At 43.8% G+C, this 118,953-nt stretch overlaps 1 protein-coding gene across 5 annotated transcripts; it reads right to left on the bottom strand.

The window, feature by feature from the left end:
• Window positions 1–7,953: 7,953 nt before the first annotated feature.
• Window positions 7,954–106,390, bottom strand: sdk2a (sidekick cell adhesion molecule 2a). Of its 5 annotated transcripts, none has more exons than XM_078161363.1 (45): window positions 106,103–106,390; window positions 51,532–51,694; window positions 48,599–48,705; window positions 48,182–48,329; window positions 45,237–45,370; window positions 40,266–40,377; window positions 39,629–39,819; window positions 39,275–39,358; window positions 38,937–39,131; window positions 38,347–38,463; window positions 37,908–38,075; window positions 37,349–37,451; window positions 36,377–36,553; window positions 35,952–36,088; window positions 34,806–34,953; window positions 33,474–33,614; window positions 32,928–33,109; window positions 29,218–29,333; window positions 28,799–28,994; window positions 28,601–28,699; window positions 28,286–28,477; window positions 27,991–28,112; window positions 27,758–27,867; window positions 27,046–27,196; window positions 25,414–25,651; window positions 25,199–25,314; window positions 24,856–25,045; window positions 23,056–23,154; window positions 22,737–22,931; window positions 22,436–22,637; window positions 22,166–22,269; window positions 21,796–21,866; window positions 21,578–21,713; window positions 19,894–19,950; window positions 19,347–19,448; window positions 19,127–19,242; window positions 18,824–19,010; window positions 17,064–17,201; window positions 16,234–16,416; window positions 16,013–16,138; window positions 15,760–15,924; window positions 15,520–15,660; window positions 12,461–12,629; window positions 9,883–10,012; window positions 7,954–8,498 (listed from the first exon to the last, which is right to left on the bottom strand). In XM_078161363.1, the coding sequence occupies exons 1-45, from the start codon at window positions 106,257–106,259 to the stop codon at window positions 8,088–8,090; spliced, it is 6,726 nt and encodes a 2,241-aa protein (XP_078017489.1). In that variant the 5' UTR covers window positions 106,260–106,390; the 3' UTR covers window positions 7,954–8,087. The 5 variants fall into 5 exon arrangements, with proteins under 5 accessions (XP_078017489.1, XP_078017491.1, XP_078017490.1 ...); XM_078161365.1 differs by having other exon boundaries at window positions 12,461–12,605; XM_078161364.1 differs by having other exon boundaries at window positions 16,234–16,395.
• Window positions 106,391–118,953: the final 12,563 nt, after the last annotated feature.

Genomic DNA, 118,953 nt, shown 5'->3' with positions numbered 1-118,953 from the left:
CTATATTACATGTTTGAGGAGGTGCATGCAGTGTACGTAAGGGAGGCCCCTCACTCATTTTACATTGAGAACAGAATACACAAGCTAACACGGCTAATAGGCAGAACTCAGTGTGTCTTTGTGCAGATGATTATGCAAACCTCGGGACAATTAGGAATCAGGCTGCCAAACACAGGAGAAGCTTCTTTCCAGTGGGATTAAAGTAAAGGTATGGACTTTAAAAAGAGCTTTAGTTTAAGTTGCCTCCTTCTGTTTTAGTGTGGTTTAAACTCACAATATACACATTTTAGTCAAATTATTACACTTTGCTGAAATACATCCCAAAGCTTTAATTAATCTCTCACATGTTTGAATGAATGACCCATTTGTCTGACCTTGTGTATTCCATGTTGATCAGCTGCTCTCGCTCATTAAGTACCTTTTGCAATGGAAATGAGGGGGAAGCAGCTGAGGTACACCCCAAGGCTGCGCACGCTCACCCTGAGCTCAAGAGAAAGGAATGTGTGAATGGTTGATAATTATCAAAGGGCAAAAGTCACGCTTCTCCACTACCTGGATAGAATGACTACTCACTTTTGTCTTTTACAGCCATTTAGTAGTGTAAACCTATCCATCCACGCCATTCCTGAAAATCTCTGTAATGTAATGAGCTGCATGGAGAGCGTCCATCACACGCATTCAAAGGTTATTTCCTGCCTTTGGCTATGTTCCCAGTATGGTCTGTCCCACTAGTTGATGGGAGAACAGCGCTCTTTACGATGAGAATTTGACTGCAGTGGCCTTTTGTCCAGGCTGAAGCTGCATTTACATTTTATAAGTTGGTCTTTGACATACCCACGCCCCAAAAGTATTAAGTCTACCACTGTCTTTTCCTAAGTGACTGACACACTCTTAAAAATGAATATTAAATGCGCATGCTCACAGGATGTTTCCCCATAATATGTCTCTGTCTGTCTGAACTGGTGGAATCTGGCTGAGACAGGAAATCAGATATGCTCTTCCAAACACTGCAATAACCTAATTCCTGTAAAACCCGCCTGCAACTGATCAGTAATCAGATTATTTCTTCTGGCCCTTACTCTGCTGTGCTGAGTGAACTCACCCATTTCCTGCATTCAGTGCTCATTTGAAAATGTAGACTCAATGGCGGGAAGACGAACTTCTCAACGACTTATCGCAATCTGATTGCCAAAATTAATGTTGGCATTGTACTTTTTCTGTAAACCATAGATGGTCAGGTCAAGTTGTGTTACTTTTGATAGCCTCCATCATCTGTATGAAGAGAGGGTCACCTCTAAAGCTCGATTTATTTTCTCAGACTATAGTTTTAGTTTTAGATGCTTCTACAGAGAGGAGGTTTTGCCTCCCTAAATGTAGCACTAAGTGTTACAGAACATCCTTTGTTCCGTCTGCTATCGCTTATCTTAACCAGCAGTGACCACTGATTGTCCTTGATTTATCCCTGACAGTGTGTGATTCTGGATTCTGTGTGTTATGTATTGTATTGTTTGTTTTGTTTGACTTATGACCACTGTCTGTATCACAAATTGCCCCCTGGGGACATTCAAGTTTTACTTTACCTGACTTTACCTTACCTTACCTTAGATATGTAAAATTGTTAAGTTTCATATGTTACATTTATTGAGCATAGCATTAGTTCAGGCAGGACACGAAGTCAGGCTCAGCTCAAATCAGTCAGCTGATAGATCACATGATTCCTTTCTATACAACCAATTGGTGAATCTCATTCAGGAACTACTGTTGCTGCTTCCTCTGCAAGCTGCTTTGCAACCTGCCTCCACCCCAGCTCCTCCTTTTCATGTTGTGTCTGACTTATCAATGTCATTTCTGTTTGTCATTGATGCTGCTCTGCTCTGTTCCCGGGGATCTTTGCTGCTGCTCTCCCTGCCTTAGGCTTTCCATGTAGGTGCATGGAAGGGCAGGAAGGTTTGCACTCTCTGCCTCAGGCTTTCCTCATTTGCACGTGGAAGGACAGACAGGTGTGCTCTCTCTGCCTTAGGCTTTCCATGTAAGCGCATGGAAAGCCAGGGAGTTATGCTCTCTCCACCTTAGGCTTTCCACATATGCACGTGGAAGGGCAGACAGGTGTGCTCTCTCTGCCTTATGGCTTTCTATGTAGCTGCGTGGAAAGGCAGAGGTGTACTCTTTCCACCTTATGCTTTCCACTTAGGTAAGTGGAAGACACTTTCTGCGTAGGCCTAGGAAAGGTAGAGAGGCCCCAGAACAGAGCCATACTGCCAAATATAATACTGCAAATGGAAATTAAGTTTTCTTTGACAAAAGTGTTCCTGACTGCTGAAGTATGTTTTATATGCACATGTTGAAACTTAACATCACAGTTTTCAAGGGTTAGGAAAAGTCATTTTTTGGCTTGAAATAACCATTTAGTCACAACAAAGACAGCTGGAAATGTCCTGAGGTGTCATTAAAATGACCAGTTTTCACTCTGTATGGTTGTGGCAAGGACACATATTGTACATATGTTGTTTGTCAGAATTTGGAGCCCTGTACTAGAGTATCTCAAGGGTAGTGGATTGTAATGCACTGGCAGTGTAACAGTAGACTCTATCTGTATTGTGTTTATCTATTTCTATTTTACTGGTAATGTTGAAGTCCAAGGACTTGTTTTTTGTTCTCTGTATTTTTTGGAGATATTCATGGCTGAGATGTTCAAATGATGTTCTAAAATAAAGATTTAAAAACCATAGCCACTTTTTCTGTTTATTGGTCTTTTACAGTGGTCTGCTGCTTGGCAGACATCACGTCATCCACCATCCTTTCTTCCTCATGATGAGGAACTCAGCTGATATACATGTAATGTTTAAAAATGCTGATATGATGCATATTGCACAAATGTAACATATCCGTGCCTTGCAGAAATGTACAATGCCAACATTTTATTGTGGCTAGTGGACTGCTGGTTAACAAGAAAAATCCAGTCTGCTCAGTTCTAGGTGCTTCTGCAGGCGCAACACTGCAACAGTCTCCTATTGTTGCAGCTCTGTGTATTGCATTGGCAGCTTTGACAGCTCTGTTCAGTGCTACATCAGAACAGGATGTTTGTGCAGTGGTGTCTCAGTCTTTGTCTAACCCTTAGCTAACTACATGCTTGATGTTTTGGAATCTTTCAAAAAGTCCATTCTAGGTTGAAGCCTTTTGGACTTCCACGAAAATCTTTAGCAACCTGTCTTTCTTTCTGGTTTCACCATCTACTTAGAGTAATGCTCAGAGGGCCAGATGTTGAGGTTTCTCCCAGATGGTACACAGGACCCCTTTAACCTTCCAGCACTTTGAGCTAGGAGTGTTGCCATGGTTTACAGTGTTAGCAGTCTTTGTTGTGTATCTCCTCAGTCTGGGTGTTGTGATGCCAGCAGATCAGATGAGGAGTGATGTAATGATTTCTCTCCTCAGTGCAGCTGGAGTTTTTGTCAATCTTCTGATTTTTATTCCTCAGTAGAGGGTGCAAAATAAGGTCAGGCTTCACTGCTAAGCCTATAAACCATGTGAGAAAACAAAGTTTGCGCCCTTTAACCCTTTATCCAGGTTGTGCATGACCATTTGGTTGACAGTGGCCATTAACAATATATAAGGGCCATAGCAAAGGTCTGGACAGTCCCGGTTGGTCAAACAAGCAGGGGAGACTGGAAGTACTTGTAACTTTTTTTGACATTTCTGTCTGTCACTTGGATCTCTTTTAAGTCAGTGTATTCAAAAAGTAGTATAAAGTAGTAACACGTGTCTGCTATTAAATGGTGAAGCTGTTATCTTTGTAACACAAACAGAAAATGCATGGTTTAGTCTTGAACACAGGGAGTGGAATGTTCCAATTCACTCCATAGTCAGGGTTAGTTCTAACATAGCCTGGGGTTAAATGTAACATTGAAAAGTCACAGTGGTAAAATTTTGCTCTGGGTATTTGCACTAACAACTTCCATGTAAGATATCTACACGTACACATTAGGAACGTTATTTAAGTTTGATGAATTTAACTACAAAGTACATTCTTGCTTCGACCTCGTCACGTATCGACGTTTGGTCATGGAACTTGTACGTCCAGATAAAACGTGCAAGGTACCCTGGGTGCGTTGGTTGTTGACGTTCTGGGACACCATGCCAAGTTCTGCCTGTTACATGCATTGTCTTCTTTCAAAATACACTTCCATTTTCACAGGAAATTTACCATTTACATACAGTCTCTTTCAAAGTAAATGCACTGCATCAGTCAACAGCGACAACTGACATTTTATTTCCTCCAACAACTAACGCACGTGGTTGGGTTTAGGCAACAAAAGCACGTTAGAACAGGGTTTGGCTTTATTATCTTACGGGGTGCGAGCACTGCTCTCTTGGGTGAAGGTCAATGTCGGCTGGACCCATATACCACCCCTCTCACCCGCTCTACTTGGACTTTTGTACCACCACATTTCCCCCTGACACCACTGAGCGCAGTTAAACTATAACGGATACTGGCCACGTCATACCGACATTATAGGACGACTTTTTTCGTCAGCGTCTGGCAAGGTACGAGGTGAGTTATAACTTGCCCCTGGTTGGAGAAACTGAAAACTTTACAACATAGATTTATAATAATACATAGATACTGGATCCCAAGATGGCGCCTCTCCATTCTAATGAAATTGCTCACCTGGCGCAAATACTAAAAAAGTTACTAGCCTCCTGGTTTACTTACATGATATGCAGCTCACTGAATATGCACAGAAATGTTTCTCCTGCTGACCCCACCTGCAAGTTTGCACTCAGCTCATAGACTTTACATTGTGATGATGTCACAGATTTTTAAAATGCTTTTCTTGGCTCTAGGAAATTTTTACAAATATAAAACCTACATGGATCCTGGAGCAGCAAAACCTTATAATAGACAGTCATTTTTGACCATGTTTGCAGTTTGAAGTATCCTGTCAATGATTTTACAGACATTTCTGTCATAATAGTGATCTATGGGGAAAATGCTTTTTGGGCTATAAAGGATTTGGGTGGCCACCCAAAAAAATTGGCAGCAAGGCTAAGCAGCGTTTCTGGAGGCCTATGTTATAACTGTCCCGTGTTACAACCTTCCCCAGTCACCCCTGCATGCAAATTTCAGCACTCTGCCCTGCAGAGGGCAGTGGGCAAACCTATTATCGAACCCATTCGAGGGTTTTGACCATGCTCATAAAATGGATTACAATGCATAATCTTCACTCCACTGACTGTCCTGAATTTCATGAAGAAGCCTGAGCTGACAGCACGGTGATGGATATGCAACTTGTGAGTGAAATAACATAAAACCCGAGGACTTTTGAAACTTTTTAAAAAGCTGTTACGTCCAATTTCCTTCAGTATCATACACCATGATTTTGTCCTCATTTTGGAGTCACCAGTCAGGCTGAGTTAGCTGTGTTGCAAATGTGCTTTGATGCACTCCAACAAGCGCAGTCAGAATTAGGACGCATTCTGTTTAAGTCGGTCCCATGAGGAGATACTGAACTGAAATGTAAAAATGTAACAGATTTGTTGATGTGAAGCTGTGTCTGAGTATCTGTGTGTGAACAGCAGATTGCTCCGTGTGCCTCCTCGCAGTGAATTGAGCGAAGGTGAACAATAGTCACAGTAGCGCTGGGTGTGAGGAATTACCATAATTCTGAGTTACAAAATAGAATTATTCAAAAATGTTACAAAGCAATATGTCCTATTTTGTTTTTAAAATGGAGCTTTAGTTTCGTTAAAGAAACAAGTCGGGGCTATAAAGTATACATGAGATGTGATATGATATGATTTCCCCTCTGCAATTCCAGACTCCATGCTTGGGAATACTTTGAAGAGAGCCTTCAAGATTAACTTTTCACATCACTTTAATGTCATCCAATAACCCAGACGTAATGCAATCTGCATAATAATCTATTATCCATATCATCCATCCACTTTCAACTTCATTTCAACAACCTGTCAGTGTGATTTATACTTTCAGTCTTTGTTAAATTGGGTAAATAAAAATGTTCAAACACCAACAAGCTGTACCCTTGACTTGACTTTCCTTAAGACCTTCCAGCCTGATCCCTCTGTTCCTCCCCCCTCTTTGCCTTGCTTAAGATCAATGTTTTCCGGCCTGAAATAAGGAGATTACCCAGGCACACTCTCCCACCCTCCCCCAGCTTTTCAGCATGCTTGCACTGGATCAGGTTCTTCTTCAAATTCTTCCCTGTAACTCATGCTCTTATGCATCCCAATTATGTCTCTGTTGTGGCTGAGAGAATCAGGTCATTTCTGCACTGTAGGATCAAGTGTCACCTATAATCACTTTGTCTTTCAGACCATGCAAATAGGTCTACTTAGGCCTGTCTGTGCAAAATAGGGGTCTGATGTGGTTTCTACATCCTTTTAAAACCCTTTGTGTGTAGCACTGGTTCAAAGCTGCACCACTCCCTCTCATATGTCAGAAGTAAAAGTCACATTTGCTGATATATATTATTCTGTATAATATTACATTATATTTTAAAATATTCAGATGAGGCATGAAGAAAAAGCCATTACAAAATAGAATAATTTATTTTAGAGAGCTACCATGAATAGGTCCATAATGTTTCCTTCATGATGTATACAGTGATGTTCACATTAGAAATTTGACAGATGATGTTTTGGAGCGACTGTCTAAGTTTATACACTATGGGTCCACCTCCAGCACAGCAATGTCCCATTCAACTTTTGTAAAGAACCAGCATATTCAAAAAGAGTCGTAGAAAACATCTCACCATACCATACTGTATGTATACGTCTGCACGGCGAGCATAAAACACATTTTCAGTCATCATACCAATGGCATGTTACACTGTAACACGTTGAACACACATGAACTCACATGACGATCCTCAGTGATGCAGTTCATGTACAATACTTGTGTCCTGTTGCTGTCAGTTCTTAAATAAAGTGTCTTAAATAAACATTAAGCTGACCTCGATTGTAAAGTACATGCCAGCTTTATTTTGAAATCTTACTTCCTGTAAGTTTCATGTCTTTTTTTGTGGTGTTGTCAGGAAAAAAAACATCCTGTAAAAAAAGTTTTTAGTGTGGTCTCAGTAACCTGTTCAAAGACAGTTATTCTTGTACTTCTTTGACAGCTATTAATAGCGTCACATTTGATGTGGTCGTGATGAGATATAATCATTTGAACCAAGAAGAGTTGTGCTTTTGGTTCACAGTCATGTTCTGTGCGTAACATAAAAGCAAACAGATGCACATTGAGAAAGTTGTTGTTTAGCTTGTATATCTACTGACATGAGCACCAGCACACAGTCAACACATTCCCCAGAGACTACTATAAAGGTGCCACAATGCTTTAATGTGATTCATAACATTGTCACTAGTGATGTTCTGAAAATGTTTAGCTTGAAGCTGATTGATATAAATATCTGGTAAACAATATGAGACATAGTACATATAGTAAACACGTAATGCAGTTCCAACAATGATTAGGCAGAGTGAGAAAGTAAAAGGCAGCCGAGGGCCACGGTGACCACGAGTGCCTCTCTCCAAAGTCAGAGTCCATTTCTCACTATCAGCTTGTCCTTTGTCCAAACATCACATTATTCCATCAGAGTTGGTTTTTTCCATTGTCTCAGCCTCAGCAAACCAAGTGGTCCGTACTCTATATGGTTCTAAGGTGGTTGTTTTTCCATAAAGCTCTCATATTAAACAATAATACAGTGTTTTTAAAACAAGGTTTCCTTTTTTTCAGAACCTTGGGCTCTGTTCTCCCTTGTTTACATGGTTGTACCTTCAAATAAATTTACTTAAGCAACGCATAAAAACTTTCAAATGATTGTCTTTTCATAAAATACATATCACATGGATTTACCAGTCATACGCGCAACACACAATCATACACACACACTCTTCACAGAGGAGAAAACGCTATTCAAGATGCCTGCAATGCTTAATATTGAGCAACAACTCTGTCAAATAGACAGAAAAAAAAATGAGGAAAAGGAGCGAAATACAAATAAACCAACAACAACAAAATCAAAGACTCGTCCTCAGGGTCCTGTTGTTATTGGAAGGAGAGCTGTGTGTCAAACAAAAGAGGAGAAGCCCGCGGTAGGTGCCTGAGCGGCACAGCCCAGGCTGCTGGGGGGTCGGTAGAGGGTGCTGTGCTGGCTGGGGGGTTCGGAGGACAGCAGGGAGGGGGTGGGAGTCCGGCTTCCCTTCGACCTGAACAGAGTGCCCTGGCCCTGGCACTGGGGCTGCGGGGACGGGGCACTCTGGGGGAGGAGAGGGGGCAGAGGGGGCACGGGTGGCGGGTGCTGCCGCGACTCCTGCTCCACCAGGGGCTCGGGCTGGGCGTAGCCGTATGCCGGCGGACGAGAGACGCCCTTCTGCTGCCGCCGCCAGGAGTTGTAATAGGTGGGGTCACTGATGTAATGGTTGACAAAGGAGTGGGTCTTCTGCCGACTCTGATCCATCTCATATTCGCTGTCGCTGCCCTGCGAGTCAACCAGGACAAAGAGAAGACATTACTACACAGACATATGTTCTCAAATCAAAGCTAGTTCTAATGAAGCAACCTTGACTGCACAATACTGGGACATACCACAGCAGGATATATCTACAGAGAGACAACTGGAGATCTATTAACCCATTCATGTGTGACTCTATGGGACAAATATTCACTTCTATTGAGCTTCTTTCACACACAGGAGCTCACCCATAGCTTTGTGGAGCACAGAAGTGATAAGTGTACACAAGAGTATCCTAGAATTGGACAGAGACAATGTTTACAGGACTCATTTGCTTCTGCTGTAATGTTAAGCCAACAGTTTTGTAAGTTACAAATGTTTGTGTGGGTGAATCCTGTCCCCGATCCAGCACACTCGACTGGCTGAGAAACGCAAACAGTTAAGAGAAAACAGAGCAAATTACTCTCCCAGAAAATACTACACACTTGGCACATTTGTGTGCCTGACAAGTGCCTTCCCATCCATTGCTCTTTTGAGACACTACAGCTTAACAGATGTTGAAGCACCATTTATTTGCACAAGTGGCAGGTAAACAGTGGGAGGCCATGCAGAGGAAAAGAATAACACCAGTTTGTGTCTCCCACAAGAGCGGTGTTTGCTCAAACCAGGTTGAACAATGTTTTGACTGTGCAGGTACCAGATAAATTGGCTGGGGAGACCTGGCGCAAGTGTGGGAAGACAGATGTTCGCAATCTGCTACAATCAGCTTCTTTGCGTTTCGTGTCCATCGTCCCTCATCACTTCTAACCTCCCTGTCCTTGTACTGGACCTCCCTATTCCAAAACACGCACACACACACACACTGAGCTGTTCAGATCATCACATGATGAGCTGAGACCCAGCAGCCCAGATTAATACAATATTTCCTGTTTGAGGAAAATTAATTAGTTGCGAAGACATTTCAAGACACACGAGACATGAGAATTGGCCCTGTACTTCCTTCCCATGGGAGAAATCAGTATTAAAAGTCAGATCCAGAGATGTCAGCCATGACTAACAGAGGATATTTAATTTCGAGGTTATCCACTTGAGGCAAATGTCTTGCTGACTGTCATTTTCAGAAATTCTGCTTTATAATTAGGCAGCGATCTAGCTTTTGCATCTAGAAGAGCAGCGATTATGACAAAACAGATGGGAGGTTATCAAGAAGACAGACGGTGAACGCGAAAAAGTAAAAGTGGAATAAGAGAAGTCGGGGATTTTTTTAGAGTTTGGAAAGGTTAAGACTCTGCCCTGGAGGACTTTGTCACTTTGAGAAATTCAAAGAGCTGAATTTTACTTTCTAATTTACGTTCATTGCCTATTCCAGACGTGGAGCCGACATGGACTGCAAGCCAGGGTCAGTGTGTACCTGAGAGTCGGATATCTCAGAGGGTTTCTCGGTCAGACTGCTGCTCTCTGCCGGGATCAGGTCATTGTACTTAGTGCTGACATCCTCATCTGAGTAGTGCAGGCTTCCAGGACTGGGTCTTGGTGGAGACCTGGACAGATGGAGAAAAGGAGACGGTGTATGTGTAAGACAGAAAGCAAAACAGAGTGAGATAGAGAGAGACAGAGCTAATTGTTGTTTAAGAAAAATGTTTCATTTGATCACCATCATTTTCCCTTTGGGACACTCAAACAGATTTTCGAGAGCTCCCTCTTCTTTGAGGACACATCTGAGTAAACATAAAAGGCCTTGTCGCTCCTGTGACTGACACCACTTGGATGACTAATGGAAGGCTGCGAGATAGTTCTAAAAATGAAGACGCGTCACACACCGCAGGGGCTTTAGAGGGATCAGCATGCACAGACTCAGCGCGCACTCATTGATTATGAAAATGAATATGATAGCTTCGTTCAGACAAGCACAGAATGGGTTATTTGTGCACTCCTGGAAGCCACTGTGCTACACAAAGCAGGGAAGGGATGATAATTGGTCTTATTCTTCTACCATTTCATTCTAGTGTCAGTTAGGAGCTACGGCAGGAGGCTGCTGAATGAGCTCAGCTCACCTCAACCGTAGTGTAATGCAGGATTCTGTGCAAAAAAAAGTAAACATATGAGCATCTTCATGAAAGGAGTCTTTGTGTGAATACAGCTGAATGGCTGTACAGATTGAGGCAGTCGGAGATGTAGACCTCCTGCAGTAAAGCTGCGTAAGTAAGCATGGCCCTGAGCTCAGCAAAGTATTATAAAGTTCTTTTATGAGTGCAGGTCAAGTAAAAAGAGTCCTAGCTTTCCTCTTTTATCTCCAGTCATTAAGTCCATAAAGTGAAGCAGAGAGAAACATCTGTGAAGACAATTATTTTTCCTCTTCTGCAGTAATGACTGCTGCTGTGTTCAAGATCCGTTAAGATTGAATTGGACAGTCAGAGGTCCAAAACTGGACCGCTACCCTCACATCACTGAGCTACATCAGTGGGCTCAGTATGTAACTCAGACTAACACGGCATAAAGAGTAGAGTTTGCTCGGTTGGTTTCGGAAAAAAAGACTATAAAGAATTATATAAACTAGGAATGGCATGAAAGTAAATGTTTAAATGATCTGAAAAGGAAAACGTTGTATGTGGGGGCAGATTAGACAGGCATAAAGCGCTGGGATGTCAAGGGTAATATTAAGGCATAAAGCAGACAACCTTGACGGTCTCTCAAATAAAAATTAATATGTACTGAGATATATGCGGGAGCTAAATCAGTGGGAATGCCAAGAACAGGAAGCTTAGAAGACACAACATGACAACGGCCGTGAAAGGGTTGACACAACAAAGAGACATCTCCTCTGGGTTAAAGGGGATGACGTGAGGGGGCGGACTGTGAAAAAAAAAATCTACTAAGAATTCAGACAAGGTTGAGTCAGACATTAAAAGGACGAGGCCACGTGAGCGTAGAGGAGGGGCGATGGATCCTGCTACCGATCACACTCCAAAATGCTGCCAGTGAGCTGTGAATTATTTAGGAGCACTGTATTTTTCCCATTGCCTTATCAGTCTAATTCATCCCTCCTTCCCTCACCCTTTCAAACATCCCGTAGGGATCCCTCCCACTCTTCCTCCTTAGTCCACAGATCATTAGCAGAGAGTACGGCAGCAGATTGGAGCTCTTCAAAAGAGACGAATAACTCAAGACCCTTTGATCCCCTACTTGGCCTCCTGGTCAAGGAGAAAAACAGCACAGATTCCCTTGCACCCCTTCTAGCACATTCCAACATAATGTGCAAAAACCAACATCTTTTTTTTTTTTTTTTTTTTTTTTTTTGCTGTGACAAGAAGCAGACTCTGGACTCCCATCCCCCCCAACATCCACATGACCATCCATCCTGTCACCAATTATGCATGACCCATATCTCTACAGGTCATTCCCTTCGCTTCTTGTACTGCAGAGTTTGTGAAATCCCTCTTATCTAACCCTTATCCAAACATTGCCAAAGAGCCAACCTGCCAAAGTCCCGCTGACGGACAGAAGGACATGTTCTCATACTGAGGGTGTTGCACTTTATGTTGAGACAGCTCTCGCAGCACTGCACTTGAGAGCAACTCTGGGCCGGAGGCCAAAAGAAAATGGCCGTCTCTGACCCATAAGCACCCTTTGTCTACAGCGGTGATGGACAGACAAAGAGCAATGCAGAAGCTCATGAATGCTAATTAGCTGGTATTGTGCTGCCCCCCTTATATAAATTGTTGCTTCACACAATCACTGAATATCAACGAGGGGAGCGGAAGCAGGCTCAAATCAGCAGCTGGGCTCCTCGAGGCTCGGTTTGTTCTCTCAAGACTAACAGACTATTGTGAGGGAAGAAGGCGGAAAACACAACACTACATTATTAATTCCTGCCTGTATAAGTTACACTTACGTAACACCGAATTGTGAGAAGGAACTGAATTAACAATATGTTTGAGATCTGGATGCAAGGGTCAGCTGACAGCCACGGTGGTTTTTAAGTGACTGACCTTGTGTAGATGCCGTTCTTGCGGCAAAAGGAGTTCTTCACGGAGAGGCGCCGGTTGTTGAGCTCCAAGGCCGGGAAGCGTCCCTCGTCCAGGCGCACCATCTCACCGTGGGTCAGAGGCAGGGCTGTGCAGTTGGAGTGGGTGCCTGGACAGGGGTATGAGGACGACACTGTGTGGGTCGTGGGACGAAATAAGTGATTTGTGATCACCAGTCAAATCTAGAATCAGTTTCAGTCCTAAGGGCTAGCTAAGCACAGCATAATAAAACTCAAGTGTAAGGCTTAAACTTGCACATGGTTCTTTTTTAAAACATTAACTAAATAAATGGATTAAGAGACAGCGGGCCCCTGGGCACAGACATGCAGAAGACAGCACCACCTCACCTTCATGAAAGCAAGACACAGACTTTATATTTGCTTGTTTTGCAACTTTGTAGACATTATGCCTCTCTGTGTGGTTTTGTGCCCCTTTGTAGTTGCCTTGCATGTGTTTGTAGTTATTCTGTGTCTCTTTGTAATTGCTTTGCATCTGATTATGGTCACTTTGAGTCTCTTTGACATTGCTCTGTGTTGTTTTGTAGTCATTTTGTGTCTGTTAATTGTCATTTTGTGTCTCTTTGCAGTTGCTTTGCATCTCTTTGTAGTCATTTTGTGTCTCTTAGTAGTTGCTTTGCATCTGATTATGGTCACTTTGAGTCTCTTTGACATTGCTCTGTGTTGTTTTGTAGTCATTTTGTGTCTGTTTATGGTCATTTTGTGTCTCTTAGTAGTTGCTTTGCATCTCTTTGTAGTCATTTTGTGTCTCTGTGGTAGTTGTGTCCCTTTGCAGCTGTTTTGCATCTCCTTGTAGTTGTTTTGTGTCTCTCTATAGTCATTTGTGCTTCTTCACAGTTGCTTTGTATGTTTATGGTCATTTTGTGTCTCTTTGTGGGTGTTTTGTCCCTTTTCATACTTGCTATTTGACTCTTTATAGGTGCTTTGCATCTTGTAGTCACTTTAAGTCTCTTTGTAGTTGCTCTGTGTCACTTTGTAGTCATTTTGTGTCTCTTTGTGGTTGCTTTGCATCTGTTTGTGGTAATTTTGTCTTTTGTTGTTGGTTTGTGTCTCTTTAAGGCCCATTTATGCTCAACGTTAAATACGGATCAGGATACGGATGGAGCCTTCTGTCCGTGCTCCGTGTTCATTTTGTCCATATTTCTGCACGTTTCAATAAAGCTTACGGATATGGGCCAAACGGAGTAGTACCACCGGAAACCATGGGGGCAGTGTTGCTGTCACTACCCGATACATACTGTAGCTCTAGTGAGACACGAAGAAGAAATAACAATGGCGGAACTTTTTGAGAAAAGGTTGTGCGTGTTAGTTAGAAACTATAAACATCTCATCACCGCCTCCTACAACGCTGCCTCTGTTTTTGTCTTTTATGCAAGAGGTACATTATCAATATCTCCTCCACAGTCGCATGTTTGTTTTTGAGTTTGTTGTTGTCATAAACTTTTGACTCTGGCAGCTACGTATCGAGTAGTGACAGCAACACTGCCCCCACGGTTTCCGGTGGTACTGCTCCGTTTGGCCCATATCCGTAAGCTTTATGGAAACGTGCAGGAATACGGACGAAATGAACGCAGAGCACGGACAGAAGGCTCCGTCAGTATCCGGATCCGTATTTAACGTTGAGCATAAATGGGCCTTAACATCGTTTGAAACGGATGTATACATTTTCATACGTAAAGGGAGCATAAATGGGCCATTATGGTCATTTTGAGTCTCTTTGTAGTTGCTCTGTGTCACTTTGTAGTCATTTTGTGTATGTGGTTGTTTTGTCCCTTTTCACAGTTGTTGTCAGTCCCTTTGTGTCTCTTTGTGGCTGTTTTGCATCTCTTTGTAGTTGTTCTGTGTCTGTTTGTGGTCAAGTTGAGTCTCTTCCTGGTCATTTTGGTTCTCTTTAAAGGGGACTTTGCAGGAAAAGGCCTGACACTCTGGGTTGCAGGACCTGTGCCCAGTAGGCCCATTCAGTAATCCATCCATGGTTAACTCAACTTGTATAGTATTTTACTGATCACATCCTCCTCAATTAACAAATCCGAAACAAGTAAAAACGCTGCTTTCCACAGTGAGTCAGGCCCGATGTCCAGTCATGACCTCTAGTAAAACACACAGACACATCAGCTTCATGGCTGAGAAAACTGGAGAGGGGTGTAGAGGGGCTAAGAAGCCCTCTTTGTGTCCCCGCACAAACACAGTCCTTGTCTGAGCTAGTCCTTGTCCAAGCCCTGTTTACTGACCCAGGTCACCCTGGCACTGAGCTAAATGCTGACTAAGCTAAAAAGTCACTGGTATGAGGCTTTAGGAAGGCTCGACCTGACCCTTCACTTTCCCCCCAAATGTCCCTCCTTCCCGTCTCGCTCCTCTGTCCATCTCCACTGCTATGTACTCCATGCTGCTGGGTGACTATGCCACATCTTAAAGATTATCCCCACATGCCCTGGCTGTGATTACCATAATGGGAAGTATTAACAATAAGTCTGCCAACATTGATTAACTCCCTCTACCTTATGTTTTTGGGCTGAACATTGATAAAGAGTTTCCAGGAGCAGCAGTGTCACCTGGGATAATTCACAATCATGAAAATTGGCTTCTTGATACAGTGGTGTGAGAGCCGCTAGTGCTGTAGTTATATAATTACTCTCAGTCTGACTAATGACCTGAGCATTAAACCACTGCCAAGCCATTTATCCCGGTATTGATCTTCGCCGCAGTTAAACATGAACAATAATGTTTATTCACCTGCCTATGTCAGCTGTTTCACCGGTAACCTTTACTCTCATCCTTCCCCTGTCAGCCAAACAATGTTAAGAGAACCCAGGTAATTTGTCTAATTGTGTGAGCCTTCACGATCCCATTTTCCAAAATAGACCTTGGATGTGCGATCGTTAAAATGCAATTCTCAGCAGCACTGTCCAATAGGATGACAAATTCAAGTCGATGGCTTGGGTTGCAGATGCAGACAGAGGAAGTGAGACATTAGCGGCGGGTTTAGCAAACAGTCATGTTTCATACCTGAATCTGCTTTTTTGGTGTATTTTTTACTCTGGCCTCGGATGATGAGGATGAAAACAAGAAGGAGGATAAAGATGAGGCCCACCAGGGCGATCACGACCAGGAACCACCACTCTTCATAGAACGGAGACACTTTCTGGGCTAAACACACAACAACGACATCTATTAATAAACAAAAAAAAAACCAAGAAAGTATTGTTTTGTTAAGACATTGTGGCATTATGTTTTCAGTTCAAGTACCTGAAATAGAAGGGGAGGGGGCGCTGGGTGACCCATAGCCATAGTCGTTGACTGCAATTACTCTGAAGTCATAGGTGACCGCTTCCCGCAGCATGTCCAGGTTGAGTGTATATGATGTCACTTCTTTGGGAATGTCTTTGATAAGGATGTCCCACAGTCCTTCATCTAAAGACAAGGTGAAGACAATTTATGAAGACATTCATGTAGGAATCACAAATGAAGTCTTGGAAAAGTGGTCATGTATGTGGCTCACCAGAAGGTCTGGCCTCAATGACGTATCGTGTGATGGGTGCACGGCCTTGATCACCACTGGTCCAATGCAGTGTGAGGGCAGTGCCATACCGAGTAATAAAGGGCTCTCCAGGAGGGCCTGGGGCTCCTTAGGAAGACAAAAATGGCGGATAGTTAAATAGTCAAAAAGGCTGCTAAAAGATGATATTATTGAGATGATGATGATGATTTAGAGTGTCCCACCTTCTCCAGGCCCAGTAGTGATGTTGGCCTCCACCTCAGGGCCATATGTGAGTGTTTTGGCCCGGATGCGGTAGTTATAGGTGACCCCATCAGCCAGGTCTTTGATCTTCATCCACAGGGGAGCGCTGCCCTTCACATCTACTGTCACTATCTTACTGACACCTGGAGTGCGAGGAGAGGAGTCTGTACAAGAAACACTAAGAATCTAGATGCTGCTTTCTACAAGCCACAAACAGCAAAGCTTTTTTGCATTTGAAAAGACACAGACGAGTTCACATGGAGTTAAGAGACTACAAAGACAGACTCGAGGACCATCAGAGACACGCATATCTTTGCATATGTAAGAGAAAAGGTCTATTATCTGGCAGCCTTCTAGATATCCTGATAGGAAGAGACACCAGGACCTTTTTATAATAGACCAATTGATATTCCCTGTCTTAACTGTTCTGTTCGGGCTTTGCTCTAGGTCCATTAGCGGATAGCCGAGGGACCACAGCAGCCTCAGCTCAGCATTCCACCTCTGCTCCCAATTACTTGACAATCTGGTCCAGGCAACCACACTTAGCCAGCTATTAGCCATGTTTCTTTCAGTGAGAAAGGAAGCTGCACAAAGTCTCACCAGAGCATTCCAACACATTTTATCAGCCATACCATATATGTTACTGCGGGGCCTACACTCATCTGTAACAGATTAGAGCATGAGCTTAAGCAGCGTGAGTTAAGAAAGAATATGGTAACTAGGCAAGAGGTTGTAAATCACAGTCTGAGAAAGCCAGCTGAGGAATGTCAAGGCATGGCAGAGTTATTAGGCCGCAGGCGGAGTTTCTCACCATCGACTGGGGTGCAGGGCTCGTAGACCAAGCGGTAGCCCTCAATGATGCCATTGGCCTGCTTGGGCTCTCCCCAGGACACGTTGACCGAAGTGGTGGTCAACTCGCTGAAGTGGATGAAGCTGGGAGCACTCGGCGCTTTTGGTGAAGAAAGAGAGAAAAGAAGGGAAGACAGTTGGATCTCTTCACACTACAGAGATGAAGGACTCCTGCAAGCTCAGCTGTAAAACTGCAATTCAGTTACACGGATATTCCACCTTAGAGTGCATAGGCATGGCAGCATTTGTAAATACTCAGTGAATTTGTTACTATTCTGTAATTAAGGCAAAAAGTAGGGCACATAAATAAGAAAAAATACAGAAACTCATTTATTTATAATACTTCACAGCCAGCAATTTGAAATTCAGTAATATTTATATCAGTCATTCCTGACCTTCCTCCACAGCAGACAGTTTTCAGAATTCACAGTACTAATTTAACAGATTTTCAACAGCAGTAACTTGCTCCAAACTCTCAAGGCATTTGGGTCAATTCCACTGGCAGCAAAAGTAGATTTGGACCAGCACAAGAGAGGGAAATCCAAAGGTAACACTCAGTCTGCAGCAAGCAATCAGATATATTTTGGAAAAATCCTGTTCTGCTAGATGATATGAAAACTGAAATACTAGGAGATTAAAAATGAAAGCCGTTTCATTGTTCACTGTTCTTTATCTGAGCATGAATAATGAAGTGTTTTGTTCGTGCAAAAACAGGTACGGTGCTGTGCAGCTCAGGTCAATGCAACAACAACAAAAAAAATACTATGACTGATGAAGCAAACGCGTCACTAAAAAGCAAACTCCAGTCAACACAAGACTGTGCAAAATCATTCTGCGACCTTGAACGAGAGCTGTGAGAATTCTGCCTGCTGACCCAACCCAGATCCAGCTAAGTGTCAGGATTTCGCCACAATTCTGCATAAAACTCACAAAAGCTTGTGTTGGCTTGCTTCCCAGTACCCTGTGGTGCAGAGAGCCAAAATTCCTGCCTGTGTTTTTAAGTTCTCAGCACTTTGTACCCCTCGCCAATGTCATAGCCTTCAAGGGGGCGGAAAAGACAAGAGAAATTTATACTGTAAACCATTTTTGTGCTGAAACCGCAGAGGAGGGACTCTCGCTAGCTGGTAAACACAGACGTCTTTGTGCAGTTGCGGCCAAGAAACTAATCTACATGTGTCCCCCGCACTCTGTATTCACTGCTCCTCCGTCGTCATTAGGCTTCCACCCTCGTGGCTTGTCCTGGATGAAGGGGCCAAAAAGACTCTGATCTCCTCTGCCATGTCTCAAAGGACCAAACTAAACTCTTTTGTCAAAATGTTCTATTTCTTGGTGAATGGGAAGAGCACATTGTACAACATTTGTGCAGTGCTTCAGTTCTAGTTTGCAGTTTAGTGTAGCGCAGTGATTCAGAATTAAAGTACTCATCACTGAGTCTTTTGTAAGCACCTTTTGTGACAGAAGAGAAGACCAACCTTGAGATACTACTCCAAACAAGCACTTGAGCACCGTAAATCAACAATACAGCTTAATAATAAGAAGGAGTATCATTGTGCAGATGACAGAAAAAGACAGATAGAGGAAAGACAGAGGTATAAAGGAATACAGAGCTGTGAAGTCCTACATGATATTGGCAGAAGATCTTGGCTGCAAGATAAATGCCACTGGGCCTTTTGAACAATCACTGTAATCTCTTCAACCACATCTGGATTTGACGCAACTCACCTGCTTGCTGAGTGCGCCCTCTGGTGGGCAGGGAGCGGGGCCCATCCCCTGCAGCATTGAAAGCTGCCACACTGATCATGTAGGTGGTGTAGCCTGTCAGGTTTTTAAGCTTCACCCCGAGCTCTGGCAGGAACAGAGTACGCAGGCGCTCTGTTTCATTCTGGAGCTGAAACTCCCAGAAATAGATCTATAAACAGAATAAAAGAGTTCAGGATTTTTCAATGAAAGTGTAAAAATGAGGAAGGTATGATGTAAGTTTGACTGATTTGCAGTAATGGAAAAAAAAAGACATGATATTGATACCTTGTAACCCTGTATGTCCCCATTCTGAGCATCCAGAGGTGGAGGGTCCCATGTGACATCCAGCTGCGTGGCTGTTGAGGACTGGACCACCACATTTTGGGGAGGGGATGTTGGGACTAGAACAGGGCAGAGTGTAAATAATAATCACTTTTTATGCATTTAGGAAATACAGTTTAAAGGTAAGTGGCACACATGCTGCACAGTGAGAGAAGAAACATACCCGCCTCTCCAACAAACACTTCCTGTGGTGCACTGCTGGGACCCTCCCCCACAGCGTTATACACACTGAGACGGATCTCGTAGCGTTTGTGTTTACTCAAATCTGCAAGGAAAGAACCCATGGCTGCGTTATAACAGCACAGTTAAGATAAAAGAGCAGAAAAGAAGTTACTCCAGAGAGACGCACAGTCATAGTGATGCCCGTGGCAAGACAACATCACAAATTGAACAAAAAGACAGTGAGGTGGAATTATGAGGCAAAGTGATGAAAAGATGGGGTTGTTGTGGGGACACGGCTAAGATTTGTCAGCGATTACAAAGAAAGAAAGCACACTGAAATAATGACGGGGCAGCTCGGAGAGATTAAAGTCATATACACATCTTAAGATTCAGAGGGGGCCCCACAGCAGATACAGCTGAGTGGGAGGATGGCGCAAAGCGCAGTTGCTGTAAATTATTATACAAATAGCATATTTTCATGCAACAGATGACATGCAAACAGATGGAGAGTGACGGAAGAGACACATGAAGAGAGGAAGAAGACTTACTGTCAAGTTCATATTGGGTGAGCGTGGATTCACTCAAGTTCCTGATGCTGTAAGGAGCTGGAAATTGGATAGATAGGCAGGGTTGGCAAACAGAGTAGATCACAGGATTGGGGACGAGTTGCAGTATCAGCTGACTTATCTGTCTCTTTAGCAAAGAACACTGCAGGCCTTAGTAGTAGCTTATATGGTCAAAAATAGCAGCATGCACAACTTAAAATCTTGAACAATGGGGTGCACGGTTGTGGCATTGGGTTCATAGCTGAAACATGTCTTTTTTTTTTGCCCATATTAAATAAGAAAACGTCCTTGTGAGTGTCAGTGTTTTCTTTGTTTTCTTCTTACTGGTAGCTTTAAAGGTTCAGTGTGTGGGATTTAGTGGCATCTAGTGGTGAGGTTGCAGAACTGAAACATCTTCAGTGTGTCAAACATGGACCCACTCCATATGTAGCTAATACACTTACCAGCCACTTTATTAGGTACACACAATGCTTGTTTATGCAAATAGCTAATCAGCCAATCATGCTGCAGCGACTCAATGCATTTTTCGCATGTAGACATGGTCAAGACGACCTGCTGAAGTTCAAACTGAGCATCAGAGCAGGGAAAAAAGGTGATTTAAGTGACTTTGAACGTGGCATGGTTGTCAGTGCCAGACAGGCTGGTCTGAGTATTTCAGAAACTGCTGGTCTACTGGGATTTTCACACACAACCATCTCTAGGGTTTACAGAGGATGGTCCGAAAAAGAGAAAATATCCAGTGAGCAGCAGTTCTCTGGGGGAAAATGCCTTGTTGATGCCAGAGGTCAGAGGAGAATAGCCAGACTGGTTCAAGATAAGAAAAAGGCAACAGGAACTCAACCAAGGTATGCAGAAGACCATCTCTGAATGGAAAACACATTGAATCTTGAAAAAACGTTGCCTGGTCTGATGAGTCTGGATTTCTGCTGCGACATTCAGATGGTAGGATCAGAATTTGGTGTAAACAACATGAAAGCATGGATCCATCCTGCCTTGTATCAACGGTTCAGGCTGCTGGTGGTGGTGGTGTAATGGTGTGGGGGAGATTTTCTTGGCACACTTTGGGCCCCTTAGTACCAACTGAGCATCATTTAAACGCCACAGCCTACCTGAGTATTGTTGCTGACCGTGTCCATCCCTTTATGACCACAGTGTACCCATCTTCTGATGGCTACTTCCAGCTGGATAACGCACCATGTCACAAAACTCAAATCATCTCAAACTGGTTTGAACATGACAATGAGTTCACTGTACTCCAATGGCCTCCACAGGCAACAGATCTCAATCCAATAGAGCACCTTTGGGATGTGGTGGAATGGATCCGTATCATGGATGTGCAGCTGACAAATCTGCAAGCGCTGCTGTCATGCTGCTGTCATGTCAATACGGACCAAAATCTTTGAAAAATGTTTCCAGCACCTTGTTGAATCTATGCCACAAAGAATTGAGGCAGTTCTGAAGGCAAAAGGGGTCCAACCTGGTACTAGCAAGGTGCACCTAATAAAGTGGCTGGTGAGTGGAAAGTGGCTCATTCTAAGGTTCTGCCAATAGATGCCCCTATATCCCACACACTGGACCTTTAAAACAATACTTGGATGTAACAGTCGGTACATTTAAAACTTCAGGTTCCACCACTTTCTGCATGTAACCGGAAAAGTAAACTCACCAGTGAGATCAGCCCAGTTGGAAGAGGGACTGTTAACTGTTCGGACAGTAAAGCTGCGGAGCCGGTCATAGTGTAACTCCCGATACCTGACTCTGAACCCCAACAGCACTCCATTTATGTGATCCTCAGCGGGAGGCTACAAAGAAAGGTCTGCTTAATGCTCAACATTTAATAAATTCAGTCCTTCATACACAAAACACAGTTATTCAACAGCGTACCTGCCATCGGACCAGTACAGACGTGGTGGTGTGAGGTGTAACGGATAGAATTGTTGGGGCTTTGTCTGGAGCTGGAGAAGATAAGGGGAAAATAGAGAATTTTGGTGTTAGCAAACCAACACAGCTGAGCAGAGTGATATATAATTCAAACAGTCTGCCAGGGAACAGCTTGAGAGTAAACAGACGCGCTGTTGACGTAAAGCATTCTCTGTGAAAATCCAAAGTCAAAACATTGATGTAAAGGCATGTTCATACAATTACAGAATTGTTCTTGTACAAGTGAACAGAAAATCAACGGATAGTGACTGCGGGCTGCACGGTGACTGACATGTTTTAATCAGTGTCTTTTACTGCGGCTGAAAAATCTTACCATCCTGAAGGGTGGTGATGGCCTCACTCTCCTGGCTGTATTCACTGTCTCCAATGTCATTGGTAGCTTTAACACGGAACTGGTATGAAGTGAAAGGCTTTAACCTTTAACGAAAACAAAAACAAAAACACAACAGTGCAATGTGAACGCCATGTACAGCATGTTCTGCCCTGCTCACTTTCTATTTTCTGTCTGAATAACAACAACTGCTGATGGGGGAATAAAAGTATGGGGGGGGGGGGGGGTGAAATAAAAGACTTTCACATCTACCTATCCACTATGTAGGAGTGTGTCTCGTGGCTGACTGATGCAGAGTGGACAGTCCAGTTGCTGTCCGGCAGCTCTCTGTACTGGACTGTATAGTAACGAACCGGGGACAGGCCGTCGCTGCCTGGTTCCCATGACAACAGCACTCTGCGAGCCTGGACTTCCTCTTGAGGCACTACGGGACGGCTGGTGGGTTGGGGTCGGGCTGAAGGGCGCACACACACACACACACACACACACGGTCACTCTCAAACTTATTATTTTGATGTGAATAATTTAAATAGCAGCAGCATTTTACACTTACCTCTTTTTTCTGTGGTGACCACCAAAGCCTCAGCGGCCTCACCCCAACCCTTTCGTGTCTGAGCGGTGAGGCGGAACACATACACCATTTCTGGTTTCAGTCCGGCCGCTGTGTACTGTCGCGCACTGGGGCTCAACACGTCTACTGTGGCGGCGTTGCTATTTGAGGAGTTTCGTCTGTATGCGATCTGATAGGCTAAGAGGACAAAGTCACATCAATATAAAGTCGTGCTGAAAAAAAGTTGAGCAAAGAGGGCAATTCGTCCGAGCGACAAAATCAAACAATGGTATATCTATGCATATTAGTATTGTCAGCTCACCCAGGATAATGCCATTGGGCTGTGCAGGAGGTTGCCAGATGAGCCTGACTGAGGTGGTTCTGACTTCTGGGAAGAGGATGCCGACAGGAGGGCCTGGTACTACACCACGAAAAATGACCATAAATAACAAATCAGTAGAGAGTGTTAGATGTGACATAAATTCATTGATAAAAGGAAAACAAAATAAATATAGTATATATATAGTTAAAACAAGGCAGAACATTTCAATCATTTACTGAAAAATACTTCAGTTGAGAAAATACTTGATAAATTGATTAACAACATCGAGTTCTTAAATACATTTTAGTGACAGCAGGTGCTCCTGTGTACAGGTAAGGGCTTCTGGTTGGCTCATGCAATTGTTTCCAGGGGGCAAAATAGTATCCACAGCGGTGCGAGATTCATTTCAGAAACGAGGTGCAAAGCGCAACAGCTTTTTCAATAAGTATAATCAACATTAGAGAGAGGAACTGCTCGGAATTGGTAATAAAACAACTTATAATCATAAAACAAACAAACAGCGGTGAGCACAGGGTCAGCAGCAGAGCTGTGCCCCTGGAATATTAAGCTTAACAGCGGACTGGACTAGTATACAAAATTTTCCCAATAAGTGTCACACTCGACTCAACAGCATCTCCCAGATGGAACATAATGACACGACATCCCAACAGCAAATGAGCGTCCAACTATCACGTTGCGTCGCATAAAATTTGAGCTCTCTGTCCACCCTGAATACACTGAATATGCACTTTAATTACATCATGTAGACCAACCACTAAACAAAACACGTCCGCTGTGGCGCCAGACAAAAGCTCAGCTCCACGTTGCTCGCAGCCAGTTAGGACAAGTCTTTTGTTGGCTTCAAGTCCAAAATTTTGCTAAAATTGTGCAGTTTTGACCCGTAGAGACTTCTGCTAGAAAAACCTAATTCGTTTTTTCATCACACCCAAACAGAAGTCTAAACAAACTGGCACCCAGCTGTGCTGCTGGAGGGAATGTGGGGAAGTCATGGTTGACCATGCCCATATTTTTTGGACTTGGTCCTTCTATTCAGACTTTCTGGAAGGAAGTAGCAACAGTCATTTCAGAAACATTGGGTTTTAGTATTAGTATAACCTTCACGTCCCTTTTCCTTGGACACATCCCTGATGGACTAAGTAAAGATGATATCTACCTACTGGAGATCCTGCTGGCAGCAAGTTAAAAAGGCCATTACAAAACACTGGCTCCAGAAAAATGGCCCTACTACTAGCCTCTTCATTAATATTGTTAAACACTTACACCTTCTGGAACAAATGATACACTCTATATGACTACAGAAAGAACTGGGAGAAAAAAGGTGGAGAAAATGGTGTACCTACTTAGCCAATGAGACAGATGCTACATAATTATTGTATGCAGCGTGTATGAAACTCTGAAACTTTCTTTTTTCCCCCACTTTGTTCCTAAACATAAAGTGTTCATAAATAAAAAGTATTACAAAAACAAATTGTGCAGTTTTAGCTTTCTTGAGAGACTAACTGCCATGTTTCATCTCGTCCAAAAAACACACTGACTTTCTAGTAAACACACACGACGTGTGCCGCTCTGTTGCCGTCAACACAAGTGCTGATGTGGGCTACTTTTAATGTTCCAGAGCGTGTCATAATGTCAAATTCCAGTTCAGCCATTTTGCAAAAAAATAAAAAATAAAAAATCAAACGAAATTGACCCAACTCTAACGACAAATGAAATGATCTCAGCACAGTGAAATCAGTGTAACAACTAGATCAAATAGGTTGGTAAGATAGCTATGATTACCATCATCCAGCGTCCTCTCTAAAATGGATGGCGAGCTGCTCCTTCCATCTCCTATACGTGTGAAGGCGAGGACCTGGATCTCATACAGGACGTACTTGCCCAGTCCACTCAGCTGGACACTGTGGGTGGTGTTGCCCTCCACTGTCCAGAAGTCTGGAGCAGTGTCTGAGTCCTTCTCCTTATACACAACCTGAAATGCACAGTAATTTAGTAACGCACAATCTGCTATATATTGATGATGTTAGAATAATTGTTTGGAACTAGTGATCATGCTCAGATGAACTGTATAAGCTGGTGGGGGGTGGGGGGGGGGGGGGGGGGGGGGTGACTGCTGACTGCTGACCTTGTACCCCAGGATGAGTCCGTTGCGGTCAGGCTCTGGCACTTCCCCCCACCGCACCAGGATGCTGCTGGAGGTGGTGGCGAAAGCTGACACGTTGGTGGGGCCACTGGAAGGCACTGCAATAAGAGGCAAAGGACGGAGTTAAGCACATCTTAGAACAGCTGCATAATTAATGTGTTTGCTGTATGTATGTGTGTGTATGATGCCTTCCTCACCAGACTCCCTGGTCCTGCCGTGAACGGGCTGGCTCCAGGGCCCAGAGCCAATACCATTGATGGCCTGAACTCTGACCTCATACTCCGTCCACTCCTCCAGATCCTCGATAGTGAACTCCCTCTCCAGCCGGTCCATGATGACATGGGAGAGCACCCCGCCTTTAGTCCTGGCTTTAGAGTACTGGACCCGGTAGCCGACGAGATCTGGATTCCCATTGTACTCCCACTCTGGAAGAGGCTGAGAGGATTTTTTTTTTTGTTTTTACTCCTCAAGTTCAAGCAAGATCAATATAAATGACATCATAACTGAGTGCATAACGAAGCAATAAGCCATGAGAGGCCGTACTTTACAATGATTTTACAACAGCTAAGAGGCGTTGTCAGGAATGATGAGAAGCAATATGGGAAGAGAAGCTAGACCCTCTCAGCGCTCAGTGCTGCACTTAGTGGTTTTAATAAAAATGTGGTAATACTCCATTGTCTTCAAATAATAGCACATTCCATAAATCTCTTAAATCAATAATAATATAATTCTAATATGTATCAGGCAATATGGTTTGTGAAAGGCACAGGTACACGTTGGAGAGATTCATTAATATTGAAATTAACTGCGGTGCTGAAGTGTTTTCAGGGTGTTTGCAATCACTCTAAAAGTCACTCAGCCAGTGGGAATCTATTTTCTATGCGGTACATCTTGCACTGACACGTGCACATCGTGAGCATGCTAAGAGAGCATACTTACCTAAATATGCCCTGAGCTTATTTCTAGGAAAGTGAAGGACTTCCACATGCGTAACGTGGACCACAAACTTTTACTACAGTTTAACACACAGCTTTTGAAAAGGGTCACACTCACTGAGCTCTGTCATTAATTTGAAGAGTCATATCACACAGCTGACACCCATCTGCTGTTAAACCCAGGTGACATGCACTCTTTATAATCCTGCCGGAGCTGCAGGAGTACCTCGCCTCTGCCTCTCCCTGTCTGGCACCGCTCAGGCGCTGGCACAGTGATGATAATGGACAGATGTAGCAAAGAATACATTGGCCAAATGCTGACGCAGGAGGCAGCAATAATCAAGGACAGAGAGCGTGCAGCTTTCCAAAAACATTATCGTTGCCATCAGCTGTATTCATCATATCACAGCCCCGAGAGGATAAATTTATAGAAGAGGGAAAAGGCAGCATTTCACGAAGAAAAAAAAAGTACACAATAAAGACACAATGAAGTGTGCCAAATTCTAAATTGAGTTTTTTCAACAAAAAGGATGCTTGTGAGTCAGCTGTTGAAGTGAACTGTCATAGAGAAAGTCATCATTTAATGTCAAACGTTTTAATATATGAGAAAAAATTAGATTTTTGGGATTCGGATGGGCAAAATGAAATTGCCTAAATCTGATTTGACAAAGCTTATCTTATCAATGTTGTATCCAATTAATATCCTGAGGGCATTTTGCCAATTCAGCCCCAACATGATTTTCCACCAACGAGAGGACAAAAACGAAAAAAAGACAGCAATTTGATATAGTGTACGTGCATGCAAATGCAACCTCATTCAGTCTCGTCTGAATAGGAACAACCCAGACCCAATAATCTAATAAAACTCAGGCCCAATGTGCAAAGATAACTTACCACCCAGCGAAGCCACAGGCTGGTCTCACTGGCTGTGCGCAGGGTGACATTGGCGGGGGCGATGTCTGGAGGGGCCTGCAGGGTCTCGATCTTCCTGGAGGGTTGACTGGGGGGACTGGTGCCCACAATGTTCACCTGACGCATTCGAAACCTGGGGCAAAACAAACCAGCAGGCGTTGAATAAGTGATCTAAGGGTGGTTGTTTAATGAAGATATGATGGTGATATTGGAGAGGATTAGATTAGATTATTTCTTATTAGATTTGATGAAATTTTAATGATGCCCAAAGGGAAACTAGGTCATTGTAGTGGCTGAGAAGAGGAGCTATTTATGAATAGAGGCATAAAGAAAATAACTCCAAGTAACATTCATCGTTCATTTTCCGTAACTGCTTATCCTGTTAGGGGTTGGAGGGGTCCCAGCTGACATCGGGCGAGAGGCGGGGTACACCCTGGACAGGTCGCTAGACTATCACAGGGCTGACACATGGAGACAACAATTCACGCTCACATTCACACCTACGGCCAACTTAGACCAACCTAATCTGTATGTCTTTGGACTGTGGGAGGAAGCCGGAGTACCCGCATTTGGTCAATAATATTGTGATATTTGATTTTCTTTATATGACCCAGCCCTATTTCAGACACAGCACCTGTATAAATGTATGTGTGGGTGTGTATGTGTGTGTCTGAGTGTGTGTGCATGCGCTCACCTATAGAAAGTATAGGGGTTCAGGTCCAAGACCTCCAGTGATCTTGCATCAGGTTCATTAGCCAGCTGATGAACCATCAGCCACTCTTCATTCTCTCCTATTATGCCAATCTGAAATGCACAGACCGAATGGGGTGATCAGCAGCTGAACAAATTAAACTAATTAACACCAATATTAAGACATCATACATGTCGTAAAAAAATAAATAAAATGTCAGTTATGAAGCATTGTACCTGGGCTTCCACTAGCCAGCGGGAAATGGATGTCTTGCCATCATAACCAGGTTTGAACTGCAGGGTGACGGAGCGAGCCCCGATGTTGGAGATGGCTAAATTGGTTGGAGGACCAGGCAGCTCTGTGGAAGAGAATAGAGGAGAGGTACATTAAATACATTTTCAAATATCACTGCTTTTAGGAATCGCTGGCTTGAGTCACAGTAAGTGGTTACAGCTCTTCAGTGGATACTTCAGGTACTTAAAAATTCTCAACTTAGAATCATATAGTTAACCTACTTATTTCAACACTGACCTGGTGGTACACCCGAGGAGATGGTGGAGGCGGAGAGCTGGCCCTGACCCTTGGAGGTCATGGCTGCTACCTGGATGGTGTAAGTGGTGAGAGCAGTGAGCCCCGTCACCTTGTACTCCTGAGTTAGGTTGGGCAAATAATGGGTCACCCGAGTATTGGTCCTGTTGAACTCCTCCCAAGAGATACGGTAGCCTGGAAGACGAGGCGAATTACACAGTGTTACGGAGTGTTCACAGTAAACACAGCTCAGTGGCTCATAAATTGAGGGAAGCAGAGACGACATGTTAACGCCACATAGTTATCTTTAATGGTTACCTGTGAGAACACCGTTTTTCTCTTGTGGCTCCTTCCAGCTGACTTTTAGTGAGGTGTCCAAGATGTCAGTGAAGCTTAGGTGTCCCACTGCACCAGGGGCTGTAAAAAATAATAAAACAGGCACTGAATGAACAGAACAACTGCCTGACATGTAATTATCTGCAAATGCTATATAATATCCTGAATGAGAAAACTTACTGTCCTCGTGGGTGCGTAGGCGCTGAGGCGGGCTGCGTGGGCCGTCTCCAGGGGTAGTGAAGCACAACACTGATGAGTAGTAGTCTGCAAACTTTTTCAGGCCAGAAATGTAACCGACATGAACACTGTCCTGGAAGTTGGGCCGCACCGTCACCACACTGACCTCGTTTGGACGATTGACTTCCCACGCCAGCAGCTGGAAATGATGTGATGAGAGGCAGAGTGTTAATGTGCACCAAGATTTAAAGAAAAAAAAATGTAATAAAGTAAAAAAATCAGATAAATACTGTTAACATCTTTTACGCTTATGATCCACTCAGAAAATGAACCTTCAGACAACGTAATGAGATCTTGCAGACAGATTCCTCCTCTGCCTCTGACCACTAGAGTGCACTAGTTGACAGAAAGGGGCTACTCACCTTATATCCCTGGTTGATTCCATTGATAAACTGTGGGCTCGGAGCACTCCAGGTAAAACGCACCGTGGTGGAGTTGACAGCCTCTGCTTGTACATTTCCTGGTGGCACAGTGGGCACTGATCCAGAAGAGGGAAAAAAAACAGCGAGACAGAGAGATAGAGGCAGAGGGAGGGAGTAAAAGAGAGAATAGTGATGAGGTAGGGGAGGGGAGAAAAAAAAATGTACAAGAGGCATTTTCATACCGGCCTCGTTTAGAGTGTGAGAACCAGGCTGAAGCATTTTTTATTTTGGCTCATTTGGGGAGGTAAGAACACGCCAATCAAACCGGGTGTGAGAGCGGTTGCCTCAGGCGGCTTCCAGGTGAACCCTGCAGCAGTTTGTTTGAAGTGAGCATGCGATTCTGATGTAACACAGTAAAACAGTCGGGGAGTCACACGTTAATGAAGCTGATTGGCCGGTATTGGTCCTCATATCCCCATGCTATCCCTGATTCCCTTTGAACGTATTTAAATGCACATCATGATCTGCTCTTGAGCCTTTAATGGAGTGAGTGACGGAAACATCCAATTAATGAGAGCTGAGCTAAACAACACGGGCGCCTTGTTCACTGTCGTTAGTCGCTGACAGTGACTTGGATGATGAAATTATTATTTATTTTTCGCAGGGGGAGAGATGAGGAAATGAAATAAATAAAACCTTACAGGTTTTCAAAGTTTGGCTAATTAAACACCACAATCTTGTGTTGCTTTACAAACACAGTTTATTTGTTTATTTGCAGATGCATCAGACTCTGATTTAGACTGGCTCATTAATTGATTGATTGATCAGGCATCAGTCAAAGTAAGCAGAAGTTTCCAAGGTTTTCTAACGATGTGTGCCAGGAGGAATTTGTCATTTCTGAAGCATTTGAAATATTTTTTAATCATCTGGCCAAAGGAAACTGACATGAATAGGAGACCATCTTTTTACACGCCCACACACAAACACACACACCTGCTCGGCACTTAGAATAAATGGAATAAGAAAACCAGGAATACCTTTATACAGAGGAATGCATATAAAGGTGAAGCAGAAAAGACTAACAAAAGCAAACCAAGAGCAACAGCTGTTAAGAGGAAAATCAGTGTGCAGCACAATTCTAATTATCTATAGTGTTTGTATATTATTGGTGTAATTCGACTGATGTACCGGTTCAATTATCAACAATCTAATATCATCAATGCAAAGTGAGAACATTGATACATAATGTCTTCTTTAACATAAGCCTTTATTTTGAAATCCCCATGGCACGTCTGTCAACATTTCTGGCCATCTCCTAGCGCCTGGCAGACAATGAGAAGCAGCCAAGAAGAAGACAATGAGGATATTTACAGATATCGTCTCATATTAATCAAATCAAAATCAAATTATGTCAGACTTTGTAATAACAGCAACTATCCTACTGTTTTCCAAATAATCAGTAATTGTTATGACAGTGTGATTCATACCTCTATTTCAACAATTACAATAACTTGTAGGGTTCAGATCCACTGCGTCTGAGTACGAGAAACACTTTATGCAACTGCTCTTCTGTCTATTCTTTTGCTCTTTTTCGTCCCTGTACAGTAATTTCAACTTGCTCATGACAAAAAAAAAGCTACAAATAAATTAACTTCAACTTGAAGCCAGTATAACAGAGTGATATGCAGCATCATGAACACCTGTAAAACCTAATGAAGTCAAAATATCTGCTGATTCACCCTCTGTAATGAATGCACCTTAGCAGGGAGCGGAACAGAATGGGAAATGGAAACACTCCCAATTTTCTTAGGAGTGCTCTTGAGAATATTTAGTGAGTCTGTTGCAGAGGATCTCTGTCCATGGAGTGGATTTAACATGACAGGGCTTCGAAGATATGTGAGTGTTTTAAGCCTTTTCCAGAGCTTTATATACAAGTTAAAGGAATTTAAAATCAAACTGGGAGCCAGCGCAGCATATCTAAACCGAGAGCGATATCCTCCTTCTTGTGTTTGTTAAAGTCGAGCGGCAGCAATTTGAACTCTGTGTAATCTATGAATTGACTTTTTAGGAAAGCCAGTAAAAAGAGCATTATTCAATCTTCTTGTAATGAAAACATGGATTAACCTTTCAACACGCTGATGCATTAGCTATAACCTACTTTGGCTATATTTCTAGAAAAAAAAAAAGTCTTAGATTCGGTGCCAGGAATATAATATAGATTTGGCTTGGTGCAAGTTTACAGAGAGAAATGTGACTTTCATCCTCGGAAGATTTTGAACAGACAGGGGAGGCAAGGAACATAAGGTGCTGCAATCACTGGGGCGTGACGGAAATATGTAGCTGTATGACACCGGGGAAAGTTCACAATGTGTGTTCTAATTATACTACTCAGCATGTAGAATGAGAAAAGAAGTCATCCGCGGCAGCTTCCTTTGGCAACATCAAAAGGTATGTCATAAGTCTGAAGCACATCATCACCTGGTAATTTATGTGCCGAATCAATTAAACGTGTGCTCTCAGAGAGGCCGGAGCTGGTCAATATGAACATTTTTCTTTTCTGAAACCACACTGAAATAGGTGATGCAATAAATTTTACAAGATGAACGTGATCTAAACATAAAAAAGGAAGTAAAAGCTTTGCTGGAATTAAAAATAAGGCTCAGATGAAGCTATCGGCTCATGTTTGTTCCACAGTACTGCAGCACTTACTGAGAAATTAGCCACATAAAACAAACAAATAAGCAGCGCTGAGAGGCAAGTAGCACTTACATGGCCATGTCTTTTACGTTTTTAAAAGCCCTGCTGCTGACAGCTGATTGAGAGAGGAGTGAGGAAAGCTGCAGCGGTCTTCTTAACAACGTGTGTGAATCACCTTTTTCAAGGTTAGCAAAGGATTTTTAAAAGAAAAAAAAGCTTGCTGTGGAGAAAACATGCTGCTCTTAATTTGGTCGTTAAAAACAGATGATTGGATTAACCATCAGTCACAAGTTTTACGCCCCAGGCTTAACATTAGCCACGGGACAAACATGATGAGGCTGCAGATGAATAGAATTTGTAGAACTAAATAAAGCCTCTGATACTTATAGCAACTAAGCTGAGAAAAAAAATTTATAACCATAATGCCTGCAGACTGGACTGCTTAGATTGCTAGAAGGCACATTTGGGCATAAACATGGACTGTATAAAATAAACGAATGAATTTAACATGACATCTCCCATTGGTTTGTGGACATTTGAAGCCTCAAGTTCAGAATTCTGGCTGTCGCCATCTTGTTTTTTTTGGAGCCAGAAGTGACCATATTTGGAGGAGTGAGTAAGACTGTGGAGGAGTGAAGGGTGGATCTAACTCAGACTGTAGCAACGCCTCACAGACAGGCTGTGAATCAAGCTGCCCCCTCCTTAAATATGCATGAGTTTCAGCTTCAATAAAATGTAAACAAGTTGAGTTATATAAAAATTCACCTCCCATACAGTTGACATGAATGTTGAAATTAGCCACACAGATGAAAACTGTTTTTGTAGCAGGCTGTAAACATGTTTATTCCTGCTGTCAATTAAGCCTGGCATTTTAACATGGGTGTCTATGGGGACTGACTCAGCCTCAAGTGGCCATTCAAGGAACTGCAGTTTTTTGGCTTCACTTTTCAGCCCTGGATGTTGCAGCTTGGGCACATACAGTATGTGATACGAAGTCAGTGTATTGCTCTCACCCCCTTGAAGTGTCCATTCTGTGACTTTGTGGCTGTAGGTGCCCCGCCCTGCTCCGTTATAGGCTGCCACTTCAATCTCATAGTTGGTCCAGATAATCAGGTCCTCCAGGAGCAGACTGGTCTGGTCTGGGTTGGTGATGTTTTTCATCTGACAATCCACTGGGAGCCCCGACAGACAGTACCTGACAGCAGAAGGATGAGGGAGAGACATACAGGCAGACGCCACGCAGACAGAGATAAATATAAATATATTAGAATGCAGATTCGGTGGGGAAAAAAAGAGAGGTAGCGAGAGTGGTAAATGGAAGAGAAGCTCCGCCGAACAATTTTAAAATGGTTACAAAACGAGAGGAGACAACAGATGAATGGAGGGGAAGGTATTTAATTGGCACCAATTATTCTATTGCAGCGGTGAGCGAGAATGAAGCGAAATGGAGAGGAAGAAAAAGAGCTGACATAACAGTTATTATCACATCTGAATGGTGCTGGCCCAGACAGGCACCTATCCCCGTGAAGAAATAATGCATGCTGTCATGGTCTTCTTACCTGATGATGTAGCCCTGGAGTGGCCCATTCTGATGGCTCTCCGGGGGTGGCTGCCATTGGATCATGATGGACTGATTGGTGCGGCCACTTGCGATGACCGTCTGAGGGGGGGCACTCGGAGGCTCCTCGGGGAGAGTCAGTCTGTCGCGGCAAGGGAAGAGAAAGGAAAAGAGAGGTGAAAAAGAGAGTGAAACCATGCATTAATTATCACGAGTTTCTGCATATTTCTATCCCATTTCATCATAGACATCAAATCATAATAAAGTCTGCTTTTTGTATTTTTTAGAACACCATAAAGGAAAGTTGGGGATACGTGTGGCTGTGTCTTTGTCCAAAGGATATTCTCTATAATACTGTCCACAGAGGGACATCTTGCTATGGCATGACAAGGATCAAAGAGGCCTTGGTTAAAATAGAGCAGCACAATAGAGAGACCATGTGAGTGAGAGAAAGATATAAAAGAACAAGAAAGAGAGATCCAGGCAGACTTTTCCCTTAAGCCAATTTAAGATGACATCTTGATTTCTTCCCAGTGCACTGCTCTGGAGGAGATGAAGCAGAGTGTTTAGGATCAAAGAGGTGTGCCCGAGAGATGCCTCAGAAAAGCCCTGCACTCTCGCTGACGCTCAGTCACCCTCCTGTGGTGTGCTCTTGTCTGGGCACATTCACACAGGAACTCGGCTCTGTAAATGAGTGTGCGGTGCAAAAGGTGTGTGATGGGTAGTGATGGCTTTTCAGGGAGTTCCTTGCTGCAGGTATAAAAGCGGCAAATGGGTTGTGTTGATGTGGACAAGGTCGGGCAGTGGCGTGTATAGGTGAATTATGATGAGCTAAGAATGCGTGTGCGTGTGTGTAGGACGTGGCCGTGTGATGATGATGATGACCGTTTCGTCTTGCTAATCAAGAGAAATTCACTTGAGATTTGAGTCTGTGTGAAGCTTTGCCCCTTTCAAGCCTCCCTGTATTTTACTATGCAGTACGGCAAAGACAGTTAATAGGAGGGAGAGAGATGAGGCTAGGTCAGCATACCCATCAAGGCTTCACAAAGCGCAATTTCAGCTCATTCACAGTTTTATCTTGAAAAGGCCCGTCTTGAAGCTGGCTCGTCTCTCACTCGCTCCCACAGGAGCGAAGACCAAAAAGTGGACTTACAGGAAATAATCATTTCTATTGAACTGCCAAGACGAGGGAGAAGAACAGGTTGTTCCAGAGATGTGAAAGCCCTCCAAAGTGCAACGCTGCTCTCCCCAGCATACACATTAAGTTACACAGACTACCTAGCAACATCTTTAACATCCTGGTAGATGCGCAGAAGCTCAGCGCAGTACCCACCGGTCAGTCTCTTTGCTGAACTGGCCTCTGCCCACGTCATTGACGGCACACAGGCGGAACTGGTAGGAGCGCGCTGGGATGAGGCCACCGACGGTGACCCCAGTCGACTCTGGTTCAATGTTGGCCAGCAGCACCGTCCAAGGGGCATCTGAGGTGGAGCAGACGCACACATAGACAGAGCTGTGAGCAATAGCGAGTGAACGGTAAATGACCTTTTGAGAACATTCTCGAGAAAAATCTGCTCAGCACTTGACAAATTTAAATTCAGTGTTATTCCTGACTATTATTGCACACCATTGTTTCATTTTCAGTAATAATATTGCAGCTACTGATAAAAAACAAGTCATTTATTTTGTATACACTCCCTCTAAATATCAGATTGAAATTCAATTATCCAAAAACCAGATCCCATCTGCATCCTCGGATTCATTCTCCTCTTAATGAGTTGTCATCTTCTCAGTGAGCCTGAGCTTCGATGAGAAATGGCTGAACGATTTACTCTCTCCGGGTGAGAGCATTCCCACTTCTTTGATTTTATCAAGCGAGAGGAAGACAAGAGCACCAGGCATCAACACAATTTGGTTCCCCTGATCATTCGCAAGGAAGCGTACAGGTGAGGCAATTGAGTTATACTGATTGCAGAGGGTAAGAGAGGATGCAACTGCCAATTTTAGGGACACAATGGAAATGTAATATAAGAGGGATAGCAAATTAGTGCTTCCAAGGAGTGCAGAGCAACGATACCGACTTTCAAATGGCTAACAAGAAACAATAAATGCATCAGTTCTTTTGAGCAGCATGCACTGTCAAAGAGACACTTTGCCGATTTTCAACCAGCTTTGTATCACAACAACGTGGGTAGTATGTGCAAATGAACTGTGGTAAACTTCCCTCCATCTTACCACCGCCCAGATCTCCCTGCCCTAATCTGCCAAATGACGTTTTTTGTATTTTTTGTTAAGTTTTCCCTCTCTTGAGCAAAAAGTGAATACCACAGCCCTTTTTTTTCTGTTGCCTCTGGTCATGTAGCACCAATTTTGATAAGTATTCATCTCTTTCTTCTGCACAGACAACCTAGTTTTATGAAAAGACCATAATTTCACCAGCAGTGAAATATTTATTAAATGGTGACACTGAACCACTCACTGTTTTCCGAAACCTCCAGGATGTAGCGGATCAGGGGGCTGTTGCCGTCGAAGGCCTGGGCCCATGTGAGGTTGATGGCCCTCTTCTCTGTGGTACTCAGCACTGCTATTGGGTTTTCTGGAGCATGGGGCAGTTGCCTGTGTGTGTGTGTGTTTGTGCGTGAGAGGGACAAAGTGATAAAGAGAAATAGAATCAGACAAGAGAGGCAGCAAATAATAGCATTAAACAGCCAAACAGGGAGCTATGCATTGTAAATATTAGAGGGTTTAATGGATTGGAGAGGTGAGCAGTGATAAAGCACAACAGTGGGAAAAACATCCATCCATCATGTCCTGGTCAGACGTAAATAAGAGTAGGGAAAAAAAAAATACAGACAGCGATAAGACGGGGGGGGGGGGGGGGGGGCATAAGGCAAACATACAGACCTGACTCTGAGGTGGGCGCTGCGGGAGTCATTGCCACCCACTGAGGTCACCCTGCAGGTGTATGTTCCGATGTCACCCGACCACGTTTGGGAAATGTGCAAGGTCCCGTCGGGATCCTGCCGCAGGCGGGGGGACGTGCTCACGTCAATCACCGAGCCGCTCTTCTCCCACACGTACCTGGAGGTATGTACATGTATGAGCAGTTCACACTTCTGTGTACACTGCTGTGACAGTAAAGCCGCCTGCGTTGCGCCAGTTCACACAGCAAAAACAGAGAACGCGCTGACATCGATGAAAAGCCTCGTGAGGCTGATGGGAAAGTGATTTGAATGTTAAAACCATCTCTCTCCGTCTCAAGTACAGTACATCTCTCCTCCATGCATTTCTTTCCCTGTCATATACCCAAATGCACATATGGCCACCCCCACACCCCAATACACATGCACATACGCATGCACACACCAGGAGCTCCTGTGATTAATTGCGACTGTTCGGGCTTTCCAGCTAATCTCCTCTGTGTTGCGTTTAATTAAAGGCGCTGTCTGAAGTTATTACTCTGTTTACATATTCATCTGTTTACCCCGCGATCTGATCAATGCCGTGGGCCCACAGGTGACAGGCACTCTAATCACTGGGCTCCACAGACATCATTTCACTCCCTCTGAGACAGATGCATGTGCACACACTCTATCATGATCAAAACCATCTGAAGAGTGAAGAGAAGTGATGGACTAATTCCTCAATCAGACTCTAAGAGCTTCAAAATCTTCCCATAGGAGGTCGTATAAGGGTGGATAAACACTACAAGATCTCTCACAGATTTCATAAACTAATTAGGTGCAACATTGATACCCGAGCTTGTTTTCTAGACTTGGGTTGCATCGAGAAATAGCTACAAAAAAAAGTGTGATGTGTGAAAAAACAGGCAAGAAATGTGACAACAGATTTTTTGCGAGTGGGTGCCATCGTTACCTCACGGTGACACTGGGGTCATGGGTCACACCGCAGGTCATAACAGCCTTGGTCCCTTTGATGACACTCTGGTCCTGTGGCGGTTTAGTGATGCGGGTACGTGCTGCCAACACACACAGGGGTTGTTATGCGAAGACTGTGTTTGAACAGCGGATTGAGCAGAGCTTACTGGACTTGGTCTCATCTTTCACTCAATGTCTTTCTGTAACGGGGTGAATCATCAGCCTGTTTCCAATGGGTGGAGTATTTTGCGAGGCTTTCCAGGACTGATAATGTGAATTTATGCACAGAAAATGACTGCACATCTGAGTCATTAGGCTATATATTCAGTATATCTTGACAATGACCCTGAACAACCAGGTACTTACTGCATCTCCAAGTAAATAAGCCAGTGGGAAAAAAACATAGTTTTTCTTTATATTTTCCAGAGGTTCAGCTTGGATTCAAAGTTTGCAGTGTTTTTCCACATATGTTGGACCAAATGAGGACACAGGGGTTTGCAGACAATGTGAGCAGTACGAATGCTGTGCAGAGAGTATCCAGTTTCTGGTATGCTTACCCCAGACCACTAGGTCGGCTGAAGCTTCATCAATTCCCCTGGAGTTGCTGGCCATGCAGGTGTAGGTACCAGCATCAGACAGGTGAGAGGGACTGATTAGCAGGCTGCCCGACTCCAGCAGGGTGAACCTGGGCAGCTGGACCGAGCCGCTGGCCAAGACACGTTCACCTGCAGGGAAGGGTGGAGGTGATTAATGATATGGGATGGAGGACATGAAAAGAAAAGGGGGAATGGGGAAAAAGAGAGAGATTAGGGTATCGGAGAAATGTCATGGAAAACAAACAGGAGGGAAAGCAGTGCAGCAAAAGTAAAGACTTCGAGCTTGTATGGAGCAAATGCATATTTTGAATTCTCTCCACAGCACTCGTCTACTTTGACAAGTCCAAATGTGCCATAATGAACCCCCCACCTCAGAACCTCATGCTGTTAGCCCACGCACCTTTCTGCCAGGTGATGGCTGGCCGTGGGGCTCCTGAGGTCTCACAATGCAGAATGACTGACATGCTGTCAATCACAGCGCTGTCAGAGGGGCCAGCGGTGATGTTTGGAGCGATACCTGAGGGGGGGGAGGGGTCAGCCGCACACACACACACACACACACAAAAACACACGCGTACAGGCAAACAAAAATCAGGTGAGACAGAGGTGATAATGAGAGACATAAACAGCTTTCTCCCTAATAAAGCAGACGGCAGCGGCAGAGCTTAATAGACTTGACAAAAGGGGCAGCTGTCAGGTCTCATTCTCAGGGACAGCTCTGAGAATCTGACAAGGCGCCTCCATCTCTCTGCTTCTCCTCTGATTCAAAAATAGCCAATAATTGCCCGAGCATCCAAGGTGACAAATCTGTCAATGTGAAGAGATATATAGATAGATGGGGTGTAGGAGGCAAGACAGAGAGAGGGAGAAAAGAGGATTAGAGACGAGAACAGAGGAGCGGATTTAAGAATAAAAAAGGGAGGGAACAGAGAGGGGAAGATGAGCAGAATTAAGCAGCAGACAGCTTTGAAATATTTTCAAGGGACATACTAGTAACAGCTAGGTAGGTGTTTGTCTGGATCTCTCCGGCGAGATTGCGGGCAAAGCACTGAAACATCCCAGTGTCATCTGGCAGGAGACCGTTGATCTGCAGACTGCCTCCTACCAACACCCTGTACCTGGGGATCTTTACCGGGCTGATGGGCACTGCATCTTTATACCACACTATGTCTGGTTGCGGCGTGCCTGCAGAGGATAGAGAGGATTAACTTTTTTTTTTTTCTTGTCACTGTGACCCTTTTGTTCTTTCTCTTCTGTTTTTTTTTCTCCCATACTTTTCGTGCTCTTTCACACATGCAACAGCGCACGGAAAAACAAACACCACTGACCTCGTGCCTGACAGGGGATATCCACCACCTTCTCCATCTCCGCGCTGATGTGAGTCGGCGGCTCTTTTACAAACAGAGGATATTCTGTTTCAAAGAAGAAAAAGCATAAAACATTGCGGCATTAAAGCCTTTAAGAACGACTCGCAAATCATCTGTGCTTTTTATCTCGACCCTTCTCTGGTGAACCAGCATTTGCAACACTCTCGATAACAACATCAACTCAATTACTGGAGTATAAAACGGCAAAAAAAAAAGTTCTCTCAACATGGGGGTTAGCATGCTGATGCAATGTTTGGATAATTTAGACGCTGTCTGCTCTGTGCAAGGTTAAAATGTAAGCTGTGAGTTATTTACCTAGAACATGCAGGAAGGCCCCGGCAGTGACTGAGGGGACGCTGCTGCTGCGGAGCGACGCCTCACACTCGTAGTAGCCGCTGTCGCTGACAGCAGGCAAGCTGATGACCAACCGACGGCCGAAATCACGGATCCCTGTATTGACCACTACCCCGTCTTTCCTCCAAGTAATACTCATTTTGACGAGGGGTCTGGGGGAGGAAAAAAAGATGAAAAGGAGAAAAGGCGAGCGAGATAGGGAGAGTAGTTTAGGTTTTTAATACAGATTTATATTCTGTTTCAAGGTTACGGAGCATTGAGGGAGCAATGGGATACATCTGTCATTCTGATTAAGTCTTTGAATTGGAGATAATAGTCAGAATTCAGGACTGAGATTGCGTGAGATAGAGAGAACAGAGTGAAGCCTTGAATCAAAGGGAAGAATGGAGGAGAGACGTACAAAACACTTTTCTATCATGTTCAAACAAAAGGTTTCGAGATTCATTTGAATCACAAAATATCAGATGTGGAGGTGAGAGAAGGTGAATGTGTTTTGATAATGTGTGAGTATCTGTCTGTGTGTGCTTTTTATTTGTCTGCTCCTCCACCTGTGTCTGTGTGTGTGTGTGTGTGTGTGTGTGTGTGTGATAAAATTTACCTTGCATTAGCGACACACTCCATGACAGCCTCGTTTCTCCCCATGGTTACACTGGTGTTCTTGGGGGGGATGATAATAGAGGGGGCGATGGGGTCTGCGGGTCCTCCCACATCTATCATGCACACAGAAACACACAGACGCAGATGGAAGAAAATGAAAAAATCTATAAACTATATGCAGACTTCAGATTAAGCTCCTGAATGTACCTGATATAGCCAACTGAGCATGACTAGATCCTTACACAGAGACTGGCAGCCTGTCACTATTGCCAGCAGGTAGCCAGCACGCTATCACCCAACTATTAACACCCCTGTCTTTACTTTAGATCCTTTTTCCAGTGCACACAGCATTTCCTGAGCACGGTGTTAGCCCAGGTGTTAGAAGCCATTATGTAGCATAATTGAGACAAACACAAAAGGCGATTAAATGCAGCACCATCACTCACAGGTTTCACGGAGCCTCCAGCCAACCATCGATTCACTGCCCTCAATCAGTGATCTCTCTCTGAATCTGATCTCATTTTCCCCCACCTCCCCAGAGTGCGGGTACGGGCCTGTGCGCTTGTGTGTGTTTGAGTGATTGCGTGTTTACGGCGTATTTATGGCGTGTGTACTTCATGCACGTGAGTTTGCGCTCGCATGTGTGTGTGTGTGTGTCCGTGTGAAGTTTTTTTTTTGTTTCAGGGCTACCCTAGGTTAACAGGGACCCTAATCAAGTTTTTATTATCATTATTGTTATTTTGTGCCACCTCATTGTAAATCACGTCCTTTCCAGGCCCGTTTCTGTGGAATCTCAGCTGCGTAATGACAAAGCTTCCTCTGCAAATACTGCCTGAATGTAGGCGCAGCCCTCCTGATGGGTTATTGCTGTTTGGCTCTGCTCCCCATTTGATTGCTTCGTTCAACCCTCCAGGTCGTCAGCTGTACAGTTTGAAGTAATGATTTCAGTCGCATCACAGTCTTACAAAACCAATTTAATAAAAGATAGTAATTAAGTTGCTATAAAAACACATTTCACCATGTGAAATTAGATTTTTGTGTTTGACTTCCATGGCATGCATTCTTGTTTATGCAAAATGCCACACACTGTAAATCTATGGTTTTAACGAGAGTCAGTGTGTAGGATTTAGTAGCATCTAGCTGTGAGGATTACAAATTACAGCCAGGTGAAACTTCTCCCATGTGCCTAGTGTGAAGGATTCCATTAGTCTACTTTGTTCAGGAGGTTTGCACTGGGAGCTGAATCACGAGCAGAGGTTTCTTCCCCTCCAAAACAAACAGACCTGGGGTCCTATTTATAAAACAACGTGTAGGATCCATACTAAAAATGTGCGTACAGACAGAAGTCAAAAATGCCTTCCACCTCACCATCTGCGTCACCAGTTTCCCATCTCCAAAATGTTCCTGAGCATGGGTCAAAGTTTCTCCCATCAAGTCGGTTTTTATAGATTTGCATGGGAAATGGCGCATGCCTCTTTTAGGCCTTGTTTTGTTCGTACGCAGTGTTAATAGACCCCTGGTGATTTAAATTAGTAAAACCACTTTATAAAGCAGTTTCACATGCTTTTCTGATGCTGCTCATAGCAACTATGCTAACTATGGTGGCTAATATGCCAAATGTGAATACGCGAATGGCCCCATCTAGAGCCAGTGTTCGGTTTGTCTGTTCTGGGCTGCTGTAGACACATGGCGGACTCGATAGAGGGCTCTTCCTCTCCCAGACAAACAGACTGCTAAATAAACAGCTAAAAACACCTGAATAAAGCAGTTTCATGTTCAAAATCTGTGTTTTTCAAATGCTGTTGTCGTGGAGGGGCTTCTGTAGTGACATCACAAATGGCCTTATCCAGAGCCAGTGTTTCGCTTGTCCGTTCTGGACTACTGAAGAAACACAGAGGTGCAACGTGCCGATCTCCGTGGACAAGAACTCGCTCCCTTTGTAGACATAAACGGCTCATTCTAAGGTAATGAAAACAGAGCAATTCTAATTTTTAGATGATTACACGCTTAAGAAAACAAACTAATTGCATAATATTCCATTTCTGCCAATACATCCCCCTGAATCCTACACACTGGACCTTCAGTGATTTTAGCTGATCCAGGTACTATTAACTATAATTGTACGGCTTCAAGCACAAGCAGCAGGGAAGTGGAAGTTAGATGTAGATGCCGCTGACATTTTACAGGCACATTTAAAGAATGCATTTAACATTTCAAAAACAAGACATCCAAATTAACCTCAAAGTATACCTGAACACAGAGTGAAAAGATAATTCCCCATGGCAGCACAGAGTGTAGAAAGCAGGTAGGTGTTGGACCATGACCTTATAATGCACTGCAAGTTTGGTAGACAAAAAAAACCCCTCAAATTGGGTTTTTAAGTGAGAAGTCTAGACGGGTAGAGACAGGCGAGGAGATGTGAGACGTGATGCATTTTATTCAAAATAAAATATTTGGAGGCAGATGATTAACCCATTGATTGGCGAGTAAATAGATCAATTTTGGAGCTGACTGAGTTTTGTTTGTTTTTTTTTTCAAATTCTACAAGCCCTCCTGATTAGTCCGTTTCATCACAGTGGTACAAGCATCATCTTGAGGGCATTATTAACAATGTTATTAATTAGCGCAGTAAAGATTGATCAATCCATGTGGACGAGCTCGTTGTCAAGTCATCACAAGAGTCAAACACGATTGAAAAAGAAGGAATTAAACAGGCTGCAATGATTTACCAAAGTCTGGAGGATTTATGAGGGAAAATCTAAATCACTTGAGTTAGAAGTTATTGGCTAAAATGTAAGATTACAGGCATTCGGCTGATCTATGTAATTTTTGTTTCTTAATTAACGGGTAAGATTAAGTGGAAAGTTTGATTGGTGTGGGTCTTATAGTCTCTGAGCTCCTGATGCATAGAGTACAGAGAAGATGCAGATGTAGAGAAAGGAGGAGGAGGAGGAGGAGGAGGAAAAGAAGTGACTGATGGAGAGGGTCAAAGAAGAATTGTATCAGCACTGCTACCAAGAGAAACCAAAGATGAAGAATAAGCAAAGTGGTTATGAAGGTCATGAATCAGTAGTGGTATAAACAGCACATAATATACAATATAAATAAGCTGTTCATGATTCATTGATTTCAAGTGTTGATGCAGTCGTGTTTAAGCTGTAAAAAAAATGTGGTGGTTGTTGCTCTTGTGTGAAATTGCCCCCTCCGATATTACACTTTAATATCTATTTAAGGTTTATCAAATATGTTACAGATTCGTGTAAATACACAAACTAAACAAGTTTGTTAAATTCCATAATATTTGGCAGAGGATGTTGCATCATGTTTGCCAGTGACACAATGAAAACTGGGAATCCATTAGACTAGTCAAATAACTCATTTTATTTTCCAGAAGACATGATTGGTTCCTTGGCAGAGAATAATTAATGTATTGCAGTTCATAAACTCTCAGTGTTGAGAATACTTCAAGTGTGTAATCTTCTAATTAAATGGGGAAAGTAAACAACGCGGTGACCTGCATAGCAAATTCTCGCTATAATGTCACAGCGTTGTTTACATCTGTCTGTGTCCAAAGACAATTGTAAACCAGAGTCAGCTGGAGCGAGTTTGGCACTTTAAAGAAGGAAACAAAAAAAAAAAAAAGCAAAATGTCTGCCCACTGTGGGTATTAGCCGATGTCAGTTTGCTTTTTACTATTAGACTCGAGTCTGTCTCATTTGTATGCTCCCTTCGGAACAGCACGCTCCCTCCACTGCATATTTTCCTGCCTTTTCTCCACAGGATTGCTAAAATGAACAAATGCAGCTGTAAAAAAAAAAAAAAAAACCTTATTGACTTTCAGATGCAAAATACGGTTGTGTGATCCGCAAGGTCAGATTCAGTGATATTCAGTGATATCTGGTCCCCACAGATTGCTGTGTCATGCGTATTGAGCACTGAATTACAAACACTGTATTAACGATATGATGAGCAGATGCTGGAGCGAGCGAGGCGCTGATATTAAAAATGAGCGGCTTCGCATGTGAGCAGGTTAAAAATCTACATTTGATAGTCAAACCCCCATTAGATAAATAATACAACTCCTGTGACATCAAAGTTTGTATTATAGGTGCTACAGAATATTATCATAAAAATTATCTTCAGAGCCAGCTGGAAAAAACATTTGGTGGCTCCTTTAGTTTAGTAAGAGCTGTATTAGTAAGCTGATTTTGTCTAGATGAAAGTAAGTAACACTAGTTGGGAGGCTGTGTGACTTTGTTGAGATCAAAGAAGGTGAGAGTAGGAGGGAGGATCGTGAAGTGTGCGGTTCAGCTACACACTAATGATTTGACATGTAGCATGCTTGCATGAGCAGTGCCAAACTTTATTTGAAGTTGTGAGCATTTATAAGTGAGGTCGACCTTCTAATCTGATGTGTGTGCGCGTGTGTATGTTTAGTCATTCCCCTTTCGCTCAGTGTCATTTTCATAAATCTGCTTTTTGCGAGGAGCGATTAAACCGAAGGTCCACTTTACGGGGCCCTGTACATCCAGCCAGTCGGAGAGGTGCTGCCGGAGCTCCACCTAACACACAACTCATGACCGTAATTCACTGCTCGAGCCAGAGGTTAGAGGAGGACTGCAGGACAAGAGGACAACTATTATGGGTAATGGGTATGATTACGTCTGTTGGAGAGAGAAGAGGAAGAAACGGCACAAAGGAGTGATATGATGAAAGGGCACGCCAGTAGAGGGCGCTATCTCTGTTTTTATTGTCTTTGCCTGAGCCACCTGTTGTGGAGCTGCTTTGTTGAAGCAGGGAAAAAAATATGAGTGGAGCATTTTTTTTTTAAACTTCTTTTTCATCTGCAACAACCTGTTAAGGCAATCTGCTGATGACACATCTCTGCTAGTGAGGTGTGTTTCACTGAGTGGGCGAGGAAGCCTGTTGCTTGGATGTGTGTAGATGCATGCGCACCTGTGTGTGTACTTACTCTCCACTGTGAGTGTGATGGGCTGGCTGGTTTTGTTCTCTCCATTCTTGTCGTTGACCGCCTGGGCGTAGTAACGTCCCGCATCAGGGGCCACGGTGGACAGGATGACCAAGGTGTTGTCCAGGGTGATGGCACTGTCAGAAAATATGGATGCACAAACATGCATACATTAGTTTAGCTTACATTCAAAGGAATACTTCACCTGCAAAATAACCATTTGTGTATCAGTAACCAGTTTTGAAATCACGAGGAAGACTTTCTCTTGCATGCCTCCATGGAAAACTGCGAGCATATTGATTAACTGATTGACTGGGGACCACGTCATTCATTTATAAACTCTCACACAACTTGTGCAGTATAATCCAAGTCTCATTTATCCAGCCGAAGGCACAGTGCCAAGTGAAACTTATCTATGCTCTCTTCAACCCCAGACTCCAATACTTAATGTTTTTTTGTTTTGTTTTGTTTTTTTTAGCAAAAATGCATGTGTTTAGAAAGTTCTGCGCATACGACTGGATAAATGAGACAATGCTGATCGAGTTGTGTGAGAGTTTGTACAGTTTTGCTGGTGTTAAACGTGGGCCTGAATCAATCAATGAATCAATATGCTCGCCATTTTCTGTGGAGGCATGTGGAGTAAAACTTTTTTCTTCATTCAAGATAACACGGCATGACTAATTGATACACAAACGGTTATTTTGCAGGTGAAGTATTCCTTTAAGGACATTGCATTCTCTAGCCCTACCCTAATAAACACACAAACGACTTTAGGTAGCATTGAATGTAGTCAAATCAAATTGGGGTCACCAATTTGGCTCCCAATTAATTAGACATCCCCCGTCGACCGGTGTGTGTTGCAAAATTCGTCCCCAAACACACGTCACACCGCCTGCACATAGACACATTAACAAGTGCACAGACACACTCGTATCATTAAACCAGTGAGTAGTTGTTTCTCACAGTCAATAAATCCTGAGGGTAAACTGACACACACACTGATACACACACACACACACACACACACACACACACACACACACACACACTTATACTCATAAATTACGTCTGAAAAGAAGCACACAAAAACAGTTTTTATGAGCACTTCCATCTACAAGGTACCGCAGCGTCTTAAACGAATAGTTCAGGATGTCTCTCGTTATGTTATACTCACTGCTTCTGCAGTACTTGGGTATAAAGTATAAAGTAACTGTAGTTTCAATCACTGTGTGAACCCAGGGGGTAAAGATAAAAGAGGCCAGTCTTATGATATACTTAATACATATTCAGGCAAATTAATTGGTCCTACAACAGCTTTGAGCAACTGATTAACTCAGATGTCTTCATGTGTAAAGGATGTTCGTAAGATGTAAGCCACAGTCAAAGAAGATCATATTTGTGCCTGCCTCAGTGTATAGAGATGAGATAACTGCAACAGGGTAAACACATGAAGTCCCTAATTTAGCAATAAACACAACTATATTGCTTTAAACGCTGTGAACTCAATGTTATGTGTTGTATTAGCATCATGTTATTTCGGCTGATCTGCAGAGTGTGTTTTGGGCTTACAATGGATTTTTGATTTGTCCCACATTAATTGCATTCACTGTAATTATTACATGCCACGCAGAATACTAGAAAATGAACACACACCAGCAATTGGCTTGAAAAAATACAAAGCTGTTCCTTTAAAATCCTTTTTGTGCCTCGAGAATGGCTGAACGTTGGTTAGGCTGATGGGCTCAAACATTTGAGAGGGGCCCATTAAATGAGAGCTGACGCTAAGCACGCGGCCAGATTAGGCTCCTCGTATCTGCCAGCATCTGCCTGATCGGCGCAGGATAAACAGACACACTCCTGGACAATTAGGAGCCACGGCTCTCACCGAGTCAACAGACACTCGCACAAACACACACAAGCCAATATACACACATGCGCCTGTGAATATCAATGTGGCCTGACACAAAGCGAGCAAACAAGCGGTAAATGCGGAATGTCCTGTCAGTGGCTCTCATTGTCACAGAGCAAAAGCTTCACCGCTTCACTTCTGATAAGAGACAGCCGCATGGTAACCAGCTCTGGAATTGGTCGAAACATTCGTGGAAGGGGTTGAGATTTTTCATGCAATTTCCCCTTTGTGCTTGTGCTGCGTTTTTTTGGAGCCCTGCAGGCGGAGGGTACACGCACCAATCCATTGTTTGAGCGAGAGCATGCAACCCGGGGTAGAAGTCTTCATGTCAGCTACAACATGGTAGAACTTGCTGCTGAATAATTCATGAGGGGGTGGTTTCTGAGGAGTCGCGGACTGCCTACCTCCATTTGTATGGATGGCAAAATTAATCTCTGGTGATTACCTTCGCACTGTCTCTTCAAGAAAATTGCATATCTGAACAGGCACAAAAGAAGCTGCCATGCTCGGAGCATAGCCCTTACAGATATACAGTCACCCAAAGAACTCCCACTGTGCACACTTGGCCTCACACAAGCACACATGCAAACACACACACAGCCTCCCACACACAAATCCACCCAGGGGCGAGCGCTGTCAGTCAAACATATCATCAATTGAGGCCTTTTGTCCAATTTTGTCTAATTGGTTCCCCTGCTGCCTGCTCTATCTCTACCCTTCAATCATTCCGCCTGCAAAGTCAATAGGGGCGATATAATAACCCGCTTTATCATTGAGAGGTGATTCAATGATGAACACAGGGCCTGCGCTAGCATTCATTCAACTACTCTGCTCAACTTCACTCATGGCGTGTGTGGGGGGGATTGGAGAAAATCTGTGAGCAGTATTGAACTTCGTGGAGTTCTCTGAAGTGAAAGATATTCTGCCTCAGCAGCTCAGTGTTCACCAGCAACTCACAGACGAACGCCCGACACGCGCAGAAAACCCAGAAGTCACACGCACTCTCTTACTCGAACCAAACAAACCAAGGTCGACTTACATTCGACTGCTGGAGGGAATCTTGCGCCCATCTCTGAACCAGGTGATCTGCGGCCTGGGGAAGCTGTGTATCCGCGGTGCGTGGATGAGCGCGCCGTCACCCTGGGATACAGTTTGAGACCTTTCACCTTCCACGAAACCACCCATATCTGGCAGGCATAAAGAGTAGAGTGCAAGAAGGGGAGACAAAGAAAGTGAGCAAAAGAGGAAAATTAATACTAGAAGAGAAAACATTGGAAATGCACGCCAGCAAGATGAAAAAGAAGAATTGTCATTATTACCACATTATGTACCTTTTTCAAAAGCTAAGCTCCTTTACTCAGAGTGACTCATCCACATACTGTGCCTGACAAGCCTTTAACAAAAACAGTGTCCTCCCCTCAGTCTGTCAGATGTATAGAAAGAAACCTGCACTTACAGGCGACCTGCACTTCAGTACTGCACTGCATTATAGCACCCACTCGATTTCTCACAATGCAGCGGTAGTGGCCGGCGTGCGATCGGTCCAGCGAGGGGATCAGGTACCTAATGGGCACACACAACACAAAGTGCCATTAGTCATCATCAGTATGACAGACAGCGACATTTGTCATCTTGACGCTTTTATCCCCCACACTCAAGATGCTAAATTAATCGAGATGTTTCATTGGGCACCTGAAACACATCTTAAATGGCATTCCACTTAGCTATGAGACATAGATGTTGTAAATTAGGGATATAACAGGGCGGCCTTGAAGTGTGATTCAGTGCTGATTTTCAACCAGCTTTGAGTCATAACAGTGTGGGTAAAACTTCCTTCATCTTAGCAGTGTCCAGGTCTCTCTTCTCATCTCCCAGCTCAGATCTGCATTAGGGCTGTTCCTCTAAGTACAAATTGTACCTCTACATTTCTGCATTCCCCCCACCCACAAAGAGTATTGAAGCGGACTGCACTGTTTGGCTGTAATACATGGGCAGCACACTGTTTCCTGTATTGTAAAAACAGAGGCCCCTTTTACACTGCCAGATTTTCAGCGAATGTTAAGCTGTTTTGCCGGCAAGCTGCGAGCGTTTAGACACACAGAGGCGGATTGGCGAGTTGATCCGAGGTGCACAATTTTCCGCCTCGTAGGGTAGTCATATTGGCGGAACCCTTTCAGTTTAAACAGACCGAGGGGGCCTTGCACCACGGGAGGGGCTGTTGATGACTTGTGGGAGGAGCTGCTGATGACGCCACATGTGCGAGCCACTGGCGGTGGATAAACAGGAAACAGCTGATAGCAGGAATCAGCGAGCAGCTAGTAGCAAGAGGGAAACGCAAACCTGACAGACACTGTAAAGATGAGCAACTGGGGAGACAAAGAATTGCATGCCCTCCTTGTCCTCGCAAACGAAGAGGCCATTAACTGTCAGATGACAGGAACGGTGAAGAATGGGCCGACTTACGAGAGAATCACCAAAGGACTGACTAGCCGCGGCTTCCCTCCCACGTCACTGTTTATGTCACACGCTGAGCTACACATTTTGTTACTTGCTCACGCCCCCCATTGCCCCGAAAAAGGCGCATTCTGTATAAACAAAAGAAAGAAGACTGATTGGGCTTTCCTGCAACTTTGCACAATTCCTGTCTAAAAAGGGCTAGAGGCTGAGAAAACTGCGCCCAAACTATAAAACTAAGCAGTGCTGATGAACAAAGATTCTGTTACTGTGTTGCCTACTTCTCACCTAAAATGTTTTCAGAAACATATTTTAGCTTACTTTTTAACCATAGCTCAAGATTGTTTATCACCAGTTGGCCGCCACATTGTTTCCTGTGTTGAAACGGACAAGCTCGCACCACGTCACACACCAGTGGGAGCCTTTATTGAGCAAAGGCAAATGCCATAGCCTTTCTTTTCTGTTTCCTCTGGTCAATGAAGCACCAGTTTTAAAGTATTTGCGTCATTCTACTTCATACGTAGCCCAGTTTTATGAAAAGACCAGTGAAATGCGTCTTTAAGGCCAGCTGTGGAGCAAACAACAAAGAGAGTTTTTGACAGGCATGACTCACAAAACCCTGTTGTTATCCAGTGGCTTCAGTCAGTTGAATCAAATCATACGAGCACCTCTCACCTGTTCATCCCGGGCAGCCATAACTCTGTCTCTTCCCTTGATGTGCATTCATGTTAAATGGTGTGTGTGTGAAATACTAGGTGGATAACCCAAGAGCTGAGGCCCCTTTAATTGGTTTGCTACAGCCACTTAGGAGTGTGGAGTCCGCCCCTGCCATGTTTCCCCCTGCACTGCAATTCAGGGTAGGGTTGGTGGGGTGGTGGGTGGTGGGGGGGTCTGATTAAATGGATTCCAGTTCTCCTCTTTGATCAGGGCTGGTGAAGAATAACAAGCAGAGGGCTGGCCTGCAAAGCAGACCCAGAGACTAAGCCACGTGAGAGCTCAGCCAAATACTGAGGAAAGACAGGGAAAGAAGAAGGAGAAGAAGACGAGGGGGGGATGAGGGGAGAGGAGATGCGAGAAAGCGAGAGACACATACAGGGAAGGGAAAGTGTGTGTGTAGAGGGGGACTGTAGCCAGTGATAGCAATCAGTAAATGCCACCTGAGAGAGTCTGCCCATGTCTTGGGGACTAGACAGACTGGGAGTAGAGAGTGAAGAAAACAAGGCTAGAATTAGATAGAAACTGACTCTCACTGTGGACTGCAACTGTGACTCGTGAAACACGCATGCAGGCACACAAGCAATACAGTACATGGACAAATGAGCACACTGACGCACAGCCTCAAACACACAGAGAGGCCTTGTTAGCGCAGGCTGAAGCTTTCTCTGGCCACACTCTGTGCTGTTAGTTGAATTCCTCAGCATTGTGTTTAGAGGCTGAAGTATAAGTGCAATAAAAAAACAAACAGTCAAAAAAAAGAAGCGCCCAGAAGAACTCCACGGTCAGTGAAACAGCATCTTACTGCTGACGAAGCAAAGTAGCCCACCCACACTGCACAATCTGATAAGAAATATGCATTGTTAGACGCTGTTGCAGCAATGATAGTTTCAACAAACAGCGAGAGGGAGAAAAGAAGAGTTATCTATTCACACCATCTCTGCACGTTGAATACAGTGCTAGATACAAATCAGGATAAATCTGACAATCCCCTGAACACAAGATGTTATGTCTCAGGGGAGACACGCAGCCAAATCAGGCCTGAATAAATCCATAGAAATGAGTTTTCGAATATGAATAAAAATGAGCAATTGAGCTATTAGTTACAATTAAATGCCGCTAAAATGTCCTTGTGTAGTAAGCTAATTATAGTGAATGAGTTTTAAAAAAAAAAAAAACGATAATAGAATCAGCTCAGGCAGGGAAGGTTATATTCCTCACCTGTATTCCAAGGAAAAACGTGTGAGTTCAGTGCCATTGTAGATCCATTTGAATTCCAGGGGCCAGCTGCCCTCTGCCATGCAGGTTAAAACCAGGCGGTTCCCCTCCAGGTGAACCTGGGTCTGAGGAGGCTCCATCTTGAAATAAGGTGGGACGTCATCTACTGGGCAGAGAAGGAAAAGAGAGGGGTGAAGTGAGAGTGATATAAAAATACATACAGTATAGGGAAAGACGGAGAGCACTCGGAGGGGGTAGTCGGTAAAAAAAAAGGCAGTGATTCGTGATTCAGTAACCCCTGTGAGCAGACACACAACACAATTTCAGCAATTCACAGGAAATGAGGGCTCAGAACAAGCTATTTCCATTTTTCTTCTGCACTGATTGGGAACTTGAAGGTCAACGGGAAAGCCTGCCAAAAAGCACATGAAATAAGTTGTTACTGCAAAAGCAGCTTACTCTTTTATTTCAAACTGAAATGCGCTGGCAAAGAGGTAGAAGAGCAATTTGTGCAGCAGAGGAAGTGTAAATGAACTCTTCCATACCTCTAGATCAGTAAAAAGAGGATGGGGAGCGACGGGGAGGGAGATGGAGAGAGGAGGGAAGGGGGAATAGACAGAAAGCAGATGGAGAAAAATACAGCAGAGATTGTACACACACACACACACGCACACACATAAGGAGGAGAAAGAAAAAAAAGAAAAAGAACGCAACCAAGTAGGAGGAAGAGAGAGTGCGAAACTAGGAAGCCATGGGGGGTGGGGGTGGTAGGGGCTGCTTTAGAAAACACAAAGTTTCCCAGCCTTAAAACCCCTTCTCTGACAGGATGAGTTATGCTCTGTGCCTCCCTTCATTTATCTTTATAGTTCCCTAATGCAGCCAGATTATACAAGCCCCATCCGCAACACTGCACACAGCCAGTGCAGCCACAGAAAGCCTTTAAGGTGATACGCAAGGTCCAGGGCTGAGCTTGGAGACAAAGTGCTTTCATTTGAGCTGATGAAAAAGGCATGATCAGACCTATTGATCTGTCTGCCTCGCCAGCCACGGGCGACACTGAGCCGATTGTGCCAGTGTTTGTGGCGGGCTAATTAAAGTCTGTATTAATAGTTGCAGTAAGCCGCCAAGGCCTGGAGCACGCCTGGTTCTAGGTCTACCACACTAGCTGACTCACTCGCATGGCAGATTGCTGGAGCCTCCTTCTCTCCTCACATCCACATGCAGGTTCATGCCCAAGATTAATGGCGGTAAAAGCAGAGGATGGTGCCGTGGTATTGGGTGAATGTGAGGGCAGCCTCGGCGAGCAGGGAAGGGGATACAGAAAATTGAACCTGATTGAAACTGTAAATAAAAGAATGACTGTGTACCGCCGTGTTTCACACAGGTGGCCATGTGCACACTGTATACATACACACAAACACTGATAACAGGACACACTCGAACACACCGGCGCACGCAATATCCCTCTGAAAGCTGCAGCTTACTCCCCTTTCTATTACCCTCAAAGACACCACTCATAAAAGGAGGCAAACAAACAACAGCCACCTCTACGCTTTCTGTTTCCAAAACCAGTCCTTACATTTTGCCTGTTCGGTACAACAATACTCCACTACCTGGCTAATCTGTTCTTTCTACCACGCTTACATGAACTTCTCCAAAACAAACACTATCAAACCAAACAGGCCCTTGAAACTGATCCCTGTCTGAGCCCAAATGTGGGAGCCATCCCTATTTTCCCCAGGCAGTGGCTGCTGGATGGTGGCTTTGCTGTAGTTCCATCCACTAGTAAATACATTTGTACTTGACACACACACACAAACACACACACGCACACACACACACACACACACAATCCCAAAACATTCATAATTATGCCTGAACAAACGCACACAGGCAAAACCCAACCACTTCCAGCTGGTTCAGGGGCTTGGTGGCTGCATCCACTTAGCAATGCAGCTCCATCAACAAGCCACCATTAGAGACCTGCGCATGCCAAACCCAGACACACATTGATCGTCTGAGGCAAGGATATACGCGCGACACCAAGTTACTGATGTGAAATTGCAGAACGGGGAATTGAGTGCACAGTAATCACCGCCGTGGTTACCTGTTTTAGTGCCATTCATGTGTTCACATTCATTTTTGCCTCAAATGACCCATTCAGTCGAGCCGTGATTATGAATCCCTGAACGCCAGCTATCTGCGGCACTTGTGTGACCAATTTTCCATTCAGAGCAAAGTGTATATATTCAGGAACAAAGCCAGCTGGGGGGAGAGAGAAAAGCCATTGTTTAAGATCACATAAGGTGCAGAATCGACATACAAGGAAAGACTGCTGGCCATGTAACACCAAACTGAAGTGATCTTCTCTTTGAGACTCTGTGAGAACTTAAATGACCGCTGACCGCTAACAGTTCTCACCGCTGAAGGAAGATAGGACCAATTCCTCTGCACACCGAGCTCTGGGATCTAATGAGTTTCCAGCAGAGAACCTCTTGTCTGACCCTCATTCTCCTCTTCCTCTTCATCACTGTGCTTTTGATCTTGGCTGTGAACTGCTGAGGTCAAACACCGCTGATACACGTTTGAGCCTGTGGTGCACACTGCATGTGTTTTAAGTGTAGTTTTTCTGTTTCTCTTGTTTTCTCCATGCGTCAGCAAGATAAACACTATAAATATATGCAATGTTTTGAGCGCGGGAACATCTGTGTCTATTTTTGTTCATGCAGATGTGAACTTTCGCATGTATGCACACACAATGTTCTGTTACAGTATGTACATTATAGTTGGCTCACTGTAGATGATGTTGTCAGTAATGTGCCAGGTGGATGTGTTTGCCTCCACTGCGGTATCATCATCACTGAGCTCATCCATAATTTGTCTCAGGTGTCGCCTCATTTTAGAGCACTGACTTCACGGAACAGAAACATGCTGTACACAACAAATGTATAGTGGTTACACACACACACACACGCCTACAGACACAACCATACAGACATATAGAAGAGGGGGTAAGTGGGATTTGTACTTGTGCGTCAGCTCTATGAAGGGCCTATGCTGTAGCCCACACACATGGCCTACGCGGTTGTGAGCATTTTTACTTGTGCAGTGGTGTGTTTGTGTCACTCTGCAGTTACGCCTCCAAAACACTAGTCAGCGGCAGGGTTTCTGTGAAGTGCTGTAAACACCCAAAACACATTTTAAACATGGCTTAACAGCTACAATTTCAAACACAAGTACACATATTGGCTTCACTATAACTCGCAGCATTCACAGACAAAGCACTTGTCTTTATCTGGACACATTTTCACCACAAATACAACATGCTAATGTTTTTAGCACAAGCCTATGGCAATTTACATTGTATAAATTAGCCTAGCAGCTAGCAGACTTTTCCTCTACTCATATGAAACCAGGGACAACAGCAACATTTAACAAAGGCAACGTTACAACATTCGGTTCCTTTACAACTCACAAGGTTCACCGACAAAACAGCTGTCTTTACTAAACACATTTTCAAAACAACTATAACATGCTAACGTTATTAGCACAAGCCTATGGCATTTTACATTGTATAAATTAGCCTAGAGACAAGCTATCTCCTTTACTCATATGAAGCCAGGATAAATCACACACTTAAAATGCTATTTTGTGGAGGCTTTATTGTCTTCACATTTTTTGTTTCTTATCTGTGAAATTAAAATAAATAAAAGCTTGAGGTAAATGGTTTCAGCTTCCAAAAATGGACAGGAGGTCTGCGTCGCCGCGTCGTGTAGTCTGGGGAGGTGCACGTCAGGCTACGGCGTAGGGCACAGCATAGGATCTATGTTGATGCAGAACATATGCCATAGTCACAGCATCGATTTGACGATAATACTGATTAATACTGACTTAATTCAAAGCCCCCCTCCACTCAAAAATGTATTTTTCTTCTGTTATCATCCCTAAATTGTCTTATCTTGTTTATAGTGATTCGCATCTGTGCAAAGTTCGTCACTAGAGAGATGTTTTAACATTCCCGACTGAATGGAGCAATGTCTGTGACTACAATTTGAGATTCAAACATAATATGTAAGCCATTCGCTGTCTAGTCAATGTCAATGGGGTAAAAAATTTCTATACAACAGCGGCAAACAATCTCGAAACCTCCAGTGCAGAGTGGACTTTTTAGTACAGAGAGCGACAGTTTGCATTAGCACAGTGGAAGTTTTGACAGCAAACAGAATGTGCTGTTTTTGGTTGTAAACCAGAGCCTGGAACTTCCTTCCACTATCTACAAAAAACCCAACCTGATCTCACAGAAATACGTGAAATGACCACGACCTCTTAACACCGCATTCCGTGGTGGCAGCACGTAATGGGTTGAAATTACGTGCTGCCACCACAAAAACAATGCCAATGTAAAGTCAATTAGGGTCCTCTCCCGTGGTGGACACACGGATTCCCTGATTCAATCACATCACGTCAACCTCGTTTTCCTCAATGATATCTTTAACATTCCTGTATACACACAAAAACGCGCAAGTGTTCTTGATATTAAAACGGCAAATACATTCCCCTGTTATAATTTCCCACCAATAATAATAATAATGATAATAACGTGATAGTTCGGCTGTTCTAGATATTTGTTATAGCCTATTCAAATATTCAATCACAAAAACACTGTTTCTAGAGAACTTGCTAAAATATCTGAAATGAACCATCATGCCTACTTTTTCTTAACATAATTCATCTAGGTGCAGTGTCATTACTAGTTCAGCTTTACTAGACATTTGATATACTTGGTAGATGTATCTTTTTACGACCCTGTTTTACAACAAGCTGCAAAAAACCTACTGTCCCAAAAACGCCGTTTTTAGAGTACTATCTAAAATAACTACGATTAGCCAATATCCTTGCTTTTTTTCTTAACATAGTCCATCTAGGTGCAGTGTAATAACTACTTCGGCTTTACTAGATATTAGATTTATTCAGTAGATCCAGCTTTTTACAACCCTATTTTACATGCCGCAAATGAACCTACTGTCCCAAAAACGCCGTTTCTAGTGTATTAGCTAAAATATCGAAAATTAGCGGACATCTTTACTTTTTCTTACCATAGTTCATCTAGGTGGAGTGTAATAACTCGTTTGGCTTTACTTGATATTAGATATATTCAGTAGATATATCTTTTTACAACCCTATTTAGAGCCCTACTTTGCAAATCAGAAGAACTACAACTATGTTGCTGATATGTATCAAACTGCATGGCGCGGTCCCAGGGAATTATCCCACTAATTTCTAAATGGGTGAAAATTAATTTTATCCATATTTTACCCATATCTGACAGCACCCACAGTTGTTGACTACACTCACATGATAGCTGAGGTCAAGAGCTCTCTATAACAGTTGGTCCCATGTCTGTACCCCCTTTAGTTGCTGAGTTATAAGCCCTCAAACATGCACTGAGGTCAAGGTTCAAAGGTCAATGGCTGAAAGCAGGAGCCATGTAGAATCTTCATACTGACATATGTCACTCTCCAGGTTGAGACCTTTCCAATGATGTATTTGGTTTAGCTCTACGACGAAGTTTAGATTTTTTCATTTTCTGGACACAAGCCTTGCCAGGTGTAGTTTCAGAGAGCACTTTGAAGGCCCCGTGTATAAAATGAGTTTTGTTTGTTTCTTTGCTTGTTTTTATCTTTTTTACTGTAGATAGTTACTAAAATGAGTCATCCTCAGACAATATACAATACTACTAAAAAGTAAAACCAATAATAACAATAATGAAATAAGCAAAAATAATATTAAAATCATATTGAAATGTTAAAATCTATTTACAGAGTGGAATGGTAGCCTAATAGATAACTTAGATAATATTTATTATTGTTTAGACACTTTATTATTGCTTAGATACTATTTAGCCTATTATTGTATTTACTTTTAGCATGTTCTACTTTTGAGTAATTTCCGAGAAGTTATGATAAAAAAAAATAAAAAATTACAGACTATAGGAGACAACCTCTTCAATGTCTCACGTCAATTAATTAACACGATTTGTCGGCTTTTTATAATGCCTTTTTTTTTTTTTTTTTTTTTGCTGCTGTCTCCAGTTGAGAGTGGTGATTTGCTAAATACATTCTACAATAATAATTAGATTAACATTTGGTCTATAATATTGTTGGCTATATTACGCATTTTAATTAAAAAAAAACCGGAAGAATAAAAGAAATAAACACCGAAATAATTACTTTTTTTTTTATTGATACTCCTCTCTGACACACACACACACACACACACACACACACACACACATTGAACACGCGATTGAATGAATGAATGAATGAATGAATGAACATTGGAAGTGGTTCAGCCGCAGTCCCGCCGGCTGGCTCACATTGAGATTACATTTGTTTTTTATTACTAACAAAATGTTTTATATTGACCGTATGAATGGTTTCGTTTTCAAATAAATATTTGGAAACGAAAATATGCTTTGGTGTACTTTTACAGAGTTTTGCAATATGTATATAGCCTACCTGTATCAAAATGTATAATTTTCAGCAGCGGTTTGTGTGACAGCTGCCACGGTCGGACGTATAACCAGCGGGGCAGCCGCTGGTTCTGTGGCGCTAGCTTGGGGTCCACTCTCCCCTGGTGGAGTGGAGGGTGGCCGGGTTGCCACGGGCAGACGGCTCCATGTGATGGTGTTTCCTCTCTGGTTCTTCCGTGCTCAGCCTTATTTTTATCTTCTTATTTATTTATTTATTACTGGCATTTGGATTCAGTTACGGCAGACGGATGGCAATCTGAAATGGAATGAAGCCCACAGACGGCGAACAGCAGCTACAAAACAGTAGTGGAATGCGCCCCATCCGCCCACAGCACAATGCTCTTAAAGCCCCACGCTATCAAAAGCTGGCAAAATACATTTATTTTATTTTATGGCCTTGACATTAACCTGTCATATTGTTGAGTTATCAAGGACACTTACGCGTTTTTGTGTGTATACAGGAATGTTAAAGATATCATTGAGGAAAACGAGGTTGACGTGACGTGATTGAATCAGGGAATCCGTGTGTCCACCACGGGAGAGGACCCTAATTGACTTTACATTGGCATTGTTTTCGTGGTGGCAGCACGTAATTTCAACCCATTACGTGCTGCCACCACGGAATGCGGTGTTAAGAGGTCGTGGTCATTTCACGTATTTCTGTGAGATCAGGTTGAAAAAACCCCATTGTAAGAGATATTATTGTATGTTTCACAACCACTAATGCCGTGTCAGCCACTGCCAGTTAGCCTACAAGCTAACGGACAGCATACATCAAAGATGCTTACTACACTCACCAGTCACTTAAAATAGTTTTGTAAAATAAATAAGCAAAATATTTACTGTTAAAACATGTCTGGAGAGGGACTTTAAAGACTGAAGGACACAAGTCCATCAGACTGCGCCTGACTGGCTGCAATGTGTCAAGGTAAAGCTGACATCCTGCCAGGAAGAGACAGGCGTGTAGGGAGGAAGAAAAGGAAGCGCACTGGCCGTGAAGAACTGTCGCCTCCTCCATTCCAGTGATGAACGAAGGGACAGTGGCGGCTTTGGCAGGTGCATGGCAGTGTCTGCTGCAGGCCTCGAATCCAGATGGAAAGCTAGAGGGCAGTCCTTCTGGACCATGAATTCCTGCAGCACTATAAGCGCAGATAAAAGCCATTGGAAACAGGTCGGCAGATCTAGGGAAGACCAAAAACTGGCATGGGGGGACCAGGAGGGCTTTAATGTGGCTGCTGTGCAGAGCATCTGCCCCCCAACAGTCAAGCTGCACCACCACAGCCCATTCACTGAAGATATGAAAACACCTTATTCTAACCTGACAGCTGAGGTTGAATGGTGGCATGGCTCCAGCCGGGTCCCCTGCTACATACACAGAATTTTAATGGCTGTGAGACAAAGACCACAGGCACCGGGGCAGCTTTATAAACCAAGGCCCATTGTGCTCCCCATTGCGCCATGCTGGCATGCAATCACAAAGACGGTCTTCACATTCGGCTTTTGTTTTGCTTATTTTGTGCCTCACCTCCTTACCCCTGCTCCACTTCAGCAGCAGGGTGCTCTCCCTGCCCTGTGCTTAATCCTCAGGCACCCGTGTTTGAGCCTATGTAACCACATCTTAACTGGCACTCTGCACAACTGTATCACTGAGATGCAGCGATAAAGTGGAACCCCTGCCTGTAGAAACATTTGGAGGTCTACTGTCTTGTTATCTGCTCACTCACTCCACTTCGCAATCTCTTCTTCTCCACCTTTCTTTCTCTTCCCAGACGCACCACACACATACACATACATACATATGCACATAACTTCCCTGCTCCATCGACCGCCTCCAGTCCACCTCATGGTGCATCATGTCAACCAGGAAAATTTAGAGCTGTCATTTAGCCTCTCCAATTGGACTTTAACATGCGAGATGGGTCATGGTTAGCCTCTCTGATGGGGGTTATGCAACAGTCATGGCAGTGACCTTGGCCTGGTAATGGATTGACGAAAGGGTGCGGGGTTGGTGGAGGGGGGGTTAAAAGCATCTTAAAAGCTGATGAAACACCTCCCCTAACAAGCGCACACACACCACACACTGGGCTGTCTTGTACGATTTGTTGCTTAACAAGTTGTGATGAGAATGTTTGGGCCAAGACATGAAGCTCTTTTAACAAACGCGCACAAACAGCCACAAATATAACCCTCCCCTCTCGCAAAATCACGCTCCGTCCTGAAGGTCAGCCTGATCTGTCACTCTGTCACCAGCTGCTGTCACCGTGACAACAGGCACCCCACCGATTTACACTCCATCACTTAGGTGAGTCACAAAACAGGCGGACACGGATGGAGGGATTAAGAAAGAGAGCGAACAAGAAAAGACAGAGGGGAGAACGAGAGAGTGACGGCAAAACAGATGGTGGGAGAAATGCAGGGCTTAATGACGAAAGAGAGAGAGAGATCGAAAAGTGATGTAGAGGCAGGATGAGGTGAGGGACTGAAGGGGGGAGGGGGGGATGAAAAGAGAGAGGGGGTTGTCCTCCAACGCAAGGCAGCAAGGTGAAGCGACCCATTACAGCTGAAGCCAAACAAGCAGGCCAGGCCTGAGAGACAGGGAGGGGAGATGGAGAGCCTCCATCTAACCCTACATTCATTTAGAGAAATGGCCCATGGATCAGCATCTGCATACCGCATGTGAGTGCCAGTCCATCACAGCTCGATGTCTCCCTGCCCCCTTTGTATTTATAGCCCCTAGAACATGTTTGCACCCCATTCAGTGGGACTACGCACTGTGTAAGATCCCTTGGTATCGATGTTGTGGCAATATAGGTTTCATGGCCCGAGTGGCGTGCTTTTAAATGCTCATACAGTCATGCTCACTGCTCAGAGGAAAGAGATGAATTAGGAATATGGATTTTCGTGTTAAGCTGTCTCAAATATTTTTCTTTTTGATGATGCGTCTGCTTTGATGTTGCAGAAAAAGTCCTCAGGTCGCCGCAGATGAAATGGCGCCTGCATCCCAGCTGTGTTTAGTGGATTGCCATGGGTTAATTGATGTGTAATTGATGTGATTAATTGAGGTGTAATGTACCGCGGTGACGTGTCTGGGATCCCGCTCGCTGCGGGGCTTGTGTGTGTGCACGCATGTGTGTGTTTTAAGGTGTGTCTATCTGATGCTACAGCAACACAATTAGAAGCACCAGCATCCCGCCAACAAATGGAGATTTAATTAGGAGCGAAGACGGAGCAGGAGGCCAGTCAATGGGCAGCAGATTGAATTATCTGGACACACACTCCAGCGGGCAGCGCAGACAAATTCAGTCACACACATACTCACACACACACACGTACACACACCCTTTCTGTTTGGAATTCTTCCCTGTTTGCCTCGCTGCTCCTCTGAGTACCTCCCTCTACCTCTCTGCTATGCTCTGCCTGTCTCGAAACTCTCTTTTTCTTTTTGATTCCCTCGTCTTTTTTCTCTCCCCATCTTAAGTTTCTCTTCTCTTTTCTGTTTTTCCCCGCCACAATATCAGTTTCCTCCCTTTGTGTTGTGGCAGTTTCTCTTTCTTGGTGGCCTTGATCTCTCCCAATACAGTACTTTCCACTCCCTCTCCCCTTGCCCTCTCATCAGTTGTCATCCGTCTCACTCCGTTCCTTCCGAGCTCTGTCGAGATGTCTCTCCATCTTTCTCTCATCTCTCCGCATCACTCCTTACTCCGTCTCCCTCCATCCCCTCGCCCTGCTCTCTCCTTCGCTTTAGCACTTTCTGAGTCACTAGCAGTATATTGTATGGCGTACCGAGGGACGTGTCTGTGATATCCAGGAGCCTAATTAGCAAGTCCAGCTCCTGGCAGAGAACACGGCACGCAGAGGAGCACAGGCACAAGGCCCGGCGTCAATTAATGAGACCTCACACACCCACAGCCACCATTACACGCCCTCTGCAGCATCAGGTCTCCAGTCAGCTCAGCCCTGTCCGACGAACAGTGGGGAAACCACAAATGAACAACTGTAGTGAGATGTAGGAAAGTTATGTCTTTAATCACCAGGGGACATTCCTTACTTTGTAAAAGACGAAGCAGGGATTCTTGTCTGACTTTGTGGCACTCAAATAAGATGTATGTCTCGTAGCAGTGAGCTGTGAACATATTCTTAGAGCAAAGAGATCAATGTATTAACTTAAGAATGTAAGCCAGACGCTATGGCAAAGTCTTACTTTCTAAGGACAAGATATATGGAATTGTTTTTTCTTAAGGAAGTGAGGTTTGGAGAGCTCCTATGGGTAGAACACAACGGGAAATGATCCTGCCACCCGCTGTAGCGCGTGTGTGACTGACATCACAGTATTATTTCCCAGGTGAGACAGACGGCTTCGACGATTTGGAAGGCGAAGTAAGGTTTTTGTGCGCCAGATCACATACACGTCTCTCTCCGACTTCCCTCTTTTCTCTTCTCACTAGGGAGAAGCGAGATGGTAGCGGGTGGAGGAGAAAATAGGTACAAATTTTCACTTGATCTTTGTGAGAGCTAATTGACATTGTTTGAAAAAAAAAAGAAAAAACAAGAGAAAGCAACACAAAACAGATAAACGACAGTAAGTGGAAGAAGTAGCAAATAAAAAAAACAAGGGAAGCAGCATCGGGAATAGGAGGCGGGCAGCTTTTCTCAAGGCATGAGAAGGTTGGAAATAGGCCTAAGTGAATTTAGAAAGTAGGGCAAAGACTAATGGAGGAAAATAAACAAACGCGCTGAAATGTGAATTCCACAGGGCCCCGGGTCATTAGAGTTAATACTGCGCGCTATGCCATCTGCCGCGATTGTTTACACTAGCCTGGATAATTAGATCCTAATTAGTAGATGGTATGGTGAGGGAAACATTATTTCACACACATTGAAATGGAGATGATCAGATGCACCTGCAATGCTGCGTTGCCCGTCCATCCAGGGACCACTGTGGGTAGCTCCATGAAGATATCAGACCCGGTCTTGATTTAATTGCCTGATGCACCAGACAGAATCTGTATCTCCCACCATTAACATATAGATAGAGTTGTACTTTTTTGGAAGAGACAGTCATCCTTGCTCTTGACATTATGAAAACCTGTCCACCCCTTGTTCTCATGTATCCCTCATACTGTACCTGTGTGTGCAGGTGTGTGCCTGTGCATGAAAAATGTATGAGGACGTTTCTTGTGTGTTTGTGACTGTGTGTCTTTAAGATACCGACACCAGAATATTATCAGGCGAAATGCATGGACTCAAACTGCCATGTCCCATCCGTGCTTTTCTCCCCAGCCGATCCCTTTGAATCTCTGAATTGGAGCGATACCACCGGCATGCTAATAGTGTTTTGCTAGGTGCGAGGTATCAGGGCGCCTGCCATTGTAATATATGCGTGTGGAATGGCTGGTGATTGTGATTCTTATCAGTGTGGCAGAGTGCATGGGCGCCAAGCAGTGAGTGGCAGGGGCTGGCAGTAAATGCTAATGGCAGAGAGCAGCTGACAGAGAAAAGAATTATTATCTCCCTTCATTACATTTACACGGCTTGCCTGTCTGTCCCGCTTCCTTCCTCCAAGCCCAGACGTGAACAGCAATCAGCGTTGGCAATGCTTTATTTACATGTTTTGCAGGAGACAAACAGTTTCTTTTTTTGTGTCGATGCATCTTCCACTCGGGGATTGGGATCTCAGGAGTTTCCCCATATTTAAAAGTACGTCACACAGATCTGATTAGACGCTAGCAACATTGAGTCTTAGGAGGGAAAGAGTCGAGTTGAAGGGTGTATTTTTCGTCTTTTCTAATTTTGGTGGAGGTCTGGGGTGATGTGTAGCAGGATCATCACCTTTGTGAGCAGTGCAGCCTGTGGGAGGACAGAGTCCCTGCTCCTAATTGAGACCTCTGGAGTGTGAGAGCTGACAAAATGGAGCTTGTCACATCACTGCCTCTCTCCACCGCATTACAGGGGCCCTCTGACCACTATTTTCTCCCATCATCCATGGTAGAGAACCAAGTCCTGCTCTGTGTTGGTGTGAGAGCTACCCCATCACCCCCAAAATCACTTCCTTCAGATGGAACCTCAAAGCCGCCAGCCTCCATATCAGAAATCCCACCAGGCCACATCTCTGACCTCTGAGGCATCTGAGCCTTCTTTGCCGCTTCCCATTTCGGTAGCGCACATGCGTCCCCCCAAGCAGGAGGGAAGACAGAGGAGGAACACAGCTCTGTGGCATTGTGTGAAGACAGGCAGCCAGCACTACGCCAGCAGGCAGACAGCAGATCTGAACGCCCTGACATTATGCTAATGGAAGCGTTTGGCTGGTTCTTACATGACTTCACACCACATTGCTCATCTCAATTATCAGATACAGTAACAGGCGCTGAGTGAGAAGCATGCAACTTGAACAAAGCAGGAGAAAATTCTCAGTCAGAGATACTAATTGTTGTGCTCCCTCCACATGATCCTCTAGGATGGTTTACTGCAAGAAACACGACTTGTTAAAAATCGGGCGTGCTTAATAACATCCTATGTGAATACTTTGAATTATGCATGCATGAGAGTGAAATTAATGAATAATGATTAGACGCTAATTCTGACAGGACACACCAGAACATTAATGTATACATTTCTCTTTATGATGCAAGTACACAACTTAGGATAACAAAGTGGAACATCTGTTGTCTAAATTTAAATATTCAGTTGTTATATACACCCGATCACACCCCCAGTGCATTTATTCACCCCTCTGAAATGCTTGTCATCTGTTCACCTAAATGCAACAAGCCCGCATTTCCACTTGTAAAGATCCTGTCATGTTGCTCTCAACATTTGCAAGCTGTCTTACAAGAAAACCAAACCATACCCCTTGATAGATATCAGAACACTGGCACAAACTACAGCCTGGAGTCCTGTGCCAACAATGCTATCTAATATGTGAGGTTGATGATGTTTTTCTAATTATATTCTTAAGCTTGCACTCAGGCTAACACTGCTCCCAGTGTTGCTGCAGTCGAGTTGGCACTGTTGTTTTCTTCCAGGGGTTGAGGGTAAAGATTAGGGAACCTTGCTAAAGGGTGAATCCACCCTGCCTCATCCTGGATTCAAACCGTCAACGCTCAGCATGCCAACATGTCCATCTGATAGGAAATATGGATAGGTATGGTGAAGTTTTGAATTTGTGAAAGTAAAAACCAAGGTTAGCGCTATTTTTTTGACACTGTCTTATACATATTCAAGAGCTCTTTTCATGAGAAAAAAAGGGAATTACAACCACAGCAATTTTAGTCTTCACACAATGTCACATATATCCTGGAGGTTATCATTAGAAATTACATAAATTTAAATAGGAACACCATCTTCCATCAGGTTAATGTATTCACACTGCTTTTTTTCCCCTGCTGTGTTCTTGAAATGTTCCCACCACTGCTCTTAACACACCAGTGTGAGAAAAAAAAAATACATGTTGGTTATTCTCTGAACTTTCTCCGCCTCTAAGGACCTACAAAGCGGAGGCATTAACTGTTGTTGGCTGCAATCACGCATTGAAATATGCGAACGATCAAGCGGATATGGCATAATGTTACCGGCGCCCAAGCAACGGGATGAGTGATTTGAAGGCTTAATGCGGCCCTCCACACCACATAGAGTTATAGCCTGTGATTTGCATCATAAACGTCTGCTAAATTTCCACTTTTGGAAAACGAATATCACTAAATGACACCCTGACGGGGTGCCAGATGGGGGGGAGGTAGGAGTGACACTTTTTTCACATTTGTATTTTCCACTCATGATGGGACCTAATTCCATATTACTACATCTATAAGCCGCGCATAAATACACATCAAATAGCGTTTCTTTTTTTTTTTTTTTCCAAGCCTCATAATCCCTGGATAATCTTCATCTACAATGTGAGCAGCACTAAATTGGAGGGAAGATTCACAAATGAACATATTTACATCAGTCCCATTAGTGAGACACTGAGGAGATACTGCTCAGAGATCTGCCGCTGCTTTGAAATGCCTGTAGGCACTTAAGAATTTTATTAGAAGCACTTTAACGCTCACCATGCCATGGTAAGTAATGTGCTTTAATACACATATAATGCAGTGGATTACAACTCTGGATATTAATAAATCATCTGTTTTATTTATTACTTCTCTTTAACCATGGCGAGTAAATGACATGTTTAATCTCTGTCATGGATTCAGGGCTTTTGTGCTTTCCTGCATATCTGTGTGTGTGTTTGTGTGTCTGTGTGTGTGTGTGTGTGTGTCTGTGTGTGTGTCTGTGTAAAATGCAAGCATCTGCAACCCTGACCTCTGTATACAGTAAATGCAGATGTTTTAGAGCATACGGTAGGTGTTTGCTTGCGTCTTTACATGCAAGTGTGCATCTATTATTATTCATGAGCATATGCTTATACATGTGTGTGCGTCTCTCCAGTTGATCCATGTATATTTGAATTCTTCATCAGATTAAAGAGACGTGCATGTACTCCACAGTCCCTTAATGACAGACAGATCAAAGCCCATCATGTTCCAGGCTGAGTTGAGGGGGATCATTAGCGATGGGTCAACGGGGCATCATTAGCCAGCACGGGTACCTTGCAGCATGTTTACTCTTCTCTGCGTCTCATTGTATGCGTGCGTGCACCTGTGCATGCGTGTGGGCGCACTTGCCTGCGCCCGATCATCAAATGCATCCGTATTGCTCTCTGATCTCTGCACAGTGTGTGGGAGGAACACAGGTCTCTCTTGTGGCCTGTTTCCCCACAGACAAATGCCGCTCCAGTGGTGAGAGCTAGCCTCATCTATTGTACCTCCTGCCTCCATCAACTCACTTTCCATCTATTACGACCCAACAGGCTGATCTTCATGGCTGAAGCTCATTGTAAAACCCTAGCCTTGCTGATTCAATAGGCTCTGGAGGGTTCTGACAATGACCAATTCACTCATGACTATTATTCATCACAAAACCTTTCCAGCTCTCCAATAAAATCCACCACCCACCTTTCCTACTCTGTTTGGTATGCTGTAACAATCCATCACTTCCCAATGCTGTGTTGCCCCTACCGAACGTACCATGCACACACACATACACATACACACACATCACTTTTCTCTTACAACTCCTCTGAACAAACTCTTTCTCACCTCAGAAATTGCTATTTTGGTGCAGGGCTATTCCTTCTCTCAGCAGTTTCACATAAATTCTTTCTCCCTTTACAAACATTCCCTCCTGGCTGCCTTCTACCATCCACCCTTCTCAACCGCAAACTGCTCTTTTCCACTGCCAACTCCGTGTCTCTCCCTCCCTCTCTCACCTTCAGATGCCACCCATCCGCTGCCTCCATGCCTGACTGCTTTGACAGGCCAGAGATTCAAGCGGGGGGGATTTGATCCCTCCGTGGAGTGGAGCTCTGGCAGTGGGGTCCACTCTCCAACCGCCGGACGCAGAGCCCTGAGCCACCGATTAAAAAGTCATGAAGGCTTTTAGGGGCATGCAGGGCTGCAGTTTCCCACTCCTCTGTGGATTGGCTGCCTGAAAATAGTCTTTGTGTTCCTGAGACAACAGTAGAATATGCAGGAGGGGAGGCGGGGGGGGGGTGGTGTTTGAGGAGATGCGGGTTAACGGAGCAGCAGTGCGTGGGCCACCTCGCTCTCCCCTGTGCTCTTAAGCAGCACTCTCCGGGCACCTCGCTTCCTCAGATTAGATGAAACACCCACAGCCTATATACACTGTACATCACGGGCCCCTATATGAGCACTGTGTCCAGGCTTTACGAGCGTGGGACTACAGCTCTTTTAAAGTAGCGGCCTCCTCCCTTCCTTTCCATCATGTCGAAATAAGCTTGGGCTAGTGAGGGTCACATCCAAGGTGAGGCTCTTTACACCTCGCAACAAAACACCTTGCTGTCATCCTCCGTGTACGGCTTTATACAAAGAAACATCTGGCAGCAATAGAGTATCGATGTCTTCTTTGAGGATGAATAGGTGGACTAATAAGAATGGCTGTGAGCTAGTATATCATTCATCTGAATAGCTCGCTTTCAAAAAGCGCCACACAAATCACATAGGTGACCATTTGCCTCATAATGGCTGCAAGGACAGGTCGTATACAACAATACACGAGTGAAACAAGACCTTAATGTGCTATGAAAAAAAGGACTGGCCTCCCAGCATTGGTTTACGCTTACCAACAGCAACCATCCATACCATTGTCACAAATAGCAGCCAGCCACTAATGGAATCAATAAAGTCTTGCAAATATTTACAGGACAAGAGAGCCTCAAGGCAATCAATTCCAATCTATAGGACGATGGAAGGTTCTACTGTGGCTGTGTTTCAGGTTAGAAAAATCAATAAAGTCAGCTTTGGAAAGAGAAGCAAAAAAAATAAATAACAACCTTATTGCAGCGGCACCCCTCAGTCTTTCACTCATACCCTCTCCTTCCTTCCATCATTCTGACCCTTGTGCCGGTAACTCCTGTTTTTCCCCCCGCAGTCGTCCAACTCTGACATCGCCGGCTGCGCCTCCCAGCAGGTATTGCCAACCGCAGAGAGTGCATCCAGCAAGGTAGTGGGAGACAGCTTTTGAAGAAAGCAGAAGCTAGTGGATGTGACAGGCTGCTGAAAGCCTGGGAGATAACAGCATCTGCTTCTGGAAGTCTTAACAGGTAAAAAGGTAAAGTAGGGGGGGAATGGATGGGTGAGAGGGCCAGGCAAATTCTCTGGATAATAGGATATAAAAACAATGTTGCTCAGCTCCTGAATACATTCACAGGCAACAAGGACGGCAGGCTGAGTGACGGAAAGCAAAGTGTGGAGGCAGTGCAGAGAATAAGAAGTAGGGTATATTAAAAACAGATTGCTTCCATTTCTCTCTAGGGGCAGATTTTTTTTATGCACAAGGTTGTAATCCCTAGTTTATGTTCTGTAGTAACTAGCTCGATAAAATACATCAACCCAGCACATAAAAAGTGAATAAAACGGAGTATATAAAAGTGTGTCAGGGCGGCAGGAAGCTATAGAAGTCAAGACCGCCCAGAGTGATCACTGATTTATTGATGCATTGATGCCTGGTAGTGGATTGACGAGTTCAGCAACTTCTGATAAATAGGCGATAATGTCAGGCTTTTCTCGAGTAGACATGCAGTTACCAGGCCTCATGCAGCTCCCCAGTCTCCAGCCTAATGAGCAGGTAGTTGGAGGGATAGGCTGAACGGAGCAGAGAGAGGCTCCCTCTCTCTTTCTCTCTCTGATGCCACTTGCTGTGTTTTCGCTCTCTCATGCTCTGCGCTCCTAGAGAGAACGATCAGACGGAGCTACAGCTTCTGCCAGCGGCTATCAGTGTCTCTTTAACAACTCCACCTTCCCTCTGTGGGAACATGCATGTGGGGAAAAAAACGTGTTAAATAGCCACACAAAAACCCTCTGGTGGCCGACGTTAGTATACACAGACCATTCTAAACAGCTTGAAGGCTATACAAACAGTGGCTTCACAAGGGCATACAAGTGTACGGTTAAAAGCGGAGCCACGTGTCACTGTGCGTATCGCAGTGCATTCCACTGCCCCGGGGCTCAAAAACCTAAGTACCTGGTTGACTGCTTCATCACCTAAAGTGCCCGCCTCGGTGTGTGTGTGCAACAGTACAGATAAATCAAGCAGATATGTTCATAAATCAACTGTTCCACTATGGTTTATGTTTCGTACTCTATGCATCATACAGATATGAATACAGCATGGTCTGCGAGCTGAAAAACGACTGTATCCTGATCTGATAGATATTTCACTGCACGGCTCAATTAATTGAATTTTTCAACCGAGCTGTGAGAGAAATCCATAAAACAGATCAAACTGAAAATGTACCGGACAGAACGTGTGTGTGTGTGTGTGTGTGTGTGTGTGTGTGTGTGTGTGTGTGAGAGGGAGAAAAGATGGAAGGGAGAGAGAGAAAGCAAGAGGCTGACCGCACAAACTTGAGGGCCCACTTGGCAAAGCATATGTGGTTCTGACTGCCAACTTGCGAAAAATGTCAATTACTCTCTCTACATCTAAAACTTTTATGAAGGCTTCTGGGCTGTATCAAAGCCTTCCACCTCACCAGCTCCCTCGAAAATATTTTCTCTCAGAGAAAATCAGCTTTAATTATTAAGAGCGTGGCTTCAAGTTTATTAGTGTTTTTCAGGACTTCCTTCAAATAGCTGTCCAAGCGCGCCGTTGTGCATATCAAAGTGATCTTATTGATTCTAACCTGCTTTCCTTGTTGCAAACAGACGGACTGTCAAAAACCTCAGATCTGTTGCCTTCGGTGGAGGGCTTGTGATGCATTACAAAGACAACTGTTTGCAGACACAGAGGAAACATGTACAGTAATAGCAAACACAGATATCATTCTGGAAGAAAATGAGAAACAAACAGAGAAACAAGAGATAGAGGCACAGCCCATATCCTGCAAAATCCGCGAGAGGAGAGAAAACAGAGGTTCAAAATAAATAAAGATGAGCCAGTGATGAAGCATGTGATTAAAGCATCGCATGGCAGGTGGTCTTTCTAGTTGACCATACAGCAAATCAGACTTCCTGGCCCCATCATGAACTGACCCAGCCTCCAACTCCTCAGCAGAGGGCTGTATATCTTTCCCAGCAGTACTTCAGACAGACAGAGAAACAGGCAGCCCTGATCTTTCTACTTCCATAAGCAACACTGTTTTAATCCCTTCTGGATCAAAGGAGGCAGTAAGCTTTGCCTCCCTTTCATTAGGGAGGGATAGAAGACAGCATGGAAACCCTCCCTGTTCTCCAGGACTGAACGGCCAGGTTTGATCAATCAATAGCAGTCCACTAGCTCCGGCCTGAGTGCTCCCGCTGTAATCACTCTCCTCGGAAAAATGGAGGATGATGTGGTGGAACTAGAAACATACCCGCACAAACTTTCATCAAAACAGTCTTTGGTCTGGGAATGAGTCAAATTATACTGTGCTTTGTTATGTTCTGTTCCAGCAGAAAATCTGCTGCCTGACAAGCACTGCCTCAGTACTTAAGTCCCATCGCTCAAAACATGAAAGTCTGAATGCTGGTGAAAGGACAGAATAGGGATCAGCCAGGCTGACGGAGTGGCTAAGTACAACTGGGCTGCTGTCTGACTTTACCATTGTTGTTCACTGGTGGAACGTAATCTTCTTAATCACAAGCTAAACCTGCAGAACAATTGACCCATTTTCATATGCAGCTTCTTATCTCTGAATGCGTGCCCATATCTCATTTAGAAGTGTTAGAAATCCTTCTTCAATCTAGGTGATCTGTTCTCACCAACCTGCCTCCACATTCCTCTAATCCACTCTGATCTAATCCAATGCATATCAGCCACAGAATGCCATGTTTATATATTGAGTACGGGGGTTCGTCTGTGCCGTCCTACGTGTATGTGCTCACCGCTGTTGGGATTCTTCACAAAAGTAATACTCATCACTAGATACTCTTTAATATATTCTGAATTCCATTCCTATTTATTATATCAATCCTTTCCTTGCTTACTCCTTCCTTTCGTTCATGTGCAAAGTTACTGCATCTTCTCTTAAAGGGATACTGCGCCGATTTTCAACCTGCTCTGTGTCATAACGATGTGGGTCGTGTGTGTAAATAAACTACAGTAAACTTCCCTCCATCTTTACCAGCACCCAGATCTCCCTGCTCATCTCTCAGCTCAAATCCACCGGAAACATGTCATGGGGGATTTCTGCTGGCTCTGGGGCAGCTGCTCAAACTACAGATTGTACTTCTGCACTTTCATATGCCTGAAATAACGGACACAAATAATATACAAATGGATCAAAAGAGCTGTCCCTCTGTTTCTCTCTCACATCAAACAGTAAAACTAAGCAGTGCCGATCAAAAATGAATCAAGATTCTGTAACTGTGTTGCCTCTGTCTCGCCTAAAATGTTTTCAGAGACATACAGTAGCTCGAGATCATTTGTTACTAGCTGGCCACAATATCGTTTCCTGTGTCAAAACAGACAAGCTCGCCGTATAGCACCCACCATCACGAGTGTTTATTGGTCCAGTTCAGCTCAGTGCATTCTGGTAGCTGTAGGTTTTCTACCTCTTGAGCAAAAGCGAATGCCACAGTCCTTTTCCGCTGTTTTCTCTTCTCATGTAGCACCGATTTCAAAAGCATTTGCTTCTTTCTACTGCATAGACAACTCAGTTTTATGAGGAGACCATCTTTCCATCAGTAAAATACATTTTCAACAGGCTAACTATCACATCCCAGCAGCGTAAGGCAGGTTGGACAGGTTGTTGGTCGATCAAAGGATAAAAAAAATCTGTTTTTTTCTTTTTATATATTCACAGTTCTGACATCCATCTCAAAAAAGTAAAAAGAATTTTCAAAAGTACCTTTGGCATTTTATTTTTCTAAAAAAACAAAACAAAAAAACATTAAGGCTGAAAATAATCATAGTTATTGGTGTCAAAATCAAAGATGTAAGCTCACATTGAAAATTGGATTAACAGGTCCAACCCCTAATAAGACAAGTCAACTTGAACTTATTTGTGAAGCACTTAATCACATTAGTCTCAAAGAGCCACACACCCACATTTTGAAACAACTAATGACTGGTTGCCTTTCAGTGTAGGATGAAATCACTCATGATGTTGGCAGGTTCAGTTTGACATATTTTCTGCACACATTGTGCAGGGGATGAAAGCATATGTCTTGCGGCTTTATAACGTGGGTGATAATGAGCAACTGTGCCGAGACGCTCAACACTGACCAGTGTTAATACTTTAAGACGGCTATGGTTGTGTCGCTGGCTGTGGCATCATTAGTGTGCATATATACGAGTGCAAATGAGATGTGTGGGTTCATTTTTAACACAAGGTCAGAGTCCAGACAAAACAAAAAAAAATTCCTACTCGCATTTGCTGATGTAAATTGCCTCTGATAGTAACAGATATTATCTGGTGAGGAAAAAGTTTGCAGAAGAGACTGAATAAACATAAACACAGTTTTGGAGTAAGTGTGGTGAACTTTTAGCTTTTAGCTCCTCTGTTGACCAGTGTTAACATCAATATTTCCAATTTCCATCTTGCGCTCATGAGTGGTGAGATGGATTTCAGATTCAACTAAAATGAGTTTTTAGACAAGTGCAGATTGATATGTATTAGTAACACTACTGAGACCCAGACAGTGATTTCTACCTCAATTTCCCTAGTTACCACGCATACAAGTTGCTTATGTACAGGCCAGGTTTATATAATCCATGTTTATGTGTGTGCATGTGTTTATCAGTTTGACAGTCTACCTACACAGCAGAAGAAGGGTGTTACTGAAGGATTACCATCGCGGTGGCAGACTGTCTAGAGCTCAAAAATCGGTCTTTTTTCCTTGACTGGATGCCAGTCAACCTCCCTCTTTTTTCCCACCTCTCCACTCTCCCTTCCTCCATCTCTCTCTCTTTCTCTCCCTCCCTCTCTCTGCCTCCCTTCTCAATGAAATGAAAAGGGATGGGCTCTTGTCAGCATGAGCAACGGTGGCATTATTGTCAGCGTGAGCTGTCTATCGTTGCAGTGTGTCGGGCCGGACCCCTCCTGTCGCGCTGTCACCGTGGTGCGGGGATGAGATGAGAAAACTTCGGCGGATTTGTCGAGGGGGAAATAAAGCATGGCACCCGACTGATCTGACACCCTTATCTTCATGGTATCAGTCCCCTCACACATAGAAAACTCAGTCAACTGGATCAAATATAAGTAACACACAAAAAATCAATATAAAGTACATCAGAGGCTGCCCATCTACTAGTCCATATGAAATTAATATGACATAAGCAGCTGATGCCAGGCTGGGGAGTATCAGAGTGAGAGGAAGCCTGCATCAAGAGCTCTGACCTCCAAGAAACAGCGAAGTTAAACAGCAGACTGGGCAGTGCCAGAATGAACATCTCTCCTTCGCTCTATCTCCCCTGCTCGCTTTCACACACTCTGCCAAGTTTAGAAATCCGAAATCATCCCTGCCAGAGAAAAAGTGACACCTGGAAGCCATGCTCGTATCTAAAAAAAAAAAAGTGGTGTTAAGTACAAAATTGCACATCCTTTATGTGATTTTTTTCAAAGGTATACTACGCAGAATTTTCCTAAAAAAAGCATACACTCAAACAAAAGTAATTACTCTTAATCATCACTCATGATACACTACAAGTATGTGGCAGTGTATTTATCTGCACAGACAGTTTTTTGCTGTGTTCAGGACATTTCTGGTCATGTAGCCCCCAGCCAATAACAGCGTGCAGGTGAGGTCAGGACTACACAAAAAAGGTTGCAGACCGGCAGCACGTACCCAAGAGGAAGCTACAAAAACTGCAGCCATGGCACAGCATATAAAGATCAGAGAATGGTTGACAACAAGAGGTGGAAGGCAAGAGGACAGGTAAGCGATTACCTTAGTTAGCTTGCTCAAGGATCGGCTTTTCCACTACAACAAGGTTAACGATCTAACAATAGTAGCTTGCAGTGTAAATACAAGCAGTGCAGGGAGAAAGGACCAAGTCTGAATGTCATGTGGTGTCACAATTGTGTATGTCTTCTTTGGAGCCGACATGTGTGGCCCCCACATGAAGCCAACTTGTGAATACAAGGCTTTTCTTCTTTTTTTTTTTCTCCTCACTCCCGGGGTGTCTGAGCTCCACTCAGGGAGTAAGTGTGGTGCAGACGGGAGCGAAGCCACCAGCTGCTGACCTTTACTAGCATCACACAGCAGCGGGGAGTGCCTCGGTTTACCTGACTCACATCTTGGAAATAGCTAATCAAAAAGGTCTCTAATGGGCTACCACCTGTGAGGAGATATGTGTGTGTTTGTCTGCTTACTGATGTGTGTATTTATGTGCTGGGTCGGTATGTGTAGGTGTGTGTGTGTGTGTGTGTGTGGCATACATATGCTTATGTAATGTTTTGATTATATCATTTCAAGTCAACAAGGGAAAGAAAATTACCTCTTTGACCCACTACAAAGTGGATGTGGGCTGTGCTGCCACGGCCCTCAAAGTGGGTGTGAGTCAGTGGATTTTAATAAATCAAATCCGAGTTTCATGCTCATCCTTTAATTTGTAGTAACCACACGGCCGTTCCAACCACTGCTGCATTTCAACACCAAAACCACACCTTATAAAGTCACAAAGGTCATGGTCTGGCCACCACTGACTAAATTCCTCTGTTAGATTAAAAATGCAATTTAAGGCGGATGCTATTCATGCTATTCTTTCATTATGGGAAGCCAACTTAATATTTATGAACAGGCAAGAAACTATTGACATTAAACTGCCAGGAAAAATGTAAGTTTAGCCCAATCCCAATAGATCCCCTGTGCCTACAGTTAAGCCCTCACCCCTCTGTTTTGCGCGTTCACATCTCGGGGTAGAGTATCCCGATTCTTGTTGGGATAGAGGGATAGAGCTACATAGCCCTCTAAATGGAGTTTTTTTCAGAGGCACACTCCAAACCGAGTGTTAGGAGACACCATCGACGAAATGGCTGCACAAGCAACAAAAGAAACCCACGAATGTATTTTCTACGTTAAAAAAGATTTAGTAATTACGATAACCATCACATCATCTAAGTTTATTGTTGTTTCAATGTACTGTGATCCTTTTCTATAGCATGCATGACAAAACAAAGTGCTAATATGCTGGTATCTCTGCAACTAACTAGTTAGCTAGCTAACATTAAATTGTTATTGTTGATTTGTGCGTGACAGTCTCGCATTTTGACCTATTTCCATTTACACCCAAAATTTAACAAAAGTCCATCAGTGAAATTTCTGCACTTGTTACCACTCCTATGATATTAGTGCAGACCACAGACTGTATATAAAGATGGACAAAATGACAGTTCCCCAAAAGTGAAGCCAAAATATCTTGATTGCCCCCTGGTGGCTGGCTGCAGTATAGGCCATAAAGCTCGCCCTTTCCATGTTAGTGGATGGGACATGGGCAAAACTACAAACTCAAAGTACACGTCACATATTTTTTTTGAAAGATGGCTTCTGTCATATGGTAGTTTTTATAACATTGCTTTGTGTTCAAGGGTTCATTTTTTTCTGATAAATTTGTTTTTTTTTATTAGTTATTTAATCCTATGAAATGGGGATTTTACAACATGATTGACAACTGTGTGAGCCAATCAGTGGGCTTGCATTGGTTGGAAGGGAAGGAAACCTGATACTGTGGAGAGTGCTACTGCTACTGGCTCCGAATAATGTCACCAGAGCAAGATGGCAGCGGCTGTATCCAGGATATTTTTGCTTCACTTCTGTATAGTGGGGATAAATGGAGACACGTCGTCCATCTTTATTTACTGTCTAAGGTGCAGACTGGCAGGGAAGGAGGACGAGTTGCTAAAGTTAGCCTACAAAGCGGCGCTAGTTGCCTAGTAATGAAGCAGGGTTCCTTTTTTTATTTGTTGACTTGTTTGATCGATTGATAGCGTGAAACTTAAGTTGTGAATGAATCCTAAGTGTCCTGAAAACCACAAAAAGCTGCCTGTAGCCCTCACAAGAGAAATAACTATTGCAGAAGACAGCATTTGCCATATTCGGCAACGTTTGTTGTGTTAGTTTACATAATAGTCAGCATACTGATGATGCATCAGGGTCTTAAAGGGTTGTCCCATTTCATAGGGGAAGATTTCAACTGCTACCCTTTGTATCTCTCTACGGAGGAGCAAGGTTGTACTCGAGAGTCAAGGGTAGGGATAAAAATAAGAAATGGGACTGGGCCTTTGCATATTTTGTAGAAGTTTTTTTGTATTTTGTTTTTAAGGTGAACTGATGAATATTTACTGTTCCGACATTAACTCATAGTTGTGTTTCTACTTTGGGGAGACTTCTCTTTCAAGGTGCTTTTATGCTTGAGGCCAAAGTGCTGCTGGAGAAGAAAGTGCAATTACACCAAATAAATCCCCTTTCCCACAAGCTAACCCACTTCTGAGAACTACCTTGCCCTTTCCCCAGCAAAGGAATCCAACCCACCTCGTGACTCTTGCAGCAAACCTCCTCGAAATCCCTCATAATCAGCACTGCTCCTTGACAGACTCTGTCTGCCAGGCTACTAAGGCCGTCCCGATGAAGGTGTGCCTCACATGAGTAATATGGGGAAACACTCTTAAAAGTATCCACTCATCGATCAGATCAATATTTGGTATCTCTTGCTCTTTCCTCTGAGGGTGAGGGTAAGTGTAGCAAGGTTGGAAAGAGAAAGAGGGGAAATAATGAAAGAAAGGTAAATGGAGGGAGAAGAGGAGCAGAGGGGGGGTGTGAATATTGGGTGAAAAGACCTTAATATGTGACAAAAATCCAAAACCCAAGTAAGGGAAGGAGTTGGACGAGGGTTGATGAAGGCGGAGGAGGGAAGCGGGGTAAATTGGGTGAGGGTGGTGGGAGGGAGGGGCTTGGCTGCTATTATAGCTCCCGGAGAGTAGGAACTCAATCAGCGGCCAGGCGAGAGGCCCATTGTGCCGGGGTGTAATGGGAACTGTGAGATTTTATTAAGAGAGAGCAATTGCATGTGCTCCTCATCAGGGTTTCCATTGTGGCACTGGTGGTCACAATGACGTCTGGGAAAGATAGAAACAAGGTATTTACTGTCTCACATGCAGAAGAATAGACAGCTCCCAGAAATAGGGTTCCACTTTGACGTTAGGGGCTCTGTTGCCTATAATTGTCATGGCATCCTCTTGTTCGATCACTTTCCTTTCCCATTCCTCTCAGTCTATTATTCCTTCAGCTCTTTGCCTTTCTTACGCTCTCTCCTCTCTCCATCTTTCTCTAGCTATTTCATTTCTATGTTCTTTTATTTTTCTATCGCTTTCCCAACTCCCTCTGCCTGACATTATGGTGGAGCTAAACTAGCAGAAAGTCAACCTTAGCGAGTTTTGTTTTCTTTCCAGTGACTGCATGCATTGAGAGCCTCTGCTGTGGCTATTTAGAGGAGACAAGTGGAGGGAGTGGAGAGAAAGGTGTGGGAGGACAGCGCTGCAAGAAGGTGTGTCAGCTTGACTAGTGATGGATCCAGCCTTGTCTGTTTGATGCCGTCAGAGTTGGGTTCTCAAGAACACAGACCATAAATACGGCAGGGAGCTGTGTATTCATTTCCCCCTCAGTCAGTACAGATAACTATAGGTAAAGGGCATGTTGTTGATTGCTCTGTGTTTGCGTACGGCTTCATGGGAGGAAAAGAATAGATTTTCTGTCTGTATAGGTTAAATTACAATTCCCTCACTGCTGAGATTCAAGAAGTTCCCATTAACTATGTGGCCGACATCGCTGCAGAAAAATACCCATCTTGTGGTTTAAAAGACCGGACTGCTTGTTTTCTGCGCTTTAAGTTTATTAAGTACAAATAAAGTGTGCTTAACATTACTGGTGTTTTTAAATGGCTTTAAGGCAAGCCAAATGTTTTCAATACAAGACATTACGATGCAATGATTGGGTCACTGAAAAAACTGACATTAAATCAATGTCTGTCTGGAAGATAAGAAATCAACAGTGATGTACAATATGCAACAAGTCCTCCAATTTAACTAACAAAATAGGTTGTGCATAATACATATAAGTGTTACAGATGTTCAGTATGGGTGAACGAGTCATTCTGAACGAATCTTTGTTTCAAAGTGAACTGACTTTAATGAATCACCACTGTCACTGAGTGAATCAGTAACTTTTAGCATGAATAATGATGTTCACGTTCACTTACTGACATGCATACAGAGTGCTTTTCAACTGTGATGCAACCGCTTAGGGTAAAAAAACGTTAACTACAAAGTCAGCGACTACTACTATTTGAACTCAACTGAACTAAGTATATCCAATGAGCGTTTTCGGACCTGAAGACCCTACCGGCACCAATGACAGAATTCATAAGTACTTAAAAAATTTTATGACTATGGTTTGGTAATGTGTAGGCACTAGGGGTGGGCAATATGGCCCTAAAATAATATCATGATATTTCAGGCTATTTTTGCCAATATACTTGGCGATAATGAGAAAATATATTTTATTCTTAATTTAAAATATAATTGCAACAAAATAAAAATTGCCTTCTAATAATCAGTAAAAACTAAACTCTCATTTCTTTGTTAGTTTGTAAACAACAATATTAACTCAGAGTGAGATTCCGATTCTGTATGCAATATTAATAGCGATACCAATGTTATCGTGAACAAGATGATAAGGCACACCCCTAGTAGGCACAAAAAGGACTTGGTTAGGGTTAGGGCTCTGACACACCAAGCCAATGGCCGACCATCGGTCAATGTCGGGTTTCAGTGAGCATCTGGTGCCCTAATTCCTGCACTGTGTCCTTCACCCATGGCACTATAGTCGGCCCTTGACGGCTGTTTTGCTACCAATGTAGCATAGTCAATCAGCATTGAAGCCACTGGAGCCGGTTGGTGAATGAAATCACTCTGATTGGCAGTTCAGCTCGGTGCAGGAGAAGAGAAAGAGAAGTGAGGAAAGTAAACAAAAAATGGCTACAGTCAAGAGCAAATGAGATCAAAACAAACTTGTTGCTTTAGGAAAGATTATTTTTGTAGCCACTGAGCTCTTTAGCAAAAATGGTTTGTGTTTGTGTTATTGTTCGCTAACGCACAGTAGATATTCTTTGTTCTTTCAACATTGGGTTATGTTGTTAATGTGCTTACTGGCTAACTAGCGTCTTATCTCCATCCTGTCGGTCTTCCAGTTCCCCTTTTCGAATGACAAATACAGGCTACCACCATCTTCTGCTATGGAGAGTTGTTTCCTTGTACGTGCTAGTTGGTTGTTGGCTGTAGTCTTTGTGGTGTGTTCAAGTGCAACTTTTTGGCTGAGACACAGGCAATGTTAGGCGACACTCTTTGATGTCAGTTTAGTGTGTGGGGCCTTCAAATAGGGATCATTGTTTAGGTTCAAATAAATACTTCATCAAGGGGACCTTCATTGTCATGATTGCCACACTGACCACTACAACTAGGAAACTGGTATCTCTGAGGTCCAGTTACTACAGCCACTGGAGGACAGTATCACAATATGGCTTACATCTTAAAAAAAACAACTGTTTTTTTCCTTTAAATCTGTCATTTAGAACATATTTTTAGTGAGCTGTTTTCTCTTGGTTAAGGCACAAGTGTCATTGTCCATGAAATAACTGCGCTCAGTCTAAAATACAGTAATGTGACTTAATTATAGAAATCCATGAATCAAAACAAGTTGAATTGTAGATTGCTGCAATTATCCAATCCAACTGGCAAATGTATTGTCTCGCTTTAGGAAAAAGCTGATTCTAACATTAGCTACTTGTTAAAATGGACTTTGCAGGCAGGCACGTCATCTGACTGTGAGATGATTTTCTATTGAATTATGCGCCGCTATCATCACTCTCTGTCCTGATCTGGCTCTGTCCTAATGAATCCAAACCTACTCCTCTCTGGTCCCAGCCACTACTGCCTCTCCATCACGGCCAATCTGATAAAAGGATGAGAGAGGATATCATGTGTTCCTCACACAAATCCTGCCTGTAATCCGTACATTGTTGTTGTTCTACTTCCCTCACTGTAATCTCCTTGCAAGTCCATTCTGCCCCCCCCCAGTCCACTAAATATAGCATATCAAACATCTCGGTCAGCCACAGTTTGGGGGAGACAAAGGAGGAGGAGAGGAACTGAAAAAACTTTGGGAAGTACTTAGTTATCTGTGAGAGATAGTGCTGGTATGTGCCATCATACTGCTGCACAAGCTGGTCATCTGATAATGAGGCAGGGCAGAAGGCAGTGGGGGGCAGGATTACACCCCCCGACAGGGATGGAGACCAGTAGAGGCCATATGTGGTCCGGTCTCTCATAATCCCATTTGGTCACAACACACTTAAAAACGAAGACATCTGAAGAGTCGAGGGCAGATTGAGGGATAGAAAGATGTGTTTGAAATAAACGGATGACATGGTGTTAAGGACAAATGTTACTTCAATCAACAGATTAATCCTCCACCTTAAGCCCATCAACGCAGTGGGCAAGCCTGAACAAAGCCCTGCCAAATGTTGTTTTCTCCATGATTTTTTTCCCATCTCCCCCCCCCCAAACCTCCCAGAGCTAGCTTGGTTCAACCAGTGCAACATTCACCAATGTGTTTATTTCACTGTATAACACGCTCCATCTGCTCAGTTTTGGAAATGTAAAGTGATTGCTGTCGCACATAATTTTTGTGATGCGACTGGATATTTGTTGCGAGTGCGCCTCCAGAACGAACCACCCCAAGCGTAGGTAAAGTTGCATGCACACAAACGCACAGGTAACAGTTTGTCCCCAAATACAAGCACACACTTGAAAACACGTACTCTATCTTCAACCGGCCTTTATTTTTATCCAGATGCTGACAGTTCCAATCATGAATGGCATCTAAGCCCATTAGTGTGAATAATACGCTTTGACAAAGGGAACAAAAACTCACAAATGGATGCAGACACGGTGAGAGGCACAGTGAATTAGACTAACCCTGAAATAGGCACAATGCAGCACGGCTGACATAAACTATAAACCTGCAGACATGAAAGAAAAGCATTGTTTTTGAAGTATAAAAATACCATGATGTATAAGCATGGTTCACATCTGACATGGATTGCAAAAGCTACACAGGCACTTTTGTTTAGATTGGATGCTTGCCCGTGATTAACAAGGGAAGAGCCAGGTGTTCTTGAGCCTCAGGGTCAGTTTGGGGCTCTGCTGGCTGGTTGATAGTGGCAAAGCTCCACTGAACACTGTAAACTTGACTGTATGCCACAGGATTCAATTTACAAGCTGTTGGTTTAAGCTGGCACGGCGAACCACCCTGTTGTTTGCACCAGGACACTCTGTCTGTTTTGGAGGCTTTTTGTCCCGCAGTTAACGAGCACTCTGATGAGAGAGAAACCGTAATGGTCGATTACGGCTGTGATAATGGTAGACTCTTTTGTGTACTCCTCACAATAGTAGAAAAACCTGTCCTCACCGAGAAGAAGGAAAACAAATGAGGAAAAAAATAAACTCTCAGTTTGCAATCCTGCAAAGCCTGGTGCTTTTATGTGATGTGCTGACGGAGGGCTCAGTGCGCTCCGCCTGTGGATCTGGATCCCAGTCAGGGGGATCACGCATGCCCAACACCCCACCAACCCACTCTCATCCACTTCCTCTTCCCTCTACACACACACACAGACACACACACAAACTCAAACATATTTAGTCACTTACAAAGGTGTTCTTAGAGGTACACCAGGGCATTGCTCTGTATTCTTGCTGTATTCTATGATTTTAGGGGTTATTCAAATTCATAAACAATGCTGCAGGCATTTCTCTGTATTTCAAAAAATGGTGACTGAATATATTAAATGAATATTCCGACTTGAGTTTCTAATTTTGAAGCGCTGGATAAGAAACTAGCTTCAAAACCCAACATATGGAAGGTAAGCGGCTGAGAAAACAGGTTACAGGCTGAGAAGTTCTTTAGAGTGGGTTTCAGGAATGAGCACAAATAACTCTGGTTATTAGGGATTCCAGTGAAATTATGTAAGATACTTGCACATCACTTGTTAGTAATAACACACATTTCAGCATCTATTTTACATAGTATGCTTTCGGCACAAGGCTTCAGAGGGCTGCAGACAGAGCAGCAAATTTAATCTTGATCATTCAGGGAAGGCAGAACAAACAATGCATTCACCTGCTGTACAAAAATAAAAGAGAGAGACCGAGAGCACAAAAACACAGCGCACACAACAAACAGAAATTCATAGTCAGCCGAGCACAGGGCGCAGACAATCAATCCAAAATCTATTTCAGTAAGAGATCAAAACTCTCAGAGATAAAGGGTCTGAAGAGGACTAGAGAGATTTTGCTCAATCATGGCGGGTCCACAGGTGTCCGGGGTGAAGAACCACTGTTTTCGTTGACAGTGCTGAGATGACAGCGTCAGTTAGCTGTGAACAGCACTGAGAGTTCGATACAATTAATCTCTGACTAGAGGCCCCTTCAGCCACAGCTACAGTGTCAGCCTGGTGATGAGGTCGTGCTGAGTGACCAGGCTCTGTCTTCAGCTGATTAGTCAAGAGAGTTTACAAAGCTGCTACAACTGTGGGCAGCCATTTGTCAGGCGCCCTGTAATTAATCCATTTCCATGGGAGCCTGCTGGGAATCTGTGGGGATCACTGAGGAGGCCCTTGAAAGGCAATCATTAGACACACAAAAACTGAACTGTGACACACACGAGACAAAGACACGGAGGCCTGTTTTGAGTGACACAGAGGTATCTGATGTGTTCCCAGCCCTTTTACCTCTCAGTAAGAGGGTTGATTAGAGAAAGGTCATAGATCACAGCCTGAAGCAGGCGCCACTGTGGGAGAGACAGGTGGAAGGGAAATAAAGAGGACCAAAAAAATGATCGTTCTCTAAGTGGACTCATTTATCCAGGCTCTTTAAGGTCAACACTCGTCTTTTTGCCATGACAGGCATTATTTGAGCTCGGTAAATGGTTGACATTTCCAGGAGGGTGTCTTGAAGATGCCTTGCACAGCTCAGCAATAATGGGTAAGGTAATTCACATACAGTATCTACGGGAGAGGAAGAGACCTATTGACTAGAGAGACAGCTGAATAGCTGACTGTTATTTGACCCTCAGAATTGAGGTGACGCCGTGCTATGCTAATAGCTACACTCCCTGTTGATATCATTCCACATGTCACAAGAGGCGATTTATGCTCAGTAACGGAGAAAATGTTTCTTCATTCACACAGGTGTTTGACACCACGGCTGAGCGCACAATGTTATCTCCAGCGCGACCAGAAAAAACAGATGTCCAGTCCTTCCCTTTAGTGCAGCATCCTGCTCCCACCGGGCGTGCACAAAGTCACCCAGTCACCCACGCATTAAAGAGAGGCAGCTGCCAGAGCATTAGTGTCCAAAAATTCAGTCAAGAGACAGACATAAACAAGCATGACAGTTGGTTTTGGGGATGCGAGGAACGCTGATTGACAGTGCTCTGTCGGCCGGATTAGAGACGTTCATTTCGTCCTGAACTCAATTATATTTTACAAAGGCTGACATCCCCAGTTAATTGCTGCCTTTCCACATGAGGGAATTATTTGCAGTTCTCAATTCCCTGGCCATGTGTACTCTGTTCCGCATGTACAGGCTTCATCTAATATGTGGAAATATTGCAAATTAGATCAGTAAAAAAAGAAAAAGGAAAAAAAAATCTGGGAAAAGGAAAAAAAAAAAAAAAACTTAGGGAAGTGTCGAGAGGCAGAAAGGAGTGAAATACTGGGACAACTTCAAGAGAGAAGCGTCTGGGTGAGTAGTCTGCCTCTGTCTCTCAAGTGTGTCTGGATCTTAGCTCAGAGACAGCTTAGTTCAGAGACAGATCCAGAGTGACAGCATTGTGATGATTGACACGGTGATGAAGAAGAGAAGGGGAGAGGAAGAGAGGAGAAAAAGGTTGTGCAGCGCCACCGGCTCCACCGTAATGAAAATGTGAGTCTTGCCCATGGAAGGATGTGACAGGAATCCCAGGCTGGGCTTGTGCTGAGGAGGTAATGTCAGGGAGGTAATGTCAAGGAAGCCCACAGGCCCATGTACAGGAATGACTGCAATAAGTGCCTACACACTTGTGCGTGTGTGTGTACATGTATGTGTTTCTGTGACCGGGGGTTTGGTGTGGAAGTGAAAGACTCCTGGGCCGTATAGCCTGGATTACCTCGCCATTTCTAATTCACCCCGACTACTCTCTCTAGACATGCCTTGGTTGACATGTGTCAACGCACACAGTCAGATTACCAGGCCTCTAATCCACCTCTAAGGCTGACTGGGTGGGTGAGAGGGCTGCGGATGATCTGCCACACCACGAATAATCCAGCACCTAGCATTTCCACGGTGAGAGGAGAGGGGGGGGCATGTTGTTGCTCTCCTTACTGTCACTGTATGTTGGAGGCACCATGCAGCCTTGGATTAGGTTTATTGCACTGGCTGACATGTGGACAGACAGCTGTCAGCAAGATGTGCTAAACCTAAGCGGCGTGCAGGCCTGTATCTCTCCCCGCTGCTACCCTTGGGCTGTCCCCAGTCGGCGGGCAGCTAATCCCGTATCATTGTTTCGTGGTTTTGTTTGTTACAATGGGTATCTGTGACATCACTGGTGTTGACATCGGCTCACTGGCAAACAACACCAGTGTTTATCTTTGTCTGTGAGATACCGGGTGAAAAACACTCCCAGATGGGAGCAGGGCGCTGTCAATGAGATACCAGAGCAAATAGGTAGACAGGAAATATTTACTGATAATAATCTCATCAAACAGATGAATGGAGGTTCTCTTTTCTCAACAATAAACATCTTCCCTGTTCTGTTAGTGGGAATACTATGTTATGGAACATATTCTGCATCCATCCTGGTAAATGCAGCGTGATAAACATGCATGGAAAAAAAAATGCTGCTGAAATGTACACATAGACCAAGAGGGAGTGATTCACAGAGTGAATAAATAAAACAATGATTCATTATATATTTGATGGTGGTGTGCTATGACTCACTCGCTGAGTGTACTTGGGTTGTGTCCTTTCAGGGACACTTGACATTGATCTCTTATTTGGTCACTGTGACCCTGCTGAGAAGCATGTCCAGATAAGACTGTGGTTTTTCAGATATCCAGAGGGCTTTTAAACTGACATCAGCTAATAAATCAGCTATTTGAGGGAAATATACTATTCTGTTTTTAGTCTGTTAAGGTCCAGTGTGTCGCATTTAGGGGGAAGTATTGGAAGAAATGGAATATAATATAATAAGCATGTTTTCTTTGGTGTGTAACCACCTGAAAATAACAACTGTCCTGCTTTTGCTACCTTAGAATGAGCCGTTTATATCTATATAGGGAGCAGGTCCTTGTCCACAGAGTCCGCCATGTTGCAAAGCCATGTTTCTATGGTGGCCTATAGCTAACAAAACACTGGCTTTAGATAGGGCCGTTCACCTTTCTGTCAGCCACCATAGCTGGCAGCCCTTCTGCAGTGAGCATCATAAACATCATTTATTCAGTGTTTTTACTGGTTAATATTCAACAGCTGTTTTCTTTTGTTTGTTTTTTGGAGGACGAGACCTCTGTCAATAATTCGACTCTAAGTAAATACCTCCCGAACATCTGGACCTTAAGTCATCAGAGGAAAAAGGTGAGCACGCATTAAAGGTTCTGGGCTAGGTGCCCGTCCATGATGGATCAAACATTGTCAAAGAAACACTGATTTGTAATGTGGAACTGCTTTATTCCGTGGTTTTTAGTGGTTTTAATCACCTGGTCTGTTTGTTGTAGAGAGGAAGAGACCTGCGGATAATTTGGCTACTGCGAAAAACCTCCTGAGCAATGGACACTGAAGGAATTCTGGCCGGGAGAAGTTTCAGCTGGCTCCAGTCCTCACCGCCAGATACCAGTAAATTCCACACAGCGTTCCTGTTTTCTTTTGTAATTAAGTTTTATTAGATAAATCTGTTTAGGATTTTTTTGTGGTTAAAGTTTAGCTGGACAGCAGGGCAGTGGGACAAGTCAGGTCTGCACCAAGCACAGTGACTCCCTGCTGCTGCAAGGCACTCCACTGATTAAGACAGGCCAATCGTTCTTAGAGTCAATGTCAGGTCTGCTAAGGACATACAGTGTAGCTTCTCTCTCACCTCAGAGAAGGAGAGTAGCTGGCTGGAGTGGCAGAGGGTCAGCACCGGTTCAACCAACCCCCCCATTAGCAGGAGTGAACCAGTGAAACCCAACCTCAGGAGACCCCTGACTCACAACACGGCAAAACCGGCAGCTTATTAAGCTCGAGCCGCTTCAGGTTAGTCTGGAGTGCTGTTGCCGTAATGATGTAAACAATTCATACCGGTATAATTTTTTCGAGACAGAATTATTTTGCAAGTCATTGTTCTGTCATTGTTTTGAGTGTGGGTGTTGCTTCCATCTGGGAGATAGGGAAGTCATTAACTGTGCACAGCCAGTTTCCAATCACTGTAAAAGTAATGGTGGAATTGCTGGAAATTACATAAAACTAGTGCCTATAAAATCCATGCAGCAGCACTTATAACCTCCCTCTCCAGATGTTGGTTAAGGTCAGAGCACATGCAATTGCCAGATACTGTACAGTGACATGTAAAAGACTGTTCATGGCAGAGAAAAAGGGAGAGAGACAAGAAAAAATAACTACTTGATAACTACTCAGGCAGCCCCTTACACCACAGTGTGGCCTCAGTGGTTATCACAATATATGAATGATGTAGAGACAATCATCATGATGGAGTGGCTGAGCTTGGCGTGTAGGGAATATGTGATGTATTCTCTATGTGTCCAGGCCGAGCTGTTCAAACACTATCTTTATGGTTGGATGTGTCCCGGGAGACAGCAATGCAGAGGTTAGACACAGAGACACAGATTGAAGACTGGCCACCTCTCCGCTACAGGGCCCGGCCACCAACCTCATGGAATTTTTAATGGCACACTAAAATGCTGCGTAAAGACTAAATTGCTGCCCTCAATGGGCAACAGATGATGGAATTAAAGAGATTTAGAGCTGTGGGGGGAAATGGGCTGCGCATGTTTGATGTGGGCCTGGGAACGAGGGAAGAGAGGAAAGAGGGCAGCAGAGCAAACCAAGGCAGCATCTGGCCCTTGTAGGGACAACACAGCTCTCTGGGAAGTCTCTGTGGAGCGAGAAAGGGGCTGACTGATAGCTCTTTCTAACACCCACTCTGTGCACAGACTGGCACTCAGTTACTAGTAACACCTGCTGCACCCATATGGCACTACAATATCACCCATCACCTAAACAAAACTAGAACATGTGAGGCGTAAAAAAAGTTCTCACTGTGAAATTGCAAGGCCGCCGCACAAAAAACACTCATTCCAACCCTACCCCTACTCCAGGTAACCATAGCAACCCCTCACCTGTCGTCTCCTCGACAAGAATAGGCAGACAGCCAGGTCAGAGTGACACATTTTCTCTAACTCGCAAACATGCAGGATGATTTTTCATGTGCTGCGCAGTCCCCCCATGCTCTTTCATATTCCCTCCAGAGCATAACCAGGCACACACAGCCTGCTCCATACACACTGGATTTCTCATACCCTCCCTCTATTCTCTGCCGAGCTCCCTCCTCTCTGTTTGTCTCTCATTTAGCAACACTCGTCACTGATGCACACACAGACACGTACGCACAATAACACATTTTAGCTTCACTACTCTGGCCACAGGATGCTGTCAAAATGCCGTCTGCCACCCACCAAAATGGCAACAGTTATCCTGACCTGGCATATTCTGAGCCCAAGTGAAAACGCGGCCCAGTATAAAGGGACGGTGGGCTGCAGCAGGCTCTCTATTCACTGGAGACAAAACCTGGATCTGTGGCATGATCTGGCCGGCTAGACTTATGAATAGAGCCAGCAATCCAGCCACGGCAGACCCTGTTAACCCTTATACTACGCGTCTTTGCCTCGCCGTATGCAACATAGATGGAGAGGGAGGCACTCATGTGTAGTATTAGAGAGGGGGTAGTGAAAACTAAAACACTGGCACTGATGATGACAGCTCTGCGCTGCATGTGCGCTCGCGATAGAGCCATGCGGCGCACAAAGAGACCGGGGATTCCAGACACACGGCTGCAATATACAAGGCGACAAGCAGTCAGTGAAAAACTCCAGCAAAAATTTACTAACCGCAGCCTCATCCCTCACTACTCTCCCACACAAACTTCTGCTTTTATCTCATCCCAAGTGTGGAGGGAAGTTAAAAATAATTCAGAGAAGAAAGGGGGGCTAGCAGACTGACACATTCAAACAAGCTGTGGTGTAAGGGATGAAGCTAAAGCACAGAGGCTGTTGATAAGTTAGGAGGGGACAGGCTTTATCCCGGGTGATGGGGGGGGGGGGGGGGGGGGGGGATGGGCCTCACCACCTTGGCTCTCATTTTCCCGCCGCTTTCATCTCGCTGCACACCGCAGACCCAGTGACTCACCCAGCGAGCAAAACACAACCAAAACCAATAGCCGGCAGATAGCATCTCTTACGCTAACAAGCTTTTCACTTGGGGATACCATCAGCTCCCTGGTTTTCTCATACAGCTAATTAGGGATGGACTGAGAAGCAGACCTGCAGCTATCTATCCACCCTGTTTTTATCCTCCTTCCTCTCACTCTTTTTCAGATCTGCTGCTTCTCTCTCTGTCTCTGTCACTCTTTCCTCCGTTGTGCTCTCTCTCTCCCTCTGTCTCTCACCCCAGCACGCACAAACACACACCTCCGTCTCGATTCGAGCCACACTCCATTCACTTTACGCTTCTATCTGCCTCTCCATCTTCCAATCCACTACCACTGCTGCCACCACCGCCACTGTGTCCGGCCCATGGCCACTACTGCCTCTTAATCCCATTAGACCAAACTCAATCAATTATCCAGCCAGCCATAAGGATCTGAGAGCATTAAAAGGTTAGCTCAGGAGATTTAAAGCCATTGATGTCTATGACAGGAATGCATCCCCTCCCTCCCACCCCCTTCCTCCAGCACTCCTTGCTTACCAGCGCGTTAGAGTCTGTGAACGTGTGTATGTGTGTCTGCGCGTGTTCATCAACATGACACCCCGGCACCAACTCGAGCCACCATGCATTGCTTGCGGATCTTTAATCATGTCCCTGCAAGTCCCGGCAAATTACTGCCTTGTGATGGTAATCGATAAAGCGATAAACGCAGCCAGGGACTGCAGCTGCTGGAGCGAAGAAATACCGCTGTGGCCACTGGTTGAGTTTTTTTTTTTCTCATAATCTTATCCCCTCTTGCCAAGAGTAAAGGAGGAAAAAAAGCAGAAAGAAAGACTCTCTTCTTCCAAGCAGGAGAGGCACAACGTGGGGCAGAGGAGAACAATGTACCCTCGTACACTACACTGGCATTGAGAGATGGAGGAGTTGTGGAGACACAGGTGCAGGTCAATCAATGGCAAGGCAAGATAGACTGATATAATCATATTGTAATCTGGACACTCACCCCCCTCCCCTCCATCCTCCCTACACCCTCCCACCCCTGCCGGTCCATAAACTCCATGCCCCTCTGCCGCTCCATTCATCGCCAGATCTAATTCTCTCACTCCCTCTCCTTTATCTTTCCCAAGCGCTCCTCTCCTCCACCCTCTCTTCACTGACTTGTTCCTTCTCAGGCGAGAAAATTAAATATGATCATTCCTCTTCAAAGGCACCACTATTAGCCACATAATGAATATTCAGTTAATGTAGCACAGAGAAGAGACTGTGTGAGTAACCGAAATAAGTGACAGCTAGAAATGAAAGGTGAAACTCTCAAACTGATTTCCAACGGCCTTACCGCACAACCCTGAAAAGCAAATCAATGTGCACTGCCGTATCATTTTCCCTACACTTCATAACCAAATAACACGAAACATTAATTATTACAAATACCTTATTACCATGAACGAGCAGCGGTGTGACATTTAACGATGTGATTGTAGATCTACCTCATCAGAGTCCAATACATCATTTATGGCTCATTAATATTTCCAGTGATGAATCATTGATTATAGGGCTATTATGAAATACTTCCTCAAATCTCATGTCCCTGATGCGACCTCCGCTGGAAAATCATTTGGCTAAGGCTTGAAAGGCGCTGGAGCACTTGTGGCTTTAACTTTAACTCCACTCCTAAGGACTTGTCAGTCTGCGTTCCAGATGCAGCTGCCAAGCACCTTCTCCACTGGGATTCAAATGTGTTTCCTCATGCAGACACGATAGCCACTTTCCAATTTCAACTTCATCTTAAACCACCAATTTCTGCTGCCGTGGCGGTGATTGAAATATGAAACCCTGCATATATACAGGCCATTACAGCAAATACAAGGCCCCAGCTGCTGTCTGTCTGCCCAGGGAAGTGAGAGGAGAAGAAACAACAGGGATCAGCTACAGTCGGAACACATTTCTATTTATTTATTATTCAATAACGTTGAATTGGCCCCTGACCCCCTGCAGCAACTCAAGCCAAACTACCCTCAGAAGAAAATGGCAGCCTTGCTGAATCAGGAGGAAATCAAACAGAATCCCTGGGGCTCAGTGGTATGAGAGTTCAAATCTGACAGAGTTTGATGAGTCTCCTCTTTGAGTAAATCCTTTTTGCTGTTTTTGATTCATTCGAACATAAGTCAAAAGCACAGACATTCACTTTCTAGGGCAACACCATGAACAGACATGCCAACATAGAAATAACAAGTAAATAAATGAGTCATCCCATTAAGCAGAGTCTTTATGAGCATCCTAGAAAGTGATGAGCATTTTTTCTGAGCACGCATCTGCTCTCTCTCTCCCTCTTTCTGTCTCCAACCCCACAAACCGACATGTTTTTTTCAGGGGCAACATGTAGTGCTTTTATCTGTCTTTTTATGCCTCTCCAATTTTCAACAGAACGGTTTGATGGGTAGGTACTTCTAACCTAATTTCAGCTGGGGAGAAAAGATTATAAAGTAACAGTTGTTCAAGTGCAAAATAAATGAATTGAGTAGCATAGTGCATAGAACAGACACCAGAAAATAGTGGGGGAATGAGAGTGGTGGGGGGGGGGGGCAAATGCTGCTAACACACTGTTGTCTGCAGCTTTCAAGGTTGTTTCAGCTGTTAATTAGTTCAGTTTGATGGCTTGCATCCATGGGTGCAGTCTAACCCAGTTAAGTCAGATGCTCAATGAGTTTTCTCTGGGCCTTAAATACTGAGCTGCTGCTCTACAGGAACCTGGCTCAAGGTTAGCACCATGGTGTCAGTCATGCCCAATGTCCGGCGCTCACAGTCTGCTGTGCTCCTCAAGTGGCTGCCAGAGAACACTCACCAAGGTTACGTCTGTCAGAGGCAATGAGTATCCCACTTATCTCAATCAAAGTCCTTCTCAAATCTTTGAGGGATTGGTCCTGCCTGTGCTTCAAACCCAGGAAAAAATAAGGACATTAACTTGGGGGAAAATGGAAGGGAAACAGTCACGCTGTTGCACCTAAACCGAACAGCTTGACAAATAACATCTTGGATTATTAAGCCGCAACCAATCAAATAAACATCCTCAATTAATCAATTAAAATTGTCGCCTACTGAGGGAAACAGATGAACACATTTACATATTCTTGTTTGCCATAACTCTCATCTGGGTTAAAGACAGAACATGCTTCATGATATTAAATTCTCTGATGGCCATGGGGTGGGATCACTGTGTGTTCTTTTTCTTAGGTTAGGGCTTTTGATGTTGATGAATAGAAAAATGAAACACATTAAAAGAAACAAGCCTGACTGCATGTGATAGATTACTCACTGATTTTTTTTTTCTTCCAGTCAAGAAGAAGAAATCTTTCATGCTGCATTATTATTACCGCAAGGCGTATGCTTGGAAGGGATCATACATTTGGTCGTGTGTGTGCATAAATGTGTGGGTGTGTGTATTTGTCTGTCTGCAGTGAATCTCACAAACTACTGGACCGTTCGGCCTATTATTTTTGGTGTGCATTTTTTGACTGCCTGCTCAGGGACGTCTCATGGTTGTGTTGATTTATAATTGATGAAAATCCTGTTTTATTGACTGTTTTTTTGTGTTCGCTGACTCCTCACTCTTCTTAACAAACCAGTAGGGGCCATAAGTTTTCCTGAAATCGGCTTGGCTAAAAACAAGGCTTACCTAGTCTGTTGAAGGCCACATTTTGGCCTTCGTCATGGGTCAAAACTGAAGATATAGCCTACTGAATATGCTGCCTTTGCTTTTTAATGATTATAACCGTGAAAAAAAGGCCGACCCTGCTGTACAGGAACCAGTGAAGGGAAGCAGGGAAACTTTGCTGATATTCAACCAGCTGTGTGTCATTGCGGTGTGTGCAGATGAACATTGTTTGACTTCACCTGGAGATCCCTGCCCGTCCTGCGGCAGAGGTGTCGGTGCTGGCGGTGGCACCATTCATCTGCACACACTGCGATGCCACAGAGCTGGTTCAATATCAGCAAAGTTTCCCTTTATATTCATTGTCTTCTGTGGCGATCAGCAGTGATGTGGTGGTTCTCTTTTACACTGTGATCTGTAGCCTATAGTTTGGCTTCTGACTATCTTTGTCTTTTTAACCTGTTGTTGCTGCTGAGTCAGTTTGACATCCTGGATATATCCTTCAAACACAGACTGTAGACCCCTCTGTCTGCTTCTCTCTGGAATCACTGTTTCATCTTTCCAAAAATATAATATTTCTTCAGGGAGTGTAGCTAGTTACAGTGTGGGCTCCATGCTTACTCCGACAGCTTGTTGGACCATCATAAAGCGGCGGGGCTTAATGAAAGGTTAATTCCATGATGATCCATGAGCCACAAAATTTAGGTACAATTGAAATATATTTGAAATGGTTTCTTTTTGCCTATTTGAGTGTGTTTGTGTTGTTATTTCCTCCTTTGTTGCGCTGTAGCCTACAGACAAACTTGACACCGTTCAAAGCCCAATTACGAACAACAGGGATCAAACATTTCAGGCTATGTTTTAGCTGTTAAAAATACATTCATCCTCATAATTATATTGTATCTACATTTTATATACAGGGCCTGTGAGCAGGAAAACTTCTGCTCTTGGCAACATGCCATGGATCCATCATAAATAAACATTTATTTGCTTCTGAAACGTGCTATGGTGAGTCTGCTGAAATGATAAAAGTTGTCTAAAGCAGCTCGGGCAGCCACCTGGTGGGGACCTGCACTCTACAGAGTACACTTTTGTAGTTTCCGCTTCTGGTTTCAAACAGCGGAAATGAAAGCGCCCCTACTTGTATATTGGATGAAATGTGAACAAATGCCTTTCAGTTAACATTGGCTCGCTATTTAATGGCCGTGTAAGGTAATGACGGTGTTTAAATGCCAAACTACAAACACAGAGAGATAAATTGACATATCCTCATGTCCCCAAAGTGAGTCTGAAAGTAATGAATTGTTGCTTAATGACAATAAATTACAGCACTTTCTTTCCACGGGAAACAGTCTATAAATTGGTTGACAGGAAATGTAAATGTGTTGTTTGTGCCACATAAATCACCAGCTAACAATATGACACCTGTGGATTTTCAAAAGTAAGAGAAATCCGCTTTCAAGCCTCCCACCTGCTCGATATTTCACCCATAATAATAAATGATCTATTCACGGTGACATCATGCACAAATGGAGCAATTATTTAAGATGGATACTTTGATGGATGATGGGCTAATTATTATTTCAGGGACAAAGAGTGAGGTAGACACCGGCTTTGATACATCGAAATGTTTGTGTCCAGTGAGTAAATAGTCTCACAAGAGGATGAGGTTGTCATTCTTAAATGTTGGGGTCTTTTTTGAGTGTCATCATGCTGTGGCATTCGTTTGTGTTTCACTGTGTGTGTGTGTGTGTGTGGGGGGGGGGGGGGGGGGGGGGTGGTGGGAGTTGTTTGTCTGATCCCTCCATCTCCAGGGGCAGCGGTTCCCTCTCTCATCAACCATACCCAGCCAATGTGACTGTCACTCCCAATCTGCACTGAGAGGGGAGCCCGTGCCTATTTTTATAAATGTATTCATATTCATTAGTCCTGAGTGTCATTCATAGCAGCAGTTCTTTAATGCTGCGCGTAACCATCAGAGGCTGGAGGAGCCTGCCTCCTCTCATCCCACAAATTAATAACACAGGCAATCACTGCAAAGGTGCCTACTGTCAAACAACAATGGCTCCTGATTTGAATCAACTGCGCGCACCTCCTCATTTCCACATGACACACAAAAAAACACTCATCTGTGGTCTCCCCTTGGGGAATCTCGACAGAAAATGCCATTGTACCAGCCTTTGAAATATGAAATCATTAATTTAAGTGAGAATTAATTACAACCTCTTTTTTTTCCCCCTTGACCCACCGCAATATTCTGCCTCATAGCATCTTGGTGGCAGCCGGTTAATTGTGCAGAATAACTGGTGTGAACGCCGGCTGCTAATGAGAGCAATTAGGCATCAGACTCGCACGAGATTTCACTTCACCCGCTCACTCAAAGACAGCACACTTTTCCTTGATTGGCTTGTATGTGTCACATAAAGCACACAATGAACTCACACAGTCAACCAGCGCATGAGTGTCAAGTCCTTCTCTTGTGACTGAAATCCAGGAAAAATCCACTCTTCTATTATGACTGTACACTCTGACATATGTAGTTTTTATAGAATCATTAATACCAATCACGTGTGAGTGTTCCTCTCCCTACTGTACATCCACTTTCCCATGCACCATTTTGGGCACTGTGCCTTCTAAAGTAATGGAAGTGGAATGCTTCTTACAGCCTTGCCATGTTTTTTTCATGGCCATTGTTTCTGCTCCACCCCACTTTAAATCAAGAGCACAATGCATCCTTCCCCAGCCCCCCTACCCCACCGTACTTCACTCTGGACAACATTAATAAAACAAGCTTTCAATGATGCAGAGTGCAACGCCACATTGGGCTCTGAGCAGTGGTGTGATTAAAGCTTTTAAACACCGCCACCCTTTGAGTTTGCATATGTCAGCTCTGCAGTCTGTGTTTGTAACAAGGCTGGTGGGGTACATGTTCTCTCTGTCGTTTACCTTGTCTCTTTTTCTCTTCTTCACTATTCCTCACTAATGCAGTGGGGGCAAGAAAAGTGCTGGGCCTGCTTTAACATATATAGCTACAACGGGAGCTTCGACAATAAAATCAGAGTGGGGTCCACAGAGGAAGATAAAAGTGGGAAGGTAGCTGCTGTGCTACAGTGATTGCGTCTATTGTCCAGCTGTACTTCTTCCTATCTTTGCATACCAGTCAACCCACTCATTCCACTCTGTTCCCTTCACCTAAGTGTTCTGCTGCATCTTTTATCTTCTTATAGAGTCACAGTATTCACTCTGAAGCAATGTGAAAGACACAAGTGAATCAGCATAACATGTACTCAAAGAACACATTTTTGATTGGTAATTTCGTCTCACAATCCCTTCTCTATAATCTAATGACGCCGACCCCTTGAGTTATTACAAAAATGGAAATAAAGCTTTTTAATTGAATTTCATGAAATTAAACACTGGCCAGAGCAACTTCATTAAACTGATATAATCCCACTGACTCTCCCATTTCTGCTGTCCCCACAGGCAGAGAACATGTCCAGCATTGCTACAATAAGATATGTGCTCAAACATTTCCTTTCAGACACAAGGAAATTACTCTCTGAAAGCCCCCCACTTGCAAATTAAAATAGCTTGACCAGCAATTTGTAAAAGCTTTGAGGACAACAACACAGAAATTTACCCAGAGGCCTCTGCAACGGCAAAACAAGTCAGAGCAGCTGCAGCCGTCATATGTCCACATGTAGAATCTGCCTGCAAACAACACGAGCCGACCCTGCCTTTGCGTAACGCTCTCGCTTTAGTCAGGCATCGCAAATCAGTTTTGAGCCATATGTACGTCACATGTGATGTAGATCTGATCTGGCTTTGCTCTCTTGGGTAAAGCTCTGTGTCAGCCTAGAGTGTGTTCACATGTCCGCTGCATCTCCAGTGTGGAGACAGGGGGCCGACATTGTCAGAAGTCTTCTTGGTGCGGTACAGTGCACGTCCCCAACGAGGGACGCTCGGGCTCGTTTGTTGAGGTACGTCTCTCTGGCTCCGAGACAAGAGGAGAGAGTGACCGAAGCACTGGGGACATGGCAGTCCCCTGCAGAATTAAGCAGGCTGTGTCTCAAGCCCCTGTGACAGGAAATCTCACTCAGATCACAAAAGGCAGCACTGATTGCGTCTGACATGTGCATCCTCTTCCCTCAGATGCAGTGTCTTTGTTTTGTCTGGATTACTTGTGTGTAGGCATTTGTATTTTTGTGTACCCTGCGTGTGTGTACGTTGCGTGCGTGTGTCAGAGCGGGGGTGTTATTCTCCACTCAGCCTACTTCTTTTCTAAAATTGAAACGGTGACCTTTTTTCTACATATCGCCTGTCTGCGAGAGTATGTAAGAGCTAAAGAGTGTGTAAAAAGGCTGATTCCAAATTAAACAATTAGACTCAGGGGAGGATAACCAGAGATGCGTTGTGTCTAACAGGCCGCGCACACCGCTGAAATGCAGGGGTGAATGTATAAAAAGGCTGGCAGTGGGAGAAGTGGAAGGGTTACTGTTTGGGCTCAAACTGGGCACACTAATCCCTTTGATCCCCCCATTTTACTGTCAGCTGTTTCCTAGCTACCGTCGGATCTGCACAGAATTTAGGATTTGTGCTACTGTACACCACAGCAATCTCTACCCCACTGATGCAGCGCTCTCCTTTCTTTCCTCCATCAATACCCCACCCAGCCCCCACCCTCTCCCCCCACCTATTGCCTCCTCACAACGTCCATAGCAATACTCATTTCTCTTTCTGTTCCCCTTTCTCTGCCACTTCACTGCAGTTGGCAGTGACTGCGACATGGCATGGAGACAGGTTAAATTGGAAAGTATTTTGCACAGAGGGCCATCGGAGCATGACGTTTCACACTGAAAAAGCTGATTCTGATTTGGTCTATTCACACGAGACACCATGGCCGTGCCCCACTTTCATTAGTTGTGCCGAAAACAGCATTCAAATACTGGTTCGGTCTTCTGAGAAGGCTCAGTTTAGCGGTAATGAAACAATCCGCGCACGTGTGTGCAGGTGCATGTGTTAGAGGGAGGAAACGTGTTTGCACATTAGTGTACATGCACACTGTTGCCGTGTGCATGTTTGTGCATCTGCTAACATGCATTAGAGTAATAAAGGCACTTTTATTGGATTCCTCTTTCAAGCCGCCTTGGAAATTAAAATAAATATGCATCTGTATCTGCACAGGATCTCTTTTGTCCTTGTCAGTATTGCTTGTTTTCAGGGGTGCAATGTCCCACTGACTTCCCGCTTAACCTCCGAGGAGCTCTCCCAAACAGATCCTAAATCATTCCAGGCGGAAACACATGACGGACTCGATTTGCGTATTGGCAGATTCATGCTTCATTGTCAAACACTGGCTCTCCATGGCCCTGCATCTATTAATCCTGTAAGCATGTGAAGGAAGAGTGAATACAACGAGTTTCTCAATTTGCTGATTTCAATAGGAGCTGCTGAGTTGTATTGATTTCCGTATATGTACTGCACACCTACATAATTGGTATCATTCAAGTAGTCAAGCTCTCAGACCATCCCTTTTTTTCTAGAGCCTTCGTTCATTTTGTACGTTCAGATTAAGTATTTTAAATCGTCCGAGTTCATTCTCAGCACATAAATGGAAAAGCAATGAGGTGCGATGGAGAAAATTACGGTCAAATATGTCATCATTCAGTGTGCTCTTAAGAACTGTTGTATAAATATCCTAAGAAAAAAACATTTTCAGTAGAAATCACAAGGTTAAAGTTTGTTTTGAAGATCTGTAAATATCTCTCTAGATGCAATCCGCCTTAGGAGAAGAAAGCGGGCGTCCATACAGTGTTGAGGAAAAGCATTGTCTGGGTTTTGACTGGAGGTTGAATCCAGCCATATGGTTTCAGTCTCGCACCTGAAGCACTTTCATGGCTTGCGCTGAGAGGCCAAGGAAAGGGACTCCAGATGTGACACGAGCCGTCGAGCAAGAAGCCCCGCAGTACTACTGTCAGCTGCCATCACCATCACACTTCTTAGCTGACACGCCGCTGATGTTCGAGGCAAGGACAGTGATCAAAGATATGTGTACATTAAAGTGCTGCCAAACTACAATGACAACCAGCTCTGCTCTATGCCATGCATGCCAGACGGAATTCCTTATCAGGAGACACAAAAGCGCTGCTGGATGAGATTGTAGGTAGGAATTTCTTATGATTTAACTCCCTTGACGCCTTTGCATGTTCAGTGCTTTAACATCCACAACGACATCCCCTGGTATCTCTGTTGCGAGCCATTTGTTTACAGTGAAGGTGGAGCACTGTCAGGATGTGACAGTAGGTATACTGAGCTCTGCCTATCTCGGGGAAGAGGGAGACGGCAGGTGTTGGGTTACACAAAAATCAAACATGATAAGGAATCCCACATGGCCGACAACAGGACAATGGGGAATGAAAGTCATCTCTGGTCCTAATCGATAGTGAGCACAAGGCATTGAGATGCAGCTTGAGGCATTTCGCCAGGCCCCCTAGTGGGACCGGTAGGCCTGCTGCCAAGCACGGCCTGAGCAGCAAAGTCAGCCCTACAGATGGAGAGCATGGAGGCTGCGTCTTTCCAGACAAGACCCTGCTCCGTGGATAACAAGAATGTCACAAACTGAAATAGTTTTCAACCTGCTGACCCCTGACAAGATGATACATTTTTTTTATTTTTATCACCATTGTTATGTCATCTTACGCAAACAGTGGTGCCCCAAGAAATTTTTCATGGGGGTGGCCAGATGGGGCCTGGGAAATAAAAGCCATGGCTGAATTTCAGGAATTTAGTGCTGTTGAAAACGATGTCAATATGGAGAGTCAAGGAATCACATGCTGATATACTTTGCTTTCTTATTTTACAGTTATCATTTCTAATAATCTGATGTTTGTAGACTAATACTGGTACAGCTAACATTTGGAGTTCCACGAAAATCCTGTTTTAATGTGTTTTTTATGTGTACATGTGTTAGGCGATTTACTGCTCTTCAAATGGGTTGGTTGTCCTTTTCCTTAAAAAGACAAACAGCTTTAATTTGAAGGAGTAAATTGATTGTTAGGAGCAAACCATTCAATGGGAACAAGCCTTCTCAAGTTTAGGGGAGATTCTTGGGTACCCATAGAACCCATTTTCATTCAGATATCTTAAGGTGAGAGTTCAAGGGACCCCTTTGAAAATTGCCATGCCAGTTGTTCCCTCGCCAAAATGTAGCCTAAATTTGAAGTATTATTGGCACCCCCCTGAAAAGCTGTGGCGACATAGTCAGTACCAAGTAGTCTAGTTTCACAAAATACCACTATCTTCATGATAGCTTGAAAAAAAATAGCATGCCATAGCCTCTTTGAGACAGTATCGTCAGCGTCCAAATGTTTTCACCAAGGCCACCCTGATACAATTGCTGACCCACCCCATTACATCCCCTGTAGGGATGCACCGATCCTATATCTGAATCGGATATCGGCCCCGATATCATCAAAATAGATGGATCGGGTATCAGAAAATGCAACCTATATCTGAGGCGATCCTTCCCCTTAAAATCTATTGTGATGCGAGCTACGTCATACGTCGTGGAGCGAAGGAGAGAATCTGCTGTGTGGAGGTATTTCACACTATCTCGACTGCTGTTTCATCTTGTTACATTTTATCTTAGGAGAGAACTGTGTAGTCATCAGTGCTTGATGCCTCTAGTCTATTCTGTTCTACATGTAAAGGTATATGGCTTTTTAGGTCAACCATGGTATCGGATCGGTATCGGGTATCCGCTGATACTCAAAGCCACAGCATCGGGATCGGTATGGAAACTGAAAAAGCTGGATCAGCGCAGCTCTAATCCCCTGGCCCCTCTCTGGGGCACTACTGATCATGCAAGACTGTGATAATGCACTTTTAAGTTGGTTAAAAAAGAGTGTCAGTCGAAAACTTCTAAATCTAATTATTTTTCTTTCTTTTATTGGTGCTTCTTGTTTTCACTTTAATGCTCAATTTGTTCAACAAAAGAGTGTTGGAAATAATTTCCTTTCATTTTTTTTTCTATTAAACAAACAATTTGTTGTAATTCAGCAATATAAAAGTAGCAGAGAGGCAGAACTGATTACACTTTAACATCTGTTTACAGATCCCAAGTAATATCATTATGGAAACATCCAATAACATTATCGCTTAAATATCACATATCTCCCTCCTGACCCCACTTCCTTGCATGGGGCATGGCACATCTAAAACAAAGGCTCTTCTCGAACAACAAGGAAAAAGTTGGCAGTAATACCTGGAAAACGCAGCTTTGCTAGTCAAACAAGCAGGCAGCAAATACGAACTGGAAGAAAAAACAAAGTATTCTTTTCTTCTGCAGCTTCGGTGTCGTGGGGCTTGTTCACCTGACTCGCCTTTATTGCTTCTTCCACGTTTCTGCATTGACTTTAAACAGCAATATATTGACGTGTCTATCTACGTCATCACTCACTGCAGGGACCTGCTGCTGGTGGTAGGGCAACATAACCAAGTGTTGTGACTGGCCTGGTTTGAGGTCAGCAGAAGAATGGAGCAGAATGTCAAGATGTGCATTCATTCATGTGAATGTACAAAGAAAAATGGATTGGTACCACCGCCGTTGTTTTTTTTAGGAGAGGAAGACAAAACATGCCCCTTTCCAACCCCCACCACAGCTTCTCCTTCATTTCTCTATTTCTTTGCCTCTTTTGCCATTTTATTCACAACACAAGAATACACTCACCAGTCCCCAGGAGGGGCAGGCTGAATGAGAGAAGAGATTCAGTGTGCACATTATGCTGTAAAAAGCATTGTTTCTCACCACAGTTTTCCTTGAGTTGCCTTTGTGTTGTTTAAATGTTTACATGGAACAGCTTGGGGGCTTCAAGACAGATGTATGGTCCAAGAATACTGCCTCAGTACAATCCCTCTTTTCCCTGGATGAAAGTAATGACACCATTTTGAGGGCTTTTCAAATCGCTCCTTAGAATGATGCATTGATGAAGCAGCGTGCACAACATCTTTGCTCCCCTGTCAAAACGATATTAGACAAATTAAACGAATGCCAGCGCTATGAATCCCCCTCCCTACCCAAGGTCATTTCCTTTCCATGTCTGTCCCAGCTCAGGGCCTGTTCTGAGACATTTCTTTTTGTTCTTGATAGTCAAAGAGGTACCTCCTGGTCCTGTGTCAGATTGATTAGACTTTTTTCCAGGAGAATTAATATGGGAAGAATTTGTCTCTTCCCCCCTTGCAGCGCTTCTCCCCTCAGTCTCATCAGTAAACAAGGAGACATGGAAACAAAACCACTCTCAGCTATGTGATTAAAATTGGCCCCAAAAGAAGGACCTGCCTCCTCAGTCAATGCTGCTATTATTAAAAAATCTAATTTAAGAAGCCTATACCTTTCCTTAACTGTATTTTTCACCCAGTGGGATGAAGAAGCGCAGTCTGTGGGTAATGAAAATCATTCTGCATGACATGATTTTTGTGGGGTGAAGATTTGCCCTTACCCTACAGGTTGCATCATCCCCTGTATTCTCCACGTCCCTGCCTTCTCTAGCCAATAAAATTCTCAACGCAAACTCACATCACAGTGATAAGCACTTAACATTAGCACAGCAAAACTAAACTCCAGCATAGTAAGTAATCATTTCAGCCAGCTACCCTAATATGGCAGCATGACAGACTCATGGTGGGAGATAGGACTCTTTGCCCCATGCAAATAGCCATTACCATATCCCTTTGGGCAAATGGCAATTACTGGGCAAGGGGTGAATGCCAAAACCCTGCGGTACAAGTTAATTTGATTACATTTCCATTATGAACTATAAACACAGTTTTGCTGCTCAACTGAGCCAATTAAAGGCCTCCTGAAGCTAAAAAACGTTGACAGCACAGCGGCCCTATTGTTCTTCAACAATAAAGCAGATCCTAATCATTTGTCACCCTTAAACAGGTTCGAGGCACTTGTATTCTCTTTCTCCTCCGAAACATAACCCTTTTTTTTTTTTTTTTAAAGGTATCAGACTTTTTCATTAATTTGTTTCCAATGTTGCTGCCAGTGAGCAGCTTTTTTTTTTCTAATTCAGCTGTGATATGTTCCATCTTGGTGAATAAAGCATCCTGTGGCAACATGAATAAACATGTGTAGAGAGCATTTGGCAGCCGGAGAAAAAGCAGCCAACCGGCCAGATATGGGAGGCAAGCGCTGAAGACACACAAGAAGCTCGATTTGGAAGACAGGCTGCCACCATGTTTCACCTGAGGCTGTGCAAGCCACTCGCTGGTCTTTCTGGGCATGAGCCATGTTGCGAAGAAAACAAGCATTTAGTCCAAATTTCAGCAGACATCTGTTAGCTCTCTGGAGTCGTAAACATGTTTAATTAACTACATTTCACCAAACATGGAGATACATATGTCATAAATATGCAGTGTGTGTAATTACGGTACGGTGGCTGAGAAGTTCCACTGCCCCCACGTCACTGTGCCACCATGTGGGACTTGTGACGTGATAAAAGTTTAGGGAAACGCAATGATTTCATCACGCATGGCTAAGGATTTTGTATCATCTCCAGAATCAGTTGCCCGAGGCCAATGTGCCATCAATGTGAGTATGTAGGTCTACTTTTGTGGAGCCACATGCAAAACAGATTAGGCTTTCTGTTATTTGTGAAGAAGCAGTGTTGTACGTGTGGGCGCAGACGATCGGGTTTGTCATCAGTCTTTGTTAGAACTAGGAGATGCCTTTGATTCTATTAAAACAGTATTATATTTCTCTTGATGGAGTTGTGTAATCTTGTACACATTGATTTTTCTATCTTTCAGTGGATGTGTTTGCGTGTGCGTGTGTGTGTGTGTGTGCTGGTGTGTCACTGATGTAGATGAATTATGATCTGGTGCCCGCATTAGAGCAGGGAGTTTTAATCACACAAGGATTCAGAGTGTTTTAAACAAATGCTTTTTTGTAAGCACGGTGGATTATCATAAGATTTAAAGATTTGGAAATGCCTGACAGCTGTCAAGCTGCATAATAACGTACGTCCAGAAAATTATAGCAGCTGCCGGTTGGCAGAATGTCAATGCTGCTATCTAGATTAAAGCTCAATAGACAGGAACATACAGTAAGAGCCAAGCAAGCACGCACACACACACACACAATTTCAAAAACACACACAGCCTGATGCACATAGAAACACAGTCAGTCACAAGGCACACGGGTAGATTTCAGCAGTGGAGGCTTTGTGGAAGGGTGAGAAGATACAGAGAGCGCTAACAGGCGAAGAAAGACAAAACCTCACGTCTATTTACTTGCTATTTCGATAAGGGAGTCTAAATGAGTCTTAAAATGGCATGCTGAGAGCAGCCTGTGGCAGGAGAAAGGTTCCCCTGTGGACTCTATCAGGTATCCTCTTGTGCACTGGTGCAGCCAGCAGTATTAAACGCAGCAGGAGCCACAGTAGGAACCTGTTGAAAAACAAGTACATGCCACCTCCGGTTCCCCAGGGCCTCGTGTGCTTGTATGTCGCTTAATTTATGACAGCCTCTGAGGTCCTGCCCTCTCAGTGAATGACTACAGCATCTCTAACTTTATGCACAGGCACAGCCGCACTGCCGGTCTTTCGCAAACACGGATGCCCCACGAGGATGAGATCTGCTTCCTACTTCAGAAGAACAAGACCTCTCTGGCTTGTGTGAGGACCCCCTGCATAGACTGCATCTTCACTAAAGAACCTAAAGCAGCGATTGTGCACCATAGAGGAGGTGCTTCTCAATTGAAAGAGCAGGCAGACAGAGGAGTGAATCTCTCACCAATGCTAATGCGCAGCCGGGAACATTCAAGGGGCCTGAATACCAACTGCAAGGATGAGAAAGAGGTCTGTTTGGGGAGGAAAGGTAAAACCCTGTGAAGTAGCCTTGAAGCGCTCAACAGATCCTCACAGACTCCAGGCATGTTAGCTTGAGAAAAGGATGGTAATAACAGCTAGAGGAACTGTGCCCTGCATAATAAGAGACGCCTGAGACTCTTTTCAGATAACGCTGGGAGCACTTTAGAGCAATGCGACCTGTTCAAAGACAAACAAGCAAAGGGATTATGTTGCTTTTAGCACTTTGGTGCACTGAGCATTGTGATTATAAGATGGGGAGTGCATAGAGAAGCCACTTCTAGTATGAGTCAACTTCCAATACGAGACTTTTTTTCTCCTCTGGGACCTACTGAATAAATGCCTCGAGGATTTGTATGTCAAGCATGCATCTTTCTTTTGTGGTTCTGCATGACCCTGTGTAATAAGAGCCACGACCCCGTGGTTGGAGCCCCGAAACAAAAGGTTAAGCGCCATTTAATGTGAATATACATCAAGCCTGCTGATTCAAATTCATAGTCCAGTAAGCCCACACAATATATTCTGTCCTTCATCAACTTACCTTCAGTTCCTGTGACAACTGGCAGTTATGCATTTCCAATTATGAAATATAGAGGCAGGAAGGATTTGCTCTCGCCGCCTTTTTCTCGCAATCTACCATCTAGTGTGTATCTCATTACCTTCGCACATGGTCAAGAAGCACATCCCCTGACAGATGGCAAGTGACAAGTCGTACCCATTTCAGACTAACTGTATGATTACTGTAGATCATGTCCACGGCTTTATCCACTCTGAATGTGCTGGATGTGAATGAACCCTACATGTTGTGATTTATTCATTCTGCTCTATTACTTTCACACAGCTTGTAAGTAAGATTGCAAAAAATGGACACGAGACAAATGTGACACAGCCTTCACATAATGGGCCTGCTTCATTGTCCCATAGTCATATTCATACAAGTTAATGACTGGCTCTGCTTGGCTATTAAGGTGGCCTATGAGCAGGAGGGGCTACAGAGATTTTTAAAACTAATGACATGAATATGAAAATATGATATCTAGAAGATTTAAAGTCACTGGCAGAACATGATAAAGCAAATAATGATTATGATGCTCACAATGACAAATCAAACAGGCTCATCTGAGCTACTAAATATGAGTGTCCAGTTTTGCAGAGGCAGGCTGAGCTCCGTGAGCTTTTGGAGCGTGCGAGTGGCCTTGTGGTTACATTTGAGAATGTGGCTGAGGTGAAACCGACAGTTTAAGACACGAATTAAACAGTTGACAAATTTAATCTCATTTACTGTGCGTCAGGCAACAACTGGTCTAAGTTTGGCGATGTGGCCAGACCTGTTAAAGCACGCATTTATAATATCTTGGGACAGTTTTTGTTTGCCTACATATTTTTTTTTTTTTTTGCCACTGTACACATCTCTCCCACAGACTTTCTTGTGCGCTCCCAGCGACAACAGGACAACAAAATAAATACTGAGTTGTACATCTTACCTTGAGCCCGAGCGCTGAGGATACAAGTCGCCGACAGCAGAATCCAACAGGAGACCCACACCTGTCCGACCTGACCAGTCCGTCCAGCTGTAACCATGGTCCGCGGCGCCACCGTCGAGCCACCGGTGCGCCTTCCCCGTCTCCACGCTGGGGACATGTTGCTCGGTGGCCACACACTCCCGGAGAAGAGTCCTGGCTGCTGCTGCTGCTGCTGCTGGTTCCCGCGCGTCAGACTGTGCTCCTCACTGGTGATAAGGGTGAGTGACTGGAGAAGGGGGGGATTGTGGAGAGAGCCCACTCCGTCAGAGAGCACCAGGCATGCAGACAGGCACGCGGTAGTATGAAAAGCCTGTGGACAAGTCCCGCATGAGCAAGGCGGAGTCAGTCCAAATGAATTTGCTCGGCTGTCAAGTGTGCGAGACGGAATATTGACATCATCTTCTTACTGCTCCGAAGAACCTCTGAATGTATCACGGAGAGATTAGTCAAATTAAAAAATATAAGATGGAGATGGTGGCTGCGCGCAAGTTCGTGTGATGTGAGGATGACAGCTCAAGCCCAAATGTGTCATATGACAGTCCTCAAAAATAAAAAAAGAGAGATCAGTGATTTGTGTGTTTGATCTCCAAATTACCTTCCTAGTGCAGCTGTCCTTGAGCAAGGCACTTCTGCAAAGCCAGCTGCTCCATTTCATTACCAGCAGTGGGCTGCACCGTGGCTCCCAGGTGTGTGTGTGCTGTTTGAAAGTGTAAATAGACTCAGTCCACCTTCCTCCAGAGGTTAAACAGGTTTCCCTGTGCTTAAAAAACGACCTCTATTTTGCCACTGTGTCATTATAGGTGGCCACTGACTATATAGTTTTTTTATGAATTGACCATAACATTTAGCAGTGCGCACAAGCTCAGCCAAACAATGCCACGGCAAGTGCTCTGTACACTATTGCCACCACGCGGCAGAGAGCGGTAGGATATATCTATTTGGACAGCTGTGATTGATTGTTGACACGTTAAAACTAAAAGCCTCGCTTTCCCAACTACCTGATGACAACTAAATCTTTCCAGATAGCTGTATTGGATGTTTCTACTGCCAAGGATAAAGCCTCACAGATTTAAAGTAAATGGTATGAGCTCCGTTCTGTAAATCTATTTATTCTGCATTGGCCTCAGTTAACCCTAGCCCTGTGATGTGGGTTGAAAGCAGAACAGCCAAGCCATTACACAGACAAATAGCAAAGGAAATAGCTTACACCTGAACAATTTAATGTGATTCTGAAATTAGTCTGAGATCAAGCAGGATGGCAGACTGTTACCGTCTGTGAATGCTCACCCCATCAGAGTGCTTCCTCTATCACCAGACAAAGGATAAAAGGCGAGTTTGAGCACACAGAAATGGTGGGCACTCCTGAAAACAGAGGAGGGCATACATAAGGGGCTGTGATATCTGCTTTGTTGTCCTTGCTCCTTTTGAGCTCGCTGAAAAAATGCATACAGGGCAAGGTGAGCTTAAAAGAGCTGTCACAATATTTCTGCCGTATGTGTGCCATTAGATTCTGAGAGTAATATCGACTAACGGGGGAACATCCAAGCTACCGTGGGCTAGGCAAAGCCTGCTGCTGCTTTTCAAAGAGCCTGGTTAAAGTGTAAACAGAGGTGGTACTCTCTGCCTGTGGGATGCTGCCTCACCTCAGTCCCTTTTATGCTGTGTTTTGTGTCATCCCACAGTGAATCTGCTCCACAAATAACCAACCCCTCTTTTCCCCTATGTCTTACCAAGTCTCATTGCCACCAGGAACCTCATTTGGTGTCATCCATTGCTCCCTCTCTTTATTTCCTCTCCCCTCACCCCGCTGCCACCCCATTCACCAATTCCCTCCTGATAATGATGTGCTGATTATGAGGCTCTTAGGCCAGCAGATTGCTCTCCAGTCTCATTCGCATGCAGTGGAAAATTGCTGCTGTCTTGGAGCCCCCACCCCGCTGCGCGTATCAGGCAGGTTGACATTAGCAAGCTGCTGGGAACAGTGCTCAGGCACCAGGGCAGGTGCTCTGTCTCCGTCTCTATAACTGTTCTGCAGCAGAGGAAACAGACGCTGCCTGATGCTACAAGCCACACAGTAGGGGGGGGGGGGCACCACAGGCTGGTGTCAAACAATATGGTATTGTGTAGCTGACATTTATACATACGCTTACAGTGAATAGTTACTTTTACTTGCCAAGGGAGAGCCAGTGCTTTACAGTTTAGCACAGACTGTAATAAAACAAACTCATTTACTCATCTACTAACGTCAAAACTGCTCCACTAGTTGAGAGAGGTCGTTCATTTCCAAAGAAATGTGTCACTTCATCTTCATATTGCACGTAAACTAAATGACAACTAAAACAGAGGCGAGAAAAAAAAAAAAGATATCAAGTAATGGCATTTTTGAAAAGGTACAGCAGGAGTCCTTGATGAACTAAATGATTACACATCTACACACTGCACTTCTATACGACATTGACAAACAAACAAAAAAAGGTTGTGTAATTCTTTTCAAGCTGATTTTTTCCATTTCATTTCGAAACCTTGGAGAGCCTTGAATAAGCACTTTAAAATCCACACCAGTCTCCATCTGAACAGGTCATTTATTGTACGTTTTCTTATAAAAAGCACAATAGAAGTCAGCGTGTTTGAAGAATTTGTTCTTCAATTAAGTGTAATTTTCTTGATAGTCTCGGAACCTGACTCTGAGATAAAATTGCACGTAAAGACAAGTGCTCTTTGCAGAGTGACATTCACTTATATAGTATAGAACTTGTGTCTTGTGACTCTATTTGAGTCATCGGGTTTGGTTTTTTACATCCTTTTTCACATTAGCACTGCTGAACCTAGCATATTTGGTGCCATTGGCAAGGCTCCCCAACCCATCCCACCCCCTCCAAAAATATCTCGTATTTATTACATACAAGAACAAAAGCTTGGTTTTTTTGTATCCTTTTCACATTAGCAATGCCGAACCAAGCACATTCGGCGCCACAGGCAAGGCTCCCCAGCCCTAACCAACCCATCTCCCTCCAAAAATATTTTGTATTTAAAGCTTGGTTTTTTTACATCCTTTTCACATTAGCAATGCCGAACCAAGCACATTCGGCGCCACAGGCAAGGTTCCCCAAACCTAACAAACCCATCCCACCCCCTCCAAAAATATTTTGTATTTATTACAAACAAGAAGAAAAGCTTGGATTTCTATACCTTTTTAACATCAGCAGTGCCGAACCTAGCACATTCGGCGCCATAGGCAAGGCTCCCCAGCCCTAACCAACCCATCCAAAAATATTTTGTATTTATTACAAACAAGACGAAAAGGTTGTTTTTTTACATCCTTTTCACATTAGCAATGCCGAACCAAGCACATTCGGCCATAGGCAAGGCTCCCCAGCCCCAACCATTCATTCATTCATCTTCTAACCGCTTCATCCTCTTGGGGGTCGTGGGCGGGCTGGAGCCTATCCCAGCTGACATCGGGCGAGAGGCAGGGTACACCCTGGACAGGTCGCCAGACTATCGCAGGGCTGACACATAGAGACAAACAACCATTCACGCTCACATTCACGCCTACAGACAATTTAGAGTTATCAATTAACCTAGTCCCCAATCTGCATGTCTTTGGACTGTGGGAGGAAGCCGGGGTGCCCGGAGAGAACCCACGCTGACACGGGGAGAACATGCAAACTCCGCACAGAAGGGCTCCCACACCCGGGAACGAACCGGCAACACTCTTGCTGTGAGGCGAGAGTGCTAACCACCACATCACCGTGCCGCCCCCAGCCCCAACCAACCCAACCTAATCCCTCCAAAAATATTTTGTATTTATTACAACAAGACAAAAAGCTTGGTTTTTTTACATCCTTTTCACATTAGCAATGCAGAACTGAGCACATTCGGCGCCATAGGCAAGGCTCCTCAGCCCTAACCAACCCATCCAACCCCCTCAAAAAATATTTTGTATTTATTACAAACAAGAAGAAAAGCTTGGATTTCTATACCTTTTTAACATCAGCAGTGCCGAACCTAGCACATTCTGCACCATAGGCAAGGCTCCCCAGCCCTAACCAACCAACCCATCCCAATCCCTCCAAAATATTTTGTATTTATTACAAACAAGAAGAAAAGCTTGGTTTTTTACATCCTTTTCACATTAGCAATGCTGAACTGAGCACATTCGGTGCCATTGGCAAGGCTCCCCAGCCCTAACCAACCCAACCCATCCAACCCCCTCCAAAAATATTTTGTATTTATTACAAACAAGAAGAAAAGCTTGGATTTCTATACCTTTTTAACATCAGCAGTGCCGAACCTAGCACATTCGGCGCCTTAGGCAAGGCTCCCCAGCCCTAACCAACCCATCCCAATCCCCCCAAAAAATCTTGTACTTATTACAAACTAGAGCAAAAGCTAATAAGCAATGAATAAATACATGAATAAATAGCTGACAATCAATATTAAATAATGAAATAATTTGATATGTGCAAATTTCAAGTTTCATCTTCTTTTTTCTTCCTGTTTTGTACTGTGCCTGGGATTACTTTTGCCTTTTCATCTTTATTAATCTAATGCTCTCCGCATATTCACTCCACCATACTCATCAATGCTCTAGCATGTTCTGATTGTGACGATCACCCACTGATGAACACATTAAAGTGAGCTGCATTGCCAGGTGTGAAGGTGGTACCCTGACAACGGACCGACTGTTAGCATTAGATCATGATTAGGGTAATTTTTTCTTGATTTTCTTCTATTAACATACATATTTTTTGTCAGTGTGTGTGTATGAGATCGGGTTGGTGGAAGATGGGGGCTCTGTCGCCCATAGGAAGATATGCTACTGCAAATCAGGATCTTTTGATGTTCCCAACATGTTCAAAATAGCTGATGTTTCTCTGGGCCACTGATCGTCGCTTGGCAGGTAACCGCAGTTCACCGTCAGCGGGACTGTGACGATAATGCACTCTCATGTAGCATCACAGCTAAATAAATACTCATGTTGGTCTGGGAGACGGGGAATGCACCATGGCCTTTCAAAAGCTGTTCTCTTTCCATCAGCTCGCCTGATTTGAAATGGCTTGATTGAAATGAGCTTCATTTGAGATTGGCCGTGCGCTCGCTCACTTATGCATGCAGCCATGATAGCGCAAAGGCAAACAAAGTGGCCGTGAAATACCAGTCTCTGCCTATCACATTTGTGGGAACAAACAGTTAAGTTACTATGGTCTATCTGTTTTAAACAGGAAAACAGTCCAGCCATTCGTTTCAGCTTTGTTCTTCATTCTCTGTGTTCTTCTGTAGACGCTGCTGCCCATTTGTCACACACGCTTTTGTTGTTGATTTTCCAATATGGATGTGCATTCCTCAGAAAAGAAAAAAAAATGTGTTCCCTAACAAGTGCCAGCGCACACACAGAGTACATACACTGCACAATGTTGTTGTATCTGTCCTGACACCTCATCTATAGTATCTCACAGAGAAAATCAGATTTCTCCGTGGTAACAGATCATCTCACGGCTCTTTCCTTGAGACGGTGGTAAACTCCAACTGCAAATTGAAACATGAAAAATACAGCCAAACTGCTACTGCGAGATGCATAGCTGCGTCTCAGCAAAGACATCAGAGGATAATATCCCATTCTATGTTGCACCCTTAGATCTGTTCTCTCCCCACAACAAAACCTCATTTGCATGTCTTTGTGCATCCGCTGGACTTAGCAGCTGAGACACTTTTAGGATTTTGCCATAACGATGTAAGTTTCACAATAAATGATTTTAAACAATAGCGTCTACAGCATATCAATACATGTGTTCAAGTTTTCTGAGTTTGTTGTTGTTGTTAAAAAAAAAAACAATACTAGGTAGGTCTTAGATTATTAATAATATCAGAATGTTCTACAGTTATTACCCAAGGGACAACTCACTTAGGAATATTGCCTTGAATCACTGGCATAATTGGTCTCCTCCAGTCTCACTTTGATGTAAATAACATTAGCAATTTTCCAGTCATTTTGCATTGATCTTCCGCTGCAGAATTCTGCCCCAAGAAGCAGCTGGAAATTGAATGTCTTAAACTGGAGATGTGAAGGGTGCATTTCATTCAAGTTGTCAGAGAAACTGCACTACCTGAAAGATGCAACATTATTGGGATTGATTCTGCGCCTTGCCAGAGGCAATTTCCGTCCACTATACACCCAACAGAAATGAACACCCCGAAATGGTATACATACACATGCGCATGCATTACATTTGACGGCCGATGCAGAGTCAGTTACAGTATGACTCCACATTACGCTGTAAACTGCCACTCCAGGGCCAAGTCTTTATCAGACTGTTTGCTTTCAAAACAATTCTTTTCATAAATCTACCGTGCAAGTTGACAATTTGACATTTGTTTAGTGATTGCTGTGTCCTGTTTTATGTTTGGGACTATTCCTCCTTCCTGTGTCACTCCCTGTGACCTTCGGTGCACTGATTTGGCAATTTATTGTTTCTACTTCCTCTCTGTGGCCTTGCTGAAAAATGAATAAGAGAAAGCACTGCTGGTAGAAATTGTGTTTTTGTTTCTCTGTCCTTTCTCTCACTTAGCCGGCTCCGTCTGAGCAGCTGATAGCGTGACAGCTGCAGCACTCCACAGCATATAAAGAACTTACTTTCATTGCATATGGTCATTTTGAGATCTCGAAAGAGTGCAGAAATGTAGTTTACAGCACGGCGTAGATGGCGACATAATCAATGTTTACTGCATTGTGCTGCACAGTTATGAGTTTTCTCGCAAAATGAATCGGCTAATCAATAATTATTACGGCTTGTATTTTCCTTGCATATGAAAAGCAGTTCATAAATCACAAGACAGTTTGGAGAACTGTAAACAAGAGCGAAAGTAAAAATGTGCAGGGGAGGAAGAATTATTAGAGAGCATTTCCCTGGTAATTTTTAGATCACCGGCTGATAAAGGTCATCTTTGTCATCTTCATATTCAGCTGTTGGAAGGTAATTAAAGCAGCTATTTACATGCAGAGCAAAATAATTTTCCTCACTAGCTCTCGAGTCTGCCTCTTGGCTGATCGCATCACACTGCTAAATCCTTGAGCCCATAAACCCCGCCATGGTATATCATGGCATTATAAAATACCCTGGGCACACTAAAGATTAGGTGGGATGAATAGAGATATAGAAGCCAGAGGTCTCTTACAATTTCACACTGGTTTTAGCATGTGAAATTCTTCCCTGTAGCCATCACTCTGCCATAAGACTCCTGTGTGTATGATGCTGTTGCAGCATACCTATTCAACCCAACATCTAAACAGAGAAGAATCCATATCTTGACTTTAATAACATTATGTTAAGGGTCTCTGTGGACTCGCTGCCTTTTTCCAGGTGTTCATTACAGCCTGGCATAGCTGCAGTTTGTCCGTGAGCAATGCAGAAGGCAGGGTGACAACAGCCCCTGGAGTTTAACAAAGTGTGAAGATTCTGAAACCTAATGATTTCCAAAAACCAACGGTGGGAGATTCACAGCTTGCATGGGCAGAATTTTAAACATAAACAACATGTTTGACCCAGCTGTGTCGATGCCACAGAGATGAAACTATTGTCTGCTTGGTCTGCATACATTTGCTGCATTTCCAGCACAGTGAATTATGGGGCAGAATGCTTGTAATCAGATCAATGGGTTTGAATTATCGCACTGTACGCATGGCATTATACCATATTAGCTGGCTAAACTTAAGCCAATTGAATTGCCCAAGTAGCTTAGCAGTGACAGAGTGATTTATGTAGTTTTCAGGTTTGGCCTGTAGTGTAATGTAAATGAATGTGGTGGAGCCGGAGTGCTCCCATGTGGGTCGGGCATTGTTTGGGCTGTCTAGAAAGCAAAAGACAAGGTGTGTACAAAAAAATTAGCATTCAGTCCAAATGCTCTGAGCCCTCTGCTTCTTATTGTCAACACAATCACAGTATAAAGGAGATGACTATAAAATAAAGAGTGACTCATCCTTTTCAAACTGCGTGGCAAGCTAGAGCATATGTCATTATGTTAAGTTGCATCAACTGTACGGTGTCAATGAGAGGAATTTGCTCTCAAAGTGACTGACATCAATCACTGCTGAGACATCAACAAAAAGATAATGTAGCATACGGCTCTGACACACTAACAATTGGTTAGACTGAGTAATGACAGCGATGATTCTCGCAGATGTCTTGCAAGAGCATTTGCCGACTGTCATTAAGAAATTATTCCCAATAGGGAGAGATTAAAACATTAGCAACATGATGCTGTCCTGTAAATGAGGCTTGAAAGACTGCTTCTTTCCTCCTTCCTAATGTAATTGGCCGCAGGAGATTAGATGACCCGTTAACAGTTTATTGGAAGTATTTGTAAGATTTGCCATAAAATGACATATTGATTTTCATAAAGCAACAATAAAGTGGGCTGTAAAGTACATCAAACCATAACCCAGGCAAGTTATAACGGCATCAGAGCTGATGAGATTTGATGGAGCTGTTCAGGGTAAGGGTTTATATTATTGATGTAATTTTTTTTCAGTATGCAGCCCACGTCCTCCGCAGTTTAACACCTCAGTGTTAAAGCCACACAAGGTTAACAAAGCAAGACATCATTTTCATTAGAGAAGCCACTTGAGCTAATCATAGAGAGCTCTTGTGAAGTGATTATATCAAAAACATAATTAGTGTCCTTGTGACGTCAAAACACTGTGATTGAAATTGGACAGCTGCAGTAACTAAGCAGACATATACTTATAAAGGAGGTCTTTCTTGTCATCAGGAGCAAGGAGCCAAACATTTGTATGCTGGCACTAAATATGGCTGCTCCATAAATTTGATACAGTGCCAAAAGGCAATCGTGTCCTTTAAGTCCATTAAACATTAACCACTGAGAAGGCCTCTGCTTGTCTTTTTGACGACAGTCTTGGATTGAATAGACTGAGCACATTTCAGGTTAACATATTTTTTTCCCCCTCAGGCAATAAGAGTGGGGAGTCAGATATTATCTCCTGTTGATGCAACAGCCTCCATCAGTCCATACAGCCAGCCTCCAAACCTCCAGGAAGAACGCCTGCAGGCTTCAGCAGCCTCAATAGCCCACAATTGAGGCCTTATCTATTCCCAAACGCAAAGTCTTTATGTTTCAACTTGGGGTTTACTACTGTCAAGGGAACATAGTCAAATACATCAAAAAACAGCTTTATCTTCATTATTTAATGTTTGCCTTTCCTGTATTTTAAACACACACATTACACAGCAACCCATAATCAAAACTTCATTCATTTTTAAACGAGAGCAGCCGATGTCACCCTTGAGTAATTATGCTAAGATCAAGTTATGATTAATTAGAATCAAGTGTAGTTAATTTATGTAAGACTATCAAAACAGAAGGATTTAGACTCAATTAAAAAAAACTAGAGTGATCTGTAGAATTTATGCAGTCTGATTGACATTTGCTTGATAAATTCTGATCCTGACCTGCCATCCTGCCCTCGCAGGTCTTTATTGACTTACCTCTGTTGTTCCTGACTCAATACTGGTTGCCTCATGAGACTTCAGAGTGACTGAGCTCCCAAACCTCTGAACATTTTTTTTCACTCCTTCTTATTTAGAGTAAAACAATTGGATGCAATCTTATAAACTTGTGAAAAATATGAATATATAGCATTGGGAAAATAAACCTGTAGCAGCCCTGTCTCCTATAAAGTTACATTTATATCCAACAAATGTGAAAGAAAAAATACTTTTTGAGGGAAACGTAATGCTTAGCATGTTATGTTTGCTATTAGCTTATACAAAAATGATGCTAATGTATCTGGCAAGTCGTAAAAATGTTAATACTGAACTTATCAGTGCTTCCACTGAAAATGTATTTTAGTTATCAGCAAAGTTTTTAATACCTTTTATATTAACATTTAATCAAATCATGATCTTTCCCTTACCTTAACCAAAGTGATTTTGTTTGATGCAAACCCAAGTTTCTGGTGTCAAGGTCCTCTTCTTTGTATGCCTGCCATGCTCCTTCCAAAGCCTACACAGTCAAAGTGCTGTCCCTTGACAAAAAAACAACAAAAATGATATAATTGAGTATTCAGACATAGATATTTACAAAGATTATGTTATGTCATAGTGGAGGGGGGTGGGGGGTATTAATGTCTTTCCCTGAACGAACAAAACTGCTCAGCACTGGGCGCAGAATTTATTGGTACACCACTTAATATGACCCACAGGAGCTTTTCCTGTTGACCTATCCGTCCAACCTGACTTCCTCCCTACGCTAACTTTGTCTCTCTCTCCATTATGTCCCCTGATTTCCTCCTTTGCTCCAATCACAATTACTATAGCCTCTAGAAGTCACTGCACAAACAACCTATGTGGTTGTTTTGGGGTTTTTTTCGCTGTAATATCAGTGTGATAGATTTGCCCTAGTATTGGAAAGTCATAAGACAACCTGACCACCTCGTGACCGAAAACTGCCCTTTTCATATCGCTACCACAGGCACATTTGCACACACACTGTACCATGGCCAAAAAAGGATGCCTACTTTCTGATCTTCCGGCTTAAAAGAGCATCAGACACGAGCAGCTGATCTGCGACGATGAAGACACTCTACTGGCTCCGAGCCTATTCAGCTCAGGCTCTGTCAGCCCCATCCACCCACCCTGGCTGCAACAACTCCCAGGCAGTAAGGAATTGTGAACTGATGCCATATATCCTGCTCCTGGGGCTCTTTCCATCCAGCCAAGACAAGTCTGACCAGCGATGGCAGGGCCTGTCCCCAACCCAGAGTAGCCTCCAATGTTTTGGTGCTCACAGATGGCTAACAGGATGTAGGGGGATCATGATGAAGTCAGTAGGTAGAGCACAGGCCACTGGCAGACTAATGGAACCTGAACACCGATGTTGTGAGTCAGATTTGGACTAAGTTTGTACGTGGATGTGCGCCGCAAGGCCAGGCACCCACTGTCCTCTGTGGTTCTCTGTGTCACCTCAAAACAGTTTACCCCAAATGGATGTGACTGCGTATACACCACGGCCAAAAAGCCCTCTCTATGCTTTTGTCACCTCTGTCTGATCTTCCAGCCATCCCAGCATGCCTTCTAAGGCCAGGTGAGAAGGTCAGCCTCCCACTGTAGTGCAGACCATCAAGGGCATTCATGTTCTTTTCACTGTTCCCTCCTACAAAGCAAAATGACTGGGTTGTATGTACAGGGACCCACTGAGACGCCCCATTGACTTAGGTTGTGTTACATTCTACTAGAAGGGTATATCCATCTCTTCTTATCATGTTAAGTCTGAAGAAGAGGAACATTTTAATCATCACCTTGTCTGTTTCCTGCAGGGTGCGAGATGGCAACACACCATTTTCTCCATTTACTTTACTGGTTTTCAGATCCAGATCCATTTAAAGTCACTGTGGGTGCTCCTGTGAAGCCACCCACTGCCAGTGGTGGAAAGTTACCAAAGTAAGTTTTGGTCGATCACTGTACTTAAAGTGGAAATAGACACATTTTCTTTTGCTTTAACTTATCACAATGAGGTAATGTAATAGTTATGGAATAATGACACCATCAGCATTTAGATTGGTTCCCATATAAGCCTCGCTTTCACTATGCAATTCTGTCTGCCAGTGGATACCATCTCCCTGTAAAATGAAGGCTGGATTTATGGCCAAAGGCAATGCACAAGCAAAAAAAGGGAAGAGGATAGCGCTTTTGTTTTCCCTGGTAGCTTTACCTAGTTACCAAGAAGTATCAGTGTAACTTAATTGCAGTTTTGTTAATTATCACAGCACATTCACACACATAGTAGTTTGTCAGTCTTCATGTACACCTACTTTAGAACAGGCTTATGACAATGCCGATGCCGATTCCTACGTGTGCACGGTAGAGAGGAGAGGTGGGAAAGAGGCTGATTGAGTTTACTTTGAATGGTAAGTTACTAAAGTGTCTGAAAAGTCGGGGTCTGTTCATAAAACATGTGGGATGCCCAGGGGTAACGATACCACAGAGTCTACACAAGAGTTGCTCCCTGTTTTAGAACTGACTCCTCAACCATAGAGCCATTTTGCTTTTTGCCATGTTTGTTGCCATGCGTAACCGTATGACATCATTATGCCCACAAGTCCGAATATTGCCATTATCACAATATATATGTATATATTTTTTATCATATTATCATGAACGATATGATGTGGCACACCCCTAATTCACACTCACATTCACACTGATTCAGAGTCCCCACTTAACCTAACCTTCATGTGTGGACTGTGGGAGGAAGCCGGACAACCCAGAGAAAACCCACACTGACACAGGGAGAACATGCACAGTCCAGACGGAAGAGTTAAAGGCCAGCTGGCAGGTTGAACCTGAAACTATCTTGCTGTGTGTACAGTTCTTACCACTGTACCACTGTGCCACCACTTTAAGCATTTGGCCCGTCTCACATAAGATTACAATATAGCATTATTTTACACGTGTCTTCTGGTCTTGCATATACAAAGCATGTGGAAGAAGAGAAGAAAAAAGAACAAACACAATAACCCAAACAAACTAGTCAGTAGTTATTTTGCAGCTTCAGGTTAATGATGCAAAATATGATTAACAAATAAATGTATTATCATAGGTTAAGATACAGCTACCTCAGTGTACTTGCAAGCTTTATGCTGTAATTTCCTGTTAGTTAAAATATAATTTACTTACTTGCAAAAAAGAAAAAAGTCAATGCTGCATTACTTAAAAAAATCATTTTATGGCTTTTAGATATTTCAGTGTTTTCTTTCCCTCAAACACAACACCACTGAAATGTTTTCTTTGGCTCTC

The sequence above is a fragment of the Epinephelus lanceolatus genome, chromosome 18, assembly GCF_041903045.1.
Source record: "Epinephelus lanceolatus isolate andai-2023 chromosome 18, ASM4190304v1, whole genome shotgun sequence".
Lineage (NCBI taxonomy): Eukaryota > Metazoa > Chordata > Actinopteri > Perciformes > Serranidae > Epinephelus > Epinephelus lanceolatus.
This window is presented reverse-complemented; position numbering and strand designations above follow the sequence as displayed.

Coding starts and splice junctions, on each gene's coding strand:
- sdk2a (XM_078161363.1), bottom strand. CDS start 106,259: ATGTCCCCAGCGTGGAGACGGGGAAGGCGCACCGGTGGCTCGACGGTG. Junction 33,110..33,473: donor CTCCAGGGCTACATCATCAG/GTAAGAAGACCA, acceptor TTCTGCTGTCAG/GTACTGTCTGTCGGGGCTCC. Junction 15,925..16,012: donor CATTGAGGCCAGACCTTCTG/GTGAGCCACATA, acceptor CCTTGTCTTTAG/ATGAAGGACTGTGGGACATC.